Source organism: Cajanus cajan, chromosome 5, assembly GCF_000230855.2.
Source record: "Cajanus cajan strain Asha chromosome 5, NIPB_CcT2T_4, whole genome shotgun sequence".
Taxonomy (NCBI): Eukaryota; Viridiplantae; Streptophyta; class Magnoliopsida; order Fabales; family Fabaceae; genus Cajanus; species Cajanus cajan.
Genome location: NC_138521.1, coordinates 31,311,264 through 31,455,442, shown reverse-complemented (window position 1 = coordinate 31,455,442; position 144,179 = coordinate 31,311,264).

The following is a 144,179-nucleotide window of genomic DNA, read 5'->3' as shown; positions in this document are numbered from 1 at the left end:
GCACAATTAATTGCACATTCAAAGACCTCATCATGAGGCAATTGCATAAAATAGAAAAAATAGAAAAATTGCTTGTGTATGACAGCAGCAAACAAAATGCAAAGATTCAGAAAATCAACAGCGTCATACAGAATAACTGAGCCTGGAGAGGCTTGCCGAAAAAAATACTCTCAGAATAACTGAGCCTGGAGAGGCTTGCCGAAAGAATACTCTCAGAATAACTGAGCCTGGAGAGGCTTGCTGAAACAATACTCCCACAGAATAACTGAGCCTGGAGAGGCTTGTCGAAATAATACTCTTTCAGAATAACTGAGCCTGGAGAGGCTTGCCGAAAGAATACTCTCAGAATAACTGAGCCTGGAGAGGCTTGCCGAAATAATACTCTCTCATAATAACTGAATTTAATTTCTTTAGCACTTTTAATTTCTGTACAGCAAAAGCCAAAAACACAAAAAAAGGCAAAATACCAGAAAAAGCCAAATCAGAAGAAAAGGCAAAACACAGAAAAAGCCAAATCAGAAGAAAAGGCAAAATACAGAAAAAGCCGAAAATGAAAAAGGCAAGGATATAGAAAATCCAACAAAAAGATCCCGCAGAATAACCGAGCCTGGAGAGGCTTGCCGAAACAATACTCATCAGTTTGTACAGAATAACTGAGCCTGGAGAGGCTTACCAAAATACTCCTCATCCTCCACATCAAAGAATAAATGAGCCTGGAGAGGCTCGCAGAAATAATACCCCCCAGAGGGAACCTCAACTCATGCTCTTGGATTCAAAATCCCCAGCAAGAGCTATCAAGCAAGATCGTCAAAATCCCCAATGGAAGTACGATCTCCCAAGCAGAATATCCGAGTCAAAGGACTTAAACTTCCTCAGTGAAGATAGCTCTCCAACTCAAGTGTCGAGTGAGGCTAAGCCTGTATAGGCTTCCTAAATAATACTCTGGGATACATAAGATCCCTCATTCCCCAATCGCCTACTCAGAGGCATCCCTGCAAAAGGAGAAAAAATCAAAAAACATCAATAACTATTCCCCAAGCGGAATTTGGCACTCAGCCGAACACTGAACTCCAATTCCTCAGTCGCCTACATAAGAGGCACTCCTTCAAAAGGAAAAATCATAAAAAGATCAATAATCATTCCCCAAGCGGAATCCGGCTCTCAGCCTATCATTGAATATCAAGATGATCTGCCTAACAGAAGAGGCCAATCACAACCAATGACAAAATCCCCTGGCGGATAACAGCCTACACAGAGGCAACAAAATCCAAAAGTTAAAAAGAGTTACCCGAATAAGGATAACCGGGATACTCCACCAACGTCAAAAGGACGTCAGCCAAACATAAGGCATCGCTCAACTCAGAGAGAAAGAGCATCTGTGTCTATACCCCAAGGAGTCAGAAATTCCCCAAGGGTACCAACAATGCAATGCAAGTTGGGGCACAGGAACCTGTGAATGACTGCACATCCCCTAGACGGATCCCTGCGTTATCCAGCCCTCAGTGGCACAAAATCAAAAAACAACCATCGAAGCAGCATCGTGGACTGTGGAGACAAAATCGTCACAAATCCCTGAAAAGGAGATATTCACACTACCCCGTCGTCACAAACACGGAGGTACACAGCTTCCGGCTCGAGCAATGAGCGAAGCTATTTCTGGAAAGGAGGCACTCACTGCTTACCGTCGTCACAAAGGTACTTAGCTTCCGGCTCGAACAAAGAGTGAAGCTAAGCCTAGAGAGGCGGTACTCACAGCTTCCAGCTTGGGCAGCAAGCAAAGCAAAGCCTGGAGAGGCGAAACTCACACTGCTCACCGTCGTCACAAAGGTGCTTAGTTTCCGGCTCAAACAAAGAGCGAGACTAAGCCTGGAGAGGCGAAACTCTCACTGCTCACCGTCGTCACAAAAGTGCTTAGTTTCCGGCTCGAACAAAGAGCGAGACTAAGCCTGGAGAGGCGAAACTCACACTGCTACCGTTGTCACAAGGGTACTTAGCTTCCGGCTCGAACAAAGAGTGAAGCTAAGCCTGGAGAGGCGGTACTCACAGCTTCCAGCTTGGGCAGCAAGCAAAGTAAAACCTGGAGAGGCTACTCGACAATTTTCCACCGGAAGACGCTACAAGTCAGAAGGTCGGCGCATCACCCGGACAATTGGGTCAACTCCTTTACTCGTCAGCCGGTACACCAAAAGGCCATCCGACTAAGTAAAGGGGGGGCAGCTGTAGACCCCTAAAATTGTCCGGGTCGGAAATAAAGCTTGAAGACTCTCGAAGACTGAAGGAAGATCAGCCAGAAGGACTCCTGGAAGGCCCTAGGAGGGTTCTCTGTAGGTCTAGAGGTCTTAGAATAGCTCAAAATAAGGAAGTGGAGGGAATGAAGCCCAATACGGCCGTACTGAACTTAATACGGCCGTATTGAAGCTTCAATACGGCCGCAGTGAACTCAATACGGCGTATTGAAGCTTCTGAAACTTCAATACGGCCGTACTGAAATCAATACGGCCGTATTGAAGCTTCAATACAGCCGTATTGAACTTAATACGGCCGTATTAAAATTTTTGAATTTCAATACGGCCGTATTGAACTCAATACGGCCGTATTGAAGTTCAAAAATTTCAATACGGCCGTATTGCTTCTGTAGGCCGTATTGCGCCTATTCCCTATAAATATGACGTCAATTGGACGTCATTCCACACTTTCACACTCAGTTTTGACTCCCTCCTTGAGTATTCTGGGGTTTTTGAGCAGTGTTCTGCCCTAGGAATCTCTCTGGGAGTCGATCCGACGAAGTTCCGGAATTCCGAGCACTTAGCTTGGAGATTCGAACCTAGTCGAAGGGAAATCCTCCGGATTTCCATAGTCAAAAGTTTTTAGGAAGGAGCGAGCGAGCTTGTAGAGCGAGGGAACGCCAAAAAGCTTCCCAGTCTTACTCAATATATAAAAGCACGCTTCAAGAGGTTTCTTCTTAAATCCTTCCTTTTACTGCTTTCTGTGTGCATATTTAAACTATCACCATGTAGATAGTTAATTTATAATCGCTTATAATAAATAGGGGTAATTTAGTAATTTTACGCTATCATTTTAGAAATAATCTGTCATAGGGAACCCGAAAGGGGCGCTGTGGGGTGCTAACACCTTCCCCACGCGTAACCGACTCCCTTACCCAACTCTGGTTGTAATGGCCAAAGTTGATTTATAAAATCAATTGCCTTATCCCTTTTTCCAATGTTTTGAGTAAAACATTGGTGGCGACTCCACGAACCCTCCTTTTGCGAAAACCACTAATCCATAGAGGGTCCCGCTTGGGATTAATATGGATTGGTGAGACTTTTAATAAATAAATTGGATAAGATCGACAAGGTCTCAGTTTGAGAACAAGTCTTTCTAGTAATCCAATACATTTTCAAAACTAAAATAAAAGCGAGCTCGACCGTCTTCGCGACCGCCGAGGCCCGTTCGGGCCGGTGGTGACAAGGAGAAACACAATCCTCCAAGCTCCTCTTTAGTAGGAACAATCTGAGTCCTCATAAGTTGCCTCATAGCCAATCTAGGTGAATAAGCTATGCAACCTCTGAGGCCCATCAAAGGTACGCTTGGGTAACTGCCGCATCTCATCAATACGTTGCTCGGACGGAACCAAGGACAAACCCATGTGAAGTGCTCGATGCTCCACTGTTCCATCTCTTCCTTCCATTCGGAAGCATAACGGTGGCATACGGGGATCTTCGAAAAGCTCCTCAACGGATCGGGGAAAGTCCCCATGTGACTAAAGGCGTAGAAGTGTGTGATGCTCCACACATATAACAAGGAGGTGCAGCATCGGATAATCTTCCCTTGCTTCTGCTGAGATATGTTGACAGAAAGCAAGGTGTCGGCAAGAATGGCAGGCACGGGACTCTTCATGTGCACGTCCCATGCGAAGAAAGCATCCATAGCGGCATGGTCCATTGTGTTAGCGTGAAAGGGGAATAGGACTGTCCCAAACACGGCTAACGCTAGAGTCTTGTTGAAAGCTAACCAATCTCCCTCACCAGCTAAGGAAGAAAGGTGATCCTCAATCATAGCGAGCTTCCAACCTTTGATACTGCCGTTCCCCACTAAGGCAGATGATCGTGATGGTAGTTTGACTTGAGTAGCGACCCTCTCCACGGCCACATAATTGCCATGAAAAACATAGACTCCTGCTGATTTGGGCCATCGCAGCATGAGCTCGTACTCCTCGAGAGTAGGAACTAAGTCAAACTGGGGGAACTCGAAGCAATGCAGATCGAGACTCCAAAAGTGAACCAATGCTCTCAGAAAGGCCGGATCCACACATATCTTCATCAAATCGAGGACTCGTCCATATGATTTCTCGAACTCAACACGAGCCTCATGTGGCATCAAAGAACAGAGGTGGTCCAACCTCTCGGCACGGTATAACAAGAAGTCCACTTTCTTCAACTGCCCTTGCACTCCCCTAGATCCCTCCATGATCTTCGATAAGAATGCATGATATGAGATAATGGCGTTGAATATGCATGCATTGTGTTTATTCAACTAAGCATTATCATGTTTTCAGGATGCTCCTAAGATGATGCATGATATTGCTTGGTTTGGATAAATAACTTTTTTTTTTTTTTGGTATTTTGTTTTTTGTATTTTTTGGGTGAAAAGGGAAACTACCTACATGAATGTGATGAGGGTAGATGTTAACACCATGTAATGGAAGATTCTTATTCCTATTTATTCTTATTCTAAAAGGGGAATGTTGTATGTTTAAAGAATGCAATGTATGCTCAAACAATGTCACATAAGCAATGCACAAACAATTCACTCATCCACGAACAGTCACGAGCGAATCACGAGGTAGGGGTATCCTGCAGACAAGTGCATATTCAAGGAGGTTCTAACTGTTCTCACCGGTCTAAGGCCCCCAAGGTGCCCCCATTATAGGGACCCAATCCCTTTCGTCGTAAGTCGAGGGAAAGCTCCAACGCACTGTCGGACTTGAGTTCATGGTTTTCACCTTGAGTGATGCTTTCCGACAACGGTCTACGGGCACCTATAGACCCATTCGACAACCGGCCGTACTAGCATCCACTCCCTATGGCTTTCCACTCATGCCCCCGGGTATAGAGGGAACTGTTGTGTGCAAAGGTTCGTGTGCAGTTTATATTTCAAACAATTGCGAAAATTTAAACACCCAACAGTTATTAAAGCCTATTAGGTAAAACATATTATCATACAAGCGAGGGGTAATGAAGTAATTTTAAACTATCATTTTAGAAATAATCCATCACTAAATGGGACTGACTCTCGAGGCTTCCCCAGTGGAGTCGCCATCTGTCGCCACCCGCCGAAACGGACATTGGCATTCGCAACGATGGTTGGACTCTTTTTTAGTTTTGAAAAATGATGGATTGTTAGAACGACTTATTCTCAAACTGAGACCTCATCGAACTAACAATTTTGTTAAATGATTCTCACCAATCCGTGTTAATCCAAAACGGGACCCTCCACGGATTAGTGGTTTTCGCAAAAAGGGGTTCTTGGAGTCGCCACCAATGTTTTACTCAAAACATTGGAAAAAGACATAAGGAATTGATTTTCGCAAATCAACTTTGGCCATTACAACCAGAGTTGGGTAAGGGAGTCGATTACGTGTGGGGAAGGTGTTAGCACCCCACAACGCCCCTTTCGGGTTCCCTATGACGGATTATTTCATAAATAATAGCGTAAAATTACTAAACTACCCCTATTTATTAGAACGATTATAAGTAAACTATCTACATGATGAAAGCTTTAAACGTGCAATGCAACAATCAAAAAGCGATAAATGAAAGCGGTAAAAGAAAGGATTTGGAAAGAAACCTTCGAAGCGGGCTTTTATATATTCAAAAAGGAGTTAGGAGGCGTTTTGGCGCTCCTTCCCACTACACGTTCGCTCGCTCCTTTCCCTAAAAATAAATATTAACTATGGAAATCAAAGAGATTTCCCTTCGACTTGTTCGAGTCTCAAGCTAACGGCTCGTGAACTCAAGAACTTAGTCGGATCAGCTCTCGGAGAGATTTCTAGGGCAGAGAATAGCTCAAAAACCCAAGAATACTCAGCCAGAGGGTGGAGAAATGCTCCAAATGTGTGGAAGGACGAGCCAATGACGTCATATTTATAGGATTGAGGCGCAGTACGGCCTAAGGAGTCAATACGGCCCGTACTGAGTTTTTGAACTACAATACGGCCGTACTGAATTCAGTACGGCCGTACTGAATTCAGTACGGCCGTACTGAAGTTCAAAAACTTCAGTACGGCCGTATTGATTTCATTATGGCCGTATTGTAGTTCAAATGGCTCAGTACGGCCGTACTGAACCTCTAGGAGGGCGTATTGAGCTCCAATCCTCACACACCCTTATTCTAAGCTACTCTAAGACTTCTAGACCTACAAAGAATCATCCTAGGGTCTTCCAGGAGTCCTTCCGGCTGACTTTCCTTCGGTCTTCGAGAGTCTTTGAGTCTTATTTCCGACCCAGACAATTTTAGGGGTCTACACTAGCTTGTTTGGAGTCTTAATTTTTCAGTTTTATAATTTTGGCTATCTTTGAGTCTTGTCTAAACACTTGAATTCTTCTAATTTTGGTATAAGCTTTCCAAATTGTGCTTTTGTTGCTTGTCTAAGTTTTCTTTGAAATTTTTTTGTGCTAGAAGTTGCCTTAAATCCTTGCTAAAGAATCAAACATTGACTCAACAAGAGTAGGGAAGAAGTTTGAAACCAAAGGACTTAAAATTTGACCTAATTTAGTGACCTAAAACTCCTAAACTTACCTTCACAAGAGTGATCATTTCCTCCATCTTTGTGAGCAGCCTACTTTCACCTATTTGTTGTGTTAATTGTGCAGGTTCAAGGAGCATCAAAGGATTAAAGTTGGTGACAAATTGAAGCACTAAAACAATTTCAAACAACTTGGTTGCCAAATCCGTCACTAAAGTGGACTCCAAATCCGTCACAAATTTTGTTTTAGGACTAGTTTAACTTTCTTGCATTTTTTCTTTTAAATTCAATCAATTTGTAATATCTTGGAGGGAGTATTAAGAAGCTTTTCAGGTATATCTAATCCCTTATAAATCACTCACGTATAGTACTAGTGGAAGTGGCTTGGAAATTTCATATGTTTCAAGCTTCCACTTAGGTAAATCCGACTAGTTGCTTAACATTTTATCTTTTAATTTTGCTTTCATTAGTGTGATTGCTTTGCTTTGTTAATTTGACTAGAATGTGTAGAATTTAAATTGCTCACATTTAGTTGTGTTGAGAACACTTGTGAAAATCATAAAGCATTAAACATTTGTGAAAAGTTTTGTGGAATTGAGATTACCATAAGGAAGTTTAGTGATTTCCTCTTGAAAAGGCTTGGCTATTAAGTGGCTCTTAGTAGCTCACCTCCCTTGATAGTGCAATTTGTACACTTATACTTCCAAGTGCAGTCTGATTCCTAGAAAAGACCAAAAATATTTTCTTTTTGCATAGCATATAAAAATCTTTTTACTTAATCATGAGTAATCCATCTCAAAGTGATAGTGACTTAGAAACTCCTAAAAGTTTTTCTCAAATTGTTAAGGAGGTTGAAGCACTAAAACTTTGGAGGAAACAAGAGGTACTTCTTAAATAAAAAGAAAAGATTAAAAAAGAAGTACAACTTGTTGCCCTTGAGGAGGAAATACACAAAATTAAGCAACAAGAGGCAAAACGTTTGGAAAAACTTAACAAAAAGAAAAGTCATAAGAGTTCCCATGGCTCCACAAGCCAAGAGGGTGTAGGAAGTTTGAATGTGGATGAATATTACCAACCTACTCCTAGAAGAATCATTAGGGAACCAAAGGTTTGGGAATCATGAGTTGATCTCCCTCCTTTCCATGAAAAAGAAGATGTGGATGCCTACTTGGATTGGGAAATGAAAGTGGAGAAAATCTTCACTTGTCATCAAGTAGGTGAAGAAAGAAAAGTTCCCTTGGCCACCTTAGCTTTCCAAGGACAAGCTATGTATTGGTGGACAACCTTGGTTAGAGGAAGGCGACTTCATAATGATCCTCCAATAGAATATTGGAATGATTTGAGGAGTGCTATGAGAAGAAAGCATATACCATCTTATTATAGTAGGGAGCTTATGGGTAAGCTCCAAAGACTCCAACAAAAGAATTTGAGTGTGGAGGAGTATAGACAAAAAATGGAGTTGTATTTGATGAGGGCTAGAATAAGGGAGGAGGAAAGGTTGACCATTGCAAGATTTTTAAGTGGACTTAATTTTGACATAAGAGATAAAGTTGAGTTACTCCCTTATAGGGACCTTGATGATTTGGTCCAACTTTGTATAAGGGTGGAACAACAACATTTGCGAAAGAATTCTTTTAAAAAAGATAAAACTCATTCTAGCTCTTATGTCAAGAAGGACTACAAGAGGGTGGGTGAATTTTCTAAATATGACTCTTCTAAAAATTTTAGCAAAGGTAAAGAAAAAAAGAAAGACAAAGAAAAAGAAAAAAATAAAAATGCAATAACCTCTAGTATTAAATCTAGTGAAATCAAATGCTTTAAATGTCTTGGGAGAGGTCATATAGCTTCTCAATGTCCAAACAAGAAAGTCATGATTTTAAGAGGACAAGACATTTATAGTAGCCATGATGAATCTAGTTCTACTACTTCAAGTGATAGTGAGTCTAGTGAGGAAGACCATCAAGTTGAAAGAGCTTATCCTTATGATGGTCAATTGTTGATGATTAGAAGGCTTCTAGGAAGTCAACCTAATGAATCTCATATCTCACAAAGAGAGAAAATTTTCCACACAAGGTGTAAAATTTTAGATAAATCTTGTTCTCTCATTGTGGATAGTGGTTCATGTTGCAACTGTTGTAGCACAAGGTTGGTTGAGAAGCTAGACCTCACTCCAATTCCCCATCCCAAACCTTATCAACTTCATTGGTTAAATGAAGATGGGGATATCATTGTAGATAAACGAGTGAAAGTCAAGTTTCCATTGGTAACTATGAAGATCATGTGGTATGTGACATAGTTCCAATGGAAGCTTGCCATATTTTGTTGGGAAGGCCATGGCAATTTGATAAGAAAACCATGCATAATGGTCTTACCTATGAAATAACTTTCACTCATAAAGAAAAGAAGTTTTTACTTCATCCTTTATCTCCTTCGCAAGTGATAGACGATCAAGTCCAAATGAAATTGAAAAGAGAAGAAGAAGAAGAAAAAAAGTTGAAAAAAAAAAAAAGAAAAGAAGCATAAGTCTTCAAAGAAGAAGAAGGAAGAGAAACCTCTTCCATTAGAAGGAATTCAACAAGAAGATAATTTGAAACAAACACTCCTTGTTGAAAAGCCTTCTTATATTCTTCTTTGTAGAGGTAAGCTTAAGTGTCATAATTTAAATCTTGAACCTAGTTCTCTACCACTTGGTGTATCACAATTATTAAAAGAGTTTGATGATGTATTCCCTAGTGAGGGCCCAAAAAGCCTTCCACCTTTTAGGGGTATAGAACATCAAATTGATTTTATGCCTGGGCAAGTCTACCCAATAAACCTGCTTATAGGACAAATCCATAAGAAATCAAGAAGATAGAAAATCAAGTTCAAGAATTGTTGGATAAGGGTTGGGTACAAAAGAGTTTGAGTCCCTGTGTTGTGCATGTGTTGTTAGTCCCTAAGAAAGATGGAAAATGGAGAATGTGTTGTGATTGTAGGGCTATTAACAACATCACAATCAAGTACAGGCATCCAATCCCTAGACTTGATGATATGCTTGATGAATTGCATGGTGCTACTATTTTCTCCAAAATAGATCTTAAAAGTGGATATCACCAAATAAGAATCAAAGAGGGTGATGAGTGGAAAACTACTTTTAAGGCTAAATTTGGATTATATGAGTGACAGAGAGCGATTGGAAGCCTTATGCTCTGCCCGCAGTGCTAAACTCTAAACTAAAGCTCCGCGAGAATAGAGTTTCATTTTTTCTATGGTCCGAAGAACGCTCAGAATCCAGATGAGTTGACTCAGGCACATATCCATTTTCCCTCTGCCTCGGCGTCACTCTAATAGCCGATGTCATCATTAGGGCAAAAAATTTATCTTTATTTCCTATCTCTCTAGAAAGGAGTAGTAATAGAAGGTTAGGTTTTCATTGGGTATGATATTTAGTGCCGATCCGGGATACTCCGAAGGGCAACTAGGTCAGTCCATTGAGGGATTGTTATGCCTTGAAATCTGTCTCTAAATTTGCATTTTACTTTTCTTGAGACCTTCACAATTGAACAAACAAATCAAAGCATACAATGGGTTCTTAGAATGGAAAAGGAAAGGTACTCTCTTGTGAAGGTGATTTAGAAAGTTTAGGGAAAATTTGGCTAGGATTAAGTCCAAATTTCCTAGTTTTTAGAGTTCCTTTCTTTCATCTAGTCCTTGTGAGATAATGCTTGCTTCTTTGGCACTGGTTTGATTCAGCTTCCAGCCAAGAAGTCAAAGAAATAAAAAAACAAAAGCACAATTAGAAAAACTAAACCAAAAGGACTAATAACATAGACAAACTCAAAGAATTCCAAGACTAAAAGGACTACAATTAAGACTCACCTAATTAAGTTGGAACTCAAAAGGAATGTCTTAGAATGCATCTAGAATGGATTAAGAAAACTAAAACAAGAATTAAAGAAAAGAATGGATCATAAAATTGCAAGAACCAAATGCATTAGTGGAAAAAGTTTATAGATTTCAATCTTTCTTCTTCTCGGCTTTTTCAATTCAATTTTGATTTTTTTTTATCTTTCTTTTCCATTTCTCCTTTTGATTCAATTGAGAAGTTATATGCCTTTTCCAAAAATATTTCTAGCCACTACTTGCACATAATGGTTCCGGATTTGGTAGACAACAACTTGTAAAATTCAAAATCTAGTGCATACCTTTCTTGTGTGACCTAGTTTTGATTCTTTGTTTCAACTCAATTCATTTCAAACTTGTTTCATTTCTTTCAATTATGTTTTTTCTCTGTTTTTAAGTCACTTTTTCCAAAATCAAAGACTTATAGGTCATGCACCAAAAATTGAATCACAATTGGAATGAACTTGAATTTTTTTTGTTTTTCACAAACAAATTTGGATTTAAAAATTTTAAACAAGCACAATGGAAACCTAACTCTAAGAATCCATAAATGAACTAATAATCGATATGAACTCAAATATGCAAAGATAAAAGCACCAAAGCACAAAGAGAACAATAATGATTTTCAGCCATATTCAAAATACAAAATTCAAATCAACGTAAACTATGTTAAACTAAGCACATCTTGAAGTTTTGACATAATAAGGACTAAACTGAAGTTTAGTGGAAAACACACAGAAATGGGGGTTGAATGCGTGTGAACGAAAGATTTTAAAAACATTTTCGTGAAGGGGAATTCTTTCTGTCTGAAAATAATGTTTTAAGCACATAGAGACTATGCAAGATTGGTTAAGAGAAACTCTGCATCTAAAGATCTATCTTCTACTCGAGAATAGTTTCTTAAGTCAAGCAAATATAATTTCGTCTAAATGTCATTTAGAAAAGAAGTAGTAGATGAAGTTTTTCAGTGTGATATATCAATATAAATAAAACTGCGTTTGTAAAACAAATAACAAATGCACAAAGTTTTATACTGGTTCACTTGTCCTGAGCTACATCCAGTCTCCTTCAACTGAAGGGTTCCACTAATCATAATGGATTACAAGTATTCTTAACCACTTCTGTTTCATCAACTTCACTCACTGACGCTAGTATTCTGAAACCACTTATGGTTGCCCGAGTATTCTAAACCACTCCTGGTTCGTCAACTTCACTTGTTGATGCTAGTATTCTTAAACCACTTTTGGTTTTCCAAGTATTCTTTTACTAGCCTCTTTAGGCTTTACAGACGATAGATGTTTTGAGTGTGTATGTGACTCTCACAGAGAGGATAGTATGGTTTCTACACTTGCTAAGCTATTCAACCTTAGTTTTGTAAGGATATGTGTTTAGAGTGTGTATGTAACTCTCACAGAGAAGATGGGGTAGTTTCTACACTCACTGAGATAAGCTATCTCAGTTTTACACTGATATTCAAATCTGGACAAGAAGAGATGTGTTGACGCTTGCTTTTTCTTATTTCTTGTTGCTTATCTTCTCTATTTCTTCTCTTCTCAGGTCTTGATACTTATAGCCTTGTGATGAATCTGCCCGTTGCTTGAATTTGAATGTGTCCGTTGAGGCAGAGCTTTTCGTTGGTGCAGATAATCTTTCGTTCATGGCTACACAGATCTTTTTCATTTAATGAATTTGATCTTGCATTCAATGCTTGCTTGCTGAAACTGTGTTACGTGAAGTCCTTTGCGTAATTTGTTCCCTTTTATTTCTGACTTCAATCATGACCTGGGTATGTTTGTCCTTTTTCTGTTATAGTAGCTGTGAAGGTGTTGCCTTTTTCTGAGAAATAGATGTACTTACCCTAACACACACAACTTTGACTTGTGAATTCGCACTCTTCAATTTTTCTCTTTCATTTCATATCTTTGATAACTCCGTATGCTTTTCTTATGAATGGAGACAATATATGATCTTCTTTATTGTGATTAGTGGACTTCAGACGCTTTTCAACATGCTTCGTTTGTGTCTGGGAATTTGAGTCTCCATCTAAGAGTTAGACTGTGATTTTTTTTTCATCTCGTTTGATTAGTCATAAAGGTTAATGACTTTTATTCCGTCTGGAATATTTCTGTCTTGTGATATCTAATGACTCATGCTTGTTTGGTGCTGAGTCAACTTTGTCTTGGTCTAGATTTGCTTTTATTTCTGATTTCTTATGTTTCACTCTAGGTTGTCCTTGACATATCTTTGTTTGATATTCGTTATCGTCTGGTGCACATATCATGATCCTTCTATCATTTGACTTGATTTGTTTGATCCTTGTTTTATTCAACCATGCTTCATGCTCTAGTTTTGCCTCTTCTTATATATATCTGAAAAACCACTACACAGGTTAGTAATAACAATATGTATTATATTTGTCATATCCAAAATCTCGCTGGGAATTGCTTCGTCTGACTTAACAATCTCCCCTTTTTGATGATAACAAATATAATCTATCAATTCGTGTTAGATATAATATAGCAGATATACAGATTCATGCTAATCAAGTATTTTATGCATTTCATACATACATCAAATCAATCACTAGGTATTTAAGATTTTTAGGGTACTAAAGCTCTCCCCCTTAGTATGTGCTCTCCCCCTTACTTGATTATTCCTACTTCTCCTTGAGATAGGTTTGATAGATTGTTTCCAATTTCTCCCATTTTCTAATCATCAAAAGGAATAGGGGTTAAAAAACAATAGTTTATTGTTCACCTATCAGTTCCATTCCTAGCCTATCTCTCAAACAGATATATCTATCTTCTTGAAGAGGCTTGGTAAAGATATCGGCTAATTGTTCCTCTGTTTTAACATATATTAGATCAAAGGTTCCATTTTTGCACATGATCTCTAATAAAATGATGTTTAATCTCAATATGTTTAGTCCTGGAATATAAAACAAGATTTTTAGAAATGCTAATTGCAATAGTGTTATCACAGAGTACATGAATACTACTTTTATAAATGTCATAGTCTTCCAGCTGATTTTTGATCCAAAGCAGTTATGTAAGGCACTGTCCTGCGGTGACATACTCAGCTTCACAAGTTGATAGGACAATTGTGCTCTGCATTTTGCTAGTCCATGAAACTAAGAAGCGCCCGAGAAAGTGACATCCTCCACTAGTGCTTTTTCTCTCCCATTTGTCCCCTACGTAATCTGCATCACAATATCCTAATAGGGATAAATTCTGGCTTCTATAGAAGCTGATTCCTAGGTTAGCTGTTCCTTTAAGATATCTCAAAATGCGTTTAACGGCTTGTAAATGTACCTCCTTAGGTCTTACTTGAAATCTAGCGCAGACATAGATATTGAACATAATGTTAGGTCTGGATGTCGTTAGGTACAAAAGTGAGCCTACCATTCCTCGGTACATGGTGCTATTTACGTCTGGCGAGTCTTTGTCTAGGCCAAGAGTTATAGATGGATGCATTGGAGTCTTCATTGGTTTTGCATCTTCCATCTTATACTTCTTCAGTAGCTTTTTCATATATTTTGTCTGATGAATTTTGATTCCTTTGTTTGACTGGACAATTTAGAGTCCTAGAAAGAACTTCAGTTCTCCCATCATGCTCATTTCAAATTCATCCTGCATAAGCTTTGAAAACTCTTGACAGAGATTGTCATTAGTAGCTCCAAATATTATGTCATCTGCTTAAATTTTAACTATTATGAAATCATCTTTTAGTTCTTTTCGAAATAGAGTGCTGTTGATTTTTCCTCTTATGAAATTGTTGCTTATTAGAAAAGAGCTTATATTGTCGTACCACGCTCGTGGTGCTTGTTTTAGTCCATAGAAGGCTTTGTTTAGTTTGAAAATATGGGATGGAAGCAAGTCGCTTTCAAAACCAGGGGGTTGGTTTACGTAAACTTCTTCTGAAATTGTTCCATTTAAAAATGTGCTTTTAACATCCATTTAATACAATTTCATACCAGTGCATGCAAAAAAAGAAAGTAGTATTCTAATAGCCTCTATTCTAGCAACAGGTGCAAAAGTTTCAGTAAAGTCTATACCTTCCTGTTGTGAGTATCCTTTTGTGACTAACCTTGCTTTATTCCTTACCACATTTCCTGATTCATCTAGCTTTTTTCTGTACACCCATTTCGTGCCAATTATCGTTCTATCCTTTGGAGCTTCCACGAGTTTCTAGACGTCATTCTTTTGGAATTGGGTGAGTTCTTCTTGCATGGCTTGGACCCAACTATTGTCTGATAAGGCTTCGTCCGTGGTTTTTAGTTTCACTTGAGACAACAGTGCAATTTGTGCTTGGGTTTTGAATGAGCTTCTTGTTCTGACTGCATCTTTTGCCTCATTAATGATCTAATCTTGAGGATGATGAGCCTTCATCTGCCAGTTTCGATTGATAGTCTCTCTTTCCTCTCTATCATCCTGTTGAACTTCAATTTCTTCAGACTCATCTTCCTTTGACTGATTTTTATTTACCTACATATTCTCAAAGAAATTTCCTAGCTCTGATATTTCTTTATCGGGCTTGTTTTTGTCAAACTTAACATGAATGGGTTCTTCAACAGTTCTGGTTCTATTGTTGAAGACTCTATAGGCTCTTGACCTTTCAAAGTATCCTAGTAGGATACCTTCGTCGGTTTTTGAGTCAAATTTTCCTAAGTTATCTTAAGTATTTAAAATCAAGCATTTGCATCCAAATAGATGAAAGTATGATATGTTGGGTGCTCGTCCCTTCCACAATTCATAGGGAGTTTTCTTCAATATAGGCCTAATATATATTATGTTTTGTATATAGCAGGAAGTATTAACTGCTTCTACCCAGAAGTGTTTGGGATTTGAAAAAACATTTAATAAAGTTCTTGCCATTTCTTGTAAAGACCTATTCTTTCTTTCAACAACTTTATTTTGTTGTGGAGTTCTAGGAGTTGAAAAATTGTGTTTGATTCCATTTTCTTCGCAAAAATCTTGAAACTGTTTGTTTTCAAATTCTCCCCCATGATCACTTCTTATAGACGCAATTGATATTCCTTTTTCATTTTGAACCTTTTTACAAAATACATGGAATACCTTGAATGACTCATCCTTGTGGGTTATAAACAACACCCATGTCCATCTAGTGTAGTCATCAACAATGACTAGTCCATATCTTTTATGATAGCAAAACTAGGAGAAGTGAAAGTTGTTCTTCTCCACGGATTTGCTTAGGCCGGATCTTCTTCAATGGAGGATGAATTCTTCAACTCAAGAACACTTGCAAGCTATGAACTCACGGATGAACTCAACCTAGAACTAGGAGGGAAGCATCCAAGCTCAAGCATCAATGGAGAGCACACTTCAAAGAGAAGGATTCTAGGTGAATTCCTAAGCCTTTTGAAGATGACCTCAAGGAGACTTTGAGAGGAAACTCGGCACTATGGCTCACAAATTTCATTAAACATTCAAAGTGAATACAAATGGTGAAGGAAACACTTAAGTAAGCACGGTTTTGCACACTTTGGGCGCCTAAATCAAAAGGTGACATGTGGCGCCCAAAATTTGAATTCAAATTTTGGCTCCCATGTGCTACTCCGAAAATTCAGGTACCTAAGGTACATCTAAGTGTAATTTGGAGTGTCATTTAGGGTTAATTTGAGGTCACATGTTCAGCCACCAAAGGTGCAAAACATGTGACTCAAATGTAACTTAAATGGCTTCCAAATTAAACCTAATTTAACCTAATTAGCCTACTTTAGTATTCCTTGTATTTCCCTAATCTAATGACCTAAATACAATGGTCAAACAAATACAATGGAAAGGAAAAATTACAAGAATGAAAATGAGCCCAATATTGGGTACCAAAAGCCCAAAGGCCCATGAAGCCCAAAACTAGGCCCAACAAGCCTAAAACCTAAAATGCTACTCTATGTGGTCCAAAATACAAGACCAAAATATATGATACCTATACTAACATGATGTATACAAAACATATGAAAATAGCTATAACAAAATATGGCCCATGAAAAGTTCAACTTGGGCCTTCCTAGGCCCAATGGGCCCGATGGGCCCTGACAGGCCCAAACCTTCATGTCTAGCCAACTCCTCTTGGATCTTTGAGTATGTCACCTCTTGCACTCCAAAGCATGATTCCATCATCCCCTCCCTCTTGAAAAGGATTTGTCCTCAAATCTCGAGGATGAATGGAAGAAAAATTAACACCTACATATAAAACATGCAAGGAATAAGAAGTAACATGGTAAGAGAAAAGATCATGGATCCTAAGAGGAGTCCTAGTATCTAACCTAACAAAGAAAGATAAAATATTAGACTCTTTAAAAATAGGCTCCTCTTCTAAGCATAACCTAGAAGTAAAACCTAAAAATGTAAGAACACTATGACTAAGACAATGAAAAAACTGATTTTTAAACACTACAATATCTTGCCTAAAGTACACTAAATGGTATCCTAGGCTTTTCCTAAAATATAAAGAAAATACTACTAAAAAACGTCCTAAACAATTTTGGATTTGATTGTTTATTAGATACTCATAGTCATATAATCTATTTTTGTCTTGTAGGGAAGGAAACATATTAAGTTCAAAAAAATAAGAACTTCCCATAAGATCAAACATAGAATATAGATTATTACAAGTTAGATCTACTAAACAATGTAAACCGAAAATTGGGTGCTTTAGAAAATCCAAAGAAATACTTCCTTCCTTGTGCACCTTCAAGGAAGTAGTATAAGGAGTAACACTAGGAATAGTCCACTCCTTCTTCACTATATCTCTAAGTTGAGAATTCTTGGTTTGAAATTTATTTTGTTTTTCATTCTCAACTCTAAGATAAGTGGCAGCATTAGGACAAGAGTCAAAACTTTTATGAATAAAGAGAGTTCTTTTCAAGTCTTGTTTGGTCATAAAATAACTCTCTTTTGTCACAAATGTCTTAGTGGAGTCCCCTTTATCCACACTCTGTCCTTCTTTCTTTTCTTTGTTTCTTTTCTTTTTCATTTTCTTTTGATCCTCAAACACTTGGGGTGGTGTTAAAGGATTAAAAACAATTTCCTTATTTTTATGAATGAAGGATATTTTGTTAGTGAGGCCATCATGTATAGTTTGTTTATCAAATTGCCATGGCCTACCAAGCAAAATATGACAAGCTTCCATAGGGATCACATCACATAAAACTTTATCTTTATAATCCCCTATAGAAAACTTGACCTTCACTTGTTGATTCACCTCCAATTCCTCACCTTCATTGAGCCAATGAAGTTTGTAAGGGTGAGGGTGAGGGTGAGGAATGGTGGTAAGGGCTAACTTGTTAATCAACCTTGTACTACAACAATTTGAACATGATCCACTATCAACAATGAGAGAACAAGTTCTTTTGGAAACTAAACATCTTGTGTGAAAGATGTTCTCTCTTTGTGATAGTGAATTGGGACAAGGTTGACTTCCAAGAAGCCTTTTGACCATAAGAAGATCACCATCAACAGGATATAGCTTTTCAATTTGAGGATCTTCCTTACTAGTCTCACTATCACTTGAAGTGGTAGAACTAGATTCATCAAGACTACTATAAATGTCTTGTCCTCTCAAAATCATGACCTTTTTAGTTGGACATTGAGAAGCTATATGGCCTCTCCCAAGACATTTAAAGCATTTGATGTCACTAGTTTTACTACTAGAAGTGACAACAATTTTATCATTTTCTTTTTCTTTTTCTTGACCCTTACTAGAGCTTTTAGAAGAGTCATATTGACCCTCCCTCTTGTAGTCATTCTTGATATAAGAGTTAGCTTGAGTTTTTCCTTTTAAAGAATTTTTCCTTAAATTTTGTTGTTCCACCCTTATACAAAGTTGGACCAAATCATCAAGGTCCCTATAAGGGAGTAACTCAACTCTATCTCTTATATCAAAATTTAGACCACTTAAAAACCTAGCAATGGTCAATCTTTCCTCTTCCCTTATGCCAGCCCTCATGAGATACAACTCCATCTTTTGTCTATACTCCTCAACACTCATATTCTTTTGTTGGAGTCTTTGGAGCTTATCCATAAGCTCCCTACTATAATAAGAGGTATGTGCCTTCTTCTCATAGCACTCCTCAACTCATTCCAATAAGTGATTGGAGGGTCATTGTGAAGTCTTCTCTCTCTCTCTAAGGAGGTCCACCAATACATAGCTTGTCCTTGGAAAGCTAAGGTGGCCAAGGGAACTTTTCTTTCTTCACCTACTTGGTGACAAGTGAAGATTTGCTCCACTTTCATTTCCCAATCCAAGTAGGCATCCACATCTTCTTTTCCATGAAAGTAAGGGAGATCAACCCTTGATTCCCTCACTTTGTGTTCTTTAATGACTCTCCTAGGATGAGGTTGGTAGTATGCATCCATGTTAAAACTACCATCATATTCTTGGCTTTGAGAATCATTGGAGCTCTTGGTTGAGCTCCTAGAAGAACCTTTTGGACTTTTATTTTTATTCAATCTTTTCAAAAGTTTTTCTTCCTTTTGCTTAATCTTTTGGATTTCTTGTTCCAAAGCCATGATTTGTACTTCTTTTTCAAGTTTCTCTTTTTGTTTTTGAAGCATCTCATCATTTTTCCAAAGTTTTAGTGCTTCAACCTCCTTGACAATTCTTTCAAAACTTTTAGGAGTATCAAAGTCACTACTACCTTGAGAATGATGACTCATGGTTAAGCAAAAAGAATTTGTATGCTATGCAAAAAGTTATAAAATGTTTTTGGTATTTTCTAGGAATGAAAATAGCACTTGGAAGTCTAAGTGTACAAGTTGCACTATCAAGGGAGGTGAGCTACAAAGAGCCACTTAATAACCAAGCCTTTTCAAGTGGAAATCACTAAACTCCTTTGTGGTATTTCCAATTCCCCAAAACTTTTCACAAAAATTTTGTATGCTTTTTACAACTTTGTTTGTTTTTGACACTTAACTAAGCGTGAGCAAATAAAACTACACAATTCTAGACGTTTATAGGCAATAAAGTAAAGCAATTAAGTACAAGAAAACTTAAAAGAAGCAAGTTAAGCAACTAGTCGGATATCCTAAGTGGAAGCTTGAAACATATGAAATTTCCAAGCCACTTCCACTAGTACTACACGTGAGAGCCTATCAAGGATGTAGATATACCTGACCAGCTTCTTAATACTCCCTCCAAGCTTTACAAATTGGTTTAAAAATACAAGAGAATTGACAAAAATTAAACTAGCCTAAAAAGCAATAAAGTGGCGGCTTTGGTGACCAATTAGTGACGGATTGCTATGCAAATTTTCCAACACTTAATCAAGTGTTTAATCCGCCACTAATCCTTCAATATGATGCTACTGGACCTGCAAAAGAAACACAACAAAGAAGTTAATGGTGGCTGCCTCACAAGGTGAAAGGAATGGTCACTCAAGTGAAGGAAGTTTAGGAGAAGTTTTGGTCACTAAATTAGGTCAAATTTTTAGGTCTTAGTGTCCAAAATTTTCCTAATCTTTGTTGAGCAATGCTTGATCCTTGAGCAAGGATTTGAAGCCACTTCCAGCACAGGAATTTATTGAAAGAAAACAAGACAAGCAATAAAAGCACAATTTGAAAAGCTTATACCAAAATTAAGAGTAATAGATGTATATGACAAGACTCAAAGAGGTTCAACAAGTAAAACTGAAAATTAAGACTCCAAATAAAAGCTAGCACTCAGAGAGAAGAGTTCCTAGATAGGTACTAGAATAGATGAACAAAACAAAAAAAATTTGAAGACAATTGGACAAGTATAGTAAAAGTAGTAGCCAAAAGAATAACAAGGAATCAAGTAGGTTTTTCAACTTGTATACCTCTCGGCTTTTTCCTTTTAATTTTCTTTCTCTATTTTATTTTTAATTCTTTCTTTTTCCAGTATCAAATTAAGATTCCAGAGAGTATATTTGCCTTTTATTTCAAAATTTTCAATGATTCCAAGCTATAGAAACCGAGAATACAAATCAGCCAAAAATTAGGTCAAATTTCAAGTAACTTGAATAACTAGTGCACTAGTCTTTAGGTTTTTGGTTTGGATTCCTTTTGAACTCTTTTCTTTTTGATCTTTTGAACACTTTAGGCTCTGTTTTATCTCTGTTTTCAGCCTCTAATTTTTTTTAAAATTTGAATCCACAAAAAGAGTGCACTAGAAGTAGGTTTACACTTGAAATTTTGAGTCACAAAAATTTTTATAAGATTTTCAATGGAATGTGATTTGAAAACTTAAGAACATAATAGAAACCTAACTCTAAAGAAACTTGCTAGGACTAATAGCAAATTATGAACACAATAAGGTAAAAGAAAAAGCACATATAAGTAGGCAAAAGAGAAGCAAAACCGAGAGCAATATGTGGACACAAAAATCAAAATAAAACTAGGTTAAACATGCTATTCAAGGAATTTGCAACATATAAAGACTAAACACAAACTTCTAAGACAAAACAAAGATTCAAAACCAAAATCTAAATGTAATGCATGCAGTCCAATCACGGACACATATTAGGAATGGAGAGACTCAAAATTAAAATCAAAAACAAGCACAAGCTAATAGGTCCTAAACAAGTTGATTGAGGAAGAAATTCAAGAACAATCAACAATGGATCTATGAACACAAGAACTTCAAAATATAGATCCGAAAATTGAAAAACTCAAACAAGACAAGACAAGAACACACAAACACAAAACGGACACAAAATTTTGAAGAACACTTATCTCCTTGAAGACCTTGCTCTTGATACCAAAATTGATAGCAAAACTAGCAGAAGTGAAAGATGTTCTTCTCCACGGATTTGCTTAGGCCGGATCTTCTTCAATGGAGGATGAATTCTTCAACTCAAGAACACTTGCAAGCTATGAACTCACGGATGAACTCAACCTAGAACTAGGAGGGAAGCATCCAAGCTCAAGCATCAATGGAGAGCACACTTCAAAGAGAAGGATTCTAGGTGAATTCCTAAGGCTTTTGAAGATGAACTCAAGGAGACTTTGAGAGGAAACTCGGCACTATGGCTCACAAATTTCATTAAACATTCAAAGTGAATACAAATGGTGAAGGAAACACTTAAGTAAGCACGGTTTTGCACACTTTGGGCGCCTAAATCAAAAGGTGACATGTGGCGCCCAAAATTTGAATTCAAATTTGAAATTTGAATTCAAATTTTGGCTCCCATGTGCTACTCCGAAAATTCAGGTACCTAAGGTGCATCTAAGTGTAATTTGGAGTGTCATTTAGGGTTAATTTGAGGTCACATGTTCAGCCACCAAAGGTGCAAAACATGTGACTCAAATGTAACTTAAATGGCTTCCAAATTAAACCTAATTTAACCTAATTAGCCTACTTTAGTATTCCTTGTATTTTCATAATCTAATGACCTAAATACAATGGTCAAACAAATACAATGGAAAGGAAAAATTACAAAAATGAAAATGAGCCCAATATTGGGTACCAAAAGCCCAAAGGCCCATGAAGCCCAAAACTAGGCCCAACAAGCCTAAAACCTAAAATGCTACTCTATGTGGTCCAAAATACAAGACCAAAATATATGATACCTATACTAACATGATGTATACAAAACATATGAAAATAGCTATAACAAAATATGGCCCATGAAAAGTTCAACTTGGGCCTTCCTAGGCCCAATGGGCCCGATGGGCCCTGACAGGCCCAAACCTTCATGTCTAGCCAACTCCTCTTGGATCTTTGAGTATGTCACCTCTTGCACTCCAAAGCATGATTCCATCATTTTACCACTTATAGATGCAGTCCTAGTGAGACCGAATAGATCTATGTCGAGCAGTTCAAGAGGTCTTGAGGTGTAATGATGGAAATCTAATTCCCAAGGATCCCTTTGTAAGAGGTAAGACCAAGAAGGGTGAAGGTTGATCCAAGGAGGCTCACACTTGAAGACCATTGGGCCTTTAACTAGGTCCATGGTTAGGAGGCTAGAGGAGGTTTCTAGAGAGGAGGTGTTTCTTAGACCTATGCTCAATATGAGTGTTGAGTATGATTCCTCTTTTTAGTCTCATAGTCTCTATTGTACATACATTGTATAGTTTGATTTCTTGTACCTTGTATATAGTAGATACTTGTATAGGTGTATTTTTGGCCTTTGTATTTGTGAGGCACTTTATTTCCTTTTATTAGCTATTGTATATTGTTTCTAGGGTAGGTTACTTGGACACTTTGACTCCATTTAACCTAATCTAGAAATACACTCCTTTCTTAGTTTTCTAGTAGTAGGATTGGGAGTGGCATTAGCAAGCTAAAGAGTGTAACTAGCAAGCTAGAGAGTGTTACTAGCAATTGGACCTAGAGATGGGCCTAGGCAAAATTTTACATATTAGACTCATTTTACTCCTAATTTTTCATAGATTTGATTTAGCTAGGTTTCATTCACATTGGATGAACCTAACTAAACCAAATCAACATTTTTTCAAAACCGGTTGGATTAAAATAAAGTCCATGAGCCGCCCACCTTGATTTGTGTTCACATTGCTTGTTCACACTCAAGCCTAGAAGCTTGAAGCACAAGCTTTTCCTAATCTTGCTTACCAAGCAAGCTAAGTGAGTAGCTTGCTCTCCAAGACTCTAGACCATGGATGGTTAGCTAGACCTTACCATGGTTCCTAGTAAACCATGGTTAAGGCTAGCTTGCTCTCCAAGCTTCCTACTCCTATATTTTCGTTTTTCCTTCATTGTAAAACACTTTTGGATGTATTGAGATTTCATTTCTGAAATTGAGTTCAGATTTCTCTCTTCTAAAAGTCCCTAAACCTCTTTGATAGCATCCAATTCTCTTATCCCTTCATAGAAGAGTGTGGTGAGAATTGAAGGGGCTTATCTCTTCATCAAGGAGTGGCGCTTCTTGGGAGAGTTTCTCCACCAAACCGTGGTGGTTCTAAGGTCTCCTCCTCCCTTGGAGACCTTAGCCAAGCCTAGGAAGAATCAAGGAGCTAAAGATCTAGGGAGGAACTTGAAGAGGATTCACATCAATCCGGATTCTCCAAATAAGTTTCCATCATTTGTTATCAAGAGCTAGGTCTCCTTGGTAAATTCGTTCCTAAGCTTCTTTGTCTTGTTTTGTTCGGTTTAATCTATGTTAATATGTGTCTAAACTGTTCCTACATGTATTTCCTATTTGTGTCTTGTGTTTGTGTGCCTTGAGTGGTTCTTGTGTCACATCTATAAATCTATAGAACACACTCACTATGGCTTGCTTGTTTTTGGTTCATGTTCTAAATTCTTGTGAATCAATCTTTGTGTGTGCCTTAGGTATTCTTTGTATGTCTTTTTAATTGTTTTAGGATTGCTTTTATCTTCCATTGGACTCCTATAATTTTCGGTCTTAAAAAGAAACTCCAAAAAGAAACAAGAATTCAAGCATTTTTCATTTCTTAATCTACTAGTTTTGTCTTAGAGTCATGTGTAGTTCTTTTACTTGTCATTAAATCCTTGTTGGGCCTTTTTCTTTTTGAATCTAAATGTTTTAATCTCTGTTCATATATAGTGTCATTGCTGGTTGAACATTATTAAATCTTAGTGTGCTCATAAAAGATTCCAATGCATGTTATTAGACCTAACATGTTCTAGAGTCAATTTTTGTGAACTTCTTTTGCTATTAGTTTCTTAGAAAATTGTGACCAGCAATTCCTTGTGTGTCTTGTGCTTGTTTTGACAAAATAAAACAAAGTTATAGAAAACGAAAATCAAAGTGTACAAAAGATAAGAACAAACTAGTACCAAAACTAGTAACATTTGTGGTTGAAAATTTTGACTAGTACACTTACATTGTTTACACTTCTTGCTCTTCTTTTCTCCACCACTTGGAAACCTCTTTACTAATTGTTTGGCCTCTGTTTTAAGTGCTAATATTCTGTGTTCAAAAGAAAAAGAAAAGAAAGAAACAAAAGGATAAGAAAAAGAAAAGAAAATAAAAGAGAAAAACCTAGAAAAATCAAAGTGAAAACAAAACAATTTTTGTAGCACTTGGCCTTGAAATTTTGTGTGATTTTCCTTGAGGTTTGTTTGCTGTCCAGTGGCTGGAAAAAGAATTTTAAACCCTCAAAACATTAGCACAAATTTTATTTTGATTTTTATAATCCATTCTAGAGCCATTCCTAGGTTTAATCTTTTGTGTGCTAGCTTTTGAAATTTGCCTTTATTTGTTGCTTTGTGTCTTCTTGGCTCTCTTTGTTTTGTCTCATTAATTCCTACTAGAGTGTAGCCTTTCTAAATTGTGCTTTTCAGTTTTCATTTCTTGGCCTCTACTCTTTCTTGTATGGTTGTTAAGCCTTAGTGAGACATAATCCTTTTCAAGCCATCACACTTGGAAGGAAGGACTAATTGAGACATATTGGCTAATCTCAAACGGGTCTATACTTGAAGGAGATTGAGGTACACCTGACCTGAGTGAAACACCTTGGATAGGCTCACTTGTTTGTTGTTTTTGCAGCCAAGAATTGTTTTGATTTTTAGGTCACAATTAGAGACGGATTTTGGAAGCAAACTAGTGACGGATTTGGAGAAACTAGTGACGGATTTGGAGAACTTGGTGTAGAATTGGTGGAGACCAATTAGGGACGTTCCACTTGACTACAAGGCTGTCCAGGCTTGCCTCCTAACTGCCCTTGGTGGAGATTCTTCAAGAAGTTTTGCTTTAGTTTGTTTCCATTGTGTTGTAACTCTTAAACCCTACCTTGGGTTAACTTGTTAAGTTTACTATTGTTAACAAACCTACATTTAGGAGTGGTTGTTTGGGAGATTGTTTAAGTTCCACCACTTCCTAAATAGTATTAAATAAAGCTTCTTAAACACGTTTAGTACTTGTGGAAGGGTCCCCAAAGGCTTTAAGTGCCATTTGGGCTTCCATTAGGACACGCCTAGTTTTACTAGCTTTCATACTACGTATAGAACTTGTGGAAGTGTCCCAAAAGACTTCAAGTGTCAATTGGACTTCCACTCTAGGACCCTACGACTAGTATATGTTTTAATTGCTTTCCTTAAACTTGTTTAATTTCTAAGTTCATTTAGAAGGCTTCCTTTGCCTACTAGGGATTTCGTGCACACACACACAACTACTTAACTTGCTTGTGTGAAAAATTTGTTTTGTAAGAAAGGTATAAGGGGGTTTAGTAATTTCCACTTGAAAAGGCTTGGTTATTAAGTGGCTCCTTGTAGCTCACCTCCCTTGATAGTGCAACTTGTATACTTAGACCTCCAAGTACTTAATATTACACCAAAAAGAGAAACTATTTTGTGAAAATCTTTATCACTCACTTGCAAAATTCTTTAAGACTTGTGAAAACCTTTTCTCTTGCAAAAATGAGTGATCATTCTCATGAGAGTAGTGTGCATGGTCATCATACTCCTAAAAGTCATAAAAGCACTAAAGATGAACTTAGAAAACTTAGGTAATATATTAGGAGAAAATGATGGAATCATGCTTTGGAGTGCAAGAGGTGACATACTCAAAGAACCAAGAGGAGTTGGCTAGACATGAAGGTTTGGGTCTGTCAGGGCCCAATGGGCCTGATGGGCCTGGGAAGGCCCAAGTTGAACTTTTTATGGGCCATATTTTGTTATAGCTATTTTCATATGTTTTGTATACATCATGTTAGTATAGGTATCATATATTTTGGTCTTGTATTTTGGACCACATAGAGTAGCATTTTAGGTTTTAGGCTAGTTGGGCCTAGTTTTGGGCTTCATGGGCCTTTGGGCTTTTGGTACCCAATATTGGGCTCATTTTAATTCTTGTAATTTTTCCTTTCCATTGTATTTGTTGGACCAATGTATTTAGGTCATTAGAATAGGAAAATACAAGGAATACTAAAGTAGGCTAATTAGGTTAAATTAGGTTTAATTTGGAAGCCATTTAAGTTACATTTGAGTCACATGTTTTGCACCTTTGGTGGCTAAACATGTGACCTCAAATTAACCCTAAATGACACTCCAAATTACACTTAGATGCACCTTAGGTACCTGAATTTTCGGAGTAGCACATGGGAGCCAAAATTTGAATTCAAATTTCAAATTTGAATTCAAATTTTGGGCGCCACATGTCATCTTTTGATTTAGGCGCCCAAAGAGTGCAAAACCGTGCTTACTTAAGTGTTCTTTCACATCTTTGTAATCACTTTGAACCTTATATGAAATTTGAGAGCCAAGAGCCGAATTTCCTTTTCAAAGTCCTCTAGAGAATTCATCTCAAAAACCTAGGGAGTTCATCTTCTTCCTACTCTTTGAAGTGAGTCTTCCATTGATGCTTGAGCTTGGATGCTTCCATCCAAGTCTAGACCTCATTCCACTCGTGTTCCATCATCATTCCAGAGTTCTCCATCTTCGGATTCAAGCTCCTTGAAGAAGATCCAAGCCTAGGTGAAGAATAGGAGAAGAACAACATTCACTCCTCCTATCTTCTCCATCAATTTTGGTATCAAGAGCAAGGTTCTTCAAGGAGATAAGTGCTTCATCTTTTTGTGTCCGAATTTGTGTTGTTCATTGTGTTCTTCTTGTCTTCTTTGAGTTTCTATTCGGATCTAAGTGTTTTGAATCAAATTTGTTCCATAGATCCATTGTTGATTGTTATTGATTTTCTTCCACAATCAATGTTTTAGGAACTATTTGCTTGTGCTTATTTTGATTTTATTTTGAGTCTCTCCATTCCTTGTATGTGTCCGTGATTGGACCTCATGCATTGCATTTAGATTTTGGTTTTGAATCTATGTTTTGTCTTAGAAGTTTGTGTTTAGTCTTTATATGTTGCAAATTCCTTGAATAGCATGTTTAACCTAGTTTTATTTTGAACTTTGTGTCTACATATTGCTCTCGGTTTTTGTTTCTCTTTTGCCTACCTATATGTGCTTTTTCTTTTACCTTATTGTGTTCATAATTTGCTATTAGTCCTAGCAAGTTTCTTTAGAGTTAGGTTTCCATTGTGTTCTTAAGTTTTCAAATTACTTTCCATTGAAAATCTTATAAAAATTTGTGACTCAAAATTTCAAGTGCTTAATTCTACTTCTAGTGCACTCTTTCTTGTGGATTCAATTTTAAAAAAATTAGAGGCTGAAAACAGAGATAAAACAGAGCCTAAAACAAAAGAAAAGACCTAGAGTTCAAAAGAAAAAGAGTTCAAAAGGAATCCAAACCAAAACCTAAAAACTAGTGCACTAGTTTCTCAAATTTACTTGAATTTTGACCTAATTTTTGTCTAACTTGTAGTCACGGTTTCTATAGCTTGGAATCTTAGAAATATTTGAAACAAAAGGCAAATATACTCTCTGGACTCTTAACTTGAATATAGAAAAAGAAAGAATTAAAAAAATAAATAGAGAAAGCATTTTAAAGTGAAAAAGCCGAGAGGTGTTCATTGATAAAAATTCATTTGATTCCTTGTTATTGTTTTGACTACTATTTGTTCTATACTTATCCAATTGCTTTCAAAAAAATTTTGTTTTGTTCATCTACTCTAGTACCTATCTAGGAACATTCCTAACTGAGTGCTAGCTTTATTTGGAGTCTCATTTTCCATTTTTTACTTGTTGAACCTCTTTGAGTCTTGTCATATATACATATTACTCTTAACTTTTGGTATAAGCTTTCCAAATTGTGCTTTATTGCTTGTCTAGTTTTCTTTCAATAATTTTCCTATGCTGGAAGTGGCCTCAAATCCTTGCTCAAGGATCAAGCATTGCTCAACAAAGAGTAGGAAAAGTTTGGACACTAAGACCTAAAAATTTGACCTAAATTAGTGACCAAAACTTCTCCTAAACTTCCTTCACTTGAGTGACCATTCCTTTCACTTTGTGAGGCAGCCACCATTAACCTCTTTTGTTGTGATTCTTTGCAGGTCCAGGAGCATCAAATTTGAAGGATTAGTGGCGGATTAAGACACTTAAACAAGTGTTAGAAAAGTTGAACACAAAACCGTCACTAATTGGTCACCAAAACCGCCATTTATTGCTTTCTAGGCTAGTTTAAATTTTGCAATCTCTCTTGTATTTTAAAATCAATTTGTAAAGCTTGGAGGGAGTATTAAGAAGCTGGTCAGGTATATCTAAATCCTTGTTAGCATCCTCACGTGTAGTGCTAGTGGAAGTGGCTTGGAAATTTCATATGTTTCAAGCTTCCACTTAGGGAACCCGACTAGTTACTTATCTTGCTTCCTTTAAGTTCTTTGTCTTTTAATTGCTTTATTTTGCTGCCTTGAAACGTCTAGACTTGTGTAATTTTACTTGCTCACGTTTAGTTTAGTCTCAAAAACAAACAAATTGTGAAAAAACATTCAAAAATTTTGTGAAAAGTTTTGGGGAATTGGAAGTACCACAAAGGAGTTTAGTGATTTCCACTTGAAAAGGCTTGGTTATTAAGTGGCTCTTTGTAGCTCACCTCCCTTGATAGTGCAACTTTACACTTAGACTTCCAAGTGTTATTTTCATTCCTAGAAAATACCAAAAATATTTTATAACTTTTTGCATAGCATATAAAATCTTATTGCTTAATCATGAGTCAACATTCTCAAAGTAGTAGTGACTTTGAATCTCCTAAAAGTTTTAAAAGAATTGTCAAGGAGGTTGAGGCACTAAAACTTTGGAAGCATGATGAAATACTTCAAAAACAAAAAGAAAAACTTGAAAAGGAAGTACAAATCATGGCTTTAGAACAAGAGATTCAAAAGATCAAGCAACGAGAAGAAAAACTTTTGAAAAGATTAAATAAAAATAAAAGTCCAAAAGGTTCTTCTAGGAGCTCAACCAAGAGCTCCAATGATTCTCAAAGTCAAAATAATGATGGTAGTATACAAATGGATGCTTACTATCAACCCCCACCTAGGAGAGTCATTAAAGAACACAAAGTGAGGGAATCAAGGGTTGATCTCCCTTACTTTCATGGAAAAGAAGATGTGGATGCCTACTTGGATTGGGAAATGAAAGTGGAGCAAATCTTCACTTGTCACCAAGTAGGTGAAGAAAGAAAAGTTCTCTTGGCCACCTTAGCTTTCCAAGGACAAGCTATGTATTGGTGGACATCCTTAGAGAGAGAGAGAAGACTTCGCAATGACCCTCCAATCACTTATTGGAATGAGTTGAGGAGTGCTATGAGAAGAAGGCACATACCTTCTTATTATAGTAGGGAGCTTATGGATAAGCTCCAAAGACTCCAACAAAAGAATATGAGTGTTGAGGAGTATAGACAAAAAATGGAGTTGTATCTCATGAAGGCTGGGATAAGGGAAGAAGAAAGATTGACCATTGCTAGATTTTTAAGTGGTCTAAATTTTGATATAAGAGATAAAGTTGAGTTACTCCCTTATAAGGACCTTGATGATTTGGTCCAACTTTGTATAAGGGTGGAACAACAAAATTTGAGAAAAGGAAAAACTCAAACTAACTCTTATATCATGAAAGACTACAAGAGGGAGGGGCAAGATAACTCTTCCACAAACTCTAGTAAGGGTCAAGAAAAAGAAAAAGAAAGTGATAAAAATAAAAATGTTGTCACTTCTAGTAGTAAAACTAGTGACATCAAATGCTTTAAATGTCTTGGGAGAGGCCATATAGCTTCTCAATGTCCAACTAAAAAGGTCATGATTTTGAGAGGACAAGACATTTATAGTAGCCTTGATGAATCTAGTTCTACCACTTCAAGTGATAGTGAGACTAGTAAGGAAGATCCTCAAATTGAAAAGCTATATCCTGTTGATGGTGATCTTCTTATCGTCAAAAGGCTTCTTGGAAGTTAACCTTGTCCCACTTCACTATCACAAAGAGAGAACATCTTTCACACAAGATGTTTAGTTTCCAAAAGAAATTGTTCTCTCATTGTTGATAGTGGATCATGTTCAAATTGTTGTAGTACAAGGTTGATTAACAAGTTAGCCCTTACCACCATTCCTCACCCTCACCCTTACAAACTTCATTGGCTCAATGAAGGTGAGGAATTGGAGGTGAATCAACAAGTGAAGGTCAAGTTTTCTATAGGGGATTATAAAGATAAAGTTTTATGTGATGTGATCCCTATGGAAGCTTGTCATATTTTGCTTGGTAGGCCATGGCAATTTGATAAACAAACTATACATGATGGCCTCACTAACAAAATATCCTTCATTCATAAAAATAAGGAAATTGTTTTTAATCCTTTAACACCACCCCAAGTGTTTGAGGATCAAAAGCAAATGAAAAAGAAAAGAAACAAAGAAAAGAAAGAAGGACAGAGATTGGATAAAGGGGACTCCACTAAGACATTTGTGACAAAAGAGAGTTATTTTATGACCAAACAAGACTTGAAAAGAACTCTCTTTATTCATAAAAGTTTTGACTCTTGTCCTAATGCTGCCACTTATCTTAGAGTTGAGAATGAAAAACAAAATAAATTTCAAACCAAGAATTCTCAACTTAGAGATATAGTGAAGAAGGAGTGGACTATTCTTAGTGTTACTCCTTATACTACTTCTTTGAAGGTGCACAAGGAAGGAAGTATTTCTTTGGATTTTATAAAGCACTCAATTTTCGGTTTACATTGTTTAGTAGATCTAACTTGTAATAATCTATATTCTATGTTTGATCTTATGGGAAGTTCTTATTTTTTTGAACTTAATATGTTTCCTTCCCTACAAGACAAAAATAGATTATATGACTGAGTATCTAATAAACAATCAAATCCAAAATTGTTTAGGACGTTTTTTAGTAGTATTTTCTGTATATTTTAGGAAAAGCCTAGGATACCATTTAGGGTACTTTAGGCAAGATATTGTAGTGTTTAAAAATCAGTCTTTTCGTTGTCTTAGTCATAGTGTTCTTACATTTTTAGGTTTTACTTCTAGGTTATGCTTAGAAGAGGAACCTATTTCTAGAGAGTCTAATATTTTATCTTTCTTTGTTAGGTTAGATACTAGGACTCCTCTTAGGATCCATGATCTTTTCTCTTACAATGTTACCTCTTATTCCTTGCATGTTTTATATGTAGGTGTTAATTTTTCTTCTTCCATTCATCCTCGAGATTTGAGGACAAATCCTTTTCAAGAGGGAGGGGATGATGGAATCATGCTTTGGAGTGCAAGAGGTGACATACTCAAAGAACCAAGAGGAGTTGGCTAGACATGAAGGTTTGGGCCAGTCAGGGCCCAATGGGCCTGATGGGCCTGGGAAGGCCCAAGTTGAACTTTTCATGGGCCATATTTTGTTATAGCTATTTTCATATGTTTTGTATACATCATGTTAGTATAGGTATCATATATTTTGGTCTTGTATTTTGGACCACATAGAGTAGCATTTTAGGTTTTAGGCTAGTTGGGCCTAGTTTTGGGCTTCATGGGCCTTTGGGCTTTTGGTACCCAATATTGGGCTCATTTTCATTCTTGTAATTTTTCCTTTCCATTGTATTTGTTGGACCAATGTATTTAGGTCATTAGAATAGGAAAATACAAGGAATACTAAAGTAGGCTAATTAGGTTAAATTAGGTTTAATTTGGAAGTCATTTAAGTTACATTTGAGTCACATGTTTTGCACCTTTGGTGGCTGAACATGTGACCTCAAATTAACCCTAAATGACACTCCAAATTACACTTAGATGCACCTTAGGTACCTGAATTTTCGGAGTAGCACATGGGAGCCAAAATTTGAATTCAAATTTCAAATTTGAATTCAAATTTTGGGCGCCACATGTCATCTTTTGATTTAGGCGCCCAAAGAGTGCAAAACCGTGCTTACTTAAGTGTTCTTTCGCATCTTTGTAATCACTTTGAACCTTATATGAAATTTGAGAGCCAAGAGCCGAATTTCCTTTTCAAAGTCCTCTAGAGAATTCATCTCAAAAACCTAGGGAGTTCATCTTCTTCCTACTCTTTGAAGTGAGTCTTCCATTGATGCTTGAGCTTGGATGCTTCCATCCAAGTCTAGACCTCATTCCACTCGTGTTCCATCATCATTCCAGAGTTCTCCATCTTCGGATTCAAGCTCCTTGAAGAAGATCCAAGCCTAGGTGAAGAATAGGAGAAGAACAACATTCACTCCTCCTATCTTCTCCATCAGAAAAGAAATAGAAAATGAAAAGAATAATGAAACAATAAAAGAGTTGTTGAAAAAGCTTGTGGTGGGGGGTGAGAATAGCAAACCCCATGGCAATGAGGGTCATGGGCCTACTAGGCCCAAAAGACATGATGGTGAAAGGCCTTCTAGGCCCCATAGACATAAATATGAGGAAACACCATGTGAGGGTGATCTATTAATTGCCCAAAGGTTATTAACTAACCAACTAAAAGAACAAGATCAATCACAAAGAGAGAACCTTTTTCATTCTAGATGCAAAATTTTCAAGAAAACATGTTCTCTCATTGTTGATAGTGGATCTTGTAACAATTTTGTAAGTCAAAGGTTGGTTAATAAACTTCACTTAACTACTATAGCCCATCCTAAATCTTATAAACTTCAATGGCTTAATGAGGATGGACCTATAGAAGTTAAGGAACAAGTAAGTGTGCCTTTCTCCATTGGAAAATACCAAGATGAAGTTTTATGTGATGTCATTCCAATGGATGCAAGTCACATTCTACTTGGAAGGCCATGGCAACATGATAAAAAAGCCATTCATGATGGTGTTAGCAACAAAATTTGCCTAGTCCATCTAGGAAAGAAACATACTTTGACTCCTCTTACACCTTCCCAAGTGTTAGAGGATCAAATAGTCATGAAAAAGAAATTTGAGGAAGAAAAAAAAAGGAAAAATTAGAAAAAAAACAAAACCTCTTAAGTCTTGAGAGGGAGGGAGAGAAGGTTATAGAGTTGGAAGGAAGTGTCCCTTCCAAAGAGGTTGTTCCTAGAAGTCAATTTTCAATAAATCATTCTATTAAAAAATGTCTTCTAGTTGAACAACCTCTTTACCTTCTCAATGCTAAAAAGACACTACTCTTGGAAAAGAATAAGGAGGATAGTGTCTCCTCCAAAAATCTTGTGATAAAGGAAAGTCACTTTTTTATTAAAAATGATTGCAAAAAGACTTTTCTTCTTCACAAAGATTTTAACTCTTTTTCTACTGCTGCCACAAACTTAGAGCTTAAGATCCATAACCTAAATATTTTTGAAAAGAAAGGATCTCAAGTTCTTAGTCTTGAGAAGAAGAAGTGGACTTCACCTAGTTCTACTTCTTATGCTACTACTTTGGTGGTGCCCAAAGTAGATAGCCATTGTCTATTTAGGACTTCTCTTACTTTAGTTGTTTTAATAAAGCACCCAACCCTTGGTTTATATTGTTTATTAGATACATCTCATGGTGTCTTATTTTCTATTTTTGATCTTAAGGGAAGTTCAAACTTCTTTGAACTTAACTTTACTACTTCCCTTCAAGACCAAATTAGATTCTATGACTTTTCTAAACTCTTTACACCCTCTTCCATGATGTATCTAACATTTAATATGATCAAGGGATGTCTAGGTAGTTTCCTTATTATATTCACTTTGTTTTCTTGTAGAAGCCTAGGTTACTACATATGGTACTTTAGGAAAGATACCTCAGTATGTAGGAGTACTTCATTAGTTTCTTATAGTTTTAGTACTTTAACATTTTTAGGATTTAGTTTTAAACTAAGACTACACTATAGTGAAGATCCTATTCTTATGCTTAGAGAACCCATCCTTCCTAGTCTAAGAACCCTTGTTAGGACTATAGAAGGGATTCCTCATAGGGTGCACTTTGCACATGTATTATATGCATATATCATTACTAATGCTTTGTTTCTTTATTTTGTAGGTGATGTTATCCTTGTGGAAGGACCACGGGATTTGAGGACAAATCCTTTCGAAGGGGGAGGGTATGATGGAAATCTAATCCCCAAGGATCCCTTTGTAAGAGGTAACACCAAGAAGGGTGAAGGTTGATCCAAGGAGGCTCACACTTGAAGACCATTGGGCCTTTAACTAGGTCCATGGTTAGGAGGCTCTAGAGATGAGGTGCTTCTTAGACCTATGCTCAATATGAGTATTGAGTATGATTCCTCTTTTTAGTCCCATAGTCTCTATTGTACATACATTGTATAGTTTGATTTCTTGTACCTTGTATATAGTAGATACTTGTATAGGTGTATTTTTGGCCTTTGTATTTGTGAGGCACTTTATTTCCTTTTATTAGCTATTGTATATTGTTTCTAGGGTAGGTTACTTGGACACTTTGACTTCATTTAACCTAATCTAGAAATACACTCTTTTCTTAGTTTTCTAGTAGTAGAATTGGGAGTGGCATTAGCAAGCTAGAGAGTGTAACTAGCAAGCTAGAGAGTGTTACTAGCAATTGGACCTAGAGATGGGCCTAGGCAAAACTTTTCACAAAAAAATCACTAAACTCCTTTGTGGTACTTTCAATTCCCCAAAACTTTTCACAAAAATTTTGAATGCTTTTTCACAATTGGTTTGTTTTGAAAGCTAAGCTAAACGTGAACAATTAAGAACTACACAATTCTAGACGTTTCAAGGCAGCAAAATAAAGCAATTAAAAGACAAGGAACTTAAAGGAAGCAAGATAAGTAACTAGTCGGGTTCCCTAAGTGGAAGCTTGAAACATATGAAATTTCCAAGCCACTTCCACTAGTACTACACGTGAGTAGGCTACCAAGGAGTTAGATATACCTGACCAGCTTCTTAATACTCCCTCCAAGCTTTACAAATTGATTTTAAAATACAAGAGAGATTGCAAAATTTAAACTAGCCTAGAAAGCAATAAAAGGCGGTTTTGGTGACCAATTAGTGACGGATTTGTTGTTCAAAAACCTAACACTTATTCAAGTGTTTAATCCGCCACTAATCCTTCAAATATGATGCTACTGGACCTGCAAAAGAAACACAACAAAGAGTGATGGAAATCTAATCCCCAAGGATCCATTTGGAAGAGGTAAGACCAAGAAAGGTGAAAGATGATCCGAGAAGGCTCACCCATGAAGACCATTGGGCCTTTAATTAGGTCCATGGTTAGGAAGCTAGATGAGACTTCTAAAGAGGAGGTGCTCAAAGACCTTTGCTCATCATGAGCATTGATTATAGTTCCTCTTATTAGTCTCTTAAGTTTCCATTGTACATACTTGTATAGTTGTTTTCTTGTACCTTGTATATAGTAGATACTTGTATAGGTGTATTTTTGCCTTTGTATTTGTGAGGCACTGTCGCCACCGGCCCGAACGGGCTTTCGGCATTCGCGAAGGATGGTTGGACTCGTTTATTTGTTTGAAAAATGTGGATTGCTAGAATGACTTATTCTCAAACTGAGACCTCGTCAAACGAGCAATTTTATTAAGAGGCTCACTAATCCATATTAATCCCAAGCGGGACCCTCCATGGATTAGCGGTTTTCATAAAAGGAGGGTTCGTGGAGTCGCCACCAATGTTTTACTCAAAACATTGGAAAAAGGGATAAGGCAATTGATTTAAAAATCAACTTTGGCCACTACAACCAGAGTTGGGTAAGGGAGTCGGTTACGCGTGGGGAAGGTGTTAGCACCCCACAGCGCCCCTTTCGGGTTCCCTATGACAGATTATTTTCTAAAATAACAGCGTAAAATTACTAAATTACCCCTATTTATTATAAGCGATTATAAATTAACTATCTACATGATGACAGTTTAAATATGCACACAGAAAGCAGTAAAAGGAAGGATTTAAGAAGAAACCTCTTGAAGCGTGCTTTTATATATTGAGTAAAACTGGGAAGCTTTTTGGCGTTCCCTCGCTCTACAAGCTCGCTCGCTCTCTCCTATAAAATTTTGACTATGGAAATCCGGAGGATTTCCCTTCGACTAGGTTCGAATCTCCAAGCTAAGTGCTCGGAATTCCAGAACTTCGTCGGATCGACTCCCAGAGAGATTTCTAGGGCAGAACACTGCTCAAAAACCCCAGAATACTCAAGGAGGGAGTCAAAACTGAGTGTGAAAGTGTGGTAGGACGTCCAAATGGCCTCCTATTTATAGGAATGGGCCTCAATACGGCCTACAGGGGCAATACGACCGTATTGAAATTTTTGAACTTCAATACGGTCGTATTGAAGTTCAATACGGCCGTATTGAAGTTCAGAAATTTCAATACGGCCGTATTGAATTCAATACGGCTGTATTGAAGCTTCAATACGGCCGTATTGATTTCAGTACGGCCGTATTGAAGTTTCAGAAACTTCAATACGCCGTATTGAGTTCACTGTGGCCATATTGAAGCTTCAATACGGCCGTATTGGGGTTCAGTACGGCCGTATTGGGCTTTTTCCCTCCACTTCTTTATTTTGAGCTATTCTAAGACCTCTAGACCTACAGAGAACCCTCCTAGGGCCTTCGAGGAGTCCTTCTGGCTGATTATCCTTCAGTCTTCGAGAGTCTTCAAGCTTTATTTCCGACCCGGACAATTTTAGGGGTCTACAGCTGCCCCCCCCTTTACTTAGTCAAACGGTCTTTTGGTGTACCGGCTGACAAGTAAAGGAGTTGACCCAATTGTCCGGGTGATGTGCCGACCTTCTGACTTGTAATGTCTTCCGGTGGAAAATTGTTGAGTAGCCTCTCCAGGTTGTTGCATACCTTGGCGCTTCTGACAACCTCGGTAGCTAAGTTTAACACCAACGTGCCTCTGACGACGCTGATGGCTGAGTATTGTCTCTCCAGACCTTGAGTATTGTCTCTCCAGACCTCGAGTACTGTCTCTCCAGACTTTGTTTGAGTATTGTCTCTCCAGACTTTATTTGAGTATCGTCTCTCCAGACTCTGAGTACTGTCTCTCCAGACTTCGAGTACTGTCTCTCCAGACTTCGAGTACTGTCTCTCCAGACTTTGTTTGAGTACTGTCTCTCCAGACCTTGTTTGAGTATTGTCTCTCCAGACCTTGTTTGAGTATTGTCTCTCCAGACCTTGTTTGAGTATTGTCTCTCCAGACTTTGTTTGAGTATTGTCTCTCCAGACCTTGTTTGAGTATTGTCTCTCCAGACCTTGTTTGAGTATTGTCTCTCCAGACCTTGTTTGAGTACCGTCTCTCCAGACTTCGTTTGAGTATCGTCTCTCCAGACTTTGCCTCTCAAAGATGAGGTAGTTGAGTATAGTTTGTCTCCACAGTCCACAATGCTGCTTCGACGGTTTGTTTTTCTGATTTTGTGCCGCTGAGGGCTGGATAACGCAGGGATCCGTCTAGGGGATGTGCAGTCATTCATAGGTTCTTGTGTCCCAACTTGCATTGCTTAGTTGGTACCCATGGGAATTTTTGACTCCTTGGGGTGTAGACACAGATGCTCTCTGAGTTGAGCGATGCCTTATGTTTGGCTGACGTCCTTTTGACGTGAGTGGAGTATCCCGGTTATCCTTATTCGGGTGTCTCTCTTTGATTTTCTGATTGTGTTGCCTCTGTGTAGGCTGTTATCCACTGGGGGATTTTGTCGTTGATTTTGATTAGCCTCTTCTGTTAGGCGTATCGGCTTGACGTTCGATGTTTGGCTAAGAGCCGGATTCCACTTGGGGAATACTTATTGATATTTTTGATTTTCTTCTCCTTTTTGCAGGGATGCCTCTTGAGTAGGCGATTGGGGATTTGGGGATCTTATTGTGTCCCAGAGTATTATTTAGGAAGCCTCTACAGGCTTAGCCTCGCTCAGTGCTTTGAGTCGGAGAGCTATCTTCCACCGAGGAAGTGTTAAGTCCTTTGACTTGTATATACTGTTTGGATGATCGCACTTCCATTGGGGATTGCGTCGATTTTGCTTTGATAGCTCTCGCTGGGGATTTTTCCGTGAGCTTGAGCTGAGGTTCCCTCTGGGGAGTATTATTTCTGCGAGCCTCTCCAGGCTCAGTTATTCTGCATACTGTGGAGGATATGGAGTATTATTTTGGTAAGCCTCTCCAGGCTTAGTTATTTGGTACAGATTGTTTGTTGGATTTTCTATATCCTTGCCTTTTTTATTTTCGGCTTTTTCTGTATTTTGCCTTTTCTTCTGATTTTGGCTTTTTCTGTATTTTGCCTTTTTTATGTTTTTGGCTTTTGCTGTACAGAAATTAAAAGTGTTAAAGAAATTAGATTTATGAGAGAGTATTATTTCGGCAAGCCTCTCCAGGCTCAGTTATTTTGTAGGAGTATTATTTCGGCAAGCCTCTCCAGGCTCAATTATTCTGTGGGAGTATTGTTTCGGCAAGCCTCTCCAGGCTCAATTATTCTGTACGAGTATTATTTCGGCAAGCCTCTCCAGGCTCAATTATTCTGAGAGTATTATTTCGGCGAGCCTCTCCAGGCTCAGTTATTTTGAGAGAGTATTATTTCGGCGAGCCTCTCCAGGCTCAGTTATTTTGAGAGTATTCTTTCGGCAAGCCTCTCCAGGCTCAGTTATTCTGTATGATGCTGTTGATTTTCTGAATCTTTGTATTTTGCTTGCTGCTGTCATACACAAGCAATTTTCTATTTTTCTATTTTATGCGGTTGCCTCATGATAAGGTCTTTGAATGTGCAACTAATGTGTGTGTGATGCACAAATGCAATACAATTTTTTACTTTTGTTCATTTATTTAGAAAAGTGAGTGGCTCTCCCTATCCTCTTCTTCTTGGAGGACTTTCTGTCATTGACGCGAGGGAGTATTTTTGTGAGCCTTTATGCAGGAGATTATGGATTTTACAGGAACCCCTCCAATTTTCTTTTATTGACCGATTATTAATGGAATTTCGTACAATTTTATGAAAAACCAATTCAGAGGCATAATCACATGGTCAAGAAAGAAAAGAAACAAATGGATATTTTTATTGATATTCACAAGTGTTTTTACAGAAAGATATACAGAAGGAAATTTCTGAAGAATGGCTGGCCAGGGTAGGCTATATACATTGGGCTTAACAATTATATCTGTAATTGTTGCTCTTTACGTTCTCCTAATTGCTTCGGCCTGAGCCAGGAGTGTAGATGCTGCAAGATGCTTGCTTCTAGAAGATAATCACTTGAACCGCCTTTCGGTTTTCGGTTTAAGCGATCGTTGCTTGCTTTGCTTTTACATCTTATTCTTTTGCCCCTAACTTTTGCTTAGGACGTATCCTAACGGGGTAAATTTGCCTTTGTTTTGCCTAGTACCCTTGTACTGGCAGGCTTTTTATTTTGCCCTAACTTTTGCCTAGGACGCCCTTTTTGGGTTTTCATCCTAGCGGGCCTATGCAAGCAACGTCTTCAAGCATAGTACTTCTTTACCACGTCAGTGTTGACTAAGTATCGAAGTTCTTCTCCATCCATGTTTGTGAGGATCAATGCTCCTCCTGAGAAGGCTCGTTTTCCCACGTATGGTCCTCCGTGATTTGGGGCATACTTTCCGATTTTGTCCTTTTGAGTTGGTAGTAATTTCTTCATTACCAACTCTCCCTCATGGTAGACTCGAGGGTGGACTTTCTTGTCAAAAGCCTTTTTGATCTTCCTCTGATAGGCTTGACCATGGCATATGGCGTTCAGCCGTTTCTTTTTGATAGGGTTCAACTGGTCATATTGGCTTTGAACCCATTCTGCCTCGGAAAGTTTTGTTTCCATGATTACCCTTAGATAGAATATCTCGACTTCGATGGGTAGAACTGCCTCCACCCCATAAACGAGTGAGAATGGAGTAGCTCCTGTAAATGGACGTACTGAAGTCCTATAGCCATGAGGAGCGAAGGGTAACATCTCGTGTCAGTCTTTAAATGAGACAACCGTCTTTTGCACTATTTTTTTGATGTTCTTATTGGTTGCCTCGACTGCCCCATTCATCTTTGGCCGATATGGGGAAGAGTTGTGGTGTTGGATCTTGAATTCTTGGCACAGTTCTTCCACCATTTTGTTGTTCAGATTAGATCCATTATCAGTGATGATTTATTTCTCCATGCTTCCACTAGATTATTCTAAAATCTTTTGGGACAAGAGAGAAAAGAAGGGAAAGATATTTTTGTTTTGAAGTTTGTATTTTAGAGGGGATTATTTTTCAAAAATGGTTTTTGTAAGAATGGATGGCCAAGGTAGGCTTATGTGTTTAGGCTTGCTTGATTAAACACTTATGAAGTTAAGAAAATCTTTGTTTATTGACGTTGTGATTTTGACAACTTGGATAGCTGCTCTTGAACCTTTCTTTTTGAATTCGGTTCATGTTACCATCATGGATTTCTTTTGTTTTTTGATTGTCCTTATTTTTGCCTAAAACACCCTTTTGTGGCGTTTTAGCGGACCTTTGTTTTTGTTTATTATTGTAACCCTAACTTTTGCCTAGGTCACCCTTTTGTGGGATTCCTAGCGGGTCTTTTTATCTTTAGGATTTCTTTATCCATGATGGCACTTATTGAGGCCAAGAAAAGGTGCTCCAAGTTGACACACACACTTCCACATAAAAATGATGTGGGTTTATTATTATTAAGATGATTTTAACCTCATTCATGTTTATTCAAACAGGGTTAAAAAAAATGTGGTTTAGAATTTTATTAATATTGATGAGGAAAGAGAGAAAAGAACAAAAGAGAGTGATGTGTGAAATGCCTCTTTATTGATATATGTAAAATGTACAAAAACCCTTATTTACATGAAAAGGTTCTCATGATCTCGGGTACTGATCATGAGTCCCTAAAAGAGAAGAAAAATATGAAGGGGCCCTATTGTGGCTTGCCATTCTCTACTCCTGCTTTGGTAGAGGATTCTTGCTCACGTCGGGCGCTGTCGAATCGAAGGTGACCCACCTAGCATCAATAAGGTTTTGGACCTTGTATTTGAGAGCTAGGCATCTCTCTGTTGAATGCCCTGGTGCCCCCGAATGGTATAAACATTTGTCTTGTGGCTTGTACCAATCGGGGTAAGGTGGGTCGATCTTCCTTGGTGGAACATGAGCTAGAAGTTTGGCTTCTACTAGCTTCGGAAGGAGATCGCTATAAGTGGTCGGAAGTTTATCAAACTTCTTCACAGGGATGAATTGCGATCTTCCTGACTTCGAAGTGGAAGAAGCCGAGGATATGGTTATAGCATTGACTCCTCCCTCATTCTTCTTCCTGAAGGTCTTCTTAGCCTCGAATGATTGGGAAGGCTTAGCTAGCTTCCCACTTTTCAATCCTTGTTCCACTCTCTCCCCAATAGTGATGATGTCCGAGAAGAGTGTCGTTGTGTTCCCTATCATTTTATCGTAATAGGGACCAGTCAACGAGTTGATGAATAAGGACACCATCTCCTTATCTGACAGCGGGGGCTCTATCTGTGCCGCCAACTCCCTCCATCGTTGGGCGTACGCCTTGAAGGATTCATCATTTGTCTTACTCAAGGCTTGAAGATCTGACCTATCAGGTGTTAGGTCGATGTTGTATTTGTAGCGCTTGAGAAAGGCGTCGGCCAACTGCCTCCATGTACATACTTGATTTCCATCTAGCTGCATATACCAGTTGAGTGCAGTTTCAGCCAAGCTCTCTTGAAAGCAATGAATCAAGAGCTTTTCGTTTGTGGCATATGCAGCCATCTTTCGGCAGTACATGGTGAGATGACTCTTGGGGCAAGTCGATCCCACGTATCTCGGGAAATCTGGCACTTTAAATTTGGGAGGGAATTGAATATCCCTCACTAAGCACATGTCGGCGGCATCTTTGATATCAAAATCATGCCCCTCCATAGCCCTTAGCCGATCCTCTAGGGCGTGGAATTGTTCTTTTGAAACCTCGGGCTCTTTGATCATAATTCCAGCCCCAAGAGGTATGGCATGTGGAGGATCTTCTTCATGCTCCTCCTCCTCATGATGGGACCCATGGTCATTGTGATGAGATCCATGAATGTTATGGTGACGCATGAGTTCCAACATTTGCGCCATCTGCTCTTTGAGCTGTGAAAGCTCGGTTGTGAGCTTTTTGTTTTGCTCCTCCAATGCTTCCATTTTCTTGATTTTCCGTGCGCGCGTAAGGACAGAGAGATGACCAGCCACTTTCTAAAATGAATGTTTAGTTAGTTTATTTTATGGAATGAATACACTTTTTAACATGAGCTTGATAAACCTCCATCTTTAAGGCGCTGCCTTTTTAAGACGGAAGTTTACCACCCTTCTTTATCTATGATTTCTCCCCAACGGAGAATCTCTATAGTCATGGGTCTCTTTCACTCATGTCAAGAGGTATTGGTGATCCTAAAATGTATGTTTTTATGAGGATGCATGATGTCTTATTGGTAATGATGTACATGCTTCTCACTTTTATTATATTTCCACACATGGTCTTTCCTCTCATGTCATGGTTTTTTATGCATGGGGAATTTTTTAGACCTTATCACGAGGTTATTTATTAATGCACAAACAATTGCACGTAAACATTTACACAAACAATTCACTCATCCACGAACAGTCACGAGCGAATCACGAGGTAGGGGTCTCCTGCAGAAATGGTGCATATTCAAGGTAGGTTCTAACTGTTCTCACCAGTCCAAGGCCCCCAAGGTGCCCCCATTATAGGGACCCAATTCCTCTCGTCGTAGGTCGATGGAAAGTTCCAACGCACCGTCGGACTCAAGTTCATGGTTATCACCTTGAGTGATGTTTTCCGACAACGGTCTACGGGCACCTATAGACCCATTCGACAACCGGCCGTACTAACATCCACTCCCTATGGTTAATCACTCATGCCCCCGGGTATAGAGGGAACTGTTGTGTGCAAAGGTTTGTGTGCAGTTTTTTATTTCAAACAATTGCGGAATTTAAGCATACAACAGTTATTTAAAGCCATATAATAAAACATATCATAATACAAGCAAGGGGTAATGAAGTAATTTTAACTATTATTTGTTAAAAATAATCTGTCACTAAATGGGACTGACTCTCGAGGCTTCCCCAGTGGAGTCGCCATCTGTCGCCACCGGCCCGAACGGGCTTTCGGCATTCGCGAAGGATGGTTGGACTCGTTTATTTGTTTGAAAAATGTGGATTGCTAGAATGACTTATTCTCAAACTGAGACCTCGTCAAACGAGCAATTTTATTAAGAGGCTCACTAATCCATATTAATCCCAAGCGGGACCCTCCATGGATTAGCGGTTTTCATAAAAGGAGGGTTCGTGGAGTCGCCACCAATGTTTTACTCAAAACATTGGAAAAAGGGATAAGGCAATTGATTTAAAAATCAACTTTGGCCACTACAACCAGAGTTGGGTAAGGGAGTCGGTTACGCGTGGGGAAGGTGTTAGCACCCCACAGCGCCCCTTTCGGGTTCCCTATGACAGATTATTTTCTAAAATAACAGCGTAAAATTACTAAATTACCCCTATTTATTATAAGCGATTATAAATTAACTATCTACATGATGACAGTTTAAATATGCACACAGAAAGCAGTAAAAGGAAGGATTTAAGAAGAAACCTCTTGAAGCGTGCTTTTATATATTGAGTAAAACTGGGAAGCTTTTTGGCGTTCCCTCGCTCTACAAGCTCGCTCGCTCTCTCCTATAAAATTTTGACTATGGAAATCCGGAGGATTTCCCTTCGACTAGGTTCGAATCTCCAAGCTAAGTGCTCGGAATTCCAGAACTTCGTCGGATCGACTCCCAGAGAGATTTCTAGGGCAGAACACTGCTCAAAAACCCCAGAATACTCAAGGAGGGAGTCAAAACTGAGTGTGAAAGTGTGGTAGGACGTCCAAATGGCCTCCTATTTATAGGAATGGGCCTCAATACGGCCTACAGGGGCAATACGGCCGTATTGAAATTTTTGAACTTCAATACGGTCGTATTGAAGTTCAATACGGCCGTATTGAAGTTCAGAAATTTCAATACGGCCGTATTGAATTCAATACGGCTGTATTGAAGCTTCAATACGGCCGTATTGATTTCAGTACGGCCGTATTGAAGTTTCAGAAACTTCAATACGCCGTATTGAGTTCACTGTGGCCATATTGAAGCTTCAATACGGCCGTATTGGGGTTCAGTACGGCCGTATTGGGCTTTTTCCCTCCACTTCTTTATTTTGAGCTATTCTAAGACCTCTAGACCTACAGAGAACCCTCCTAGGGCCTTCGAGGAGTCCTTCTGGCTGATTATCCTTCAGTCTTCGAGAGTCTTCAAGCTTTATTTCCGACCCGGACAATTTTAGGGGTCTACAGGCACTTTATTTCCTTTTTAGTAGCTATTGTATATTTTTTCTAGGGTAGGTTACTTGGACACTTTGACTCCATTTAACCTAACCTAGAAATACATTCTTTTCTTAGTTTTTCTAGTAGGAGTGGCATTAGCAAACTAGAGAGTGTCACTAGTAAGCTAGAGAGTGTTTCTAGCAATTTAGCCAAAGGTGGTCCTAGGCTAAAATTTTCATATTGGACTCATTTTACTCCTAGTTTTTCATAGATTTGATTTAGCTAGGTTCCATTCACATTGGATGAACCTAACTAAATCAAATTATCAATTTCAAAACCGGTTGGAGTAAATTAAGTCCAAAGAGCTACCCACCTAGATGTGTTCACACTTGTGTTCACACTTGTGTTCACACTTGGCCAAATAGCTTGGTTCTTCTCAAGCTTGGAAGCTTGAAGCACAAGCTTCTCCTTAGCTAGCTTACCAAGCAAGCTAAGTGAGGAGCTTGCTCTCCAAGCCTCTAGACCATGGGTGGTTAGCTAGACCTTACCATGGTTCCTAGTGAACCATGGTTAAGACTAGCTTACTCTCCAAGCTTCCTACTCCTATATTTTCGTTTTTCCCTCTTTATTAAACACTTTTGGATGTATTGAGATTTCATTTCTGAAATTGTGATCAGAATTCTCTCTTCTAAAAGTCTCTAAACCTCTTTGATTTCATCCAATTCTCTTATCCCTTCACTAGAAGAGTGTAGTGAGGATTGAAGTGGCTTATCTCTTCACCAAGGAGTGGCGCCTCTTGGGAGTGCTTCTCCACCAAACCGTGGTGGTTTTAAGGTCTCCTCCTCCATTAGAGACCTTAACAAGGCTTAGGAAGAATCAAGGAGTCAAGGATCTAGGGAGGAGCTTGAAGGGAAATCAACATCAATCCGGTTTTCCAAGCAAGTTTTCCATCATTTGGTATCAAGAGCTAGGTCTCCTTGGTAAATTCGTTCCTAAGATTCTTTGTCTTGTTTTTTTTGGTTTAAATCATCTTAATATGTGTCTAAACTGTTCCTATATGTGTTTCCTTTTTGTGTCTTGAGTTTGTGTGCCTTGAGTGGTTCTTGTGTCACAACCATAAATCTATAGAACACACTCACTTTGTCTTGCTTTTCTTGATTCATTTTATAATTTCTTGTGAATCAATCTTTGTATGTTCCTTTAGGTATTCTTTTTATGTCTTTTTAATTGTTTTAGGATTGCTTTTATCTTCCTTTGGACTCTTATAAATTCAGACTAAAAAAGAAACTCCAAAAAGAAACAAGATTACAAGCTTTTTACATTTCTTAATCTACTAGTTTTGTCTTAGAGTCATGTGTAGTTCTTTTACTTGTCATTAAATCCTTGTTGTGCCTTTTTCTTTTTGAATCTAAATGTGTTAATCTCTGTTCATATATAGTGTCATTTCTGGTTGAACATTATTAAATCTTAGTGTGCTCATAAAAGATTCCAATGCATGTTATTAGACCTAACATGTTCTAGAGTCAATTTTTTTGTGAACTTCTTTTGCTATTAGTTTCTTAGCAAATTGTGACCAGAAATTCCTTGTGTGTCTTGTGCTTGTTTTGAAAAAATAAAACAGAGGTAGAAGTGTATTGAAAACGAAAATTAAAGTGTACAAAAGAAGTGAACAAACTAGTACTAAAACTAGTAACAATTTGTGTTGAAATTTTTTTTGACTAGTACACTTACACTTCTACTCTTCTTGTTCTTCTTTTCTCCACCACTTGGAAACCTCTTTATTAATTGTTTGGCCTCTATTTTAAGTGCTTACTCTCTGTATTGAAAGAAAAGAAAGAAAGAAAAGAGACAAAAAGAAAAGAAAAAGAAAAGAAAACAAAAGAGAAAACCTAGAAAAATCAAAGTGAAAACAAAACAAATTTAGTAGCACTTGGCCTTGAATTTTTGTGTGAATTTTTGTGAGGTTTGCTTGCTGTCCAGTGGTTGGAAAAAGACTTTAAAACCTTCAAAACAATAGCACAAATTTTATTTTGGTTTTTGTAATCCATTCTAGTAGCATTCTTAGGACTAATCTTTTGTGTGCTAGCTTTTGAAATTTGCCTTTATTTGTTGTTTTGTGTCTTCTTGGCTCTCTTTGTTTTGTCTCATTAATTCCTACTAGAGTGTAGCCTTTCTAAATTGTGCTTTTTCAGTTTTCATTCTTTGGCCTCTACTCTCTCTTGTTTTGGTTGTTAAGCCTTGGTGAAGCCATAATCCTTTTTCAAGCCATCACACTTGGAAGGAAGGAATAATTGAGACATATTGGCTAATCTCAAAAGGGTCTATACTTGAAGGAGATTGAGGTACACCCAACCTGAGTGAAACACCTTGGATAGGCTCACTTGTTTGTTGTTTTTGCAGCCAAGAATTGTTTTGATTTTTAGGTTACAATTAGAGACGGATTTGGAGACAAGCTAGTGACGGATTTTGAGGAAATTAGTGAAGGATTTGGAGGGCTTGGTGAAGGCTTGGTGGAGACCAACTTGGGACTTTTCCTATTGACTTCAAGGCTGTTCCAGACCTGTTCTCACTGCCCTTGGTGAAAAAAATTCCTCAAGAAGACTTGATTTAGTTTGTTTCCATTGATTTGTAACTCTTTAACCCTACTTGGGTTAGTTTTGTTTTAAATTTACTTGTGTATACAAACCTACATTTAGGAGTGGTTGTTTGGGACATTGTTTAAGTTCCACCACTTCCTAAATAGTTCTAAATAAAGACTAATAGACTTGGTTAGTACATGTGGAAGGGTCCTCAAAGGCTTTAAGTGCCATTTAGGCTTCCATTAGGACACGCCTAGCTTTATTGCTTTCATACTTCGTTTCGATTTGTGGAAGTGTCCCAAAAAGCTTCAAGTGCCACTTGGACTTCCACATTAGGACCCTACGACTAGTATATGCTTTACTTGCTTTATTTTTACTTGTTTAGCTTCTAAGTTCGTTTAGAAGGCTTCCATTGCCTACTAGGGGTTTCGTGCACACACACACAACTACTTTGCTTACTTGTGTGAAAATTTTTTTTGTAAGACCTCCAAGTACCTAGTATTACACCAAAAAGAAAAACTCTTTGTGAAAATTTTTATCACTCACTTTGCAAAATTCTTTAAAGATTTGTGAAAACCTTTTCTCTTGCAAAAATGAGTGATCATTCTCATGAGAGTAGTGTGCATGGTCATCATTCTCCTAAGAGTCATAAAAGCACTAAAGATGAACTTAGAAAACTTAGGGAGTATATTAGGAAAAAAGACTTAGAAAATGAAAAAAATAATGAGACTATTAGAGAGTTGTTAGGTAAACTTGTGGTGGGGGTGAGACTAGCAAACCCCATGCCAATGAGGGACATGGGCATTCTAGGCCCAAAAGACATGATGGTGAGGGGCCTTCTAGGTCCCATAGGCCTAAACATGAAGAAGGATCATCTAGGTCCAATGTAGACCCCTAAAATTGTCCGGGTCGGAAATAAGACTCGAAGACTCTCGAAGACCAAAGGAAAGTCAGCCGGAAGGACTCCTAGAAGACCCTGGAAGACCCTAGGATGATTATTCGTAGGTTTAGAAGTCTTAGAGCAGCTTAAAATAAGGATGTGGGAGGATTGAAGCTCAATACGGCCTCCTAGAAGTTTAGTACGACCGTACTGAACAATTTGAACTACAATACGGCCGTACTGAAGCCAATACGGCCATACTGAAGTTTTTGAACTTCAGTACGGCCGTACTGAGACCAATACGGCCGTACTGAATTCAATACGGCCGTACTGTAGTTCAAAACTTCAGTACGGGCCGTATTGATGTCAGAGGCTGTACTGCGCCTCACTCCTATATATAGGACGTCATTCCACACTTTTTGCACACATTTGGACCTTCTTGTTGAGCATTCTGGGGTTTTTGAGCAGTGTTCTGCCCTAGAATTCTCTCCGAGAGCCGATCCGACGAAGTTCTTGAGTTCTGAGCATTTAGCTTGAGGATTCGAACTAGTCGAAGGGAAATCTTTTCGATTTCCATAATAAAAATTAATTTTTAGGGAAGGAGCGAGCAAGCGTGTAGTGGGAAGGAGCGCCAAAAAGCCTCCTAACGTCTGTTTAAATATATAAAAGCACGCTTCAAAGGTTTCTTTTCCAAATCCCTTCTTTTACCGCTTTCTGATTGTTGCATTGCATATTTAGAATTTTCATCATGTAAATATTCCGCTTATAATCGTTTCTAATAAATAGGGGTAATTTAGTAATTTTACACTGTTATTTATGAAATAATCCGTCATAGGGAACCCGAAAGGGGCGTTGTGGGGTGCTAACACCTTCCCCGCACGTAACCGACTCCCTTACCCAACTCTGTTTGTAATGGCCAAGGTTGATTTGCGAAAATCAATTGCCTTATCCCTTTTTCCAATGTTTTGAGTAAAACATTGGTGGCGACTCCAAGAACCCTTCTTTTTGTGAAAACCACTAATCCATGGAGGGTCCCGCTTGGGATTAACATGGATTGGTGAATCATTTTAATAAAATTGTTAGTTCGATGAGATCTCAGTTTGAGAATAAGTCGTTCTAACAATCCACCACTTTTCAAAATTAAAAAGAGTCCAACCATCGTCGCGAATGCCAAGGTCCGTTTCGGCGGGTGGCGACAGATGGCGACTCCACTGGGGAAGCCTCGAGAGTCAGTCCCATTTAGTAATGGATTATTTCTAAGATAATAGTTTAAAATTACTTCATTGCCCCTCGCTTGTATGATAATATGTTTTATCTATGTGGCTTTTAATAACTGTTGAATGTTTAAATTTTTGCAATTGTTTGAAATAAAAACTGCACACAAACCTTTGCACACAACAGTTCCCTCTATACCCGGGGGCATGAGTGGAAAGCCATAGGGAGTGGATGTTAGTACGGCCGGTTGTCGAATGGGTCTATAGGTGCCCGCAGACCGTTGTCGGAAAACATCACTCAAGGTGATAACCATGAACTTAAGTCCGACAGTGCGTTGGAACTTTCCATCGACTTACGACGAGAGGAATTGGGTCCCTATAATGGGGGCACCTTGGGGGCCTCAGACCGGTGAGAACAGTTAGAACCTCCTTGAATATGCACTTTTCTGCAGGATACCCCTACCTCGTGATTCGCTCGTGACTGTTCGTGGATGAGTGAATTGTTTGTGCATTGTTTATGTGACATTGTTTGAGCATACATTGCATTCTTTAAACATACAACATTCCCTTTTAAAATAAGAATAAATAGGAATAAGAATCTTCCATTACATGGTGTTAACATCTACCTTCATCACATTCATATATGTAGTTTCCCTTTTCACCCAAAAAATACAAAAAACAAAATACCCCAAAAAAAAAAATATTTATCCAAACCAAGCAATATCATGCATCATCTTAGGAGCATCCCGAAAACATGATAATGCTTAGTTGAATAAACACAATGCATGCATATTCAACGTCATCATCTCATATCATGCATTCTTATCAAAGATCATGGAGGGATCTAGGTTTGCATTTCATACATCCCTCCTAGTAATTCATTAATAATAGTAATAAAAAGAAAGGATTAAGCGATGCGTATGTTCAGAATGGATCGCACGCCATTTGTTATTAAGTGTAAGCCAACAACCGCGCCAAGCGAACGCACATCAACTCCGTTGTTGGTAATCAAGACAAACAAAGGGGAAGGTCCAACACCGTTAAGGATCACTACTCCAAGGCCTTTTCCCTACGAATCGAATAAGGCTGTGCCATGGATATACGACATCCATTCTTCTGCCGACAGCGATATCTCTAACATCGCTGGACTTGGGGGCATGACTAGGAGTGGCAGGATCTACACTCCCGAAGATTTTCACGATAAAGCTCCCAAGAATAAAGACAAAGAAAAAAAATCGAGGAAAATAAAGAATCCGAGGATAAAGATCAAAGGACGAAGAGGAACCAAGATCCTTCTCGACGTTCTTTAAGCCAGATCTTTAGGAAGGCCGGTTCACAAGCGTTAAGGCCGGTCGTCGTCATCAAGTGTTCTTCTCCTTCCGATAGGGATGTATAGACCTGATGACTGTTAGAGATCACTCCTCGGGGACAGCCCGACCCCCGAGCCTCGATAGGGCACATGTTTCCTCTAGAATTATAATAAAATCATTCTTTATTATTTCTTATTGCTTCTTTTCTCGCTTATAATAAAATTCTAAACCACATTATTTTTAACCCTGTTTGAATAAACATGAATGAGGTTAAAATCGTCTTAATAACAATAAACCCGCATCATTTTTATGTGGAAGTGTGTGTGACAACTTGGAGCACCTTTCCTTGGCCTCGACAAGTGCCATCATGGATAAAAAAAGAAATCCTTCAAAAACAAAAATCATAAAAACAAAAAAAGCTCGGCAGGAAACCCAAAAAGGGGGCTGCGCAAAAATAAGAGCAAAAGACCCGCTAGGAATCCCACAAAAGGGTGACCTAGGCAAAAGTTAGGGTTACAAAAATAAACAAAAACAAAGGTCCGCTAAGACGCCACGAAATGGTGTTTTAGGCAAAAATAAGGACAATCAAAAAGCAAAAGAAACCCATGATGGTACCATGAACCGAATTCAAAAAGAAAGGTTCAAGGAAAGCTATCTAAGTTGTCAAATCACAACGTCAAATAACAAGACTTTATTAACTTCATAAGTGTTTAATCAAACAAGCCTAAACACATAAGCCTACCTCGGCCAACCATTCTTACAAAAACCATTTTCAAAACAATAATAATCCCCTCTAAAACACAAACGTTTGAACAAAAAATATCTTTCCTTTCTTTTCTCTTGTCCCAAACGATTTTAGAATAATCTAGTGGAAACATGGAGATATAGTGGTCAATAGGAGGGTTGACATGTCTTCTAAAGGAAGGGAAGAATCACTGGGTCAATGACACCAAATCTCACGCATCATTCCTCGGTTACAGAAATCGGCAGCGCACAGCCCGTCTAGAGGAATGGCAAGATCCAAACAAAGAAACGCATTGGTTAATTCTTTTGAAAAAATAAATCAAATAGAATTAGGTGCATCATACCGCATACATGCATACAGATGATAGGTGTACTGGAAGATCACTTATTCTCTGTTTATTGAAAAAACAAACAAAAAAAACAAAAAACAAAAAACAAAAAAACAAAAAAACAAAAAAACAAAAAAAACAAAAAAACAAAAAAAATAAATATAAACTTCAGAAAAAAACAATGCGCCCGTACCATGTTCAGTACGCCCGTACTAAAATTAGGGTTATGAACAAATTTTTAACTCAATACAGGCGTACTGAAATGGATACAGCCGTATTGGCCTTTAGTTGCACATTTAAAGACCTTATCATGAGGCAATCGCATAAAATAGAAAAATAGAAAAAATTGCTTGTATATGACAGCAGTCAACAGAAAAAGCCAAAAAAATGACAAAAAAGGAAAAAATTCAGAAAATCAACCACATCATACAGAATAACTGAGCCTGGAGAGGCTTGCCGAAATAATACTCCCTCATCATACAGAATAACTGAGCCTGGAGAGGCTTGCCGAAATAATACTCCCCCATCGTACAGAATAACTGAGCCTGGAGAGGCTTGCCGAAATAATACTCCCCAATCGTACAGAATAACTGAGCCTGGAGAGGCTTGCCGAAATAATACTCCCCAACCGTACAGAATAACTGAGCCTAGAGAGGCTTGCCGAAATAATACTCCCCAGAGACATCTCAGCTCACACTCTTGGACCAAATCCCCAGTAAGAGCTATCAAAGCAAGATCAGTAAGATCCCCCAATGGAAGCAATGATCATCCAAACGAAATATCCGAGTCAAAGGACTCAGACTTCCTCAGTGGAAGATAGCTTTCCAACTCGAGCGACGAGTGAAGCTAAGCCTGAAGAGGCTTTCTAAATAATACTCTTGGATACATAAGATCTTCAATCCCCATTCGCCTACTCAGAGGCACTCCTTCAAAATAAAAAAAAGAAAATCCAAAAAGATCAATAACCATTCCCCAAGCGGAATCCGGCACTCAGCCGAACACCAAACATCAAGATAATTCGCCTACTCAGAGGTGTCGCCACCGGCCCGAAACGGGCTTTCGGCATTCGCGAGGGATGGTTGGACTCTTTTATTTGTTTAAAAAATATGGATTGCTAGAATGACTTATTCTCAAACTGAGACCTCGTCAAACGAGCAATTTTATTAAAAGGCTCACCAATCCATGTTAATCCCAAGCGGGACCCTCCAGGGATTAGCGGTTTTCATAAAAAGGAAGGGTTCGTGGAGTCGCCACCAATGTTTTACTCAAAACATTGGAAAAAGGGATAAGGCAATTGATTTTATAAATCAACTTCGGCCATTACAACCAGAGTTGGGTAAGGGAGTCGGTTACGCGTGGGGAAGGTGTTAGCACCCCACAGCGCCCCTTTCGGGTTCCCTATGACAGATTATTTCTAAAATAATAGCGCAAAAATTACTAAATTACCCCTATTTATTATAAGCGATTATAAGCGAAATATCTACATGATGATAATTTAAGTATGCAACACTCAGAAAGCAGTAAAAGAAAGGATTTAAGAAGGAAACCTTTGAAGCGTGCTTTTCTATATATTTAAACAGAAATTGGGAAGCTTTTTGGCGTTCCCTCACTCTACAAGCCTGCTCGCTCCTTCCTAAAAAATAATTTTTGACTTGGAAATCCGATGGATTTCCCTTCGACTTAGTTCGAGACTCAAGCAAAATGCTCAGAACTCAAAAACTTCGTCGGATCAACTCTCCGAGTGATTTCTAGGCAGAGCACTGCTCAAAAAAACCCAGAATACTCAAGAAGAGGGTTAAAACTGTGTGTAAAAGTGTGAAATGACGTCCCATTGACGTCATATTTATAGGGAAGAGGCTCAATACGGTTTATGAGGGTCAATACGGTCAACATTGAAATTTTGAACTAATACGGCCGTATTGAATTTAATACGGCCGTATTGAAGTTCAAAAAACCTCAATACGGCCGTATTGAAGTTCAGTGCGGCCGTATTGAAGTTCAGTGCAGCCGTATTGAATTCAATGCAGCCGTATTGAAGTCCAGAAATTTCAATACGGCCGTATTGAGTTCAGTGCGGCCGTATTGAAGTTCAAAATGTTCAATACGGCCGTACTGAACCTCTGGGAGGCCGTATTGGGCTTCATTCCCTCCACTTTCTTATTTTTTGCTACTTGGTATGTTGCTTATATTTCCACTAGGGTTCATTTATTACATCAATTAACCGACACAATAGACACTTCAAACCTTTCATTTCTTTTATTCATGTTTTTCCTTATCTATCGTCAGATTGGATATCTAGACTTTTGCAAGAAACGTGGTTTCACAACTTGCTATATATGGGCCTGTCCACCTATAAAGGGGGAAAACCTACAGATTGTCATCCTAGGGTCTTCCAGGGTCTTCCAGGAGTCCTTCCGGGTGACTTTCCTTCGATCTTTGAGGGTCTTCGAGTCTTATTTTCGACCCGGACAATTTTAGGGGTCTACAGCTGCCCCCCTTTTACTTAGTCAGACGGCCTTTTGGTGTACCGGCTGACAAGTAAAGGAGTTGACCCAATTGTCCGGGTGAGGTGCCAACCTTCTGACTTGTAGCGTCTTCCGGTGGAAAATTGTTGAGTAGCCTCTCCAGGTTGAGTTTGCCCTCTCCAGGGTGAGTATTAGTCGTCGCCTCTCCAGGCTCATGCATACCTCCGTGTTCTTGACAACCTCGGGGTAGCGTGAGTTTTCCCTCTCCAGGGTATACCAACGTGTTCTTGACAACCTCGTGGTAGTTGCATACCTCCGTGTTCTTGACAACCTCGGGATAGCGTGAGTTTTCCCTCTCCAGGGTATACCAACGTGTTCTTGACAACCTCGTGGTAATTGCATACCTCCGTGTTCTTGACAACCTCGGGATAGCGTGAGTTTTCCCTCTCCAGGGTATACCAACGTGTTCTTGACAACCTCGTGGTAGTTGCATACCTCCGTGTTCTTGACAACCTCGGGGTAGCGTGAGTTTTCCCTCTCCAGGGTATACCAACGTGTTCTTGACAACCTCGTGGTAATTGCATACCTCCGTGTTCTTGACAACCTCGGGATAGCGTGAGTTTTCCCTCTCCAGGGTATACCAACGTGTTCTTGACAACCTCGTGGTAGTTGCATACCTCCGTGTTCTTGACAACCTCGGGGTAGCGTGAGTTTTCCCTCTCCAGGGTTTTGTGATGATTTTGTCTTCACAGTCCACGATGCTGTTTCGACGGTTGTTTTTTTTTATTTTTGTGCCACTGAGGGCTGGATAACGCAGGGATCCATCTAGGGGATGTGCAGTTACTCATAGGTTCTTGTGTCCCAACTTTCCATTGCGTAGTTGGTACCCATTGAGGAATTTCTGTTTCCTTGGGGTGTAGACACGAAGATGCTCTTTCTAATGTGAGCGATGCCTTATGATTGGCTGACGTCCTTTTGAAGGTGGTGGAGTATCCCGGTTATCCTTATTCGGGTGACTCTTTTTGATTTTCGGATTTTTGCTGCCTCTGTGTAGGCTGTGATCCGCTGGGGATTCTGGATGTTGATTTTTGATTGACTTCTTCTGTTAGGCAAATCATCTTGATGTTTAATGGTCTGGCTAGATGCCGAATTCCGCTTGGGGAATGGTTTATTGATTTTCTTTTTTGGATTTTCCTTTTTGAAGGAGTGCCTCTTGTGTAGGCGACTGGGGATTTGGGGTTCTTATGTATCCCAGAGTATTTTTTAGAAAGCCTCTTCAGGCTTAGCTTCACTCTTTGTTTGAGTTGGAAAGCTATCTTCCACTGAAGAAGTTTAAGTCCTTTCGACTTGGATATTCTGTTTGGATGATCAGACCTCCCTTGGGGAATCTTGCTGACCTTGCTTTGATAGCTTTCACTGGGGATTTTGGCCCGTGAGTGCAAGCTTGGAATTCTTCTGGGGAGTATTATTTCGGCAAGCCTCTCCAGGCTCAATTATTCTGTTTGATTGAGGGAGTATTATTTCGACAAGCCTCTCCAGGCTCAATTATTCTGAGAGAGTATTATTTCGGCAAGCCTCTCCAGGCTCAGTTATTCTGAAAGAGTATTATTTCGGCAAGCCTCTCCAGGCTCAATTATTCTGAGAGAGTATTATTTCAGCAAGCCTCTCCAGGCTCAGTTATTCTGTACAATTGGGGATCTTTATGTTTGCCTTTTATCGATGTTTTTGGCTTTTTCTGTGTCTTGCCTTTTTTGTTAATTTTGGCTTTTGCTGTATTTTGCCTTTTTTGTTAATTTTGGTTTTTGCTGTACAGAAATAAAAAATGCTAAAGAATTTGAATTCAAAAGTGGCAATTTTCATTACTAAAGATGAATTTGTACAAAGAAAATTAAGAAATGGGGCTAAGCCCAATCAAACAAATGCACGAAAAGCGAGAAAAGAGTAGCCGGTCTTCACTCCTCTGCCGGCGGGTCCTGTGGCGGGTCCGGGAAGCGGCGATGCATCCAGACGGACAGGCTGTCAAACCCCTGTCTGAGGGCCTCGATACCCTGCTGATGAGCATCAAAGCGAGCATCAAAACTCTGCTGCAAGGCACTGATGCTATGCTGAGTGGCATCAAATCGACTGTCGATGCTCTGCTATAAGGCATCGAAGCGGGCATCGAAGTAGGCCCTGTCGTGCTGGGAGGTGCCGGCCTCATGCTGCGGGTCCTCATCTCCCGGGAGCTGAATGTCTGCAAAGAGCTCACTGAACTCGTCGGTGGCCCGCACGTATTGCCTTCCCACCTTGGCAATCATCTTCATGTTGATTAAGGTGGAAGCACCAATGGACTTAGGCGCCAAATCCCCCGCATCTATGCCGTCGGGACATCCCCAAGCTTCGGCGAGTGTCGAAATAAGTGTGGAGACCAGGATGTAACCTCGTCGGGCTTCGCCTCCCTCTCTTACCCCTAGATTCTTGATGTGGTCAAGGAAGAAGAATCCGGGGTTGGCCTTCTGTCCAGTGGCCATGCAATATAAAGCCAGCAGGTCCTGCCGTGTCACCGACTCTGGGCTCTTTTGCCTTGCATGAATGGAGCCGGTGATCAGTTTGTGGCAGATTCGAAGCGCGGTAGGGAGCCGAGTGCCTTTCACTCCAGCGTGATAGTCCGACTGACCCGTAATCTCTCTCCACATCTCATTCGGGGTCAGACCATCCGGACACTCGCACACGGCATCCCTATACTCCAACTGATCCTGTCGTGAGAAAAAGCCGGCTTGGACATTGAACTCGTCCAATGACAAAGAACGGTACCCCCCGTTCATCCAGAAGTCTATTGAGTAGACTGTCTCTCCGAAGCTGTTTGTCGACTCAGTGACGCCGACGGTAGCCAAGAACTCCTTTGTCGCTGTCGGGAAGATCTTGGCGTGAGGGTTAAGGAGGAACCCCCATCCTATGGCGTTGATGTAGCCTAGGACCTCGACATCCCACTCCATCGCTTGGAGGATATTCAAGTCTAACACTCGCGACGGCTTGAAGACAAAAGTTTCGAAGAGCTCCAGCCTCTCTTGATGCTTTGCAGTCATTTCTCTTTGGGCGGGGACCCTTTGCCTTTTCCTTGAAGATTCGGCCATGTCTTTGAATTTTAGAAGACCTTGAGCTCACTCACAAAGAATACAGACAGAGGAATGAAGAATGCTGTGTAGAAATGAGGGAAAAAATGGGCTATTTATAGAAGAATTTACGTCAGTACGGCCCGTATTGAATTCAATACGGCCGTACTGACTTGGCCGTTGGTGTGCAAATCAGGGAACCAATACGGGCCGTATTGAACACAATACGCCCGTATTGGTGTGACCGTTAAGGTCAATACGGGCGTATTGGGCTCAATACACCCGTATTGAAGCTGAAGGGCTACCTTAACCCTAGCTTCAATACGCCCGTATTGAAAGGAATACGGCCCGTATTGAATTTTTAATTTTTTTAATTTTTTTTAATTTTTTTTTTTAATTTTTTTTTTTTTTTTTTTAATTTTTTTAGATAAACAGAGAATAAGTGATCTTTCATTACACCTATCATCTGTATGCATATGCATGTATGATGTATGATGCACCTAATTCTATTTGATTTATCTTTCAAAAGAATAAACCGATGCGTTTTTGTTTGGATTCTGCCATTCCTCAAGACGGGCTGTGCGCTGCCGATTTCTGTAACCGAGGAATGATGCATGTTATATTGAGATTTGGTGTCATTCAACCAAATGATTTTCCTTTCCTTTAGAAGTTGTGTCAACCCTCCTATTGACTACTATATCTCCATGTTTCCACTAGATTATTCAAAAATCGTTTGGGACAAGAGAGAAAAGAAGGAAAGGATATATTTTTTTCGAAAGTTTGTGTTTTAGAGGGGATTATTTATTTTTTGAAAAATGGATTTTGTAAGAATGGCTTGGCCAATGGTAGGCTTAAGTGTTTAGGCTTGTTTGATTAAACACTTATGAAATTAAGCACGTCTTGGTTATTAACATTTGTGATTTGACAACTTGGATAGCTTTTCTTGAGCCCCTTTGTTGAATTCAGTTGGAGGTACCATCATGGATTTATTCTATTTTTTGATTGCCCTAACTTTTGCCTAAAACACCCATTTGTGGTGTCTTAGCGGGCTTTTGTTTTTGTTCATTATTTTGTAACCCTAATTTTTGCCTAGGTCACCCTTTTGTGGGATTCCTAGCGGGTCTTTTGCTCTTATTTTGCGCAGTCCCCTTTTTGGGTTTCCTGCCGAGCTTTTTGTTTTTTAGGATTTTTATCCTGAATGGATTTCTTTTTATCCATGACGGCACTTATTGAAGCCAAGAAAAGGTGCTCCAAGTTGTCGTGCACACTTCCACACAAAATGATGTGGGTTTATTGATTATTAAGATGATTTTAACCTCACTTATGTTTATTCAAACAGGGTTAAATAATGCGGTCTAGAATTTTATTGTAAGCAAGAAAAGAAGCAATAAAGAATTAATGAAGAATGATTTTATTATAATCATAGAGGAAACATGTGCCCTATCGAGGCTCGGGGGTTGGGCTGTCCCCGAGGAGTAATCTCTAACAGTCATCGAGTTTATACATCCCTATCGGAAGAAGAAAAACACTTGATGACGACAGCCGGCCTTGATATTTGTGAACCAGCCTTCCTAAAGATCTGGCTTAAAGAACGTCGAGAAGGATCTTGATTCCTCTTCGTTCTTTGATCTTTGTTAGGGTTGTATCCTAACCCTTGTTTCCCCGAGTTCTCCTTAATGATGGGTAGCTCGGGAATTCCTTGGGAATCCTTGCCAAGTCCTTGTCCAGGCAAGCATCCGTGCTTCGTGAGCATGTAGGCTACCTTCTTCGTTTCTTGGGGAAACGTTTCAACATTGGCAATTTCCAATGCTTGGAAGGCGGTTTCTAAAGCTTCCTCTACTGCATCCACATAAGGTATGTTGGATGGCTTACTGATGAGTATGTCATTTTCAGCTTGTACAGTCACCAGTTTGTCACCCACTACGAACTTGACTTTCTGGTGGAGCGTAGAGGGTACAGCTTTTACATCATGAATCCAAGGTCGGCCAAGGAGACAGCTGTATGCCGGAGTAATGTCCATCACTTGAAATTCGACGTTGAAGATAGTGGGTCCAATTTGGATTGGAAGATTGATTTCTCTCACTACTTCTCTTTTAGATCCGTCGAAAGCTCGAACGATCATGTTGCTCGGGCGCATTTGGACTCCCTTGATTGCCACTTGATCAAGCGTTCTTTTGGGCATCACGTTCAAGGAAGATCCGTTGTCTACCAAGACTTTTGCGATGTGATACTCCTTGCACTTTACAGAGATGTGCAAGGGCTTGTTGTGGTTGGTCCCTCAGCGGGGACCTCTTCATCGGTGAAAGAGAGGTGATCATTAGCCGTAATGTGACTAACAATCCCCTCAAATTTGTCTTGGGAGATACTGTGCGACACGTATGCCTCGTTCAAGACTTTCAACAGAGCTTGTCGATGCGGTTCGGAGCATAGGATCAACGACAACAGAGTAATCTTTGCTGGCGTCTTATGAAGTTGATCCATGATGGAGTACTCGCTTTGTCGGATGTACTTTAACAGCTCGTCTGTCTCCTCCTCGGATTCTTTTTCCTCGGTTTTCTCTTCTTTTTCTTTCCCTTTATTCTTGGGAGCTTTGTCGTGAAGATCTTCGGGAGTGTAGATCCTGCCACTCCTAGTCATGCCCCCAAGTCCAGCGATGTTAGAGATATCGCTGTAGGCAGAAGAATGGATGTCGTATATCCACGGCACAGCCTTATTTGATTCGTAGGGGAAAGGTCTTGGAGCAGTGATCCTTAATGGTATTGGACCTTCCCCTTTATTCGTCTTGATTGCCAACAACGGAGTTGGTGTGCGCTCGCTTGGCGCGGTTGTTGGCTTACACTTAATAACAAATGGCGTGCGATCCATTTTGAACATACGCATCGATTATTTCTTTCTTTTTATTAATGTTTATTAATGATTTATTGGGAGGGATGTATGAAATGCAAACCTAGATCCCTCCATGATCTTTGATAAGAATGCATGATATGAGATGATGGCGATGAATATGCATGCATTGTGTTTATTCAATTAAGCATTATCATGTTTTTAGGATGTCCCTAAGATGATGCATGATATTGCTTGGTTTGGATAAATGACCCCTTTTTTTCTTTTTTTGGGTATTTTTTTATTTTATATATTTTGTATTTTTTGGGTGAAAAGGGAAACTACCTATATGAATGTGATGAAGGTAGATGTTAACACCATGCAATGGAAGATTCTTATTCCTATTTATTCTTATTTTAAAAAGGAATAGGAATGTTGTATGTTTAAAGAAATGCAATGTATGCTCAAACAATTTCACATAATCAATGCACAAACAATTCACTCATCCACGAACAGTCACGAGCGAATCACGAGGTAGGGGTATCCTGCAGAAAAGTGCATAGTCAAGGTGGATCTAACTGTTCTCACCGGTCTGAGGCCCCCAAGGTGCCCCCATTATAGGGACCCAATTCCTCTCGTCGTAAGTAGATGGAAAGCTCCAACGCACTGTCGGACTCGAGTTCATGGTTATCACCTTGAGTGATGCTTTCCGACAACGGTCTACGGGCACCTATAGACCCATTCGACAACCGGCCGTACTAACATCCACTCCCTATGGCTTACCACTCATGCCCCCGGGTATAGAGGGAACTGTTGTGTGCAAAGGTTTGTGTACAGTTTGTATTTCAAACAATTGCGGAAAATTAAACAAACAACAGTTATTAAAGCCAAATAAATAAAGCATGTTATCATACAAGCAAAGGGTAATAAAGTAATTTTAACTATTATTTGTTAAAAATAATCTGTCACTAAATGGGACTGACTCTCGAGGCTTCCCCAGTGGAGTCGCCATCTGTCGCCACCGGCCCGAAACGGGCTTTCGGCATTCGCGAGGGATGGTTGGACTCTTTTATTTGTTTAAAAAATATGGATTGCTAGAATGACTTATTCTCAAACTGAGACCTCGTCAAACGAGCAATTTTATTAAAAGGCTCACCAATCCATGTTAATCCCAAGCGGGACCCTCCAGGGATTAGCGGTTTTCATAAAAAGGAAGGGTTCGTGGAGTCGCCACCAATGTTTTACTCAAAACATTGGAAAAAGGGATAAGGCAATTGATTTTATAAATCAACTTCGGCCATTACAACCAGAGTTGGGTAAGGGAGTCGGTTACGCGTGGGGAAGGTGTTAGCACCCCACAGCGCCCCTTTCGGGTTCCCTATGACAGATTATTTCTAAAATAATAGCGCAAAAATTACTAAATTACCCCTATTTATTATAAGCGATTATAAGCGAAATATCTACATGATGATAATTTAAGTATGCAACACTCAGAAAGCAGTAAAAGAAAGGATTTAAGAAGGAAACCTTTGAAGCGTGCTTTTCTATATATTTAAACAGAAATTGGGAAGCTTTTTGGCGTTCCCTCACTCTACAAGCCTGCTCGCTCCTTCCTAAAAAATAATTTTTGACTTGGAAATCCGATGGATTTCCCTTCGACTTAGTTCGAGACTCAAGCAAAATGCTCAGAACTCAAAAACTTCGTCGGATCAACTCTCCGAGTGATTTCTAGGCAGAGCACTGCTCAAAAAAACCCAGAATACTCAAGAAGAGGGTTAAAACTGTGTGTAAAAGTGTGAAATGACGTCCCATTGACGTCATATTTATAGGGAAGAGGCTCAATACGGTTTATGAGGGTCAATACGATCAACATTGAAATTTTGAACTAATACGGCCGTATTGAATTTAATACGGCCGTATTGAAGTTCAAAAAACCTCAATACGGCCGTATTGAAGTTCAGTGCGGCCGTATTGAAGTTCAGTGCAGCCGTATTGAATTCAATGCAGCCGTATTGAAGTCCAGAAATTTCAATACGGCCGTATTGAGTTCAGTGCGGCCGTATTGAAGTTCAAAATGTTCAATACGGCCGTACTGAACCTCTGGGAGGCCGTATTGGGCTTCATTCCCTCCACTTTCTTATTTTTTGCTACTCTAAGACCTCTAAACCTACAGATTGTCATCCTAGGGTCTTCCAGGGTCTTCCAGGAGTCCTTCCGGGTGACTTTCCTTCGATCTTTGAGGGTCTTCGAGTCTTATTTCCGACCCGGACAATTTTAGGGGTCTACAAGAGGCACTCCTTCAAAAAGAGAAAAATCAAAAAGATCAATAACCATTCCCCAAGCGGAATCCGGCACTCAGCCGAACACCAAACATCAAGATAATTCGCCTACTCAGAGGCACTCCTTCAAAAAGAGAAAAATCAAAAAGATCAATAACCATTCCCCAAGCGGAATCCGGCACTCAGCCGAACACCGAACATCAAGATCATTCGCCTACTCAGAGGCACTCCTTCAAAAAGAGAAAAATCAAAAAATATCAATAACCATTCCCCAAACGGAATTCGGCATTCAGCCAAACACCGAACGTCAAGATAATCCGCCTAACAGAAGAGGCCAATGAAAATCAACACGACAGAATCCCCCAGCGGATAACAGCCTACACAGAGGCAACAAAACCAGAAAATCAAAAAGAGTCACCCGAATAAGGATAACCGGGATACTCCACCAACGTCGAAAGGACGTCAGCCAATCATAAGGCACCGCTCACATCAGAAAGAGCATCTTTGTGTCTGCACCCCCAAGGAATCAGAAATTCCCCAGTGGGCACCAACTACGCAATGGAAAGTTGGGACACAAGAACCTATGAGTAACTGCACATCCCCTAGACGGATCCCTGCGTTATCCAGCCCTCAGTGGCACAAAAATCAAAAACAATCGTCGAAGCAGCATCGTGGACTGTGGAGACAAAATCATCACAAATCCCTGGAGAGGGCAAACTCACACTGCCAACGTCGTCAGAAACACGGAGGCAGACCCTGGGGAGGGCAAACCGCAGACCCTGGAGAGGGCAAACTCACGCTACCAAAGTGACCAGAAGCACGGAGGTACGCAACCCTGGGGAGGGCAAACCGCAGACCCTGGAGAGGGAAAACTCAAGCTGCCAAAGTGATCAGAAACACTGAGGTATGCAACGAGCCTGGAGAGGCGATGACTAATACTCAGCTACCCCGTCGTCAGAAACAACGGAGGTATGCAACTGCCAATGTCGTCAGAAACACAGAGGCAGAGCCTGGAGAGGTGGTACTCAGCTACCCCGTCGTCAGAAACACGGAGGTATGCAGCGGCCAACGTCGTCAGAAACACGGTAACCGCAGACCCTGGAGAGGGCAAACTCACGCTACCAAGGTTGTCAGAAACACCGAGGTACGCGACGAGCCTGGAGAGGCGACGACTAATACTCAGCTACCCCATCGTCAGAAACAACGAAGGTATGCAACTGTCAAGGTTGTCAGAAACACCGAGACAGAGCCTGGAGAGGCGGTACTCAGCCACCAACGTCGTCAGAAACACGGAGGTGTGCAACTGCTAACGTCGTCAGAAACACGGAGGCAGAGCCTGGAGAGGCGGTACTCAGCTACCAAGGTTGTCAGAAACACCGAGGTATGCACGAGCCTGGAGAGGCGACGACTAATACTCAACCTGGAGAGGCTACTCAACAATTTTCCACCGGAAGACACTACAAGTCGGAAGGATGGCTCATTCCCCGGACTATTGGGTCAACTCCTTTACTTGTCAACCGGTACACCAAAAAGTCATTTGACTAAGTAATGGGGGGGCAGCTGTAGACCCCTAAAATTGTCCGGGTCGGAAATAAGACTCGAAGACTCTCGAAGACCAAAGGAAAGTCAGCCGGAAGGACTCCTGGAAGACCCTGGAAGACCCTAGGATGATTATTCGTAGGTTTATAAGTCTTAGAGCAGCTTAAAATAAGGATGTGGGAGGATTGAAGCTCAATACGGCCTCCTAGAAGTTCAGTACGGCCGTACTGAACAATTTGAACTACAATACGGCCGTACTGAAGCCAATACGGCCATACTGAAGTTTTTGAACTTCAGTACGGCCGTACTGAGACCAATACGGCCGTACTGAAGTTTTTGAACTTCAGTACGGCCGTACTGAATTCAATACGGCCGTACTGTAGTTCAAAACTTCAGTACGGGCCGTATTGATGTCAGAGGCCATACTGCGCCTCACTCCTATATATAGGACGTCATTTGGACGTCATTCCACACTTTTTGCACACATTTGGACCTTCTTGTTGAGCATTCTGGGGTTTTTGAGCAGTGTTCTGCCCTAGAATTCTCTCCGAGAGCCGATCCGACGAAGTTCTTGAGTTCTGAGCATTTAGCTTGAGGATTCGAACTAGTCGAAGGGAAATCTTTTCGATTTCCATAGTAAAAATTAATTTTTAGGGAAGGAGCGAGCAAGCGTGTAGTGGGAAGGAGCGCCAAAAAGCCTCCTAACGTCTGTTTAAATATATAAAAGCACGCTTCAAAGGTTTCTTTTCCAAATCCCTTCTTTTACCGCTTTCTGATTGTTGCATTGCATATTTAGAATTTTCATCATGTAAATATTCCGCTTATAATCGTTTCTAATAAATAGGGGTAATTTAGTAATTTTACACTGTTATTTATGAAATAATCCGTCATAGGGAACCCGAAAGGGGCGTTGTGGGGTGCTAACACCTTCCCCGCACGTAACCGACTCCCTTACCCAACTCTGGTTGTAATGGCCAAGGTTGATTTGCGAAAATCAATTGCCTTATCCCTTTTTCCAATGTTTTGAGTAAAACATTGGTGGCGACTCCAAGAACCCTTCTTTTTGTGAAAACCACTAATCCATGGAGGGTCCCGCTTGGGATTAACATGGATTGGTGAATCATTTTAATAAAATTGTTAGTTTGATGAGATCTCAGTTTGAGAATAAGTCGTTCTAACAATCCACCACTTTTCAAAATTAAAAAGAGTCCAACCATCGTCGCGAATGCCAAGGTCCATTTCGGCGGGTGGCGACATCCAATAGTCACCATTCACACACTCACTCATCCACAAGTGAAGGGTTCCATAGTAGTCACCATGATGATGGCTACTATCAAAGACCCCCTATGCATCATAGGCCTAGGTATGAAACAACCTCTAGAGAACCTAGGTTTGACCTTCCTCCCTTCCATGGAAAAGATAATGTTGATGATTATTTGGATTGGGAGATGAAGGTTGAACAACTCTTCACTTGCCACAATGTGAGTGAAGAGAGAAAGGTTCCCATGGCTACCCTTAGTTTTCAAGGGAGTGCCATGCATTGGTGGACTTCCCTAATGAGAGAAAAACAAATTATGAGAGAGCCCTCCATTAGATATTGGAATGAACTTAGGAGTGCCTTAAGGAGAAGGCACATTCCTCCTTATTTTGAGATGGAGTTAATGGACAAGCTCCAAAGACTCCAACAAAGGAACCTTAGTGTGGAGGAATATAGGCAAAAAATGGAGTTGCTTATGCTAAGGGCTGGAATTAGGGAAGAAGAGAGAACCACCATTGCTAGGTTCCAAAGTGGTCTTAACCTAGAAATTAGGGACAAGGTTGAACTACTACCCTATAGAGACCTTAATGAACTAGTTCAACTTTGTGTGAGGGTAGAGCAAAAACTTAGAAGAAAGCCTAGCTTTAGGAAAGAAACTACTCCCTACCCTAAGAAGGACTTCAAGAAGGAGGGTCACTCCTCTTATTCAAAGGATAGACCACTAGAAAAAGAAAAACAAAAACAAAAACCTTCCGATGAGCCTAGAACTAATTCCATTAAGTGCTTTAAGTGCTTAGGGAGGGGACACATAGCTTCCCAATGCCCAACAAAAAAAACCATGATCATTAGGGGCAATGAGATCATAAGTGAGGAAAGCACTTCATCTTCTTCATCATCCTCAAGTGAAGAAGATGTTAGTCTTAGTTCTAGTGAGGAAGCAACATGTGAAGGTGACCTATTCATTGCTCAAAGGTTACTTACCAACCAACCCAATGATCAATCACAAAGAGAGAACCTTTTCCATTCTAGATGCAAAATTTTCAAGAAAACTTGTTCTCTCATTGTTGATAGTGGATCTTGTAATAACTTTGTAAGCCAAAGGTTGGTTGATAAGCTTAACCTAACTACTGTAGCCCATCCTAAATCTTATAAGCTTCAATGGCTTAATGAGGATGGACCTATAGAAGTTAAGGATCAAGTAAATGTTCCTTTCTCCATTGGAAAATATAAAGATGAAATTTTATGTGATATAATTCCAATGGATGCAAGCCACATTTTACTTGGAAAGCCTTGGCAACATGATAGGAAGGCCATTCATGATGGTGTTACAAACAAAATTCGCCTAGTCCACCTAGGCAAGAAACACACCTTGACTCCTCTTTCACCTTCACAAGTGTTGGAGGATCAAGTATTTATGAAATCAAAAAAAAAGAAAAGAGGAGAAAAAGAAGGTTCTAGAGTTGGAGGGTAGTGTCTCCTCCAAGGAAGTTGTTCCTAGAAGTCAATTTTTAAGAAAACATTCTATCAAGAAATGTCTTCTAGTTGAACAACCTCTTCACCTTCTTAAAACTAAAAAGACACTACTCTTGGAAAAGAGTAAGGAAGATAGTGTCTCCTCCAAAAATCTTATGCAAAAGGAAAGTCACTTTTTAATTCAAAATAATTGTAAAAAGAATTTTCTTCTTCATAAAGATTTTAGCTCTTTTTCTACTGCTGCCACAACCTTAGAGCTTAAGATCCACCACCTAAATATTTTTGAAAATAATGGATCTCTGTAGACCCCTAAAATTGTCCGGGTCGGAAATAAAACTCGAAGACTCTCGAAGATCAAAGGAAAGTCAGCCGGAAGGACTCCTGGAAGACCCTGGAAGACCCTAGGATGACAATCTGTAGGTTTAGAGGTCTTAGAGTAGCAAAAAATAAGAAAGTGGAGGGAATGAAGCCCAATACGGCCTCCCAGAAGTTCAATACGGCCGTATTGAAGTTTCTGAACTTCAATACGGCTGCATTGAACTCAATGCGGCTGCACTGAACTTCAATACGGCCGTATTGAGGTTTTTGAACTCAATACGGCTGCACTGAACTTCAATACGGCCGTATTGAGGTTTTTGAACTTCAATACGGCCGTATTGAATTCAATACGGCCGTATTGTAGTTCAAAACTTCAATACGGACCGTATTGACCCCCAGAAACCGTATTGAGCCTCATCCCTATAAATATGACGTCAATTGGACGTCATTGGACACTTTTACACTGAGTTTTGACTCCCTCCTTGAGTATTCTGGGGTTTTTGAGCAGTGTTCTGCCCTAGAAATCTCTCTGGGAGTCGATCCGACGAAGTTCTGGAATTCCGAGCATTTAGCTTGGAGATTCGAACTTAGTCGAAGGGAAATCCTCCGGATTTCCATAGTCAAAAATTATTTTTAGGAAGGAGTGAGCGGGCTTGTAGAGCGAGGGAACGCCAAAAAGCTTCCCAGTTTTACTTGATATATAAAAAGCACGCTTCAAGAGGTTTCTTTTCTAAAAATCCCTTCTTTTACCGCTTTCTGATTGTTGCATATTTAAATTTATCATCATGTAGATATTTAATTTACAATCGCTTATAATAAATAGGGGTAATTTAGTAATTTTGAGCTATTATTTAATAAATAATCTGTCATAGGGAACCCGAAAGGGGCGCTGTGGGGTGCTAACACCTTCCCCACGCGTAACCGACTCCCTTACCCGACTCTGGTTGTAATGGCCGAAGTCGATTTTTGAATCGATTGCCTTAAACTTCTTTTTCCAATGTTTTGAGTAAAACATTGGTGGCGACTCCATGAACCCTTCCTTTTTATAAAAACCGCTAATCCATGGAGGGTCCCACTTGGGATTAACATGGATTGGTGAGCCTTTTAATAAAATTGCTCGTTTGACGAGGTCTCAGTTTGAGAATAAGTCATTCTAGCAATCCATATTTTTAAACAAATAAAAGAGTCCAACCATCCTTCGCGAATGCCGAAAGCCCGTTTCGGGCCGGTGGCGACAGATGGCGACTCCACTAGGGAAGCTTCGAGAGTCAGTCCCATTTAGTGACAGATTATTTTTAACAAATAATAGTTAAAATTACTTTATTACCCCTTGCTTGTATAATAACACGTTTTACCTATTTGGCTTTAAATAACTGTTGTGTGTTTAATTTTACGCAATTGTTTGAAATAAAAACTGCACACAAACCTTTGCACACAACAGTTCCCTCTATACCCGGGGGCATGAGTGGTAAGCCATAGGGAGTGGATGTTAGTACGGCCGGTTGTCGAATGGGTCTATAGGTGCCCGTAGACCGTTGTCGGAAAGCATCACTCAAGGTGATAACCATGAACTCGAGTCCGACAGTGCGTTGGAGCTTTCCATCGACTTACGACAAGAGGAATTGGGTCCCTATAATGGGGGCACCTTGGGGGCCTCAGACCGGTGAGAACAGTTAGAACCACCTTGAATATGCACTTTTCTGCAGGATACCCCTACCTCGTGATTCGCTCGTGACTGTTCGTGGATGAGTGAATTGTTTGTGTAAATGCTTATGTGCAATTGTTTGTGCATTAATAAATAACCTCGTGATAAGGTCTAAAGAATAATCCCCATGCATGAAAAAACCATGACATGAGAGGAAAGACCATGTGCGAAAATATAATAAAAGTGAGGAGCATGTGCATCATTACCAATAAGTTATCATGCATCCTCATAAACCATGCATTCTAGGTTCACCAATACCTCTTGACATGAGTAAAAGAGACCCATAATTATCGAGATTCTCCGTTGGGGAGGGATCATAAGTCAAGGAGGGTGGTAACATTCCGTTTTAAAAAGGCAGCGCCTTAAAAATGGAGGGTTATCAAGCTCATGTCAAGAGCGTATTCATCCCATAAATAAACTAATTAAACATTCATTTTAGAAAGTGGCTGGTCATCTCTCTGTCCTCACGCGCGCGCAGAAAATCAAGAAGATGGACGCGTTGGAGGAACAAAATAAGAAGCTTACAGCCGAGCTCTCACAGCTCAAGGAGCAAATGGCGCAAATGATGGAACTCATGCGTCACCACAATATACAAGGGGCTGAGCACAGTAACCATGAGTCCCATCATGTTGGAGGAAGAGTGGAACAAGAGCTGAAAAGTGGGAAGCTAGCTAAACCTTCCCAATCATTTAAAGCTAAGAAGACCTTTGGGAAGAAGAAGGAGGGAGGAGTCAGTGCCATAACCATTTCCTCATCTTCCTCCACTTCGAAGTCAGGAAGATCGCAATTCACCCCTGTGAAGAAGTTTGATAAACTTCCGACCACCTACAGCGATCTCCTGCCGAAGCTAGTGGAAGCACGTCTTCTAGCTTACGTTCCACCAAAGAAGATGGATCCACCTTATCCCGAGTGGTACAAACCACAAAATAAATGCCTATACCACTCGGGGGCACCAGGGCATTCAACAGAGAACTGCCTAGCTCTCAAACACAAGGTCCAAAGCCTTATTGATGCCGGGTGGATCACTTTTGATTCGACAGCGCCCGACGTGAGCAAGAATCCTCGGCCAAAGCAGGATTAGAAAGAAGAACAAGCCACGATAGGGCCCCTTCATATTTTTCTTTTCTTTTAGGGACTCATGATCAGTACCCGAGATCATGAGAACCTTTTCATGTAAATAAGGGTTTTACAGTTTTTTTTTAATACATATCAATAAAGAGGCATTTTTCACATTACTCTCTTTTTTGTTCTTTTCTCTCTTTCCTCATTAACATTAAAAATTCTAAACCTAAACAGAACCAATAAAATAATTATGTCTGTAATTGTTCGCTCTGACCGGGATCCGAAAGTGAATGGGTTGAGTTGGACAATGGTGAGGAGACCATCTCTCCAGATCTGCAAAGATTGCTAGATCAAGAAGCTCGTCAAGAGAAAATGGAGACTGTGAATTTGGGGCATGGCCGAGAGATAAAAGAGGTCAACATTGGGACCCATATCAGTGATGAAATAAGGACACATGTTTCCGCTATGATTATAATAAAATCATTCTTCATTGCTTCTTTTCTTGCTTATAATAAAATTCTAAACCACATTATTTTTAACCCTGTTTGAATAAACATGAATGAGGTTAAAATCATCTTAATAATAATAAACCCACATCATTTTTATGTGGAAGTGTGTGTGACAACTTGGAGCACCTTCCCTTGGCCTTGACAAGTGCCATCATGGGTAAAAAGAAATCTTTCAAAATAAAAGAAGCTCGGCAGGAAACTCAAAAAGGGGACTGCGCAAAAATAAGAGCAAAAGACCCGCTAGGAATCCCACGAAAAGGTGACCTAGGCAAAAGTTAGGGTTACAAAAATAAACAAAAACAAAGGTCCGCTAAAAACGCCACAAAAGGGTGTTTTAGGTAAAAATAAGGACAATCAAAAAACAAAAATAAATCCATGATGGTACCATGAACCGAATTCAAGAAAGGTTCAAGGGAAGCTATCCAAGTTGTCGAATCACAACACGACTTTTTAACTTCATAAGTGTTTAATCAAACAAGCCTAAACACATAAGCCTACCTTGGCCAAACATTCTTACAAAAAACATTTTTGAAAAATAAATCCCCTCTAAAACACAAACTTCAGAACAAAAATATCTTTCCTTTCTTTTCTCTCTTGTCCCGAAAGATTTTAGAATAATCTAGTGGAAGCATGGAGAAATAAATCATCACTGAAAATGGATCTAATCTGAACAACAAAATGGTGGAAGAACTGTGCCAAGAATTCAAGATCCAACACCATAATTCTTCCCCATATCGGCCAAAGATGAATGGGGCAGTCAAGGCAACCAATAAGAACATCAAGAAAATAGGGCAAATGATGGTTGCCTCATTTAAAGACTGGCACGAGATGTTACCCTTCGCTCTTCATGGTTATAGGACTTCAGTACGCACGAGCTACTCCATTCTCCCTCGTTTATGGGATGGAGGCAGTTCTACCCGTCGAAGTCAAGATACCTTCTCTAAGGGTAATTATAGAAGCAAAACTTTCCGAGGCAGAGTGGGTTCAAAGCCGATACGACCAGTTGAACCTTATCAAAAAGAAACGGCTGAACGCCTTATGCCATGGTCAAGCCTATCAGAGGAAGATCAAAAAAGGCTTTTGACAAGAAAGTCCACCCTCGAGTCTACCATGAGGGAGAGTTGGTAATGAAGAAATTGCTACCAACTCAAAAGGACAAAATCGGAAAGTATGCCCCAAATCACGGAGGACCATACATGGAAAAACGAGCCTTCTCAAGAGGAGCATTGATCCTCACAGACATGGATGGAAAAGAACTTCGATACCCAGTCAACGCTGACGAGGTAAAGAAGTACTATGCTTGAAGACGTTGCTTGCATAAGCCCGCTAGGATGAAAACCCGAAAAAGGGCATCCTAGGCAAAAGTTAGGGCAAAACAAAAAGCCCGCCAGTACAAGGGTACTAGGCAAAACAAAGGCAAAAATTATCCCCGCTAGGATACGTCCTAGGCAAAAGTTAGGGGCAAAAGAATAAGATGTAAAAGCAAAGCAAGCAACGGTCACTTGAATCGAAAACCGAAAGGCGGTTCAAGTGATTATCTTCTAGAAGCAAGCGTCTTGCAGCATCTACACTCCTGGCTCAGGCATCTCACCCGAAGCAACTAGGGGAATGTAAAGAGCAACAATTACAGATATAATTGTTAAGCCCAATGTATATAGCCTACCCAGGCCAGCCATTCTTCAGAAATTCCTTCTGTATATCTTTCTGTAAAAACACTTGTGAATATCAATAAAATATCTATTCATTTTCTCTTCTCTCTTGACCATGTGATTATGCCTCTAAAATTGGTATTTCTAAAAAATTGTATGAAATTCCTTAATAAACGGTCAATAAAGAAAATTGGAGGGGTTCCTATAAAATCCATAATCTCCTGCATAAAAGGCTCACAAAAATATTCCCTCACGTCGATGATAGAAATTCCTCCAAGAAAAGGAGGATAGGGAGAGCCATTCATTTTTTAAAAAAAAAAACATTAAATAATAAAACTTGCATTTGTGCACCACACACATTAGTTGCACATTCAAAGACCTTATCATGAGGCAATTGCATAAAATAGAAAAAATAGAAAAAATTGCTTGTGTATGACAGCGGTCAACAGAAAAAGCCGCAAATCAACAGAAAAGGCAAAAATACAGAAAAAGCCAAAAAATGACAAAAAAGGCAAAAAATACAGAAAAAGCCAAAAACGACAAAAAAGGCAAAAGATTTAGAAAATCAATCGCCTCGTACAGAATAACTGAGCCTGGAGAGGCTTGCCGAAATAATACTCTCAGAATAACTGAGCCTGGAGAGGCTCGCCGAAATAATACTCATACAGAATAATTGAGCCTGGAGAGGCTTGCCGAAATAATACTCCCACAGAATAATTGAGCCTGGAGAGGCTCGCCGAAATAATACTCGTACAGAATAACTGAGCCTGGAGAGGCTTGTCGAAATAATACTCCCCAAGAGACATCTCAGCTTGCACTCTTGGGCTGAACAAAAAATCAATAAATCATACAGAATAATTGAGCCTGGAGAGGCTTGCCGAAATAATACTCTCTCAGAATAACTGAGCCTGGAGAGGCTCGCCGAAATAATACTCCCCAGAGATATCTCAGCTTCCACTCACGGGCCAAATTCCCCAGTGAAAGCTATCAAAGCGAGATCAGCAAAATTCCCCAACGGAAGCATGATCCAAACAAAATATCCAAGTCAAAGGACTTAGACTTCCTCAGTGGAAGATAGCTTTCCAACTCAAACGAAGAGTGAAGCTAAGCCTGAAGAGGCTTTCTAAATAATACTCTGGGATATATAAGAACTTCAAATCCCCAGTCGCCTACACAAGAGGCACTCCTTCAAAAAAAAAAGGAAAATCAAAAATCCAAAATAATCATTCCCCAAGTGGAATCCGGCTCTCAGCCAATCATTGAATGTCAAGCTGATACGCCTAACAGAAGAGGCCGATTACAACCAATGACAAAATCCCCTAGCGGATAACAGCCTACACAGAGGCAACAAAATCCAAAAATCAAAAAGAGTCACCCGAATAAGGATAACCGGGATACTCCACCAACGTCGAAAGGACGTCAGCCAATCATAAGGCACCGCTCATCTCAGAAAGAGCATCTTCGTGTCTACACCCCAGGGAAACAGAAATTCCTCAATGGGCACCAACTATGCAAAAGAAAGTTGGGACACAAGAACCTATGAGTAACTGCACATCCCCTAGACGGATCCCTGCGTTATCCAGCCCTCAGTGGCACAAAAATCAAAAACAATCGTCAAAGCAGCATCGTGGACTGTGGAGACAAAATCATCACGACAAAATCCCCCAGCGGATAATAGCCTACACAGAGGCTACAAAAATCAGAAAATCAAAAGAGACACCCGAATAAGGACAACCGGGATACTCCACCTACGTCAAAAGGACGTCAGCCAAACATAAGGCATCGCTCAACTCAGAGAGAGAGCATCTGTGTCTACACCCCAAGGAGTCAGAAATTCCCCATGGGTACCAACAATGCAATGCAAGTTGGGGCACAGGAACCTATGAATGACTGCACATCCCCTAGACGGATCCCTGCGTTATCCAGCCCTCAGTGGCACAAAATCAGAAAAACCGTCGAAGCAGCATCGTGGACTGTGGAGACAAAAAATCATCTCAAATCCCTGGAAAGGGTAAACTTACATTGCCGAAGTGATCAGAAGACACGGACGCAGACCCTGGAGAGGGCAAACTCAACTGCCGAATGTTAAGACGTAGACCCTGGAGAGGGTAAACTCAACTGCCGAATGTTAAGACGCAGACCCTGGAGAGGGTAAACTCAACTGCCGAATGTTAAGACGCAGACCCTGGAGAGGGTAAACTCAACTGCCGAATGTTAAGACGCAGACCCTGGAGAGGGTAAACTCAATTGCCGAATGTTAAGACGCAGACCCTGGAGAGGGTAAACTCAACTGCCGAATGATAAGACGCAGACCCTGGAGAGGGTAAACTCAACTGCCGAATGTTAAGACGCAGACCCTGGAGAGGGTAAACTCAACTGCCGAATGTTAAGACGCAGACCCTGGAGAGGGTAAACTCAACTGCCGAATGTTAAGACGCAGACCCTGGAGAGGGTAAACTCAACTGCCGAATGTTAAGACGCAGACCCTGGAGAGGGTAAACTCAACTGCCGAATGTGAAGACGCAGACCCTGGAGAGGGTAAACTCAACTGCCGAATGTTAAGACGCAGACCCTGGAGAGGGTAAAACTCAACTGCCGAATGTTAAGACGCAGACCCTGGAGAGGGTAAACTCAACTGCCGAATGTTAAGACGCAGACCCTGGAGAGGGTAAACTCAACTGCCGAATGTTAAGACGCAGACCCTGGAGAGGGTAAACTCAAACTGCTGAATGTTAAGAGGCAGGGCCTGGAGAGGCAATACTCAACTGCTGAATGTTAAGAGGCAGGGCCTGGAGAGGCAATACTCAACTACCTCATGTTGAGAGGCAGGGCCTGGAGAGGCGGTACTCAACCATCAGCGTCGTCAAAGGCACGTTGGTGTTCAACTTCCGGCTCGGGCGTCGAGTGAAGTTGACCCTGGAGAGGGTAAACTTAGCTACCGAGGTTGTCAGAAGCGCCGAGGTATGCAACAACCTGGAGAGGCTACTCAACAATTTTCCACCGGAAGACGCTACAAGTCAGAAGGTTGGCACATCACCCGGACAATTGGGTCAACTCCTTTACTTGTCAGCCGGTACACCAAAAGGCCGTCCGACTAAGTAAAGGGGGGGCAGCTGTAGACCCCTAAAATTGTCCGGGTCGGAAATAAAACTCGAAGACTCTCGAAGATCAAAGGAAAGTCAGCCGGAAGGACTCCTGGAAGACCCTGGAAGACCCTAGGATGACAATCTGTAGGTTTAGAGGTCTTAGAGTAGCAAAAAATAAGAAAGTGGAGGGAATGAAGCCCAATACGGCCTCCCAGAAGTTCAATACGGCCGTATTGAAGTTTCTGAACTTCAATACGGCTGCATTGAACTCAATGCGGCTGCACTGAACTTCAATACGGCCGTATTGAGGTTTTTGAACTCAATACGGCTGCACTGAACTTCAATACGGCCGTATTGAGGTTTTTGAACTTCAATACGGCCGTATTGAATTCAATACGGCCGTATTGTAGTTCAAAACTTCAATACGGACCGTATTGACCCCCAGAAACCGTATTGAGCCTCATCCCTATAAATATGACGTCAATTGGACATCATTGGACACTTTTACACTGAGTTTTGACTCCCTCCTTGAGTATTCTGGGGTTTTTGAGCAGTGTTCTGCCCTAGAAATCTCTCTGGGAGTCGATCCGACGAAGTTCTGGAATTCCGAGCATTTAGCTTGGAGATTCGAACTTAGTCGAAGGGAAATCCTCCAGATTTCCATAGTCAAAAATTATTTTTAGGAAGGAGTGAGCGGGCTTGTAGAGCGAGGGAACGCCAAAAAGCTTCCCAGTTTTACTTGATATATAAAAAGCACGCTTCAAGAGGTTTCTTTTCTAAAAATCCCTTCTTTTACCGCTTTCTGATTGTTGCATATTTAAATTTATCATCATGTAGATATTTAATTTACAATCGCTTATAATAAATAGGGGTAATTTAGTAATTTTGAGCTATTATTTAATAAATAATCTGTCATAGGGAACCCGAAAGGGGCGCTGTGGGGTGCTAACACCTTCCCCACGCGTAACCGACTCCCTTACCCGACTCTGGTTGTAATGGCCGAAGTCGATTTTTGAATCGATTGCCTTAAACTTCTTTTTCCAATGTTTTGAGTAAAACATTGGTGGCGACTCCATGAACCCTTCCTTTTTATAAAAACCGCTAATCCATGGAGGGTCCCACTTGGGATTAACATGGATTGGTGAGCCTTTTAATAAAATTGCTCGTTTGACGAGGTCTCAGTTTGAGAATAAGTCATTCTAGCAATCCATATTTTTAAACAAATAAAAGAGTCCAACCATCCTTCGCGAATGCCGAAAGCCCGTTTCGGGCCGGTGGCGACAATCTCAAGTTCTTAGTCTTGTGAAGAAGAAGTGGACTTCACCTAGTTCTACTTCTTATGCTACTACTTTGGTGGTGCCCAAAGTAGACAGCCATTGTCTATTTAGGACTTCTCCTGCTTTAGTTGTTCTAATAAAGCACCCAACCTTTGTTTTATATTGTTTATTAGATACATCTTATGGTGTCTTACTTTCTATTTTTGATCTTAAGGGAAGTTCAAATTTCTTTGAACTTAACTATATTACTTCCCTTCAAGACCAAATTAGATCTTATGACTTTTCTAAACTCTTTTCCATGATGTATCTGACATATAATATAATCAAGGGTTGTCTAGGTAGTTTCCTTATTCTATTCACTTTGTTTTCTTGTAGAAGCCTAGGTTACTACATAGGGTACTTTAGGCAAAATATCTTAGTATATAGGACTACCTCCTTAGTTTGCTATAGTTTTAGCATTTTCACATTTTTAGGATTTAGTTTTACACTTAGACTACACTATAGTGAGGATCCTATTCTTATGCTTAGAGAACCCATCCATCCAAGTCTAAGAACCCTTGGTAGGACTATAGAAGGGATTCCTCATAGGGTGCACTTTCCACATGTATTATATGCATATTTTATTACTAATGCTTTGCTTCTTATTTTTGTAGGTGATGCTATCCTTGTGGAAGGACCACGGGATTTGAGGACAAATCCTTTCGAAGGGGGAGGGTATGATGGAAATCTAATCCCCAAGGATCCATTTGGAAGAGGTAAGACCAAGAAAGGTGAAGGATGATCCAAGAAGGCTCACCCATGAAGACCATTGGGCCTTTAATTAGGTCCATGGTTAGGAAGCTAGAGGAGACTTCTAAAGAGGAGGTGCTCAAAGAACTTTGCTCATCATGAGCATTGATTATAGTTCCTCTTATTAGTCTCTTAAGTTTCCATTGTACATACTTTTATAGTTGTTTTCTTGTACCTTGTATATAGTAGATACTTGTATAGGTGTATTTTTGCCTTTGTATTTGTGAGGCACTTTATTTCCTTTTTAGTAGCTATTGTATATTGTTTCTAGGGTAGGTTACTTGGACACTTTGACTCCATTTAACCTAACCTAGAAATACATTCTTTTCTTAGTTTTTCTAGTAGGAGTGGCATTAGCAAACTAGAGAGTGTCACTAGTAAGCTAGAGAGTGTTTCTAGCAATTTAGCCAAAGGTGGTCCTAGGCTAAAATTTTCATATTGGACTCATTTTACTCCTAATTTTTCATAGATTTGATTTAGCTAGGTTCCATTCACATTGGATGAACCTAACTAAATCAAATTATCAATTTCAAAACCGGTTGGAGTAAATTAAGTCCAAAGAGCCGCCCACCTAGATGTGTTCACACTTGTGTTCACACTTGTGTTCACACTTGGCCAAATAGCTTGGTTCTTCTCAAGCTTGGAAGCTTGAAGCACAAGCTTCTCCTTAGCTAGCTTACCAAGCAAGCTAAGTGAGGAGCTTGCTCTCCAAGCCTCTAGACCATGGGTGGTTAGCTAGACCTTACCATGGTTCCTAGTGAACCATGGTTAAGACTAGCTTACTCTCCAAGCTTCCTACTCCTATATTTTCATTTTTCCCTCTTTGTTAAACACTTTTGGATGTATTGAGATTTCATTTCTAAAATTGTGATCAGAATTCTCTCTTCTAAAAGTCTCTAAACCTCTTTGATTTCATCCAATTCTCTTATCCCTTCACTAGAAGAGTGTGGTGAGGATTGAAGTGGCTTATCTCTTCACAAAGGAGTGGCGCCTCTTGGGAGTGTTTCTCCACCAAACCGTGGTGGTTTTAAGGTCTCCTCCTCCATTGGAGACCTTAACAAGGCTTAGGAAGAATCAAGGAGTCAAGGATCTAGGGAGGAGCTTGAAGGGAAATCAACATCAATCCGATTTTCCAAGCAAGTTTCCATCAAAGAGGTTAATGGTGGCTGCCTCACAAGGTGAAAGGAATGGTCACTCAAGTGAAGGAAGTTTAGGAAAAGCTAGGTCACTAAATTAGGTCAAATTTTTGTAGTCTTAGTGTCCAAACTTTTCCTACTCTTTGTTGAGCAATGCTTGATCCTTGAGCAAGGATTTGAGGCCACTTCCAGCACAGGGAATTTAATGAAAGAAAACTAGACAAGCAATAAAGCACAATTTGGAAAGCTTATACCAAAAGTAAAGAGTAATAGGTGTATATGACAAGACACAAAGAGGTTCAACAAGTAAAACTGAAAATTAAGACTCCAAATAAAAGCTAGCACTTAGTTAGGAAGGTTCCTAGATAGGTACTAGAGTAGATGAACAAAACTAAAAAAATTTGAAAGCAATTGGATAAGTATAGAACAATTAGTAGTCAAAACAATAACAAGGAATCAAGTGAATTTTCTCCAAGAACACCTCACGGCTTTTTCATTTTAAATTGTCTTATATATATTTTTTTTAATTCTTTCTTTTTCCAGTCTCAAATTAAGACTCCAGAGAAGGTGTTTGCCTTTTGTTTCAAATTTTTCTATGATTCCAAGCTATAGAAACTGAGACTACAAAAATTAGGTCAAAATCCAAGTGAAAATGAGAAACTAGTGCACTAGTCTTAGGTTTTTGTATTGAATTCTTTTTGCACACTTTTCTTTTGAACTTTAGGACTTTTCTTTTGTTTTAGGCTCTGTTTTATCTCTGTTTTCAGCCTCTAAATTTTTTAAAATTGAATCCACAAGAAAGAGTGCACTAGAAGTAGAATTAAGCACTTGAAATTTTGAGTCACAAAATTTTTTATAAGATTTTTCAATGGAAAGTGATTTGAAAACTCAAGTACACAATGGAAACCTAACTCTAAAGAAACTTTCTAGGACTAATAGCAAATTATGAACACAATAAGGTAAAAGAAAAAGCACATATAGGTAGGCACAAATTAGAGCAAACCGAGAGCAACATGTAGACACAAAATTCAAAATAAAACTAGGTTAAACATGCTATTCAAGGAATTTGCAACATATAAGGACTAAACATGAACTTCTAAGACAAAACAAGATTAAAAACCAAAATCTAATGCATATGCATGAGGTCCAATCACGGACACATACAAGAATGGAGAGACTCAAATTAAATCAAAACAAGCACAAGCTAATAAGTCCTAAACATGTTGATTGTGGAAGAAAATTCAAAAACAATCAACCAATGGATCTATGGATGTAGACCCCTAAAATTGTCCGGGTCGGAAATAAAGCTTGAAGACTCTCGAAGACTGAAGGATAATCAGCCAGAAGGACTCCTGGAAAGCCCTAGGAGGGTTCTCTGTAGGTCTAGAGGTCTTAGAATAGCTAAAAATAAGGAAGTGGAGGGAAAAAGCCCAATACGGCCGTACTGAACTTAATACGGCCGTATTGAAGCTTCAATACGGCCGTACTGAAGTCAGTACGACCGTATTGACACTTCAATACGACCGCTGCGAACTCAATACGGGCGTATTGAAATTTCTGACTTTCAATACGACCGTATTGAACTCCAATACGACCGTATTGAAGTTCAAAAATTTCAATACGGCCGTATTGGCCCTGTAGGCCGTATTGCGCCTATTCCCTATAAATATGACGTCAATTGGACGTCATTCCACACTTTTACACACAGTTTTGACTCCCTCCTTGAGTATTCTGGGGTTTTTGAGCAGTGTTCTGCCCTAGAAATCTCTCTGGGAGTCGATCCGACGAAGTTCTTGAGCCCCGAGCCATTTTGCTTGAGGATCGAACCTAGTCGAGGGGAAATCTCTTTGATTCCCTTAGTTAAAATTTTGTTCTAGGAGAGCGAGGAGCGGGCTTGTAGAGCGAGGGAACGCCAAAACGCTTCCCAGTTCATTTTTATAAAAGCACGCTTCAAGAGGTTTCCCTTCAATCCTTCCTTTTACTGCTTTCTGTGTGAATATTTAAACTGTCATCATGTAGATAGTCAATTTATAATTGCTTAGAATAAATAGGGGTAATTTAGTAATTTTATACTGTTCTGTTAAAAATAATCTGTCATAGGGAACCCGAAAGGGGCGCTGTGGGGTGCTAACACCTTCCCCACGCGTAACCGACTCCCTTACCCAACTCTGGTTGTAGTGGCCAAAGTTGATTTTTAAATCAATTGCCTTATCCCTTTTTCCAATGTTTTGAGTAAAACATTGGTGGCGACTCCACGAACCTTCCTTTTATGAAAACCACTAATCCATGGAGGGTCCCGCTTGGGATTAATATGGATTAGTGAGCCTTTTAATAAAATTGCTCGTTTGACGAGGTCTCAGTTTGAGAATAAGTCATCCTAGCAATCCACATTTTTCAAACAAATAAACGAGTCCAACCATCCTTCGCGAACGCCGAAAGCCCGTTTCGGGCCGGTGGCGACAGATGGCGACTCCACTGGGGAAGCCTCGAGAGTCAGTCCCATTTAGTGACAGATTATTTTTAACAAATAATAGTTAAAATTACTTCATTACCCCTTGCTTGTATTATAATATGTTTTATTATATGGCTTTAAATAACTGTTGTATGTTTAAATTCCGCAATTGTTTGAAATAAAAACTGCACACAAACCTTTGCACACAACAGTTCCCTCTATACCCGGGGGCATGAGTGATTAACCATAGGGAGTGGATGTTAGTACGGCCGGTTGTCGAATGGGTCTATAGGTGCCCGTAGACCGTTGTCGGAAAGCATCACTCAAGGTGATAACCATGAACTTAAGTCCGACGGTGCGTTGGAACTTTCCATCGACCTACGACGAGAGGAATTGGGTCCCTATAATGGGGGCACCTTGGGGGCCTTTGACCAAGTGAGAACAGTTAGATCCTCCTTGAATATGCACTTTTCTGCAGGAGACCCCTACCTCGTGATTCGCTCGTGACTGTTCGCGGATGAGTGAATTGTTTGTGTAAATGCTTATGTGCAATTGTTTGTGCATTAATAACCTCGTGATAAGGTCTAAAAATAATCCCCATGCATAAAAAACCATGACATGAGAGGAAAGACCATGTGTGAAAATATAATAAAAGTGAGGAGCATGTACATCATTACCAATAAGACATCATGCGTCCTCATGAAAACATACATTTTAGGATCACCAATACCTCTTGACATGAGTGAAAGAGACCCATGACTATAGAGATTCTCCGTTGGGGAGAAATCATAGATAAAGAAGGGTGGTAAACTTCCGTCTTAAAAAGGCAGCGCCTTAAAGATGGAGGTTTATCAAGCTCATGTTAAAGAGTGTATTCATTCCATAAAATAAACTAACTAAAACATTCATTTTAGAAAGTGGCTGGTCATCTCTCTGTCCTTACGCGCGCACGGAAAATCAAGAAAATGGAAGCATTGGAGGAGCAAAACAAAAAGCTCACAACCGAGCTTTCACAGCTTAAGGAGCAGATGGCGCAAATGATGGAGCTCATGCGTCATCACAACATCCATGATTCTCATCATAGTGATCATGGGTCCCATCATGAGGGAGAGGAGGAAGAGCATGAAAAAGATCCTCCAAACGCCGTACCCCTTGGGGCAGGAATTATAATAAAAGAGCCCGAGGTATCAAAGGAACAATTCCATGCCCTCGAGGGTCGGCTAAGGGCTATGGAAGGGCACGACTTTGACATTAAGGATGCCGCCGACATGTGTTTAGTGAGGGACATTCAATTCCCTCCTAAATTTAAAGTGCCAGATTTCCCAAAATACGTGGGATCGACTTGCCCTAAAAGTCATCTCACCATGTATTGTCGCAAGATGGCTGCATATGCCACAAATGAAAAGCTCTTGATCCACTGCTTTCAAGAGAGCTTAGCTGAAACTGCACTTAACTGGTATATGCAGCTAGATGGAAATCTAGTACACACATGGAGGCAGTTGGCCGACGCCTTCCTCAAGCGCTACAAATACAACATCGACCTAACACCCGATAGGTCTGATCTTCAAGCCTTGAGTAAAAAGAACGATGAATCCTTCAAGGCGTACGCCCAACGTTGGAGGGAGTTGGCGGCACAGATAGAGCCCCCGCTGTCGGATAAGGAGACGGTGTCCTTATTCATCAACTCGTTGACTGGTCCCTATTACGATAAGATGATAGGGAACACAACGACACTCTTCTCGGACATCATCACCATAGGAGAAAGGGTGGAACAAGGACTTAAAAGTGGGAAGCTGGTTAAGCCTTCCCAATCATATGAAGCTAAGAAGGCCTTTGGGAAGAAGAAGGAAGGAGGAGTCAACGCTGTAACCATTGCTCCGTCTTCTTCCGCTTCGAAGTCAGGCAAATCGCAAAACAACTCTGTGAAGAAGTTTGATAGACTTCCGACCACTTATAGCGATCTCCTGCCGAAGCTAGTAGAGGCGCGTCTTATAGCTTACATTCCACCAAAGAAGGTGAATCCACCCTACCCCGATTGGTACAATCCACAAGACAAATGTCTATACCACTCGGGGGCACAAGGGCATTCAACGGAGAACTGCCGAGCTCTCAAGTATAAGGTCCAAGACCTTATCGACGCTGGATGGGTCACTTTCGATTCGACGGCGCCCGACGTGAGCAAGAATCCTCTACCGCAGCAGGAGTAGAGAGAAGGGCAAGCCATGATAGGGCCCCTCCACATTTTTTTTTTTTTTTCTCTTTCTTTCTTTTAGGGACTCATGATCAGTACCCGAGATCATGAGGACCTTTTCATGTAAATAAAGGGTTTTGTACAGTTTTACACTCATATGTCAATAAAAAGGCATTTTTCACGCATTATTCTCTCATTTTGTTCTATTCTCTCTCTCTCATTAATAAACTCTAAACCTAAACAGAACCAATAAATAATTATGTCTGTGATTGCTCGCTCTGACCGGGATCTGAAAGCCGAGGGTGAATGGGTTGAGTTGGACAGTGATGAGGAGACCATCTCTCCGGATCTGCAAAGACTGCTAGATCAAGAAGCTCGTCTACTCCAACCGAATCAAGAAGAATTGGAGACCGTGAACTTGGGGCAGGGTCAAGAATTGAAAGAGGTCAATATTGGGACCCGTATCAGTGATGGAATAAAAACGCAATTAATTCAATTATTGAGGGAATACAAGGACGTATTTGCATGGTCGTACCATGATATGCCCGGGTTGGACTCCAACATTGTCGAACACAAGTTGCCCTTAAAAGAGGGGTTTCGACCTATTAAGCAAAAGCTTCGACGAATCAAGCCCGAGTGGTCGTTAAAGATTAAGGAGGAGGTAGAAAAACAATTGGACGCGGGATTCTTGGTTGTATCCCAGTATCCCGAATGGCTGGCTAACATTGTGCCGGTCGTCAAAAAGAATGGGAAGGTTAGAGTGTGTGTTGATTATAGGGATTTGAATCGTGCCAGTCCAAAGGACGATTTTCCCTTACCCCACATCGATACACTTGTGGATCACACCGCCACAAACACGCTCTATTCCTTTATGGATGGATACTCGGGATATAATCAAATCAAGATGAATATAGAAGACCGCGAGAAAACTTCTTTCATTACACCCTGGGGAACTTTCTGCTACAGGGTGATGCCTTTTGGACTTAAAAATGCGGGTGCCACCTACCAACGAGCGATGGTGACACTATTCCACGATATGATCCACAAAGAAATTGAAGTATACGTGGATGACATGATCGCAAAGTCGAAAGACGAGATGGACCACATCCAATATTTGAGAAAATTATTCAATCGGCTTCGTAAGTATCAGCTTAAGCTAAACCCGGCTAAGTGTACTTTCGGAGTTCGGTCGGGTAAGCTTCTCGGGTTCATCGTCAGTGAAAAAGGCATAGAGGTGGACCCCGATAAAGTAAAGGCAATAATGGAAATGCCTCCTCCTAAAACTGAGAAAGAAATTAGAGGATTCCTCGGCAGGGTGAACTACGTCGCAAGGTTCATCGCACAGTTGACTGACACGTGCAAACCAATATTCAAGCTGTTGCGCAAGAATCATTCCGAAACTTGGGATGAGAATTGTCAACGAGCTTTTGACAAGGTCAAACAGTGCTTGGCCAATCCACCAATATTGGTGCCACCTGTCGAGGGAAGGCCATTAATCCTCTATCTGACAGTGCTTGATGAGTCCATGGGAGCCGTGCTAGGGCAACAGGACGAAACTGGAAAGAAAGAACAAGCCATCTACTACCTGAGCAAAAAGTTCCTTGATTATGAAACCCGCTACACGCCATTAGAAAAGACTTGCTGTGCGTTAGCGTGGGCAACACAAAGGCTCAGGCAGTACATGATAAGGCATACTACTTGGTTGGTTTCCAAAATGGACCCAATTAAGTACGTGTTCGACAAACCAATAATCACTGGGAAGATTGCCCGATGGCAAGTGCAATTATCAGAATTTGACATCATACATGTCACACAAAAGGCCATCAAAGGCAGTACCCTAGCTGATTACCTAGCACATGGGCCGACCAATGATTACCAATCCCTTCAGGATGATTTCCCCGACGAGCACATAATGAGTATACAACATGAAGAACCAAAAGACGATGCGTGGACCATGTATTTTGATGGAGCCTCCAACATGCTTGGACAAGGGATTGGGACAGTATTAATTTCCCCGCAAGGAAAGCATATCCCCTTAACGGCAAGACTCAACTTTGACTGTACAAATAACATGGCCGAATACGAGGCTTGCGCGTTAGGAATCCAAGCAGCAATCAACAATGGTATCCTAAAGCTCAAAGTATTTGGAGATTCGGCTTTAGTCATTCACCAACTGCGAGGTGACTGGGAAGTCCGAAATCCTAAACTGATACCATATGTTGAGCATATCAAAGATTTGACACAATTCTTCCAAAGTGTCATCTTTGAATACATTCCAAGGGAGGAGAATCAGTTTGCTGACGCCCTTGCTACACTATCATCGATGTTCGCCTTGGATAAGGAGCATGAAATGCCCATCATCAATATCCGGCGGCACGATAAGCAAGCGTTCTGCCTACTGATAGATGAAGCTGTTGACGATCATCCATGGTTCCATGACATCAAACAATATCTGTCAAAAGGGGAATATCCTGATATGGCTAGTGATAATGATAAAAAGCATATCCGAAGAAGGGCCATGGGATTTCTGTTGATCGGAGAAACCCTCTACAAAAAGAATTATGACTCGGTCTTGTTGAGGTGTATAGACCAAGTCGAAGCTCAAAATGTAATCAAAGAAATACATGAGGGGGTTTTCGGTACCCATATTCCCGGGCCTGCAATGGCTAAGAAAATCCTTAGAGCAGGATATTATTGGTCGACCATTGAAAGGGATTGTTACCAATACGTCCGGAAATGCCACAAGTGTCAAGCATATGCCGACAACATTCATGTCCCACCAACGCTACTCAATGTTTTGGCTTCACCATGGCCATTCGCAATGTGGGGCATGGATGTTATTGGACCCATCGAGCCAAAAGCATCCAATGGACATAGGTTCATCCTTGTGGCCATTGACTATTTCACTAAATGGGTAGAAGCGGCATCGTATGCTCATGTGACCCGAAAGGTGGTAACATCCTTCATAAGGAAGAACATCATATGCAGATACGGTATTCCCGATAAGATCATCACTGATAATGGATCCAATTTGAACAATAAGATGGTGGAAGAATTGTGCAAAGAGTTCAAAATTCAGCACCATAACTCTTCCCCATATCGACCAAAGATGAATGGGGCAGTTGAGGCAGCCAATAAGAATATCAAGAAGATAGTACAAAAGATGGTTGTCTCATTCAAAGACTGGCATGAGATGTTACCCTTCGCTCTCCATGGTTATAGGACTTCAGTACGTACATCCACAGGAGCTACTCCATTCTCCCTTGTTTATGGAATGGAGGCAGTTCTGCCGGTTGAAGTCGAGATACCGTCTCTGAGAGTAATCATGGAAGCAAAACTTTCCGAGGCAGAATGGGTTCAAAGTCGATACAACCAATTGAACCTTATCGAAGAAAAACGACTGAACGCCATATGCCATGGTCAAGCCTACCAAAGGAAGATCAAAAAGGCTTTCGACAAAAAAGTCCATCCTCGAACCTACCATGAGGGAGAGCTGGTAATGAAGAAATTGCTACCAGCTCAAAAGGACAAGATCGGAAAGTGGGCCCCAAATTACGAAGGACCATATGTGGTGAAGCGAGCTTTCTCCGGAGGAGCATTGATTCTCACAGACATGGACGGAGAAGAACTTCGATACCCAGTCAACGCTGACGTGGTAAAGAAGTATTATGCTTGAAGACGTTGCTTGCATCAGCCCGTTAGGATGAAAACCCAAAAAGGGCATCCTAGGCAAAAGTTAGGGCAAAACAAAAAGCCCGCCAGTACAAAGGTACTAGGCAAAACAAAGGCAAAATTATCCCCGCTAGGACACGTCCTAGGCAAAAATTAGGGGCAAAAGAATAAGATGCAAAAAGTAAAGCAAGCAACGATCACTTGAACCGAAAACCGAAAGGCGGTTCAAGTGATAATCTTCTAGAAGCAAGCGTCTTGCAGTATCTACACTCCTGGCTCAGGCATCTCACCCAAAACGATTAGGAGAACGAGAAAAGCGGCAATTACAGATATAATTATTTAAGCCAAAAATGTATAGCCTACCTTGGCCAGCCATTCTTCAGAAATTCCTTTCGTAAATCTTTCTGTATGAACATTTGTGAATATCAATAAAATATCCATTTGTTTCTTTTCTCTCTTGACCATGTGATTATGCCTTTGAGTTGGTTTTTCTAAAAATTGTACGAAACTCTTAATAATCGCCAATAAAAGAAAATTGGAGGGGTTCCCGTAAAATCCATAATCTCCTGCATAAAGGCTCACAAAAAATACTCCCTCGCGTCAATGACAGAAAGTCCTCCAAGAAGAAGAGGATAGGGAGAGCCACTCACTTTTCTAAATAAATGAACAAAAATAAAAAATTGAATTGCATTTGTGCATCACACACACATTAGTTGCACATTCGAAGACCTTATCATGAGGCAACTGCATAAAATAGGAAAATAGAAAATTGCTTGTGTATGACAGCAGCAAGCAAAATACAAAGATTCAGAAAATCCAACAATCAGTTTGCACAGAATAACTGAGCCTGGAGAGGCTTGCCGAAACAATACTCCTCATCCCCCGCATCAAAGGATAACTGAGCCTGGAGAGGCTCGCAGAAATAATACTCCCCAGAGAAACCTCAACTCACGCTCTTGGACTCAAAATCCCCAACAAGAGCTATCAAAGCAAGATCGACGACATTCCCAATGGAAGTACGATCACCCAAGCAGAATATCCAAGTCAAAGGACTTAAACTTCCTCAGTGAAGATAGCTCTCCAACTCAAGTGTCGAGTGAGGCTAAGCCTGTAGAGGCTTCCTAAATAATACTCTGGGATACATAAGATCCCCAAATCCCCAGTCGCCTATTCAAGAAGCATCCCTGCAGAAGGAGAAAAAATAAAAAAAATCAATAATCATCCCCCAAGAGGAATCTGGCTCTCAGCCAATCACTGAACGTCAAGCTGATACGCCTAACAGAAGAGGCTAACCAAAATCAACGACAAAATCCCCCAGTGGATAACAGCCTACACAGAGGCAACAAAGTCAGAAAACCGAAAGAGACACCCGAACAAGGATAACCGGGATACTCCACCAACGTCGAAAGGACGTCAGCCAATCGTAAGGCACCGCTTACATCAGAAAGAGCATCTTTGTGTCTGCACCCCAAAGGAATCAGAAATTCCCCAGTGGGCACCAACTACGCAATGGAAAGTTGGGACAAAAAAAAAAACCTACGAGTAACTGCACATCCCCTAGACGGATCCCTGCGTTATCCAGCCCTCAGTGGCACAAAAATCGAAAAACAACCGTCGAAGCAGCATCGTGGACTGTGGAGACAAAATCATCACAAATCCCTGGAAAGGAGATATTCACGCTACCCCGTCGTCACAAACACGGAGGTATGCAGCTTCCGGCTCGGGCAATGAGCGAAGCTATCTCTGGAAAAGGGGTACACACTACTTACCGTTGTCACAAGGGTACTTAGCTTCCGGCTCGAACAAAGAGTGAAGTTAAGCCTGGAGAGGCGGTACTTACAGCTTCCAGCTTGGGCAACAAGCAAAGCAAGGCCTGGAGAGGCAAAACTCACACTACTTACCGTTGTCACAAGGGTACTTAGCTTCCGGCTCGAACAAAGAGTGAAGTTAAGCCTGGAGAGGCGGTACTTACAGCTTCCAGCTTGGGCAACAAGCAAAGCAAGGCCTGGAGAGGCAAAACTCACACTGCTCACTGTCGTCCCAAAGGTGCTTGGTTTCCGGCTCGAACAAAGAGCGAGACTAGGCCTGGAGAGGCAAAACTCACACTACTTACCGTTGTCACAAGGGTACTTAGCTTCCGGCTCGAACAAAGAGTGAAGTTAAGCCTGGAGAGGCGGTACTTACAGCTTCCAGCTTGGGCAACAAGCAAAGCAAGGCCTGGAGAGGCAAAACTCACACTGCTCACTGTCGTCCCAAAGGTGCTTGGTTTCCGGCTCGAACAAAGAGCGAGACTAGGCCTGGAGAGGCAAAACTCACACTGCTCACTGTCGTCCCAAAGGTGCTTGGTTTCCGGCTCGAACAAAGAGCGAGACTAGGCCTGGAGAGGCAAAACTCACACTGCTCACCGTCGTCGTAAAGGTGCTTGGTTTCCGGCTCGAACAAAGAGTGAAGCTAAGCCTAGAGAGGCGGTACTCAACCATCAGCGTCATCAGAGGCGCGTTGATGTCCAACTTCCAGCTCGAGCGTCGAGTGAAGTTGACCTTAGAGAAGGTAAACTCAGCTACCGAGGATGTCAAAAGCGCCGAGGTATGCACCCACCTGGAGAGGCTACTCAACATTTTTCCACCGGAAGACGCTACAAGTCAGAAGGTCGGCACAATACCCGGACAATTGGGTCAACTCCTTTACTTGTCAGCCGATACACCAAAAGGCCGTCCGACTAAGTAAAGGGGGGGCAGCTGTAGACCCCTAAAATTGTCCGGGTCGGAAATAAAGCTTGAAGACTCTCGAAGACTGAAGGATAATCAGCCAGAAGGACTCCTGGAAAGCCCTAGGAGGGTTCTCTGTAGGTCTAGAGGTCTTAGAATAGCTAAAAATAAGGAAGTGGAGGGAAAAAGCCCAATACGGCCGTACTGAACTTAATACGGCCGTATTGAAGCTTCAATACGGCCGTACTGAAGTCAGTACGACCGTATTGACACTTCAATACGACCGCTGCGAACTCAATACGGGCGTATTGAAATTTCTGACTTTCAATACGACCGTATTGAACTCCAATACGACCGTATTGAAGTTCAAAAATTTCAATACGGCCGTATTGGCCCTGTAGGCCGTATTGCGCCTATTCCCTATAAATATGACGTCAATTGGACGTCATTCCACACTTTTACACACAGTTTTGACTCCCTCCTTGAGTATTCTGGGGTTTTTGAGCAGTGTTCTGCCCTAGAAATCTCTCTGGGAGTCGATCCGACGAAGTTCTTGAGCCCCGAGCCATTTTGCTTGAGGATCGAACCTAGTCGAGGGGAAATCTCTTTGATTCCCTTAGTTAAAATTTTGTTCTAGGAGAGCGAGGAGCGGGCTTGTAGAGCGAGGGAACGCCAAAACGCTTCCCAGTTCATTTTTATAAAAGCACGCTTCAAGAGGTTTCCCTTCAATCCTTCCTTTTACTGCTTTCTGTGTGAATATTTAAACTGTCATCATGTAGATAGTCAATTTATAATTGCTTAGAATAAATAGGGGTAATTTAGTAATTTTATACTGTTCTGTTAAAAATAATCTGTCATAGGGAACCCGAAAGGGGCGCTGTGGGGTGCTAACACCTTCCCCACGCGTAACCGACTCCCTTACCCAACTCTGGTTGTAGTGGCCAAAGTTGATTTTTAAATCAATTGCCTTATCCCTTTTTCCAATGTTTTGAGTAAAACATTGGTGGCGACTCCACGAACCTTCCTTTTATGAAAACCACTAATCCATGGAGGGTCCCGCTTGGGATTAATATGGATTAGTGAGCCTTTTAATAAAATTGCTCGTTTGACGAGGTCTCAGTTTGAGAATAAGTCATCCTAGCAATCCACATTTTTCAAACAAATAAACGAGTCCAACCATCCTTCGCGAACGCCGAAAGCCCGTTTCGGGCCGGTGGCGACAATGGAACAAAATGTGATTCAAAACATATAGATCCGAAAATAAACTCAAACAAGACAAGAAGAACCACAAGAACACAAGAAGAACACGGACACAAAAAAGATGAAGCAAACTTATCTCCTTGAAGAACCTTGCTCTTGATACCAAAATTGATAGAAGTAAGTAGAAGAAGTGAAACACAAACTCCTCCTAAGCTCCTCCTAGGCTCGGATCTTCTTCAATGGAGATTAAAACACAATTGAAGAACACGTTGAGATGAAGAACACTTGCAGAAGGTAAGGTCTAAACCTTAGAGGGAAGTATCCAAGCTCAAGCACTCAAGGGATTGCACACTTCAAAGAGAAGGAAACTAGGTTTTCCTAAGGAAATTTGAAGGCACTCTCTATGGCTCTCTCTTGGAATTTCGGTGACTCTTGAAGATGGCTGAATTCAATTTAGAAATCTCATATATTCAAAAGTGATTACAATGTGTAGGAGAAACACTTAAGTAGGGACGGTTTTGAGTGGCATTGGCGCCTAGACTAAGCTACACGAGTTGGCGCCTAAAATTTGAATTCAAATTGGAAATTTGAATTCAAATTTTGGTGCACATGGGTGTGGCCGTGAGTTTAGGTACCTAATGTGCATCTAGGTCTGATTTGAGAGTCATTTAGGGTTAATTTGAGTGTCACATGTTCAGCCACCAATTCGTGCAAAACATGTGACTCAAATGTAACTTAAATGGCTTCCAAATTAAACCTAATTTAACCTAGTTAACCTACTTTAGTATTTCTTGTATTTTCCTAATCTAATGACCTAAATACAATGGTCAAACAAATACAATGGAAAGGAAAAATTACAAGAATGAAAATGAGCCCAATATTGGGTACCAAAAGCCCAAAAGCCCATGAAGCCCAAAACTAGGCCCAACAAGCCTAAAACCTAAAAAGCTACTCTATGTGGTCCAAAATACAAGACCAAAATATATGATACCTATACTAACATGATGTATACAAAATATATGAAAATAGCTATAACAAAATATGGCCTATGAAAAGTTCAACTTGGGCCTTCCCAGGCCCATCAGGCCCATTGGGCCCTGACTGGCCCAAACCTTCATGTCTAGCCAACTCCTCTTGGATCTTTGAGTGTGTCACCTCTTGCATTCCCAAGTATGATTCCATCAATTCTAGACCATCCCAGTCACGGCCACTCCTAGTCACGAGTATTCTCAACCACTCCTGGTTGGCTAGCTTCACTCACCAGCCTAGTATTCTTAAACCACTTATAGTTCCCTAAGTATTCTCGACCACTCCTGGCCCGCCAGCTTCACTCACCAGCACTAGTATATTCTTATCAGCCACTTCTGGCTAGTAGTGAGTATTATGGACCACCTAGGTCAAAACCACTCCTAGTCCAAGTATTCTCGACCACTCCTGACCTGCCAACTTCACTCACTAGCGCTAGTATTCTTTAATTAGCCTCTTCAGGCTCATAGTGAGTATTCTTTGCAAACCTCTCCAGGCTTTACAAGTATTGTTTTCCTAGCCTCTTCAGGCTTGTAGACCCCTAAAATTGTCCGGGTCGGAAATAAGACTCGAAGACTCTCAAAGATCGAAGGAAAGTCAGCCAGAAGGACTCCCAGAAGACCATAGGATGACTATCTTTAGGTTTAGAGGTCTTAGAGTAGCCAAAAATAAGAAAGTGGGAGGTTTGGAGCTCAATACGGCCTCCTTGGAGTTCAGTACGGCCGTACTGCACATTTTGAACTACAATACGGCCGCACTGAACTCAATACGGCCGTATTGAAGTTTCTGAACTTCAATACGGCTGCATTGAATTTAATACGGCTGCACTGAACTTCAATACGGCTGCATTGAATTCAATACGGCTGCACTGAACTTCAATACGGCTGCACTGAACTTCAATACGGCCGTATTGAGGTTTTTGAACTTCAATACGGCCGTATTGAATTCAATACGGCCGTATTGTAGTTCAAAACTTCAATACGGACCGTATTGACCCCCAGAGACCGTATTGAGCCTCATCCCTATAAATATGACGTCAATGGGACGTCATTCTACACTTTCACACACAGTTTTAACCCTCTTCTTGAGTATTCTGGGTTTTTTTGAGCAGTGCTCTGCCTAGAAATCACTCGGAGAGTTGATCCGACGAAGTTCTTGAGTCACGAGCCATTTGCTTGAGTCTCGAACCTAGTCGAAGGGAAATCCTCCGGATTTCCATAGTTAAAATTTTATAGGAGGGAGCGAGCGGTCTTGTAGAGGGAGGGAACGCCAAAACGCTTCCCAATTTCTGTCAAGATATATAAGAAAGCACGCTTCAAAGGTTTATCTCTTTAAAGTCCCTTCTTTTACCGCTTTCTGTGTGTACATATTTAAACTGTCATCATGTAGATAGTTAATTTATAATTGCTTAGAATAAATAGGGGTAATTTAGTAATTTTGCACTATTATTTTTAAATAATCTGTCATAGGGAACCCGAAAGGGGCGCTGTGGGGTGCTAACACCTTCCCCACGCGTAACCGACTCCCTTACCCGACTCTGGTTGTAATGACCGAAGTCGATTTTTGAATCGATTGCCTTAAACCTCTTTTTCCAATGTTTTGAGTAAAACATTGGTGGCGACTCCATGAACCCTTCTTTTTACGAAAACCACTAATCCATAGAGGGTCCCGCTTGGGATTAACATGGATTGGTGAGCCTTTTTATAAAATTGCTCGTTTGACAAGGTCTCAGTTTGAGAATAAGTCATTCTAGCAATCCATATTTTTAAACAAATAAAAGAGTCCAACCATCCTTCGCGAATGCCGAAAACCCGTTTCGGGCCGGTGGCGACAGATGGCGACTCCACTGGGGAAGCTTCGAGAGTCAGTCCCATTTAGTGACAGATTATTTTTAACAAATAATAGTTAAAATTACTTCATTACCCCTTGCTTGTATGATAACATGTTTATCTATTCGGCTTTAATAACTGTTGTATGTTTAAATTCTCGCAATTGTTTGAAATATAAATTGCACACAAACCTTTGCACACAACAGTTCCCTCTATACCCGGGGGCATGAGTGGTAAGCCATAGGGAGTGGATGTTAGTACGACCGGTTGTCGAATGGGTCTATAGGTGCCCGTAGACCGTTGTCGGAAAGCATCACTCAAGGTGATAACCATGAACTCGAGTCCGACAGTGCGTTGGAGCTTTCCATCGGCTTACGACGAGAGGAATTGGGTCCCTATAATGGGGGCACCTTGGGGGCCTCAGACCGGTGAGAACAGTTAGAACCACCTTGAATATGCACTTTTCTGCAGGATACCCCTAACTCGTGATTCGCTCGTGACTGTTCGTGGATGAGTGAATTGTTTGTGCATTGATTATGTGAAATTGTTTGAGCATACATTGCACCTTTTAAACATACAACATTCCTTTTTAAAATAAGAATAAATAGGAATAAGAATCTTCCATTGCATGGTGTTAACATCTACCTTCATCACATTCATATAGGTAGTTTCCCTTTTCACCCAAAAAAAAAATATATAAAAAATACCCAAAAGAAAAAATAAAGAAAAAGGTTATTTATCCAAACCAAGCAATATCATGCATCATCTTAGGGACATCCTAAAAACATGATAATGCTTAGTTGAATAAACACAATGCATGCATATTCAACGTCATCATCTCATATCATGCATTCTTATCAAAGATTATGGAGGGATCTAGGTTTGCATTTCATACATCCCTCCTAGTAATTCATTAATAAACGTAAATAAAAAGAAAGGATTAAATCGATGCGTATGTTCAAGATGGATCGCACGCCATTTGTTATTAAGTGTAAGCCAACAACCGCGCCAAGCGAACACACGTCAACTCCGTTGTTGGTAATCAAGACAAACAAAGGGGAAGGTCCAATGCCGTTAAGGATCATCGCTCCAAGGCCTTTTCCCTACGAATCAAATAAGGCTGTGCCATGGATATACGACATCCATTCTTCTGCCGACAGCGATATTTCCAACATCGCTGGACTTGGGGGCATGACTAGGAGTGGCAGGATCTACACTCCCGAAGATCTTCATGATAAAGCCCCCAAGAATAAAGAAAAAGAAGAAAAGAAAACTGAGGAAAAAGAATCCGAGGAGGAGACAGACGAGCTGTTAAAGTTTATCTGACAGAGCGAGTACTCCATCGTGGATCAACTTCATAGGACGCCAGCAAAGATTACGCTGTTGTCGTTGATCCTAAGCTCCGAACCGCATCGGCAAACTCTGTCGAAAGTCTTGAATGAGGCATATGTGTCGCACACTATCTCTCAAGACAAGTTTGAGGGGATTGTTAGTCACATCACGGCTAGTGATCACCTCACCTTCACCGATGAAGAAATCCCCGCTGGGGGACCAAATCACAACAAGCCCTTGCACATCTCTGTAAAGTGCAAGGAGTATCACATCGCTAAAGTCTTGGTAGATAATGGATCTTCCTTGAACGTAATGCCAAAGAGAACGCTCGATCAAGTGGCAATCAAGGGAGTCCAAATGCGCCCAAGCAACATGATCGTTCGAGCTTTTGACGGTTCTAAAAGAGAAGTGGTGGGAGAGATCAATCTTCCAATCTAAATTGGACCCACCATCTTTAAATGTCGAATTCCAAGTGATGGACATTACTCCCGCATACAGCTGTCTCCTCGGCCGACCTTGGATTCATGATGCAAAAGCTGTTCCCTCTACGCTCCACCAGAAAGTCAAGTTCATAGTGGGTGACAAACTGGTGACTGTACAAGCTGAAGATGACATACTCATCAGCAAGCCATCCAACATACCTTATGTGGATGCAGCAGAGGAAGCTTTAGAAACCGCCTTCCAAGCATTGGAGATCGCCAATGTTGAGACATTTCCTCGAGAAATGAAGAAGGTAGCCCATATGCTCACCAAGAATGGATACTTGCCGGGACAAGGACTTGGCAAGGATTCCCAAGGAATTCCGGAGCTACCCATCATCAAGGATAATCCGGGGAAACAAGGGTTAGGATACAACCCTAACAAAGGTCAAAGAACGAAGAGGAATCAAGATCCTTCTCGACGTTCTTTAAGCCAGATCTTCAGGAAGGCCGGTTCACAAGCATTAAGGCCGGTCGTCGTCATCAAGTGCTCTCCTCCTTCCGATAGGGATGTGTAAACCTGATGACTATTAGAGATTACTCCTCGGGGACAGCCCGACCCCCGAGCCTCGATAGGGCACATGTTTCCACTATGATTATAATAAAATCATTCTTCATTATTTCTTATTGCTTCTTTTCTTGCTTGCAATAAAATTCTAAACCACATTATTTAACCCTGTTTCAATAAGCATAAATGAGGTTAAAATCATCTTGATAACAATAAACTCGCATCATTTTTATGTGGAAGTGTGTGTGACAACTTGGAGCACCTTCCCTTGGCCTCGACAAGTGCCATCATGGGTAAAAAGAAATCTTTTAAAATAAAAGAAGCTAGGCAGGAAACCCAAAAAGGGGGCTGCGCAAAAATAAGAGCAAAAGACCCGCTAGGAATCCCACGAAAGGGTGACCTAGGCAAAAGTTAGGGTTGCAAAAATGAACAAAAACAAAAGTCCGCTAAAACGCCACAAAAGGGTGTTTTAGGCAAAAATAAGGACAATCAAAAAGCGAAAAGAAATCCATGATGATACCATGAACAGAATTCAAAAAGAAAAAGTTCAGGGAAAGCTATCTAAGTTGTCAAATCACAACGTCAATAACAAGATTTGATTAACTTCATAAATGCTTAAACAAACAAGCCTAAACACAATAAGCCTACCTTGGCCAGCCATTCTTACAAAAACCATTTTTCAAAATGAAAATAAAAACCCCTCTAAAACACAAACTTTCGAAAAATATATACCTTTCCTTTCTTTTCTCTCTTGTCCCAAGCGATTTTAGGATAATCTAGTGGAAACATGGAGATATAGTGGTCAATAGGAGGGTTGACATATCTTCTAAAGGAAGGGAAGGATCATTTGGTTGATGACACCAAATCTCAATATAACATGCATCATTCCTCGGTTACAGAAATCGGCAGCACACAGCCCGTCTAGAGGAATGGCAAAAAATCCAAACAGAGAAACGCATCGGTTAATTCTTTTGAAAAGTGAATCAAATAGAATTAGGTGCATCATACTGCATACATGCATACAGATGATAGGTGTAATGGAAGATCGCTTATTCTCTGTTTATTGAAAAAAACAAAAAATATAAACTTCAGAAAAAACAATGCGCCCGTATCATGTTCAGTACACCCGTACTAAAAACAGGGTTATGAACAAATTTTCAACTCAATACGGGTATACTGAAATGGATACGGCCGTATTGGACACAAAGAAATTTTCAAAGACCTCGTCATGAGGCAATTGCATAAAATAGAAAAATAGAAAAATTGCTTGTGTATGACAGCAGCAAACAAAATGCAGAAATTCAGAAAATCAATAAAACGTACAGAATAACTGAGCCTGGAGAGGCTTGCCGAAATAATACTCTCAGAATAACTGAGCCTGGAGAGGCTCGCCGAAATAATACTCTCAGAATAACTGAGCCTGGAGAGGCTTGCCGAAATAATACTCTCAGAATAACTGAGCCTGGAGAGGCTCGCCGAAATAATACTCTCAGAATAACTGAGCCTGGAGAGGCTCGCCGAAATAATACTCTCAGAATAACTGAGCCTGGAGAGGCTTGCCGAAATAATACTCTCTCAGAATAATTGAGCCTGGAGAGGCTCGCCGAAATAATACTCTCACAGAATAATTGAGCCTGGAGAGGCTCGCCGAAATAATACTCTCTCAGAATAACTGAGCCTGAAGAGGCTTGCCAAAATAATACTCCTCAGAGACATTTCTGTACAGAAAAAGCCGAAATCAACAAAAAAAGGCAAAAACACAGAAAAAGCCAAAATCAACAAAAAAGGCAAAAACACAGAAAAAGCCAAAATCAACAAAAAGGCAAAATACAGAAAATCCAACAAATTATACAGAATAACTGAGCCTGGAGAGGCTTGCCAAAATAATACTCTCCAAAAGACAATTGAGCCTGGAGAGGCTTGCCGAAATAATACTCGTACAGAATAACTGAGCCTGGAGAGGCTCGCCGAAATAATACTCCCTCATCAGAATAATTGAGCCTGGAGAGGCTTGCCGAAATAATACTCCTTCAGAATAACTGAGCCTGGAGAGGCTTGCCGAAATAATACTCTCTCAGAATAATTGAGCCTGGAGAGGCTTGCAGAAACAATACTCCCTCTTAGAATAATTGAGCCTGGAGAGGCTCGCCGAAATAATACTCTCTCAGAATAGCTGAGCCTGGAGAGGCTCGCAGAAATAATACTCCCCAGAGAAACCTCAGCTTCCACTCACGGGCCAAATTCCCCATTGAAAGCTATCAAACCAAGATCAGCAAAATTCCCCAAGGGAGGCTTGATCATCTAAACAGAATATCCAAGTCGAAAGGACTTAAACTTCCTCAGTGGAAGGTAGCTTTCCAACTCAAGCGATGAGTGAAGCTAAGCCTGAAGAGGCTTTCTAAATAATACTCTGGGATAAAAAACTTTAAATCCCCACTCGCCTACTCAGAGGCACCCCCTCAAGAAAAATCACAAAAGACAAATAATCATTCCCCAAGCGGAATCCGGCACTCAGCCGAACACCAAACATCAAGATAATTCGCCTACTCAGAGGCACTCTTTCAAAAAAGAAAAAAATCCAAAAGATCAATAACAATTCCCCAAGCGGAATTTGGCTTTTCAGCCAATCATTGAACATCAAGATGATATGCCTAACAGAAGAGGCTAATCAAAATCAACATCCAGAATCCCCAGCGGATAACAGCCTACACAGAGGCAGCAAAAATTAGAAAATCCAAAAGAGATACCCGAATAAGGATTGTCGCCACCGGCCCGAACGGGCCTCGGCGGTCGCGAAGACGGTCGAGCTCGCTTTTATTTTAGTTTTGAAAATGTATTGGATTATTAGAACGACTTGTTCTCAAACTGAGACCTTGTCGATCTTATCCAATTTATTTATTAAATGTCTCACCAATCCATATTAATCCCAAGCGGGACCCTCCATGGATTAGTGGTTTTCGCAAAAGGAGGGTTCGTGGAGTCGCCACCAATGTTTTACTCAAAACATTGGAAAAAGGGATAAGGCAATTGATTTTATAAATCAACTTTGGCCATTACAACCAGAGTCGGGTAAGGGAGTCGGTTACGCGTGGGGAAGGTGTTAGCACCCCACAGCGCCCCTTTCGGGTTCCCTATGACAGATTATTTCTAAAATAATAGCGTAAAATTACTAAATTACCCCTATTTATTATAAGCGATTATAAATTAACTATCTACATGATGACAGTTTAAATATGCACACAGAAAGCAGTAAAAGGAAGGATTTAAGAAGAAACCTTTTGAAGCGTGCTTTTATATATTGAGTAAAACTGGGAAGCTTTTTGGCGTTCCCTCGCTCTACAAGCTCGCTCGCTCTCTCCTATAAAATTTTGACTATGGAAATCCGGAGGATTTCCCTTCGACTAGGTTCGAATCTCCAAGCTAAGTGCTCGGAATTCCAGAACTTCGTCGGATCGAATCCCAGAGAGATTTCTAGGGCAGAACACTGCTCAAAAACCCCAGAATACTCAAGGAGGGAGTCAAAACTCAGTGTGAAAGTGTGGAATGACGTCCAATTGACGTCATATTTATAGGGAATAGGCGCAATACAGCCTACAGAAGCAATACGGCCGTATTGAAATTTTTGAACTTCAATACGGTCGTATTGAGTTCAATACGGCCGTATTGAAATTCAGAAATTTCAATGCGCCCGTATTGAGTTCACTGCGGCTGTATTGAAGCTTCAATACGGCCGTATTGATTTCAGTACGGCCGTATTGAAGTTTCAGAAACTTCAATACGCCGTATTGAGTTCACTACGGCCGTATTGAAGCTTCAATACGGCCGTATTAAGTTCAGTACGGCCGTATTGGGCTTCATTCCCTCCACTTCCTTATTTTGAGCTATTCTAAGACCTCTAGACCTACAGAGAACCCTCCTAGGGCCTTCCAGGAGTCCTTCTGGCTGATCTTCCTTCAGTCTTCGAGAGTCTTCAAGCTTTATTTCCGACCCGGACAATTTTAGGGGTCTACAGTTGCCCCCCCTTTACTTAGTCGGACGGCCTTTTGGTGTACCGGCTGACAAGTAAAGGAGTTGACCCAATTGTCCGGGTGATGCGCCGACCTTCTGACTTGTAGCGTCTTCCGGTGGAAAATTGTCGAGTAGCCTCTCCAGGTTTTACTTTGCTTGCTGCCCAAGCTGGAAGCTGTGAGTACCGCCTCTCCAGGCTTAGCTTCACTCTTTGTTCGAGCCGGAAGCTAAGTACCCTTGTGACAACGGTAGCAGTGTGAGTTTCGCCTCTCGAGGCTTAGTCTCGCTCTTTGTTCGAGCCGGAAACTAAGCACCTTTGTGACGACGGTGAGTAGTGTGAGTTTCGCCTCTCCAGGCTTAGTCTCGCTCTTTGTTCGAGCCGGAAACTAAGCACCTTTGTGACGACGGTGAGCAGTGTGAGTTTCGCCTCTCCAGGCTTAGTCTCGCTCTTTGTTCGAGCCGGAAACTAAGCACCTTTGTGACGACGGTGAGCAGTGTGAGTTTCGCCTCTCCAGGCTTTGCTTTGCTTGCTGCCCAAGCTGGAAGCTGTGAGTACCGCCTCTCCAGGCTTAGTCTCGCTCTTTGTTCGAGCCGGAAACTAAGCACCTTTGTGACGACGGTGAGCAGTGTGAGTTTCGCCTCTCCAGGCTTTGCTTTGCTTGCTGCCCAAGCTGGAAGCTGTGAGTACCGCCTCTCCAGGCTTAGCTTCACTCTTTGTTCGAGCCGGAAGCTAAGTACCCTTGTGAAAACGGTAGCAGTGAGTACCTCCTTTCCAGAGATAGCTTCGCTCATTGCTCGAGCCGGAAGCTGCATACCTCCGTGTTTGTGACGACGGGGTAGCGTGAATATCTCCTTTCCAGGGATTTGTGATGATTTTGTCTCCACAGTCCACGATGCTGCTTCGACGGTTGTTTTTTTTTTTTGATTTTGTGCCACTGAGGGCTGGATAACGCAGGGATCCGTCTAGGGGATGTGCAGTCATTCACAGGTTCCTGTGCCCCAACTTGCATTGCATTGTTGGTACCCTTGGGGAATTTCTGACTCCTTGGGGTATAGACACAGATGCTCTTTCTCTCTGAGTTGAGCAATGCCTTATGTTTGGCTGACGTCCTTTGACGTTGGTGGAGTATCCCGGTTCATCCTTATTCGGGTATCTCTTTTTGATTTTCTGATTTTTGCTGCCTCTGTGTAGGCTGTTATCCGCTGGGGATTCTGGATGTTGATTTTGTCTCCACAGTCCACGATGCTGCTTCGACGATTGTTTTTGATTTTTGTACCACTGAGGGCTGGATAACGCAGGGATCCGTCTAGGGGATGTGCAGTTACTCATAGGTTCTTGTGTCCCAACTTTCCATTGAGTAGTTGGCGCCCATTGAGGAATTTCTGTTTCCTTGGGGTGTAGACACGAAGATACTCTTTCTGAGATGAGCAGTGCCTTATGATTGGCTGACGTCCTTTGGACGTTGGTGGAGTATCCCGGTTATCCTTATTCGGGTAACTCTTTTTAATTTTTGGATTTTGTTGCCTCTGTGTAGGCTGTTATCCGCCAGGGGATTTTGTCATTGGTTTGTGATTGGCCTCTTCTGTTAGGCAGATCATCTTGATGTTCAATGATAGGCTGAGAGCCGGATTCCACTTGGGGAATGATTATTGATCTTTTTATGATTTTTCCTTTTGAAGGAGTGCCTCTTATGTAGGCGACTGAGGAATTGGGGTTCAGTGTTCGGCTGAGTGCCGGATTCCGCTTGGGGAATATTTATTGATTTTTTTGATTTTTCTCCTTTTGCAGGGATGCCTCTGAGTAGGCGATTGGGGAATGAGGGATCTTATGTATCCCAGAGTATTATTTAGGAAGCCTCTGCAGGCTTAGCCTCACTCAGCGCTTTGAGTCGGAGAGCTATCTTCCACTGAGGAAGTGTTAAGTCCTTTGACTTGTATATACTGTTTGGATGATCGCACTTCCATTGGGGATTTTGACGATTTTGCTTTGATAGCTCTCGCTGGGGATTTGTTCCGTGAGCTTGAGTTGAGGTTTCTCTGGGGAGTATTATTTCTGCGAGCCTCTCCAGGCTCAATTATTCTTTGATGTGGAGTATTATTTTGGCGAGCCTCTCCAGGCTCAATTATTCTGAATGAGTATTGTTTCGGCAAACCTCTCCAGGCTCAATTATTTCTGAGAGAGTATTATTTCAGTAAGCCTCTCCAGGCTCAGTTATTCTGATGAGAGTATTATTTCAGCAAGCCTCTCCAGGCTCAATTATTCTGTACAGTTGGGGGAGTATTATTTCTGCAAGCCTCTCCAGGCTTTAGTTATTCTGAGGAAGTATTATTTCTGCAAGCCTCTCCAGGCTCAATTATTCTGAAAGAGTATTATTTCAACAAGCCTCTCCAGGCTCAATTATTCTGAGAGTATTATTTCGGCGAGCCTCTCCAGGCTCAGTTATTCTGAGAGAGTATTATTTCAGTAAGCCTCTCCAGGCTCAGTTATTCTGATGAGAGTATTATTTCAGCAAGCCTCTCCAGGCTCAATTATTCTGTAAGAGTATTATTTCAGCAAGCCTCTCCAGGCTCAATTATTCTGAGAGTATTATTTCGGCGAGCCTCTCCAGGCTCAGTTATTCTGAAAGATGTGAAATCTTTGTCTTTTTTTGTCGACTTTTGACTTTTTCTGTATGTTTGCCTTTTTTGTCATTTTTTGGCTTTTTCTGTATTTTTGCCTTTTTTGTCATTTTTTGGCTTTTTCTGTATTTTTGCCTTTTCTGTTGTTTTTCGGCTTTTTCTGTACAGAAATGTCTCAGTTATTATGAGAGAGTATTATTTCGGCGAGCCTCTCCAGGCTCAATTATTTTGAGAGAGTATTATTTCGGCGAGCCTCTCCAGGCTCAGTTATTTTGAGAGAGTATTATTTCGGCAAGCCTCTCCAGGCTCAGTTATTCTGAGAGTATTCTTTCGGCAAGCCTCTCCAGGCTCAGTTATTCTGAGAGTATTGTTTCGGCAAGCCTCTCCAGGCTCAGTTATTCTGAGAGTATTTTTTCGGCAAGCCTCTCCAGGCTCAGTTATTCTGAGAGTATTCTTTCGGCAAGCCTCTCCAGGCTCAGTTATTCTGTATGACGCTGTTGATTTTCTGAATCTTTGCATTTTGTTTGCTGCTGTCATACACAAGCAATTTTTCTATTTTTCTATTTTATGCAATTGCCTCATGATGAGGTCTTTGAATGTGCTATTAATGTGCGCGATGCACAAAATGCAAGTTTAATTATTTTATTTTTGGAAAAAATGAATGGCTCCCCCTATCCTCTTCTTTTTGGAGGAATTTTGTCATTGATGTGAGGGAGGATTTCTGTTATTGCCAATACGGCCGTTATTCATTTCAGTACGCCCGTATTGAATTGAAAATTTGTTCATAACCCTAATTTTGGTACGGGCGTACTGAACATGATACGGGCGTATTGTTTTTCTGAAGTTTATATATATATATATTTTTTTTTTTTGTTTTTTTTTGTTTTTTCAATAAACAGAGAATAAGTGATCTTCCAGTACACCTATCATCTGTATGCATGTATGCAGTATGATGCACCTAATTCTATTTGATTCTTTTTTCAAAAGAATTAACCGATGCGTTTTTGTGTTTGGATTTTGCCATTCCTCCAGACGGACTGTGCTCTGCCGATTTCTGTTACCGAGGAATGATGCATATTTGATTTTGGTGTCATCAACCAAATGATTCTTCCCTTTCTTTAGAAGATGTGTCAACCCTCCTATTGACCACTATATCTCCATGTTTCCACAAGATTATTCAAAAATCGTTTGGGACAAGAGAGAAAAGAAGGAAAGGATATATTTTCAAAGGTTTGTGTTTTAGAGGGGATTATTTTATTTTTGAAAAATGGTTTTTGTAAGAATGGCTGGCCATGGTAGGCTTATGTGTTTAGGCTTGTTCGATTAAACACTTATGAGGTTAAGCACATCTTTGTTATTAATGATTGTGCTTTGACAACTTGGATAGCTTTTCTTGAGCCCCTTGTTGAATTCAATTGATGGTACCATCATGGATTTATTATTATTCTTTTTCTTTTTGATGGCCCTTACTTTTGCCTAAAACACCCATTTGTGATGTCTTAGCGGGCTTTTGTTTTTGTTCATCATTTTGTAACCCTAATTTTTGCCTAGGTCACCCTTTTGTGGGATTCCTAGCGGGTCTTTTGCTCTTATTTTTGTGCAGCCCCCTTTTTGGGTTTCCTGCTGAGCTTATTATCTTTAGGATTTCTTTTATCCATGATGGCACTTATTGATGCCAAGAAAAGGTGCTCCAAGCTGTCATGCACATTTCCACATAAAAATGATGCGGGTTTATTGTTATCAAGATGATTTTAACCTCATTTATGCTTATTCAAACAGGGTTAAAATAATGTGGTCTAGAATTTTATTGCAAGCGAGAAAAGAAGCAATAAAGAATTAATGAAGAATGATTTTATTATAATCATAATGGAAACATGTGCCCTATCGAGGCTCGGGGGTCGGGCTGTCCCCGAGGAGTGATCTCTAATAGTCACTGAGTCTATACATCCTTATCGGAAGGAGAAAAACATTTTGACGACGACGACCGGCCTTGACGCTTGTGAACCGGCCTTCCTAAAGATCTGGCTTAAAGAACGTCGAGAAGGATCTTGATTCCTCTTCGTTCTTTGATCTTTAACAGGGTTGTATCCTAACCCTTGTTTCCCCGGATTGTCCTTGATAATGGGTAGCTCCGGGATTCCTTGGGAGTACTTGTCTAATCCTTGTCCTGGCAAGTATCCGTTCTTGACGAGCATATGGGCTACCTTCTTCATTTCTCGGGGAAACGTTTCAACATTGGCAATTTCCAATGCTTGGAAGGCGGTTTCTAGAGCTTCCTCCACTGCATCCACGTAAGGTATGGTGGATGGCTTGCTGATGAGTATGTCATCTTCAGCTTGTATAGTCACCAGCTTGTCACCCACAATGGATTTGACTTTCTGGTGGAGCGTAGAGGGAGCAGCTTTCGCATCATGAATCCAAGGTCGGCCGAGGAGACAGCTGTATGCGGGAGTAATGTCCATCACTTGAAATTCGACGTTGAAGATAGTGGGTCCAATTTGGATTGGAAGATTGATCTCTCCCACCACTTCTCTTTTAGAACCGTCGAAAGCTCGGACGATCATGTTGCTCGGGCGCATTTGGACTCCCTTGATTGCCAATTGCTTGAGCGTTCTTTTTGGCATCACATTCAAGGAAGATCCATTATCTACCAAGACTTTAGCGATGTGATACTCCTTGCACTTTATAGAGATGTGCAAGGGCTTGTTGTGGTTTGATCCCTCGGCGGGGATTTCTTCATCGATGAAGGTGAGGTGATCATTAGCCTTGATGTGACTAACAATCCCCTCAAACTCGTCTTGGGAGATAGTGTGCGACACGTATGCCTCGTTCAAGACTTTCAACAGAGCTTGCCGATGCGGTTCGGAGCATAGGATCAACGACAACAGCGTAATCTTTGCTGGCGTCCTATGAAGTTGATCCATGATGGAGTACTTGCTCTGTCGGATATATTTTAACAGCTTGTCTGTCTCCTCCTCGGATTCCTTATTTTCCTCGGTTTTCTTTTCTTCTTTTTCTTTATTCTTGGGGGCTTTATCATGAAGATCTTCGGGAGTGTAGATCCTGCCACTCCTAGTCATGCCCCCAAGTCCAGCGATGTTAGAGATATCGCTGTCGGCAGAAAAATGGATGTCGTATATCCACGGCACAGCCTTATTCGATTCGTAGGGAAAAGGCCTTGGAGTAGTGATCCTTAACAGTGTTGGACCTTCCCCTTTGTCTGTCTTGATTACCAACAACGGAGTTGATGTGCGCTCGCTTGGCGCGGTTGTTGGCTTACACTTGATAACGAACGGCATGTGATCCATCTTGAACATACGCATCGATTATTTCTTTCTTTTTTATTAATGTTCATTAATGAATTACTAGGAGGGATGTATGAAATGACTCCTAGATCTCTCCATGATCTATATGCATGATATGAGATGATGAGGTTGAATATGCATGCATAGTGTTTATTCAACTAAGCATTATCATGTTTTTAGGATGTTCCTAAGATGATGCATGATATTGCTTGGTTTGGATAAATAACCCTTTTTCTTTTTTGGGTATTTTTTATTATTTTTTGGGTGAAAAGGGAAACTACCTATATGAATGTGATGAAGGTAGATGTTAACACCATGCAATGGAAGATTCTTATTCCTATTTATTCTTATTTTTAAAAAGGAATGTTGTATGTTTAAAGAAATGCAATGTATGCTCAAACAATTTCACATAAACAATGCACAAACAATTCACTCATCCACGAACAGTCACGAGCGAATCACGAGGTAGGGGTATCCTGCAGAAAAGTGCATATTCAAGGTGGATCTAACTGTTCTCACCGGTCTGAGGCCCCCAAGGTGCCCCCATTATAGGGACCCAATTCCTCTCATCGTAGGTCGATGGAAAGCTCCAACGCACCGTCGGACTCAAGTTCATGGTTATCACCTTGAGTGATGTTTTCCGACAACGGTCTACGGGCACCTATAGACCCATTCGACAACCGGCCGTACTAACATCCACTCCCTATGGTTAATCACTCATGCCCCCGGGTATAGAGGGAACTGTTGTGTGCAAAGGTTTGTGTACAGTTTGTATTTCAAACAATTGCGGAATTTAAACATACAACAGTTATTTTAAAGCCATATAATAAATCATGTTATCATACAAGCAAGGGGTAATGAAGTAATTTTAACTTTTATTTGTTAAAAATAATCTGTCACTAAATGGGACTGACTCTCGAAGCTTCCCCAGTGGAGTCGCCATCTGTCGCCACCGGCCCGAACGGGCCTCGGCGGTCGCGAAGACGGTCGAGCTCGCTTTTATTTTAGTTTTGAAAATGTATTGGATTATTAGAACGACTTGTTCTCAAACTGAGACCTTGTCGATCTTATCCAATTTATTTATTAAATGTCTCACCAATCCATATTAATCCCAAGCGGGACCCTCCATGGATTAGTGGTTTTCGCAAAAGGAGGGTTCGTGGAGTCGCCACCAATGTTTTACTCAAAACATTGGAAAAAGGGATAAGGCAATTGATTTTATAAATCAACTTTGGCCATTACAACCAGAGTCGGGTAAGGGAGTCGGTTACGCGTGGGGAAGGTGTTAGCACCCCACAGCGCCCCTTTCGGGTTCCCTATGACAGATTATTTCTAAAATAATAGCGTAAAATTACTAAATTACCCCTATTTATTATAAGCGATTATAAATTAACTATCTACATGATGACAGTTTAAATATGCACACAGAAAGCAGTAAAAGGAAGGATTTAAGAAGAAACCTTTTGAAGCGTGCTTTTATATATTGAGTAAAACTGGGAAGCTTTTTGGCGTTCCCTCGCTCTACAAGCTCGCTCGCTCTCTCCTATAAAATTTTGACTATGGAAATCCGGAGGATTTCCCTTCGACTAGGTTCGAATCTCCAAGCTAAGTGCTCGGAATTCCAGAACTTCGTCGGATCGACTCCCAGAGAGATTTCTAGGGCAGAACACTGCTCAAAAACCCCAGAATACTCAAGGAGGGAGTCAAAACTCAGTGTGAAAGTGTGGAATGACGTCCAATTGACGTCATATTTATAGGGAATAGGCGCAATACAGCCTACAGAAGCAATACGGCCGTATTGAAATTTTTGAACTTCAATACGGTCGTATTGAGTTCAATACGGCCGTATTGAAATTCAGAAATTTCAATGCGCCCGTATTGAGTTCACTGCGGCTGTATTGAAGCTTCAATACGGCCGTATTGATTTCAGTACGGCCGTATTGAAGTTTCAGAAACTTCAATACGCCGTATTGAGTTCACTGCGGCCGTATTGAAGCTTCAATACGGCCGTATTAAGTTTAGTACGGCCGTATTGGGCTTCATTCCCTCCACTTCCTTATTTTGAGCTATTCTAAGACCTCTAGACCTACAGAGAACCCTCCTAGGGCCTTCCAGGAGTCCTTCTGGCTGATCTTCCTTCAGTCTTCGAGAGTCTTCAAGCTTTATTTCCGACCCGGACAATTTTAGGGGTCTACAAGGATAACCGGGATACTCCACCAACGTCGAAAGGACGTCAGCCAATCATAAGGCATCGCTCACATCAGAAAGAGCATCTTTGTGTCTGCACCCTAAGGAATCAGAAATTCCCCAATGGGTACCAACTACGCAATGGAAAGTTGGGACACAGGAACCTATGAGTAACTGCACATCCCCTAGACGGATCCCTGCGTTATCTAGCCCTCAGCGGCATCAAAATTAAAAACAACCGTCGAAGCAGCATCGTGGACTGTGGAGACAAAATCAATGACAAAATCCCCAGCGGATAATAGCCTACACAGAGGCAACAAAACCAGAAAAACAAAAAGAGTCGCCCGAATAAGGATAACCGGGATACTCCACCACCGTCAAAAGGACGTCAGCCAACCATAAGGCACCGCTCATCTCAGAAAGAGCATCTTTGTGTCTACACCCCAAGGAAACAGAAATTCCTCAATGGGCACCAATTACGCAATGCAAAATTGGGACACAAGAACCTATGAGTAACTGCACATCCCCTAGACGGATCCCTGCGTTATCCAGCCCTCAGCGGCACCAAAATCAAAAACAACCGTCGAAGCAGCATCGTGGACTGTGGAGACAAAACTATCACAAATCCCTGGAGAGGGCATACTCAGCTACCCAGATGTCCAAAGCACCAAGGTATGCACAAGCCTGGAGAGGCAATACTCAGCTACCCAGATGTCCAGAGCATCGAGGTATGCACAAGCCTGGAGAGGCAATACTCAGCTACCCAGATGTCCAGAGCACCGAGGTATGCACAAGCCTGGAGAGGCAATACTCAGCTACCCAGATGTCCAGAGCACCGAGGTATGCACAAGCCTGGAGAGGCAATACTCAGCTACCCAGATGTCCAGAGCACCGAGGTATGCACAAGCCTGGAGAGGCAATACTCAGCTACCCAGATGTCCAGAGCACCGAGGTATGCACAAGCCTGGAGAGGCAATACTCAGCTACCCAGATGTCCAGAGCACCGAGGTATGCAATGAGCCTGGAGAGGCGACGACTAATACTCACCCTGGAGAGGGCAAACTCAACCTGGAGAGGCTACTCAACAATTTTCCACCGGAAGACACTACAAGTCGGAAGGATGGCCTTATTCCCCAGACAATTGGGTCAACTCCTTTACTTATCAACCGGTACACTAAAAGGCCGTTTGACTAAGTAAAGGGGGGCAGCTGTAGACCCCTAAAATTGTCCGGGTCGGAAATAAGACTCGAAGACTCTCAAAGATCGAAGGAAAGTCAGCCAGAAGGACTCCCAGAAGACCATAGGATGACTATCTTTAGGTTTAGAGGTCTTAGAGTAGCCAAAAATAAGAAAGTGGGAGGTTTGGAGCTCAATACGGCCTCCTTGGAGTTCAGTACGGCCGTACTGCACATTTTGAACTACAATACGGCCGCACTGAACTCAATACGGCCGTATTGAAGTTTCTGAACTTCAATACGGCTGCATTGAATTTAATACGGCTGCACTGAACTTCAATACGGCTGCATTGAATTCAATACGGCTGCACTGAACTTCAATACGGCTGCACTGAACTTCAATACGGCCGTATTGAGGTTTTTGAACTTCAATACGGCCGTATTGAATTCAATACGGCCGTATTGTAGTTCAAAACTTCAATACGGATCGTATTGACCCCCAGAGACCGTATTGAGCCTCATCCCTATAAATATGACGTCAATGGGACGTCATTCTACACTTTCACACACAGTTTTAACCCTTTTCTTGAGTATTCTGGGTTTTTTTGAGCAGTGCTCTGCCTAGAAATCACTCGGAGAGTTGATCCGACGAAGTTCTTGAGTCACGAGCCATTTGCTTGAGTCTCGAACCTAGTCGAAGGGAAATCCTCCGGATTTCCATAGTTAAAATTTTATAGGAGGGAGCGAGCGGTCTTGTAGAGGGAGGGAACGCCAAAACGCTTCCCAATTTCTGTCAAGATATATAAGAAAGCACGCTTCAAAGGTTTATCTCTTTAAAGTCCCTTCTTTTACCGCTTTCTGTGTGTACATATTTAAACTGTCATAATGTAGATAGTTAATTTATAATTGCTTAGAATAAATAGGGGTAATTTAGTAATTTTGCACTATTATTTTTAAATAATCTGTCATAGGGAACCCGAAAGGGGCGCTGTGGGGTGCTAACACCTTCCCCACGCGTAACCGACTCCCTTACCCGACTCTAGTTGTAATGACCGAAGTCGATTTTTGAATCGATTTCCTTAAACCTCTTTTTCCAATGTTTTGAGTAAAACATTGGTGGCGACTCCATGAACCCTTCTTTTTACGAAAACCACTAATCCATAGAGGGTCCCGCTTGGGATTAACATGGATTGGTGAGCCTTTTTATAAAATTGCTCGTTTAACAAGGTCTCAGTTTGAGAATAAGTCATTCTAGCAATCCACATTTTTAAACAAATAAAAGAGTCCAACCATCCTTCGCGAATGCCGAAAGCCCGTTTCGGGCCGGTGGCGACAAGGCTTTACAAGTGATAGACGTATAATCAAGTTTGAGTGTTTGGGTTACTCTTCCAGAGAGAATACATATATGATACAACACTCGCTAAGGTTTCCTTCCTAAGATACACTTGGAACACCTTAGACTACAGAGACGAATACAATGATACATTGTAGATTTGACTATGAAGAATCGATCTCTGATTTCTCTATTTTCTTTTGGGCTTGATATTACTTTTGGTGCTTAATGCTAAAAGTAAAAGCCCAGGGCAATGCCTATAGCCATTCTTTTGTTACTTCTTGCTAGCCTTTTTTGGTTTGAGGTTATTGCATACTTATAGGCCTGTAAAATTTGTTCTGACACATGCATGCTTTTGCTTTTGAGTGCTTCTTTTCTTCTTTGTTTCTTCACTTAGATCGCGCGTTTTACGTTGAGAGCTTTTGTGTGATCGTAGACGATGCCTTGATTTGTCTCTTGAGACTTGATTCTTTAATTTCTTGCATGGCAGTCTTTGTCTTCGTCTGTTGGTTCTATGCATCTCAATCTTGACCTTCGTCTCAGTATTTGAGTTTAATGCTTTACTTTTTCTTTGATCTGGTCAACAATGTGAATAGACAGACATTGTTTCTGTCTAGAGTATCTTTCAGTCTGTGTTGTCCTTCGTCTAATGCATAGTTGACTTTCTTCTTATCTTTGTCTCATGCTTGGTCCATTTCTTCACGTTGCACTGGAGGTTGTTCTTGACACACATCCATCTGATATTAGACTCATAGTCGTCTGGTGCACATATTGTATTTTGTCTATTCAATTGGCTTGAATTGTCTAGTTCTCATGATCTGTCTTGCCTTAACTGTTCTTTTAACAGAGTTGACCATCTGGCTTCTTCTTATGTTCAACACAACTTTTCTTGTTCCAGGTTTAGTCTTATTTTGGCTTTTCTTCTGATACTCCAATGTCTCATTCTGGTAGTAGTCCTCATCTAGTGTTTGTTGAATATTTTTCCATCCGTGAGCAAACCTTGTTGAATGTTCTTATGTCCGTGAGCAGACCTCGTTTTGATGCTTAACTAACCATCATCTGATTCTCTTATTTAGTTTGCATAGCCTTTGTGGATTCTTGCATTTAATGCATCTAATCTTGTATTAAATGTTTGCTTGTTGAATCTGCGTTTCACGAAGTCTTTTTGTATTATTTGTTTGCTTCTATATCTGGCATTAATCATTGTTAGAAAAGAATGGCCCAATCCTAGAGGGGGGGTGAATTGGATTCAATGACCCTTTAAAAAATTTATCAAAGTTTTTGGATCTTAAATTCAATCAAAACTTTTCTATGATAGAATTTTCAAATGAAGCACTCTTAAAGACTTGTTACAATGATATGAATGCAATGTGCAACTTGATTACAAGACAATGAGGTTCAAATATAATATCCAACTATAGATTTAAACCATCAAAATTCGCATACACATGTTAATCAAGTTTTATCTTCTTTAAAGCACAACCAAGAAATTACAAAATAAGAGATAAGGTTGAAGAAGATTGCACAAGTCTTTTATACTGGTTCAGCCACTCCACATGTGACCTACATCCAGTCCTTAATCACCACCTGATTAAGATTTGATCCACTATCTTTTAGCAAGAAGGTTTACAAGCACACACACATGCATATACTTCACTACAAAAAGATAACCACTTTCTTGACCCCAAGAAAGTAACCCTTGTAGAACCCACTACAAGAAACTTCACCACTTGAGAAACCCTTCTCAAGATTTTTCACAAAGATTCACAAAGAATAAAATGAAACGAATTCACCTGGAATTCTTGAACAAATCTTTGTCTTCCTCTTTCAAGAGTATGATGATGATGATGATTTCCTCACAAGTTTTTCACAAACGTTTTTCTCTTGGATTTCACAAAGAAAACTCTCCAAGATGTCACACAGACTCTCTAAAACGTTTTTACCAGTTGATTATCAGTTTTTTACTCAATGTTATGAAGTTTCAAAAGAGTTCAAACTATTTATAAAAATTCAAACCCAGATAATCGATTATTTTAAAGAATAATCGATTATTTTGTTCTTCAGATTTATGGAAATCAATCAAGAACAATTTAATCGATTATTTAGCTGGATAATCGATTATTCCAGAGAGTTGTTCCTGAAATAATCGATTATTTTGGCAAATAATCGATTATTAAAGCAAGGCATTCCACTTAGCCCACTTACTGAAATAATCGATTATATTTAACAATAATCGATTATTTTGAGTCAGTTCTTAAAACTTCATTTTAAGTCTCAAAATAATTTTCCAATGTTTAACTCATCATCATCTACTCCCTACTTGATTCTAGACAAGATTTGCTCAATGCACAAAGCACACACAGACACAAATATAACAATTCATTTATAACAATTTGCTTCCTAAGCTTTATTACATAACTATACTTCAAGGTATTTTTCTTGACTCTTCCTTGACTTTGTTTTTGTGTTCAATGTTGTTGTTGTACACTTGTTGTCTCCAAGTTGTTGTGATCATCAAAACTCTTAAAGTCTTCAGCTCCCCTAAGCTCAACAATCTCCCCCTTTTTGATGATGACAACCCATGAACTAATCCATGAACCAATATTCACTTAACTTCTTATTGTGCCATATTGTGCCACGAACCACCTGCACAACACACACACACACACACAAGCACAATACCTGCAAACAACAACTAAACACACAATACACAATACCATTTCTCCCCCTTTGGCATTATCAAAAACAAAGTAAGCCAAGGTTAACAAAGAATTGCCATGTAGAGATTCTCGCCAGCAATATTATCATAAATGAACCAATTTTGGTTCTGCAACTCAAACCAAATTTTAACCAATTTGTGATGCCAATTGTGCACCATATCACAAACCAAACCAAATCAAGTCAAGATAGTCATTTTCACAGTACAAAAACAGAGTATTCCAAAGCACAAATAATCACATTCCAACATATATGCTCACCAAAAACAGAGCATTTTGTATCAGCAATCCAAACCAAGCTTTGGAATCAAAATTGAATCAACACATTAACAAACAAGCTTCAAATTCATCAAATTTAAATTGTTCAACATCAAAAGCAATAAAAGTGTTCAGGAATTAAAATCATTACAACCTAAATGAACTTAAAAATTGTTCCAAACTTGAATTTAAAAACTAAGCAAAATAACAAAAACAGAAATCACTCCTCATCGTCCGGAATACCAAGCTGCGTCTTGATGATTCTGACTTCATGATCTAGGTCGTCAAACCTATCAAGAAATCCAGAGAACATGGATTCATGTCTCCGTGACATCTCCATCATAGCATCCATTTTGTTGATCATGATCTGTTCAAACGGTGAGAACGGCTTCAGCTCCGGCTCAGCTTCTCTAGACTCAGCTTCCACCTGTGGTGGTTGATCCTCATCATGAGAAGGAACACCGTCCTCATCTGTAGCTGGCTCCGGGGTAGGAGGAACATCTCCTTTAAAAACCCACTTATCTTCTTGCTTCAGCATACCCATGTGGTGCAAAGAAGATTTCTCAATCTTATTTGACGCGTGTAGAGCAATCTTTCTTTCACCTGTCAAATCTACTCCATCATTTTCAAAAATTTTAGACAAGAGTAAAGCATAAGGAATCGGACCGTCTTCCTTTCTCCTTGCCTTCCAGATACAATCGTTCACAACCGACACCCAATCAATCTTAATTTTCTTTTTAATCACATGCATTAACAAAATGTCATCCCGAGACATTTGTGCATGGTTGTGCAACCTCGGTTTTAACATCCAGGCAATAATGAAAGAAATTAAACGAGAGTTTTTCTTCATACCTCCCGCCAAAAATTTCTCGTAGTTGGTGTTAGATGGAACCCTTTGACAGTCCCGGAACGTTGTCAGTTCTTCAAAATCCTCGAAATTGAATGGTTGGGGTTTCTCCTTTCCGGTTCCGCTCAGCTTAGCAGCCGCTTTCAATGTAGGTCCATCCAGCCTGATTAACTTCCCCTTAATCACAGATTGCATAACCCCATCATTAGTGGAGGCAAAACAGAGGAATAATCTGATTAGCTCTGGATAATAGGGTCCTTCCATTTCCAAGAACGCCTTCAACTCCTGATGCTCCAAAAGGGTTGGAAAGCTAAACCCCTCGTTCTTGAACCAATCAAGCTTCAAGGTCTTCGGAGGAATGATTCTCCGACCGGCGTACCACTCAAAATAGTATTCTTGAGCTTTCTCATCCGCAAACCACTTCGTGATTAGCTGCCCAGAGGGAAGAGGACGCTTGCTCCCCCTCACTTCGAGCTTCTTGGGCCTTTTGGAAGAAGATGCCATGGTTGGGTCTTGGAAAAAGATGAAGAAGATGAAGAATTGTGTGGGTTAGGGTTTTGAGGGTTTGGGGAAAATGAGAGAATGAGAGAATGAGAGAAGATCAGTTGAGAGAAGTGTTTTATGCCCTAACACATTCTAGGTATAAGGGTAATGGGTAGTTTTAAGGGTTGGCGCGTAGATAACCGTTTTAGGAAATTTCAAAAAACTGCCCAGATAATCGATTATTTATGCAAATAATCGATTATTTGCATCAGAAAATCTTTTTAAAAACGAAATCTGATATGGATAATCGATTATTTTAAGGATAATCGATTATTACAAAGGGTAGTTTCTCCTAACACAACCCAGATAATCGATTATTTACAGAATAATCGATTATTCCAGTGGCCTTTCAGATTCCACTACTCAGATAATCGATTATTTCCCAAGATAATCGATTATTACAATGACTCTTGAGTTCCTTCTTACCAGATAATCGATTATTGCCCAAATAATCGATTATTTCAGAAACTCCTAGAATTCTTCATGTTCCAGATAATCGATTATTTCCCAAGATAATCGATTGTTTCCATAAATCACTTAAGATAATCGATTATATCTTAAGATAATCGATTATTCCAGTGAAGATTTGCTTCTCTGAAAATTTTAACTTCTCAAATTTTACCAAGACTTGTCTGCCACTTTCAAATATAATCTTTCACACATCTCTTACTTTCATTCTCACAACACAATCAATTCAAACTTGATTCATTAATTATTCCCAACTCAATTCTCAATTGATTGAACCTTTCTCTAGGTAGAGGTTTTGTAAAAATATCAGCAAGTTGTTTACTTGTCTCTACAAACTCCACAGCACAATCATTTCTTTGAACATGATCTCTCAAAAAGTGGTGTCTTATCTCAATATGCTTAGTCCTAGAGTGCAAAATTGGATTCTTGGTCAGATTTATTGCACTAGTGTTATCACACCTCAAAGGAATTTTGTTCAACTCGACTCCATAGTCTCTTAATTGTTGCTTCATCCAAAGAATTTGAGCACAACAACTTCCAGCTGCAATATACTCAGCCTCAGCTGTACTTAAAGTAACACAAGCTTGTTTTTTGCTATGCCATGAAACAAGTGCACTACCTAACAAGTGACAAGTTCCACTTGTGCTCTTTCTATCTAGTCTACACCCAGCATAGTCTGAATCTGAGTAGCCTATCAGACTTAGTGAGACTCCCTTTGGATACCACAAACCAACATTAGTTGTACCTTTCAAATACTTAAGGATTCTCTTTACACTTTTCATATGAGATTCTTTAGGATTAGCTTGGAATCTTGCACATAGGCACACAACAAACATTATATCAGGCCTACTTGCTGTCAAGTACAAGAGTGATCCTATGATACCTTTCTATTTTGAATTATCAACAGCAATTCCATTCTCATCTAAGTCAAGATTGCAATTGTTTGATATTGGTGTGGCAGCCTCCTTACACCCTTCCATACCAAACTTTTTCAAAAGTTCATTGCAATACTTACTTTGACTTATGAAAGTTCCATCATGCATTTGTTTGACTTGTAATCCCAAAAAGAAGGTAAGTTCTCCCATCATTGACATCTCAAATTCTCCTTGCATGGTTTTAGCAAATTCTTTACAGAGAGAGATATTTGTAGATCCAAACACAATATCATCCACATATATATGCACATACATTGTGTCATTTTTAAACTTCTTGACAAACAATGTATTATCCACCTTTCCTCTTTCATAATCATTCTCAATTATAAATTTGCTTAACCTGTCATACCAAGATCTAGGAGCTTGCTTCAAGCCATAGAGTGCCTTTTTGAGCTTGTACACATGATTAGGATTTTTGAAATCCACAAATCCAGGTGGCTGTTCCACATACACTTCCTCTTGTATCAGCCTATTGAGGAAAGCACTTTTTACGTCCATTTGATAAAGCTTGAAATTCTTTATGGTAGAATAAGCAAGAAGTAGTCTAATTGCTTCAATCCTTGCTACAGGGGCAAAAGTCTCATCATAGTCAATTCCTTCTTCTTGATTATACCCCTTAGCCACTAGTCTTGCCTTATTTCTAAGAATTATTCCAGATTCATCAAGCTTATTTCTGAAAACCCACTTGGTTCCAATGATTGGATAATCTTTTGGTAATGGCACTAAATCCCACACTTCATTTCTTTCAAACTGATTTAGTTCCTCTTGCATAGCCATTAACCAATGTTCATCTTTAAGTGCTTCATCAATGTTCTTAGGTTCAACTTGTGACACAAATGCCATAGTGTTGCAAATATTTTTAATTGCACTTCTAGTTGAAACACCCTTACCAATGCTTCCAATTATATTATCCAATGATAAGTCTCTTGTGGTTTTCCATTCCTTTGGCAATTGTTCACATGTTTCCTTTTGTTTCACATGTGACTCACTCTCCTTAGACACATCATTAGGTTCATTCTCCAATAGGGATTGATCAAGCAACTCAGTTAAATCCTCAACTTCAGTTTGTCTAGTTTCTTGCTTATTTGACTCATCAAATACCACATGGACAGATTCTTCTACAACTAGAGTTCTCTTATTATAAATTCTATAAGCCTTACTATTTGTAGAGTATCCTAGAAATATTGCTTCATCAGCCTTTGCATCAAACTTCCCAAGTTGTTCTTTCCCATTGTTCAGCACATAGCACTTACATCCAAACACTCTAAAGTAGGAAATGTTAGGCTTCTTTCCTTTATAGATTTCATAGGGTGTTTTCTTTAAAATAGGCCGAATCAAAACTTTATTTAACACATGACAAGCTGTGTTAATAGCATCAGCCCAAAAGTATTTTGGTAAGTTTGTTTCATTCAACATTGTTCTTGCAAGTTCTTCTAAGGACCTATTCTTTCTCTCAACAACCCCATTTTGTTGAGGTGTCCTAGGTGCTGAGAAATTATGGTTTATACCATGTTCCTCACAGAATTTTTGAAACAACATGTTTTGAAACTCACCTCCATGGTCACTTCTTATAGAGGTGATGTTTGAGCACTTCTCATTTTGAACAAGTTTGGCAAATTTTCTAAAGGCATTAAAAGCATCATTTTTGTTTGCAAGAAACATAACCCATGTGTATCTAGAATAGTCATCAACAATTACTAAGCCATAGTAGTTTCCGCCTAAGCTCATTGTTCTTGATGGACCAAACAAATCCATGTGAATTAATTGCAAAGGTCTAGATGTTGAAATCTGATTTTTACTTTTAAAGCTAGCCTTCACTTGCTTGCCCTTTTGACAAGCATCACATAGTTTGTCTTTTCCAAACTTGAGTTTAGGTAGACCAACCACTAATTCTTTCCTACACAGTTTATTTAGGTGATCCATATGAATGTGTGCAGCTCTCCTATGCCAAAGCCATATGTTTTCTTCTTGAGTTATTAGACACTTAGTGTTTGACATTGTTATAGAGTGTTCTAAGTCAAGCATGTATATATTATCAATTCTTTTACCAATGAATCTGATTTCTTTACTCTTTTTATCACATATCAAGCAACATGTATTATCAAATTCAATTTTAAAGCCTTTATCACTTGTAGACCCCTAAAATTGTCCGGGTCGGAAATAAGACTCAAAGACTCTCGAAGACCGAAGGAAAGTCAGCCGGAAGGACTCCTGGAAGACCCTAGGATGATTCTTTGTAGGTCTAGAAGTCTTAGAGTAGCTTAGAATAAGGGTGTGCGAGGATTGGAGCTCAATACGCCCTCCCAGAGGTTCAGTACGGCCGTACTGAGCCATTTGAACTGCAATACGGCCGTAGTGAACTCAATACGGCCGTACTGAAGTTTTTGAACTTCAGTACGGCCGTACCAAATTCAATACGGCCGTACTGTAGTTCAAAAACTCAGTACGGGCCCTATTGCCTCCCAGGCCGTATTGCGCCTCAATCCTATAAATAGGACGTCATTTGCACGTCCTTCCACACTTTTTACTCATTCCTCAACCCTCCTACTGAGTATTCTTGGGTTTTTGAGCTTTTCTCTGCCCTAGATATCTCTCCGGGAGCCGATCCGACGAAGTTCTTGAGTCATGAGCCATTAGCTTGAGATTCGAACAAGTCGAAGGGAAATCTCTTTGATTTCCATAGTAAAAATTTTTCTTTAGGGGAAAGGAGGGAGCGGACGTGTAGTGGGGAAGGAGCGCCAAAAAGCCTCCTAACGTTGTTCTGATATATATAAAAGCCCGCTTCGGAGGTTTCTTTCTAAATCCTTTCTTTTACCGCTTTTATTGATTTTTGATTGTCGCATTGCATGTTTAGAGCTTTCATCATGTAAATATTTTATCTATAATCGTTTCTAATAAATAGGGGTAATTTAGTAATTTTACATTGTTATTTATGAAATAATCCGTCATAGGGAACCCGAAAGGGGCGTTGTGGGGTGCTAACACCTTCCTCGCACGTAATCGACTCCCTTACCCGACTCTGGTTGTAATGGCCAAGGTTGATTTATGAAAATCAATTGCCTTATATCTTTTTCCAATGTTTTGAGTAAAATATTGGTGGCGACTCCAAGAACCCTTCTTTTTACGAAAACCGCTAATCTATGGAGGGTCCTGTTTGGGATTAACATAGGTTGGTGAGAATCATTTAATAAGTATTGTTAGTTCGATGAGGTCTTAGTTTGAGAATAAGTCGCTCTAACAATCCAACATTTCTAAAACTAAAAAGAGTCCAACCATCGTCGCGAATGCCAAGGTCCGTTTCGGCGGGTGGCGATAGATGGCGACTTCGCTGGGGAAGCCTCGAGAGTCAGTCCCATTTAGTGATGGATTATTTCTAAAATAATAGTTTAAAATTACTTCATTACCCCTCACTTGTACGATAACATGTTTTACATAGTTGGCTTTAATAAATGTTGGATGTTTAAATTTACGCAATTGTTTGAAATATAAACTGCACACGAACCTTTGCACACAACAGTTCCCTCTATACCCGGGGGCATGAGTGGAAAGCCATAGGGAGTGGATGTTAGTACGGCCGGTTGTCGAATGGGTCTATAGGTGCCCGTAGACCGTTGTCGGAAAGCATCACTCAAGGTGATAACCATGAACTGAAGTCCGACAATGCGTTGGAACTTTCCATCGACTTACGACGAGAGGGATTGGGTCCCTATAATGGGGGCACCTTGGGGGCCTTAGACCAGTGAGAACAGTTAGAACCTCCTTGAATATGCACTTTTCTGCAGGATACCCCTACCTCGTGATTCGCTCGTGACTGTTCGTGGATGAGTGAATTGTTTGTGCATTGTTTATGTGACATTGTTTGAGCATACATTGCATTCTTTAAACATACAACATTCCCTTTTTTTTAGAATAAAATAAATAAGAATAAGAATCTTCCATTACATGGTGTTAACATCTACCTTCATCACATTCATATAGGTAGTTTCCATTTTCACCCAAAAAATACAAAAAAAAACAAAATACCCAAAAAAAAGAAAAAGGGTTATTTATCTAAACCAAGCAATATCATGCATCATCTTAGGAACATCCCGAAAACATGATAATTCTTAGTTGAATAAACACAATGCATGCATATTCAACACCATCATCTCATGTCATGCATTTTTATCGTAGATTATGGAGGGAGCTAGGGGGATGCAAGAGCAGTTGAAGAAAGTGGACTTCTTGTTATACCGTGCCAAGAGGTTGGACCACCTCTGTTCTTTGATGCCACTTGAGGCTCGTGTTGAGTTCAAGAAATCTTATGGACGAGTCCTCGATTTGACGAAGATATGTGTGGATCCAGCTTTTCTGAGAGCATTGGTTCATTTTTGGAGTCTCGATCTGCATTGCTTCGAGTTCCCCCAATTTGACTTAGTCCCTACTCTCGAGGAGTACGAGCTCATGCTGCGATGGCCCAAATCAGCAGGGGTCTATGTATTTCATGGTAATTATGTGGCCGTGGAGAGGGTGGCTACTCAAGTCAAACTACCATCACGATCATCTGTCTTAGTGGGGAACGGCAATATCAAGGGTTGGAAGCTCGCTATGATTGAGGATCACCTTTCTTCCTTAGCTGGTGAGGGAGATTGGTTAGCTTTCAACAAGACTTTAGCGTTAGCCGTGTTTGGGACAGTCCTATTCCCCTTTCACGCTAACACAGTGGACCATGCCGATATAGATGCTTTCTTCGCATGGGACGTGCACATGAAGAGTCCCGTGCCTGCCATTCTTGCTGACACCTTGCTTTCTGTTCACCTATCTCAGTAGAAGCAAGGGAAGATTATTCGATGCTGCACTTCCTTGTTATATGTATGGAGCATCACACACTTCTATGCCTCTAGTCACATGGGGACTTTACCCGATCCGTTGAGGAGTTTTTCAAAGATCCCCGTATGCCGCCGTTATGCTTCCGAATGGAAGGAAGAGATGGAACAGTGGAGCATTGAGCACTTCACATGGGTTTGTCCTTGGTTCCGTCCGAGCCATGTATTGATGAGATGCGGCAGTTACCCAAGCATACCCTTGATGGGCCTCAGAGGTTGCATAGCTTATTCACCTAGATTGGCTATGAGACAACTTATGAGGACTCAGATTGTTCCTACCAAAGAGGAGCTTGGAGGATTGTGTTTCTCCTTTGATTCCGAGCATTAGAGGGACATGCACGCCGTCATTAGAGCGTGGGAGAGACCAATCTACGAGGGAGATCGAGAGCTTGGAAAGCCTCGGGTATCCGTCTCCACCGACTACGAGATTTGGAGGAACGAGAGGGGGGTGCCCCAACCATCCACCTCTTGCGCAACCACAGTCACAAGGAGGGTGCTACAAGAACAAGTCGATGCCTTGACCAAGAAGCTGAAAATCATGGGAGCTCAGGTGAGAGTTCTTGAAGAGAAAAATGAAGAATCCAGTTTCGCCATTGACGGTCTACAAAGGCAGTGCAAGAAAAAAGACCATGAGATAGAGCGGCTCAAGGACGAGTGTGCTAACCTTAATGAGAAGACTACTCGGGCATCCAAAATGCCAAAGGTCGAACCGAGTAGTCAACTCCGAGATGTTGACGCAAAGATAGCACACCTTGAAGTCGAGTATGCAAGGCAGGCACAGTTGATCAAGGACATGCAGAATGACTTACTCTTGACTCGATCCGATGCGCAGCAATGGCGGGAAGTTGCTCAACAACAAACCGCAAGCCTTTCTAATTTTCGCAAGAAGGAAAAGGAAGGACTAGCACATATGGCTAAGCTCCAAGAGGAAAAGGATCGAGCCGAAGACGAGCTTAATGAGCTGCAAGCCATGATCAACTACCACATTCAAAAGGCGAAGGACGCTCAAAAGATTAGTGATGATATGAGCCAAGCAGTCCATACGCAAGTTGAGGCAATGGCCCGTCATGTAGAGGAAGCCGAAGATGAATGGAGAAGAAACATGAACCCGCCTGTGGGTTTCTACCGGCTCTTCTCATTTTGTAAAAAGTTGCTTCAAAGCATTGTATAACAAGTTGTACACTTTCCTTGATTAATAAATTGAATTTTCGAGATCTATGGAATCTTTCAATTGCCTTTGCATTTCATATTCATTCATTCGCATACATCCCTCTTAGTAATTTATTAATAATATTAATAAAAAGAAAGGATTAATTGATGCGTATGTTCAGAATGGATCGCACGCCGTTCGTTATCAAATGTAAGCCAACAACCGCGCCAAGCGAACGCACATCAACTCCGTTGCTGGTAATCAAGACAAATAAAGGGGAAGGTTCGATACCATTGAAGATCACTCCTCCAAGACCTTTTCCCTACAAATCGAATAAGGCTGTGCCATGGATATACGACATCCATTCTTCTGCCGACAGCGATATCTCTAACATCGCTGGACTTGGGGGCATGACTAGGAGTGGCAGGATCTACACTCCCGAAGATCTTCATGACAAAGCTCCCAAGAATAAAGGGAAAGAAAAAGAAGAGAAAACCGAGGAAAATAAAGAATCCGAGGAGGAGACTGATGAGCTATTAAAATATATCCGACAGAGCGAGTACTCCATCGTGGATCAACTTCATAAGACGCCAACAAAAATTACTCTGTTGTCGTTGATCCTAAGCTCCGAACCACATCGGCAAGCTCTGTTGAAAGTCTTGAACGAAGCATACGTGTCGCACACTATCTCCCAAGACAAATTTGAGGGGATTGTTAGTCACATCACGGCTAATGATCACCTCACTTTCACCGATGAAGAGATCCCCGCTGGGGGACCGAATCACAACAAGCCCTTGCACATCTCTGTAAAGTGCAAGGAATATCACATCGCTAAAGTCTTGGTGGATAATGGATCTTCCTTGAACGTGATGCCAAAAAGAACGCTCGATCAAGTGGCAATCAAGGGAATCCAAATGCGCCCGAGCAACATGATCGTCCGAGATTTCGACGGTTCCAAGAGAGAAGTGGTGGGAGAAGTCAATCTTCCAATCCAAATTGGACCCACCATCTTCAATGTCGAATTTCAAGTGATGGACATTAATCCCGCATACAGCTGTCTCCTCGGCCGACCTTGGATTCATGATGCGAAAGCTGTTCCCTCTACGCTCCACCAGAAAGTCAAATTCATAGTGGGTGACAAGCTGGTGACTGTACAAGCCGAAGATGACATACTCATCAGCAAGCCGTCTGCCATACCTTACGTGGACGCAGCAGAGGAAGCTCTAGAGACCGCCTTCCAAGCATTGGAGATTGCCAATGTCGAAACATTTCCCCGAGAAATGAAGAAGGTAGCCTACATGCTCACCAAGAACGGATACTTGCCTGGACAAGGACTTGGCAAGGATTCCCAAGGAATTCCTGAGCTACCCATTATTAAGGATAATCCGGGGAAACAAGGGTTAGGATACAACCCTAATAAAGATCAAAGGACGAAGAGGAACCAAGATCCTTCTCGACGTTCTTTAAGCCAGATCTTTAGGAAGGTCGGTTCACAAGCGTCAAGGCCGGTCGTCGTCATCAAGTGTTCTTCTTCTTCCGATAGGGATGTATAGACCTGATGACTGTTAGAGATCACTCCTCGGGGACAGCCCGACCCCCGAGCCTCGATAGGGCACATGTTTCCACTATAATTATAATAAAATCGTTCCCTATTCTTTCTTATTGCTTCTTTTCTCGCTTACAATAAATTTCTAGACCACATTATTCTTAACCCTGTTTGAATAAGCATGAATGAAGTTGAAATTGTCTTAATAACAATAAACCCGCATCATTTTAATGCGAAAGTGTGTGATGTGCTTCCACTTGGATGCACATGGATTCTTCGCTCCTTCTCGGATTCCTTAGATGATTCTTCAAGGATTAGAGACGCCTCAAAGGAGCAAGGTGACCTAGGCTTGCATACAAGCTAAGTTCTAAGAAGGTAAGGTGTCCTAGCTCTACAAGGAGAAGCTCTCAAGGAGGGTAGAGGCTAGGAGCAAAATGACTTCGGAGGAGAGATTTCTTTGAGAAGAATACTCATTCAATAATGTCCAAAGTGTCTACAAAACTCGGTCATAAGGAAGTTTATAGGCTAAATTAGGTTAAGGGTTTAAGTTGGGTTTACCTAGAGTTAAGTAAAACCATGGTATGGTTATCTTAACTTTAGGCGCCAAAATTTGAATTCTAAAATTCAAATTTTGGTGCCAACCGGTCACCCTCCCATGTGCACACATTTGGCATGTAATTAGGAAGCCATTTGAGTTGCATTTCGGATCACACCATGTGCATGTGTTGCACATGGCCGAAATGCACACCAAATGTGCTACTAATTAAATGCTAATGTAATTCCACATGTAACTCTAATTAACCTAAATTCAAATGACCTTCAAATGAAACTCCTATGCTACTAGGCCGAAAATACAAGGCCCAAAAGAAATACATGGCACTAAGGCCTACTCCTATACTAGCCCTAATCTAATTGGGCTTGATTCAAGGCCCAACAAAATAAAGTGGTGGGCTTTCCTTGGGCTTGGGCCCACTCTTCATGCATCCTTCTTGCCATTGCTCTAGTAGTTGGGCCCTTAGCCCATGGGCCTCCTCCATCATCCCCTCCCTCTTGAAGAGGATTTGACCTCAAATCCAGAGCATCCTCCTCTAGGGTAGCTAGTCCTGTAAACAAAGAGAGATCAGAAACATTGAAACTAGAACTAACACCATACTCAGAAGGGAGATCTAGAACATAGGCATTGTTATTGATTTTCCTAAGAATTTGGAAGGGGCCATCTCCTCTAGGACTAAGCTTGGACTTTCTTTTGGAAGGAAACCTATCCTTCCTAAGGTGTAGCCAAACCCAGTCACCTTCCTTGAAGATAACTTCCTTCCTACCCTTATTATTGTATTTTTGGTATTTTTCTGTTTGGGATTGAATATGATCTCGAACCCTCTCATGTAATTTCTTGACAAACTCAGCCCTAGATGTGCCTTCTTTATGAATAAAGGAAGCAACATCCGGAAGAGGTAATAAATCCAATGGAGTAAGAGGATTAAAGCCATAAACAATCTCAAATGGAGACATGTTAGTGGTCTTGTGAACCACCCTATTGTAGGCAAACTCCACATGAGGAAGATAGTCATCCCATGACTTCTTATTGCCTTTGAGGATTGCCCTCAACATAGTCCCCAGAGACCTATTTACTACCTCAGTTTGCCCATCAGTTTGGGGATGACATGTGGTAGAAAATAGTAGTTTAGTTCCAAGCCTTGCCCAAAGAGTTTTCCAAAAATGGCTTAAAAACTTAACATCTCTATCAGAGACTATAGTTTTGGGTAACCCATGGAGTCGCACAATCTCTTGAAAGAATAACTTAGCAATGTTACTTGCATCATCCACTTTGTGGCATGGAATAAAATGTGCCATTTTGCTAAAACGGTCCACAACCACAAATATGGAATCCTTTCCTCGTTGGGTTCGAGGCAAACCAAGGATAAAATCCATGGAAATGTCTACCCAAGGAGAAGAGGATATAGGCAAGGGTGTGTATAGCCCATGAGGTTTAGTGGTAGACTTTGCTTGTAAACAAGCAATGCAACTACTACAAAACCGTTGGACATCTCTCTTCATATGAGGCCAAAAGAATTTCTCTCTCAAAAGAGAAAGAGTCTTCTCAATTCCAAAATGCCCCATGAGCCCACCCTCATGGCTCTCCCTAACCAAAAGTTTTCTAATAGATCCTTGGGGTATACAAAGTTTGTTTTCTTTAAAAAGAAACCCCTCAGAAATATAGTAACCTTGGTAAGGTTTTTGAATACATAAAGAATAAAAGTTAGCAAAATCAAGGTCTTTCTCATACAACTCCTTGATGTCATCAAAACCTAGTATCTGAGAACCTAGGGTGTTCAATAAAACATGTCTCCGTGACAAAGCATCAGCTATTACATTAGTAGAGCCCTTTTTGTATTTGATGACATAAGGAAATTGTTCTAAATACTCCACCCATTTTGCATGCCTTTTATTTAATTTATGTTGACCCTTCAAATATTTAAGTGATTCATGATCACTATGCATGACAAATTCCTTGGTCACAAGATAATGTTCCCAAGTGTGAAGGGCACGAACTAAAGCATATAACTCTTTGTCATAGGTAGGGTAGTTCAAAGTAGCCCCATGAAGTTTTTCACTGAAATAAGCAATTGGGTGGCCACCTTGTAACAACACAGCTCCTATGCCAAGTCCTGAAGCATCACATTCTAGCTCAAAAGTTTTAGAAAAATCAGGCAGAGCTAGAACAGGTGCTTGAGTGAGCTTATGCTTTAGATCTTGGAAAGCTAAGGTATGTTTTTCCTTCCATTCAAAGGCCACATCCTTCTTCACCAACTCATTGAGAGGTGAAGCTAATGTAGAGAAGTTAGGAACAAATCTCCTATAAAAGCTTGCCAATCCATGGAAGCTCCTAACTTCACTTACATTAGTAGGAATAGGCCATTCTTGGATGGCTTTAATTTTCTCGGGGTCCACATGAACCCCATTTTTACTCACCACAAACCCTAAAAAAATAACATTATCTACACAAAAAGTACACTTGTCTACATTGGCAAACAAGTGATTGTTTCTAAGAACAAGAAAAACTTGTCTTAGGTGATCCACATGATCACTTAGACTTTGGCTATAGATTAGAATATCATCAAAATAAACAACTACAAACTTACCAATGCAATCCCTAAGAGCATGATTCATCAACCTCATGAATGTACTAGGTGCATTAGTAAGCCCAAAAGGCATTACTAACCATTCATATAATCCAAACTTAGTCTTAAAAGCGGTTTTCCACTCATCACCTTCTTTGATTCTAATTTGGTGATATCCACTCTTAAGATCTACCTTGGAAAATATGGATGACCCATGCAATTCATCAAGCATGTCATCAAGCCTAGGAATTGGGTGCCTATATTTTATGGTAATGTTGTTGATGGCTCTACAGTCACAACACATCCTCCATTTTCCATCTTTTTTTGGCACCAAAATGACAGGTACAGCACAAGGACTTAGACTCTTTTGAATCCAGCCCTTCTCCAACAACTCGTGTACTTGCTTCTCTATCTCTTTGGTTTCTTGTGGATTAGTGCTATAAGCTGGTCGATTTGGAAGACTAGCCCCAGGCACAAGATCTATTTGATGCTCTATTCCCCTAAAAGGTGGAAGTCCAACTGGTCCTTCTTTGGGAAATATATCATCAAATTCATCTAAAAGATTTTTCACCTTAAGAGGTAGAGTAGTTTCCAAAGAAGATGTGGCAGTGCAAGTTAATGTTCCTCTACACATGAGGATATGAGATGATGATTCAAGAAAGAGAGAAGTTTTGTGTAAAGGTTTTGATTGAAAACTCTCTTCTTGAACTATCTCTAGAGAGGGAACATTAATCTCTCTAGAATCCTCCTTTTCATCAATTTTTAAAAGTTTTTTTTTTTTTCAACTTTTTTTTGTTTTCCTTTTTCTTGCTCACGTTTGGCCTTCATTTGTACTTGATCTTCTTTCACTTGTGAAGGTGATAAAGGATGAAGCACAAACTTTTTACCCTTATGTGTGAAAGTTATTTTATTAGTTAGGCCATCATGATGAGTTTGTTTATCAAATTGTCATGGCCTACCTAATAAAATATGACAAGCCTCCATAGGAACTACATCACATTTAACTTTATCTTGATAGTTCCCTATGGAAAACTCTACTTCCACTTGTTGGTTGACCACCATATCCCCATCATCATTAAGCCAATGAAGTTGATAAGGTTTTGGATGGGGTGTGGTAGTCAAACCCAACTTTTCAACCATCCTAGTGCTACAACAATTGCACCAAGATCCACTATCCACTATGAGAGAACAAGCCTTGTTTGAAATGTTACATCTTGTATGAAAGATGTTCTCTCTTTGGGATTGTGTATCACTAGGTTGGTTATTGAGGATCCTTCTCATCATAAGAAGTTCCCCATTATAAGGGTAAGTAACCTCACATGACTCTTCTTCACTTGCTTCTTCTTCATCCTCACTGGAAGATGAAGAAGTAGTAGCTTCATCTTGGCTACTATAAATATCTTGGCCCCTTAAAATCATAACTTTCTTAGTAGGGCATTGAGAAGCAATGTGGCCTCTCCCAAGACACTTAAAGCATTTTATGTCACTAGTCTTAGTGCTAGTGTGTGAAGTGTTTGTTTTCTTCTCTTTTTCTTTTTCTTTACCTTTGTCTAGGTTTTTAGAGGGAAAAGTATTTTTTTCGAAATCATTTTTCTTGCCCTCCCTCTTGTAGTCAACTTTTGAAAAAGATGATGAGTATGAGCTTTTAGAACCTTTTCGCAAATTTTGTTGTTCAACCTTGATGCAAAGTTGAACCAAATCATTTAAATCCCTATAAGGGAGAAGCTCTACTTTATCTTTTATGTCAAAAGTCAACCCACTCAAAAACCTAGCAATTGTAATATTTTCTTCCTCCCTAATACCAGCCCTCATTAAGTACAACTCCATTGTTTGTCTATACTCTTCCACAGTCATATTTTTTTGATGGAGTCGTTGGAGCTTATTGATAAGCTCCCTAGTATAGTAAGAGGAAATATGTCTCCTCCTCAAGGCACTCCTTAATTCATTCCAATATTGAATTGGAGGGTCATTATGGAGACGCCTATCCCTCACTAAAGAAGTCCACCAATACATGGCGTGACCTTGAAAACTTAGGGTTGCTAAGGAGACTTTTCTTTCTTCATTCACTTGATGACAAGTGAAAATTTGTTCCACCTTCATTTCCCAATCTAGGTACCCCTCAACATCATCTTTCCCATGAAAATAAGGGAGATCTACCCTAGATTCCCTTGGCTTGGGGGCCCTATGCACTCTTCTAGGAGGTGGTTGATAATGATCTCCTAAAGCAAGACTATCATGATTCATTGACTCTCCTAGAGTAGAACTATGGTGGGAGCTATGTCTACTTCGGTGCTTGTGATGTAATTTTTCTTCTTTCTCCTTTAATATTCGAATCTCTTCCTCTAAAGTAGCAAGTTGAGCCTCTCTTTCAAGTTTTTCTTTAAGTTTTTGCTTGGCTTCTTGCTTCTTCCAAAGCTTAAGTGATCTTAATTCATGTGTTACTTTTGACAAGTCATTGTAATCACTTGAATTACTATCACTTTGAGGAGTAGAAAACTCTTCCATTATAGGAGAAAGGGGCTTTTTGAGAAATGATTTTTGAAAATCAATTGTTTTTATGCAAGGTTAAGACTAAGTACTTAGAGGATTATGTATACAAATTGAACTTTGGAGGGAGGTGAGCTACTAGGAGCCACTTAAAAACCAAGCCTCTTCAAGTAAAAATTACTAATCCCCTTTGTAGTTAATCTCTACCAAATTCTTTTCAATGAAAATGATTTTTGATGTTTTTGTGAACTATGATAAGCTAGACGTATAAAAGCAATTAAAACAAGGATTAAACAACAAAAATTAAACTACCTAACGTATCCTAAGGTGAGAGCTTGAGAGATACCAAAGATCAATCAAGGACCACTCCCACCAAGTACTAACGAAAATTGTAAACTTAAGGAGAGATGGTTGTGTACCAAAGACACTCCCAAGACACTCCTTGTAAAGGCCAAATACAAAGTATAACAACAAAGAACAAGTGGCTGAAATGAAATATTAAAAACAGCCACAAAGAATTAGTGATGGATTAGTGACCAAATTTTGCAACAAAATTCAAATTTAGTAAGGTAAAAATCGGTCACTAAAAATCCGTCACTAATGCTTATACATTTTTTTTTTTTAAAATTCAAATACAATTGAAATTAAACTCCAAGCTGCTTCATGGTTTTCCAGTCCAGCATCCACCAAATTTCCAGCCAAGAAGTGTTTATGGTTTGTGTTTAAGGGTTCAAAAACCGCAAGCCACTTTTATCCTTCCTCCTCCTTTCCTTAGGCTTTTTTTGATGACCCTTGTAGAACTAGCTTCCAAGAAGATAGGCTAGGTCAAGCTTAGGTCACTCTTTGATTAGCACAAGATTAAAATAGCAAAAGACAATATGGAAGGAAAAGAAGACAAGAGTAGATTAAGTAGTGACAAGCTTATATGACACCAATGAAATAGTTGACTAGAACTAGAAGGAATTGACCTAGGAATAGTTCTAGAGTAGATGCACAAAACCAAAACACTCAAAATAGATGAGTTGAAAAATTCTTTTTATGAATCAAAATCAACTAGCAACCGAGAAGAAACACATAGAGAAACTAACTCCTTAATGGCTTTTTCCTTTTCAAATTAGGTTTAGCACATTTTTTTTTTAATGTTGTTTTGAATTTCTTTTGATCTTTCTTCTAATTTTTTTTTATCAAATAGGAGTTGCCTTTTGTTGCTCACAAAAATTGGTCACCAATGATTCTCGGTCACCCTTAATATTAGCACTAAAAACCGGTTCAAACTAGTTGCCAAATACTAGTGAAATTAAGTGCAAATTCAAGTGACATGTGACATGCTTTTTATGCTTGTAATTTAGAATTGCACATGCACGGTTTTTAGGCTCCAACTCAAATTCAAATTTGAATTTCCAAACACCAATTTCAGCACACTCCAACTCATACAAAATCAAACCTCACGGATTTGAAATTTTTTTTGTGTAAGACATTTTCAATAAAATTTTGGGAAGCCTAAAATTCTAAGAAAACTACTAATGATCTAGTAGTAGTTTATGAACTCAAAAATGAAACAAAATTCATGAGCTTATACCAAAGAAAAGAAATGGATTTCGGCCAAATCCAGAAAATTGTTTCAAGATGCAAATCAAAAATTAAAAAGGATCAACAAGCATAGCTAAGACAGATGAACATATAAGAACTACACAAACCTACTAGACATGGATTTAAAAATAAAAGACTCAAGCATTTAATTGACCGAATAAGATGCAAAGAAGACTCAAACAAAATCAAAAGCTATTAGGCAGAAAATTCCTAATTGAACACAAGAAGAAATTAGCATGATTCATGAAAGCATATAACATAGACGCATATGAATCATTCAAGCAATACAAACTAGATCCATCAAATTTTGAAACAAAAACTAGATCTAGGAAAGAATCAACTCAATTGTGACATGAACTCAAAAATTTAACAAGATGAAACTCAAGATGAACTCAAGAACAATTTGGAACCACGGATCAAAATTCAAGAAGATGAACTTATCTCTTGAAGACCGAAGCTCTTGATACCACTTGATGTGCTTCCACTTGGATGCACATGGATTCTTCACTCCTTCTCGGATTCCTTAGATGATTCTTCAAGGATTAGAGACGCCTCAAAGGAGCAAGGTGACCTAGGCTTGCATACAAGCTAAGTTCTAAGAAGGTAAGGTATCCTAGCTCTACAAGGAGAAGCTCTCAAGGAGGGTAGAGGCTAGGAGCAAAATGACTTCGGAGGAGAGATTTCTTTGAGAAGAATACTCATTCAATAATGTCCAAAGTGTCTACAAAACTCGGTCATAAGGAAGTTTATAGGCTAAATTAGGTTAAGGGTTTAAGTTGGGTTTACCTAGAGTTAAGTAAAACCATGGTATGGTTATCTTAACTCTAGGCGCCAAAATTTGAATTCTAAAATTCAAATTTTGGTGCCAACCGGTCACCCTCCCATGTGCACACATTTGGCATGTAATTAGGAAGCCATTTGAGTTGCATTTCGGATCACACCATGTGCATGTGTTGCACATGGCCGAAATGCACACCAAATGTGCTACTAATTAAATGCTAATGTAATTCCACATGTAACTCTAATTAACCTAAATTCAAATGACCTTCAAATGAAACTCCTATGCTACTAGGCCGAAAATACAAGGCCCAAAAGAAATACATGGCACTAAGGCCTACTCCTATACTAGCCCTAATCTAATTGGGCTTGATTCAAGGCCCAACAAAATAAAGTGGTGGGCTTTCCTTGGGCTTGGGCCCACTCTTCATGCATCCTTCTTGCCATTGCTCTAGTAGTTGGGCCCTTAGCCCATGGGCCTCCTCCATCAGTGTGTGTGATAACTTGGAGCACCATTCCTTGGCCTCGACAAGCGCCATCATGGAAAAAAAAAAGAATCCTTTAAAGAACAAAAATCATAAAAACAAAAAAAAAGCTCGGCAGGAAACCCAAAAAGGGGGCTGCGCAAAAATAAGAGCAAAAGACCCGCTAGGAATCCCACGAAGGGGTGACCTAGGCAAAAGTTAGGGTTACAAAAATAAACAAAAACAAAGGTCCGCTAAGACGCCACAAAAGGGTGTTTTAGGCAAAAATAAGGACAATCAAAAAGCGAAAATAAATCCATGATGGTACCATGAGCTGAATTCAAAAAGAAAGGTTCAAGGAAACTATCTAAGTTGTCAAATCACAACGTCAATAACAAGACTTCCTTAACTTCATAAGTGTTTAATCAAACAAGCCTAAACACATAAGCCTACCTTGGCCAGCCATTCTTACAAAAACCATTTTCGAAAAAATAATCCCCTCTAAAACACAAACTTCTGAACAAAAAATATCTTTCCCTTCTTTTCTCTTGTCCCAAACGATTTTAGAGTAATCTAGCGGAAGCATGGAGATATAGTGGTCAATAGGAGGGTTGATACATCTTCTAAAGGAAGGGAAGGATCACTGGGTTGATGACACCAATCTCAATATAACACGCATCATTCCTCGGTTACAGAAATCGGCAGCGCACAGCCCGTCTAGAGAAATGGCAAAAATCCAAACAGAGAAACGCATCGGTTAATTCTTTTGAAAAAATAAATCAAATAGAATTAGGTGCATCATACCGCATACATGCATACAGATGATAGGTGTACTGGAAGATCACTTATTCTCTGTTTATCAAAAAAAAAAAAAAAAAAAACTCAATACGGCCGTATCCAATTCAGTACGCCCGTATTAAAATTAGGGTTATGCACATATTTTTAACTCAATACGGGCGTACTGAGTCGAATACGCCCGTATTGGCCATAACGGTCACACCAATACGGGCGTATTGAATCCAATACGGCCCGTATTGGCCCCCCCCCATTTTGCACAATAACGACAAAGTCAGTACGGCCGTATTGAATTCAATACGGGCCGTAGTGACTTACTTTTTCCTATAAATACGCCCCTTCCCCCTCTCATTCTGCACAGCATTCTCATCCCTCTGCATACTTTGTCTGTGAGTGAGTCTGAGATCCCCCCAATTCCGAGAAATGGCCGAGTCATCAAGAAAGAGGCACAGGGTCCCCGCGCAACTCGAAATGACCGCGCGGCATCAAGAGAGGCTGGAGCTCCTTGAGTCATTCATATTCCAGCCGTCAAGGGTGCTCGACTTCACCATTCTCCGGGCGATGGAATGGGAGGATGAGGTCCGAGGCTACATCAACGCCATAGGATGGGGATTCCTCTTTGATCCCCACCCTCAGATCTTCCCGACTGCGACGAAGGAGTTTCTGGCTACCGTCGGCGTCACTGAGTCGACGAACAGCTTTGGCGCGACAGTCTACTCAGTGGATTTTTGGATGAGGGGAGGATACCGCTCCCTGACACTGGATGAATTCAACGTCCAGGCTGGCTTCTTTCAGCGAGCTGATCAGTTGGAGTATCGGGACGCCATCTGCGAATGCCCCGATAATCTGACCACGAACGAGATGTGGAGAGAGCTCACGGGTCAGATGGACTACCACGCCGGAGTGAAGGGTACTCGGCTCCCGACGGCACTACGGATCTGCCACAAGCTGATCACCGGCTCCATCCACGCCAGACCAAAGAGCCCCGAGTCAGTGACGCGACAGGATCTGCTGGCTCTTTATTGCATGGTCACCGGACAGAGGGCCAACCCCGGATTCTTTTTCCTCGAGCACATAAAGAATCTGGGGACAAGAGAGGGTAGCGACGCTCGGCGAGGATACATCATGGTCTCCACTGATAGCAAACTTAGGAGAAGTGATGGATGATCTTCTCCACGGATTTGCTTAGGCCGGATCTTCTTCAATGGAGGCTTGATTCTTCAACTCAAGAACACTTAGAAGCTTAAGAACTCACGGATGCACTCAACCTAGAACTAGGAGGGAAGCATCCAAGCTCAAGCATCAATGGAGAGCACACTTCAAAGAGGAGGATTCTAAGGTGAAATCCTAAGGTTTTGAAGAACTCTAAGGGACTTTTGAGAGAGGAAACTCGGCCAATGGCTCACAAATTTCAATTATGATCAAAAGTGAATACAAAAGGTGAAAGAATGGCTTAAGTATGCACGGAATTATGACCCATAGGTGCCTAAACTAAAGCCTCACAAAATGGCGCCTAAAGTTTGAATTCAAATTTGAATTTTGAATTCAAACTTTGGTGCACATGTGTAAGTCCGAAAATTTAGGTGCCAAGGTGCATTTAGGTGTGATTTGAGAGTCATTTAGGGTTAATTTGAGTGGCACATGTTCAGCCACCCATGGTGCTAAACATGTGACTCAAATGTAACTTAAATGACTTCCAAATTAAACCTAATTTAACCTAATTAGCATACTTTAGTATTCCTTGTATTTTCCTATTCTAATGACCTAATTACATTGGTCAAACAATTACAATGGAAAGGAAAAATTACAAGAATGAAAATGAGCCCAATATTGGGTACCAAAAGCCCAAAGGCCCATGAAGCCCAAAACTAGGCCCAACTAGCCTAAAACCTAAAATGCTACTCTATGTGGTCCAAAATACAAGACCAAAATATATGATACCTATACTAACATGATGTATACAAAACATATGAAAATAGCTATAACAAAATATGGCCCATGAAAAGTTCAACTTGGGCCTTCCCAGGCCCATCAGGCCCATTGGGCCCTGACTGGCCCAAACCTTCATGTCTAGCCAACTCCTCTTGGTTCTTTGAGTATGTCACCTCTTGCACTCCAAAGCATGATTCCATCATCCACGCTCCTTTCACGACTCGCCGAGACTTGGGGGTGCCCCGATGGCATAGATGCAGGGGAGTTGGCGCCCAAGCCCATCAATGCTGCCACCTTGATCAACATGAAGATCATTGCCAGGGCAGGGAGGCAATTTGTACGAGCGACCACACACGACACTTTCAGCGAGCTCTTCGAGAACATCGAGCTCCCAGGTGATGTGGACCCGCAGCTAGAGGCCGACACCTCACAGCAGGACAGAGCCTACTTCGATGCTCGTTTCGATGCGTTGCAACAGAGCATCGACACTCGATTCGACATGGCGCAGCACAGTATCGACGCCCTCAGACAGGATTTTGACAGCCTGTCAGTCTGGCTGCATCGTCGCTTCCCAGACCCTCCACAAGATCCGCCGGCAGAGGAGTGAAGACCGGCCTCTTTTTCTTACTTTTTGTTTATTTGATGGATCGGGCTGTGCCTCACTTTTCATTGTACAAATCCAATTTCATTTAATGAACTTCTCCACTTTGAATTCAAAGCTCTTTAGCATTTCAATTTCTGTACAGAAAAAGCCAAAAATCGACAAAAAAAGGCAAAATTCAGAAAATCAAACAATCATACAGAATAACTGAGCCTGGAGAGACTCGCAGAAATAATACTCCCCAGAGACATCTCAACTCGCACTCTTGGGCCGAATTCCCAGTGAAAGCTATCAGAGCAAGATCAGCAAGGTTCCCTAATGGAAGCATGATCATCCAAACATCCAAGTCAAAGGACTCAGACTTCCTCAGTGGAAGAGGGCTTTCCAACTCAAGCGACGAGTGAAGCTAAGCCTGCAGAGGCTTTCTAAATAATACTCTGGGATACATAAGATCTTCAATCCCCATTCGCCTACTCAGAGGCACTCCTTCAGAAAGGGAAAATCAGAAAAAATGACAGAATCCCCCAGCGGATAACGGCCTACGCAAAGGCCACAAAACCAAGAAAATCAAAAAGTCACCCGAATAAGGATAACCGGGATACTCCACCAACGTCGAAAGGACGTCAGCCAATCATAAGGCACCGCTCACCCCAGAAAGAGCATCTTCGTGTCTACATCCCCAAGGAATCAGAATTTCCCCAGTGGGCACCAACTACGCAATGGAAAGTTGGGACACAAAGACCTACGAGTAACTGCACATCCCCTAGACGGATCCCTGTGCTATCCAGCCCTCAACGGCACCAAAATCAAAAACAACCGTCGAAGCAGCATCGTGGACTGTGGAGACAAAATCATCACAAATACCTGGAGAGGGCAAACTCACGCTACCAAAGTGACCAGAAGCACGGAGGTATGCAACCCTGGGGAGGGCAAACCGCAGACCCTGGAGAGGGCAAACTCACGCTACTGAGGTTGTCAGAAACGCCGAAGTATGCACGAGCCTGGAGAGGCGACGACTAATACTCAGCTACCCCGTCATCAGAAACACGGAGGTACGCAGCTGCCAACATCGTCAGAAACATGGAGGCATGCACACCCTGGAGAGGGCAAACTCAAGCTACTAAGGTTGTCAGAAACACCAAGGTATGCAACGAGCCTGGAGAGGCGACGACTAATACTCAGCTACCGATGTCGTCAGAAACACGGAGGTACGTAGCTGCCAACATCGTCAGAAACATGGAGGCATGCACACCCTGGAGAGGGCAAACTCACGCTACTGAGGTTGTCAGAAACGCCGAAGTATGCATGAGCCTGGAGAGGCGACGACTAATACTCAGCTACCCCGTCGTCAGAAACACGGAGGTATGCAGCTGCCAACATCGTCAGAAACATGGAGGCATGCAGACCCTGGAGAGGGAAAACTCACGCTACCGAGGTTGTCAGAAACACCGAGGTATGCAACGAGCCTGGAGAGGCGAGGACTAATACTCAACCTGGAGAGGCTACTCAACAGTTTTCCCACCTGAAGACACTACAAGTCGGAAGGGTGGCCTGTTCCCTGGACAATTGGGTCAACTCCTTTACTTGCCAACCAGTACACCAAAAAGCCGTTTGACTAAGTAAAGAGGGGGCAGCTGTAGACCCCTAAAATTGTCCGGGTCGGAAATAAGACTCAAAGACTCTCGAAGACCGAAGGAAAGTCAGCCAGAAGGACTCCTAGAAGACCCTAGGATGATTCTTTGTAGGTCTAGAAGTCTTAGAGTAGCTTAGAATAAGGGTGTGCAAGGATTGGAGCTCAATACGCCCTCTCAGAGGTTCAGTACGGCCGTACTGAGCCATTTGAACTGGAATACGGCCGTACTGTAGTTCAAAAAACTTCAGTACGGCCGTACCAAATTCAATACGGCCGTACTGTAGTTCAAAAACTCAGTACGGGCCGTATTGACCTCCCAGGCCGTATTGCGCCTCAATCCTATAAATAGGACGTCATTTGCACGTCCTTCCACACTTTTTACACATTCCTCAACCCTCCTATTGAGTATTCTTGGGTTTTTGAGCTTTTCTCTGCCCTAGATATCTCCTCGGGAGCCGATCCGACGAAGTTCTTGAGTCATGAGCCATTAGCTTGAGATTCGAACAAGTCGAAGGGAAATCTCTTTGATTTCCATAGTAAAAATTTGTCTTTAGGGGAAAGGAGCGAGCGGACGTGTAGTGGGGAAGGAGCGCCAAAAAGCCTCCTAACGTTGTTCTGATATATATAAAAGCCCGCTTCGGAGGTTTCTTTCTAAATCCTTTCTTTTACCGCTTTTATTGATTTTTGATTGTCGCATTGCATGTTTAGAGCTTTCATCATGTAAATATTTTATCTATAATCGTTTCTAATAAATAGGGGTAATTTAGTAATTTTACATTGTTATTTATGAAATAATCCGTCATAGGGAACCCGAAAGGGGCGTTGTGGGGTGCTAACACCTTCCTCGCACGTAATCGACTCCCTTACCCGACTCTGGTTGTAATGGCCAAGGTTGATTTATGAAAATCAATTGCCTTATATCTTTTTCCAATGTTTTGAGTAAAATATTGGTGGCGACTCCAAGAACCCTTCTTTTTACGAAAACCGCTAATCTATGGAGGGTCCTGTTTGGGATTAACATAGGTTGGTGAGAATCATTTAATAAGTATTGTTAGTTCGATGAGGTCTCAGTTTGAGAATAAGTCGCTCTAACAATCCAACATTTCTAAAACTAAAAAGAGTCCAACCATCGTCGCGAATGCCAAGGTCCGTTTCGGCGGGTGGCGACATCACTTAATTGACTAATACTCAGCAAATTATGTTTCAAGCCATCAACAAGCAAAACATTTTCAATCAATGTTTGAGAGGAGGAATTACCAACATTGCCAGGGCCAAGAATTTTGCCTTTATTGTTGTCACCATAGGTAACATACCCTTCATTCTTCAATTTCAGACTTGAGAATTTGGAGGAATCCCCGGTCATGTGCCTTGAGCAGCCACTATCAAGATACCACAGTAAATTTTTGGCCCTCAAGCATTCCTACAACACAAATTTAGAGGAAAAATTTAGGTACCCATGTGGAAGGTCCTTGTTGGTTAGTTCTCAGCCTTTGACTCTTCTCAACCCAAATCATTTTTCCACTTGGAACTCCATATTTTCGTGAATAGCAGTTCCTAATTGTATGACCTTTTTTACAACAATAAAAACAAGTTGCTTGTCTAGAAAAGTTGCTTTTGAGTTTTCTAAAATTTTGAATTTTCACAAAACCTACTTTCTTTGACACAATTGGTATGCTTGTACTTGGATTAAAGCCAAGTCCACTCCTATCAAAAGTGTTTCTTTGTTTTCCCAAAAGAATATTCAAATTTTCATTTCCCTTTGTGAACCTTGCAAGTGTGGATTTTAAGTCAGCATTTTCTTTTTCAAAAACTTTGCAATGTTCACAAACATCTTTTGAGGAATGAGCTTCACTAAACTTAAACATAGTTTGAAGATTTTCATGCTCATGCTTCAAATCTTCAAGCTCTTGTTCAGCTTCAATTAAAGCATTTTCATACCATTTCATCTTGTTTTTTAACTTTGAATTTAAGGCACCTAATTTGACAGCTTCATCATGAATTTGTATAAAAGCTTCTTGAAGCTGATCATAATCAGGATTGGATTCAAGGTCAGAGTCACTTACAATTGTGTCATGGTCAGTTCCAGCCATCAAGCACAGGTTGTTCTCCTCACACTCAAATTCATCACTTGATGTGTTTGAGTCATTATCTTCCCAAGCAATGTAGGCTCTCTTTCCTTTTGCATTTTTCTTAATTTTCTTCTCCTCTTGTTGCTTCTTCAAGAGATTTGGACACTCAGCTTTCATGTGTCCCGGTTTACCACATTCAAAGCAATTAAAGGAGGATGTGCTTGCTTCCTCTTTCTTGTTTGACTTCTTATTGAATTTGTAGGGGGAATTCTTCTTTCTTCTCATGAACTTTCTGAACTTCTTTACCAGCAGATTGAAGTTCTCGGTTTCGGAATCATCGGAGCTTGTTTCTTCACACACCTCTTTACCTTTGGCAGATTTCAAGGCTTTCAATGACACTCCTTTGCCTTTCTTATCTTGCTGCTCATGTTCATCAAATATGTGCAGCTTTTGCTCATGCTCCCTTAATTTCCCAAAGAGAGTAGCTAATGTCAAGGAGGTCAAATCCTTTGATTCTTCAATGGCTGACACCTTTGCTTGCCATGATCTATCCAAGCATTGCAGCACTTTTAGATTCAGCTCTTCCTTTTCAAATTTCCTGCCAAGGTCAACAAGGTGATTTATCAAGTGTGTAAATCTTTTTTGAAAATCAGAAATAGATTCACCATTTTGCATTCTAAACAGCTCATATTCTCTAATGAGAGTATGCTTTCTTGATCTCTTTACATCGCTTGTTCCTTCATGAGTGACTTGCAAAGTGTCCCACATTTCTTTAGCAGATAAGCATTGTGAAATTCTGAAAAATTCATCAATAGACAATGCAGATGTTATGATGTTTTTGGCTCTTTTGTCATGTTGGGCTCTTCTCTTTTCCTCATCACTCCACTCATTCCTTCATACATCATGACCTATATATCTTTGTACTTTCCTGGTGTTGTATCTACAGAGGCGTTGTCCTTTGCTAACTGGTGTAGACCCCTAAAATTGTCCGGGTCGGAAATAAGACTCGAAGACTCTCAAAGATCAATGGAAAGTCAGCCAAAAGGACTCCCAGAAGACCATAGGATGACTATCTGTAGGTTTAGAGGTCTTAGAGTAGCTAAAAATAAGAAAGTGAGAGGAGTGGAGCTCAATACGGCCTCTTTGGAGCTCAGTACGGCCCGTATTTCATTTTTGAACTGCAATACGGCCGTACTGAAACCAATACGGCCGTATTGATGTTTTTGAACCTCAATACGGCCGTATTGAAGTTCAAAACTTCAATACGGGCCGTATTGACACCAGGGGCCGTACTGCACCTCACCCCTATAAATAAGACGTCATTTGGACGTCATTTGACACTTTTTCACACTTCTTGGACTCTCTCCTTGAGTATTCTGGGGTTTTTGAGCAGTGTTCTGCCCTAGGAATCTCTCCGAGAGCCGATCCGACGAAGTTCTTGAGTTCTGAGCATTTAGCTTGAGAATTCGAACTAGTCGAAGGGAAATCTTTTTGATTTCCATAGTAAAGATTAATTTTTAGGGAAGGAGCGAGCGAGCGTGTAGTGGGAGGGAGCGCCAAAAAGCCTCCTAACATCTGTTTAGATATATAAAAGCACGCTTCAAGAGGTTTTCCTTAAAATCCCTTCTTTTATTGCTTTCTGATTGTCGCATATTTAATTTTGTCATCATGTAGATATTTAATTTATAATCATTTATAATAAATAGGGGTAATTTAGTAATTTTGCACTGTTATTTATGAAATAATCCGTCATAGGGAACCCGAAAGGGGCGTTGTGGGGTGCTAACACCTTCCCCGCACGTAACCGACTCCCTTACCCGACTCTGGTTGTAATGACCAAGGTTGATTTATGAAATCAATTGCCTTATCCCTTTTTCCAATGTTTTGAGTAAAACATTGGTGGCGACTCCAAGAACCCTACCTTTTGCGAAAACCACTAATCCATGGAGGGTCCCGCTTGGGGTTAACATGGATTGGTGAACCATTTTAATAAAATTGTTAGTTCGACAAGGTCTCAGTTTGAGAATATGTCGTTCTAACAATCCACCACTTTTCAAAACATTAAAAAGAGTCCGACCATCGTCGCGAATGCCAAGGTCCGTTTCGGCGGGTGGCGACAGATGGCGACTTCACTGGGGAAGCTTCGAGAGTCAATCCCATTTAGTGATGGATTCTTTTCAAAATAATAGTTTAAAATTACTTTATTACCCCTTACTTGTATGATAACATGTTTTATCTATTTGGCTTTAATAACTGTTGTATGTTTAAATTTCCGCAATTGTTTGAAATAAAAACTGCACACAAACCTTTGCACACAACAGTTCCCTCTATACCCGGGGGCATGAGTGGTAAGCCATAGGGAGTGGATGTTAGTACGGCCGGTTGTCGAATGGGTCTATAGGTGCCCGCAGACCGTTGTCGGAAAACATCACTCAAGGTGATAACCATGAACTTAAGTCCGACAGTGCGTTGGAACTTTCCATCGACTTACGACGAGAGGAATTGGGTCCCTATAATGGGGGCACCTTGGGGGCCTCAGACCAGTGAGAACAGTTAGAACCTCCTTGAATATGCACTTTTCTGCAGGATACCCCTACCTCGTGATTCGCTCGTGACTGTTCGTGGATGAGTGAATTGTTTGTGCATTGTTTATGTGACATTGTTTGAGCATACATTGCATTCTTTAAACATACAACATTCTTTTTTAAAATAAGAATAAATATGAATAAGAATCTTCCATTACATGGTGTTAACATCTACCTTCATCACATTCATATAGGTAGTTTCCATTTTCACCCAAAAAATAAATAAATACAAAAACAAAATACCCAAGAAAAAGAAAAAAGGGTTATTTATCCAAACCAAGCGATATCATGCATCATCTTAGGAACATCCTAAAAACATGATAATGCTTAGTTGAATAAACACAATGCATGCATATTCAACGCCATCATCTCATATCATGCATTCTTATCAAAGATCATGGAGGGATCTAGGTTTGCATTTCATACATCCGTCCTAGTAATTCATTAATAAACATAAATAAAAAGAAAGGATTAAATCGATGCGTATGTTCAGAATGGATCGCACGCCATTTGTTATTAAATGCAAGCCAACAACCGCGCCAAGCGAACACACGTCAACTCCGTTGTTGGTAATCAAGACAAACAAAGGGGAAGGTCCAACACCGTTAAGGATCACTGCTCCAAGACCTTTTCCCTACGAATCAAATAAGGCTGTGCCGTGGATATACGACATCCATTCTTCTGCCGACAGCGATATCTCTAACATCGCTGGACTTGGGGGCATGACTAGGAGTGGCAGGATCTACACTCCCGAAGATCTTCACGATAAAGCTCCCAAGAATAAAGGAAAAGAAAAAGAAAAAGAAAAAACCGAGGAAAATAAAGAATCCGAGGAGGAGACAGACGAGCTGTTAAAGTATATCCGACAGAGCGAGTACTCCATCATGGATCAACTTCATAAGACGCCAGCAAAGATTACTCTGTTGTCGTTGATCCTATGCTCCGAACCGCATCGGCAAGCTCTGTTGAAAGTCTTGAACGAGGCATACGTGTCGCACACTATCTCCCAAGACAAATTTGAGGGGATTGTTAGTCACATCACGGCTAGTGATCACCTCTCTTTCACCGATGAAGAGATCCCCGCTGAGGGACCAAACCACAATAAGCCCTTGCACATCTCTGTAAAGTGCAAGGAATATCACATCGCTAAAGTCTTGGTGGATAATGGATCTTCCTTGAAAGTGATGCCAAAAAGAACGCTTGATCAAGTGGCAATCAAGGGAATCCAAATGCGCCCGAGCAACATGATCGTCCGAGCTTTCGACGGTTCTAAAAGAGAAGTGGTGGGAGAAGTCAATCTCCCAATCCAAATTGGGCCCACCATCTTCAACGTCGAATTTCAAGTGATGGACATTACTCCCGCATACAGCTGTCTCCTTGGCCGACCTTGGATTCATGATGCAAAAGCTGTTCCTTCTACGCTCCATCAGAAAATCAAGTTCATAGTGGGTGACAAGCTGGTGACCGTACAAGCTGAAGATGACATACTCATCAGCAAGCCATCTGCCATACCTTATGTGGATACAGCGGAGGAAGCTTTAGAAACCGCCTTCCAAGCATTGGAAATCGCCAATGTTGAAACGTTTCCCCGAGAAATGAAGAAGGTAGCCTACATGCTCACCAAGAACAGATACTTGCCGGGACAAGGACTTGGCAAGGATTCCCAAGGAATTCCCGAGCTACCCACTATCAAAGATAATCCGGGAAAACAAGGGTTAGGATATGACCCTAATAAAGATCAAAGAACGAAGAGGAACAAAGATCCTTCTCGACGTTCTTTAAGCCAGATCTTTAGGAAGGCCGGTTCACAAGCGTCAAGGCCGGTCGTCGTCATCAAGTGCTCTTTTCCTTCCGATAGGGATGTATAGTCCTGATGACTATTAGAGATTACTCCTCGGGGACAGCCCGACCCCCGAGCCTCGATAGGGCACATGTTTCCATTATGATTATAATAAAATCATTCTTTATTATTTCTTACTGCTTCTCTTCTTGCTTACAATAAATTTCTAAACCGCATTATTTTTAACCCTGTTTGAATAAACATGAATGAGGTTAAAATCATCTTAATAATAATAAACCCACATCATTTTTATGTGGAAGTGTGCGACAACTTAGAGCACCTTCCCTTGGCCTCGACAAGTGCCATCATGGATAAAAAGAAATCCTTTAAAATAAAAGAAGCTCGGCAGGAAACCCAAAAAGGGGGCTGCGCAAAAATAAGAGCAAAAGACCCGCTAGGAATCCCACGAAAGGGTGACCTAGGCAAAAGTTAGGGTTGCAAAAATGAACAAAAACAAAAGTCCGCTAAAACGCCACAAAAAGGTGTTTTAGGAAAAAATAAGGACAATCAAAAAGCGAAAAGAAATCCATGATGGTACCATGAACCGAATTCAAAAAGAAAGGTTCAAGGGAAGCTATCTAAGTTGTCAAAATCACAACGTCAATAACAAGATTTTCTTAACTTCAAAAGTGTTTAATCAAACAAGCCTAAACACATAAGCCTACCTTGGCCAACCATTCTTACAAAAACCATTTTTGAAAAAATAAATCCCCTCTAAAACACAAACTTCAGAACAAAAAATATCTTTCCTTTCTTTTCTCTCTTGTCCCAAAC